The 139,430-nt window shown below is 30.6% G+C and overlaps 21 protein-coding genes and 1 long non-coding RNA gene across 31 annotated transcripts; 7 read left to right on the top strand and 15 right to left on the bottom strand.

The window, feature by feature from the left end:
* Positions 1–272: 272 nt before the first annotated feature.
* Positions 273–1,966, bottom strand: bys (Bystin). Its single transcript, XM_070635905.1, has 4 exons — positions 1,490–1,966; positions 1,157–1,422; positions 982–1,097; positions 273–921 (listed from the first exon to the last, which is right to left on the bottom strand). The coding sequence occupies exons 1-4, from the start codon at positions 1,897–1,899 to the stop codon at positions 361–363; spliced, it is 1,353 nt and encodes a 450-aa protein (XP_070492006.1). The 5' UTR covers positions 1,900–1,966; the 3' UTR covers positions 273–360.
* Positions 1,967–2,307: 341 nt separating this feature from the next.
* Positions 2,308–5,008, bottom strand: Scamp (secretory carrier membrane protein). Its single transcript, XM_070635860.1, has 6 exons — positions 4,833–5,008; positions 4,480–4,713; positions 4,036–4,167; positions 3,766–3,977; positions 3,590–3,696; positions 2,308–2,990 (listed from the first exon to the last, which is right to left on the bottom strand). Exons 1-6 carry the CDS (start codon positions 4,887–4,889, stop codon positions 2,689–2,691), a joined length of 1,044 nt encoding a protein of 347 aa, XP_070491961.1. The 5' UTR covers positions 4,890–5,008; the 3' UTR covers positions 2,308–2,688.
* Positions 5,009–5,476: 468 nt separating this feature from the next.
* Usp8 (Ubiquitin specific protease 8) lies at positions 5,477–9,979 on the top strand. Its single transcript, XM_070635792.1, has 7 exons — positions 5,477–5,620; positions 5,687–7,145; positions 7,957–8,087; positions 8,567–8,714; positions 8,779–8,844; positions 8,932–9,460; positions 9,628–9,979. The coding sequence occupies exons 1-7, from the start codon at positions 5,529–5,531 to the stop codon at positions 9,768–9,770; spliced, it is 2,568 nt and encodes an 855-aa protein (XP_070491893.1). The 5' UTR covers positions 5,477–5,528; the 3' UTR covers positions 9,771–9,979.
* A 646-nt stretch (positions 9,980–10,625) lies between these two features.
* On the top strand, positions 10,626–13,153 carry Sec6 (Exocyst complex component Sec6). Its single transcript, XM_070635793.1, has 2 exons — positions 10,626–10,790; positions 10,940–13,153. Exons 1-2 carry the CDS (start codon positions 10,680–10,682, stop codon positions 13,052–13,054), a joined length of 2,226 nt encoding a protein of 741 aa, XP_070491894.1. The 5' UTR covers positions 10,626–10,679; the 3' UTR covers positions 13,055–13,153.
* Positions 13,154–13,268: 115 nt separating this feature from the next.
* Positions 13,269–13,712, bottom strand: blp (mitochondrial import inner membrane translocase subunit Tim16). Its single transcript, XM_070636150.1, has 2 exons — positions 13,556–13,712; positions 13,269–13,492 (listed from the first exon to the last, which is right to left on the bottom strand). The coding sequence occupies exons 1-2, from the start codon at positions 13,710–13,712 to the stop codon at positions 13,269–13,271; spliced, it is 381 nt and encodes a 126-aa protein (XP_070492251.1).
* A 170-nt stretch (positions 13,713–13,882) lies between these two features.
* LOC139087150 (GPN-loop GTPase 2) lies at positions 13,883–15,062 on the top strand. Its single transcript, XM_070635869.1, has 3 exons — positions 13,883–14,114; positions 14,177–14,220; positions 14,281–15,062. The coding sequence occupies exons 1-3, from the start codon at positions 13,934–13,936 to the stop codon at positions 14,959–14,961; spliced, it is 906 nt and encodes a 301-aa protein (XP_070491970.1). The 5' UTR covers positions 13,883–13,933; the 3' UTR covers positions 14,962–15,062.
* Positions 14,973–18,005, bottom strand: LOC139087149 (serine protease inhibitor 77Ba-like). 2 transcript variants are annotated; one of them, XM_070635868.1, is made up of 6 exons: positions 17,903–18,005; positions 17,579–17,744; positions 16,245–17,019; positions 15,933–16,161; positions 15,440–15,877; positions 14,973–15,373 (listed from the first exon to the last, which is right to left on the bottom strand). In XM_070635868.1, the coding sequence occupies exons 2-6, from the start codon at positions 17,583–17,585 to the stop codon at positions 15,107–15,109; spliced, it is 1,716 nt and encodes a 571-aa protein (XP_070491969.1). In that variant the 5' UTR covers positions 17,586–17,744; positions 17,903–18,005; the 3' UTR covers positions 14,973–15,106. The 2 variants fall into 2 exon arrangements, with proteins under 2 accessions (XP_070491969.1, XP_070491968.1); XM_070635867.1 differs by having other exon boundaries at positions 17,836–17,997.
* A 1,340-nt stretch (positions 18,006–19,345) lies between these two features.
* On the bottom strand, positions 19,346–21,856 carry LOC139087098 (alpha-soluble NSF attachment protein-like). 2 transcript variants are annotated; one of them, XM_070635794.1, is made up of 5 exons: positions 21,696–21,856; positions 21,360–21,546; positions 21,162–21,293; positions 20,725–21,045; positions 19,346–20,558 (listed from the first exon to the last, which is right to left on the bottom strand). In XM_070635794.1, exons 1-5 carry the CDS (start codon positions 21,785–21,787, stop codon positions 20,409–20,411), a joined length of 882 nt encoding a protein of 293 aa, XP_070491895.1. In that variant the 5' UTR covers positions 21,788–21,856; the 3' UTR covers positions 19,346–20,408. The 2 variants fall into 2 exon arrangements, with proteins under 2 accessions (XP_070491895.1, XP_070491896.1); XM_070635795.1 differs by having other exon boundaries at positions 19,347–20,558; positions 21,360–21,543.
* Positions 21,857–22,675: 819 nt separating this feature from the next.
* Positions 22,676–24,045, bottom strand: LOC139087267 (alpha-soluble NSF attachment protein-like). The gene is made up of 5 exons (XM_070636027.1): positions 23,899–24,045; positions 23,600–23,786; positions 23,401–23,532; positions 23,024–23,341; positions 22,676–22,951 (listed from the first exon to the last, which is right to left on the bottom strand). Exons 1-5 carry the CDS (start codon positions 23,985–23,987, stop codon positions 22,802–22,804), a joined length of 876 nt encoding a protein of 291 aa, XP_070492128.1. The 5' UTR covers positions 23,988–24,045; the 3' UTR covers positions 22,676–22,801.
* Positions 24,046–24,627: 582 nt separating this feature from the next.
* On the top strand, positions 24,628–26,453 carry Pex3 (peroxin 3). Its single transcript, XM_070635882.1, has 4 exons — positions 24,628–24,776; positions 24,872–25,021; positions 25,081–25,162; positions 25,221–26,453. The coding sequence occupies exons 2-4, from the start codon at positions 24,896–24,898 to the stop codon at positions 26,132–26,134; spliced, it is 1,122 nt and encodes a 373-aa protein (XP_070491983.1). The 5' UTR covers positions 24,628–24,776; positions 24,872–24,895; the 3' UTR covers positions 26,135–26,453.
* A 543-nt stretch (positions 26,454–26,996) lies between these two features.
* On the top strand, positions 26,997–32,542 carry FucTA (glycoprotein 3-alpha-L-fucosyltransferase A). Of its 2 annotated transcripts, none has more exons than XM_070636050.1 (11): positions 26,997–27,290; positions 28,212–28,547; positions 29,196–29,298; positions 29,360–29,741; positions 29,805–30,030; positions 30,147–30,426; positions 30,620–30,703; positions 30,802–30,820; positions 30,893–31,055; positions 31,272–31,360; positions 31,424–32,542. In XM_070636050.1, the coding sequence occupies exons 2-11, from the start codon at positions 28,462–28,464 to the stop codon at positions 31,486–31,488; spliced, it is 1,497 nt and encodes a 498-aa protein (XP_070492151.1). In that variant the 5' UTR covers positions 26,997–27,290; positions 28,212–28,461; the 3' UTR covers positions 31,489–32,542. The 2 variants fall into 2 exon arrangements, with proteins under 2 accessions (XP_070492151.1, XP_070492152.1); XM_070636051.1 differs by having other exon boundaries at positions 26,997–27,310.
* Positions 32,543–32,659: 117 nt separating this feature from the next.
* Tmem214 (Transmembrane protein 214) lies at positions 32,660–35,296 on the bottom strand. Of its 4 annotated transcripts, none has more exons than XM_070635900.1 (4): positions 35,174–35,296; positions 34,336–34,445; positions 33,587–34,161; positions 32,660–33,476 (listed from the first exon to the last, which is right to left on the bottom strand). In XM_070635900.1, the coding sequence occupies exons 2-4, from the start codon at positions 34,396–34,398 to the stop codon at positions 33,362–33,364; spliced, it is 753 nt and encodes a 250-aa protein (XP_070492001.1). In that variant the 5' UTR covers positions 34,399–34,445; positions 35,174–35,296; the 3' UTR covers positions 32,660–33,361. The 4 variants fall into 4 exon arrangements, with proteins under 4 accessions (XP_070492001.1, XP_070492002.1, XP_070492003.1 ...); XM_070635901.1 differs by lacking the exon at positions 35,174–35,296 and adding an exon at positions 34,783–34,989; XM_070635902.1 differs by lacking the exon at positions 34,336–34,445 and having other exon boundaries at positions 35,174–35,295.
* A 960-nt stretch (positions 35,297–36,256) lies between these two features.
* On the bottom strand, positions 36,257–39,937 carry LOC139087184 (transcription factor E2f1-like). 2 transcript variants are annotated; one of them, XM_070635927.1, is made up of 6 exons: positions 39,795–39,923; positions 39,231–39,409; positions 38,869–39,075; positions 38,157–38,768; positions 37,773–38,094; positions 36,257–36,651 (listed from the first exon to the last, which is right to left on the bottom strand). In XM_070635927.1, exons 3-6 carry the CDS (start codon positions 38,938–38,940, stop codon positions 36,557–36,559), a joined length of 1,101 nt encoding a protein of 366 aa, XP_070492028.1. In that variant the 5' UTR covers positions 38,941–39,075; positions 39,231–39,409; positions 39,795–39,923; the 3' UTR covers positions 36,257–36,556. The 2 variants fall into 2 exon arrangements, with proteins under 2 accessions (XP_070492028.1, XP_070492027.1); XM_070635926.1 differs by lacking the exon at positions 39,231–39,409 and having other exon boundaries at positions 36,258–36,651; positions 39,795–39,937.
* A 1,011-nt stretch (positions 39,938–40,948) lies between these two features.
* LOC139087317 (PHD and RING finger domain-containing protein 1-like) lies at positions 40,949–44,605 on the top strand. 2 transcript variants are annotated; one of them, XM_070636100.1, is made up of 5 exons: positions 40,949–41,786; positions 41,855–43,903; positions 43,965–44,026; positions 44,093–44,221; positions 44,368–44,605. In XM_070636100.1, exons 1-5 carry the CDS (start codon positions 41,147–41,149, stop codon positions 44,479–44,481), a joined length of 2,994 nt encoding a protein of 997 aa, XP_070492201.1. In that variant the 5' UTR covers positions 40,949–41,146; the 3' UTR covers positions 44,482–44,605. The 2 variants fall into 2 exon arrangements, with proteins under 2 accessions (XP_070492201.1, XP_070492200.1); XM_070636099.1 differs by having other exon boundaries at positions 43,965–44,032.
* On the bottom strand, positions 44,406–47,799 carry LOC139087318 (transient receptor potential cation channel protein painless-like). The gene is made up of 3 exons (XM_070636101.1): positions 47,677–47,799; positions 47,422–47,616; positions 44,406–47,350 (listed from the first exon to the last, which is right to left on the bottom strand). The coding sequence occupies exons 1-3, from the start codon at positions 47,701–47,703 to the stop codon at positions 44,615–44,617; spliced, it is 2,958 nt and encodes a 985-aa protein (XP_070492202.1). The 5' UTR covers positions 47,704–47,799; the 3' UTR covers positions 44,406–44,614.
* A 1,013-nt stretch (positions 47,800–48,812) lies between these two features.
* On the bottom strand, positions 48,813–52,048 carry LOC139087315 (transient receptor potential cation channel protein painless-like). The gene is made up of 2 exons (XM_070636098.1): positions 51,823–52,048; positions 48,813–51,765 (listed from the first exon to the last, which is right to left on the bottom strand). The coding sequence occupies exon 2, from the start codon at positions 50,819–50,821 to the stop codon at positions 49,124–49,126; it is 1,698 nt and encodes a 565-aa protein (XP_070492199.1). The 5' UTR covers positions 50,822–51,765; positions 51,823–52,048; the 3' UTR covers positions 48,813–49,123.
* Positions 52,049–52,796: 748 nt separating this feature from the next.
* On the bottom strand, positions 52,797–56,196 carry LOC139087119 (transient receptor potential cation channel protein painless-like). Its single transcript, XM_070635828.1, has 3 exons — positions 56,101–56,196; positions 55,849–56,043; positions 52,797–55,546 (listed from the first exon to the last, which is right to left on the bottom strand). The coding sequence occupies exons 1-3, from the start codon at positions 56,128–56,130 to the stop codon at positions 52,925–52,927; spliced, it is 2,847 nt and encodes a 948-aa protein (XP_070491929.1). The 5' UTR covers positions 56,131–56,196; the 3' UTR covers positions 52,797–52,924.
* A 969-nt stretch (positions 56,197–57,165) lies between these two features.
* LOC139087360 (transient receptor potential cation channel protein painless-like) lies at positions 57,166–60,073 on the bottom strand. The gene is made up of 4 exons (XM_070636149.1): positions 60,039–60,073; positions 59,711–59,905; positions 57,269–59,650; positions 57,166–57,201 (listed from the first exon to the last, which is right to left on the bottom strand). Exons 1-4 carry the CDS (start codon positions 60,063–60,065, stop codon positions 57,166–57,168), a joined length of 2,640 nt encoding a protein of 879 aa, XP_070492250.1. The 5' UTR covers positions 60,066–60,073.
* A 1,674-nt stretch (positions 60,074–61,747) lies between these two features.
* On the bottom strand, positions 61,748–76,415 carry LOC139087299 (hexosaminidase D). Of its 2 annotated transcripts, none has more exons than XM_070636073.1 (7): positions 76,375–76,415; positions 64,857–65,000; positions 64,652–64,790; positions 64,245–64,438; positions 63,435–64,176; positions 63,192–63,372; positions 61,748–63,127 (listed from the first exon to the last, which is right to left on the bottom strand). In XM_070636073.1, the coding sequence occupies exons 1-7, from the start codon at positions 76,375–76,377 to the stop codon at positions 62,452–62,454; spliced, it is 2,079 nt and encodes a 692-aa protein (XP_070492174.1). In that variant the 5' UTR covers positions 76,378–76,415; the 3' UTR covers positions 61,748–62,451. The 2 variants fall into 2 exon arrangements, with proteins under 2 accessions (XP_070492174.1, XP_070492173.1); XM_070636072.1 differs by lacking the exon at positions 76,375–76,415 and adding an exon at positions 74,014–74,300.
* Positions 76,416–96,250: 19,835 nt separating this feature from the next.
* Positions 96,251–136,333, bottom strand: LOC139087283 (uncharacterized). Its single transcript, XR_011544114.1, has 4 exons — positions 135,693–136,333; positions 121,151–121,243; positions 115,373–115,500; positions 96,251–96,541 (listed from the first exon to the last, which is right to left on the bottom strand). It is a non-coding gene; the product is annotated as an uncharacterized lncRNA (long non-coding RNA).
* Positions 104,040–106,860, bottom strand: LOC139087305 (uncharacterized). The gene is made up of 3 exons (XM_070636084.1): positions 105,597–106,860; positions 104,703–105,117; positions 104,040–104,398 (listed from the first exon to the last, which is right to left on the bottom strand). The coding sequence occupies exons 1-3, from the start codon at positions 105,787–105,789 to the stop codon at positions 104,080–104,082; spliced, it is 927 nt and encodes a 308-aa protein (XP_070492185.1). The 5' UTR covers positions 105,790–106,860; the 3' UTR covers positions 104,040–104,079.
* On the top strand, positions 123,895–125,549 carry LOC139087332 (uncharacterized). The gene is made up of 6 exons (XM_070636120.1): positions 123,895–124,242; positions 124,327–124,453; positions 124,582–124,742; positions 124,871–124,959; positions 125,181–125,234; positions 125,306–125,549. The coding sequence occupies exons 1-6, from the start codon at positions 123,936–123,938 to the stop codon at positions 125,453–125,455; spliced, it is 888 nt and encodes a 295-aa protein (XP_070492221.1). The 5' UTR covers positions 123,895–123,935; the 3' UTR covers positions 125,456–125,549.
* Positions 136,334–139,430: the final 3,097 nt, after the last annotated feature.

Here is a 139,430-nt window from a genome sequence, read left to right as displayed (position 1 = left end):
TTCCATTTTTAATAAAAGTTTCAAACAGTAGGAACAATTTCCCAGCCAGCAAACCTTTCAATAATAAAGTTTTTCATTTGAAATTTTTAATTAACCATCTTCACTGCTCATTAAAAATAACGACTGAAATTTTCCTACCAACAATATCAATTATTAATTATCCCCTTCTTTGCTGTCATATGAAAAGTTGTTGGAACTTTCCTCATTTAATTATCTGTAAGAAGGAACTTATCTTAAACAAGGCAATTAATTAAAAAAAAATATATAGATAATTATTTTTCACGTAAGTAATTCTTTTAACAATGAATGTTATTACAACATTCTAAAAAATGTTTATTTCCTTTACAGCTATCGAAACATTCATTCAGTATCCATATCATCATCATCATCATCATCTTCATTTTCTTCGCACATCATTGCAGCTCCCATTTCTGCATCTCTTGGTTTTGCAGCTTGTAACTCGCGACGTATTTCTGGTGTTATTTTAGCATGACTCTTCTTTCTTAATAACTGCAACAAAGCATCCTTCTGTTCTGACGAAATGTCATTTTTGTATCGTTGTACAAATGTAAGGAGAGCTTGATGCCACAGTGTTGGCAATTCACGTTGGTCTGTTTCAAAACGTAGGAAATGGAAGACTGCAGCATCAACTACACGATATGGAAGTGCATATCGTTTTTCAAGTAATATCCTTACAAATATCGAGTTTGCTCCACTATATTCCATCTCACAGACTTTTAAAAGACATGCTGCAGCATGAAGAACTGGTATTGACGTACGACTAATGATACTTCCGAAAATAATAGCTTCTCTAAGTGTACAATCACCGGACATAAGCAATGGAAGAATTATACCCTTGAAAAATGCAGCTGGCTTGAATAGTGCTTTTCTTAATGCTCGATAAAGGAAACAATTTAGTTTCTGTGGAAATAAATCAAAAAGTTAATAATTTGTCAGTTAATTCAATGTATTAATATTTACCTTAAATTCAGCAAGATCATCTCGAATACGAGGTAGTAATACTAAACTGAAGAATCTCTGTGTCATTGCTTGTGTCAGACCTGATACAAACATTTTTGTTCCCTCATATACAGCAGCTGAAATCATTTAAAAATTGTTGTTATACATGCATTCAATAGAAGCAAGAATAACTTACCACTTGACCAATTATGTGGTTCTGTCAAGAAAAGAATTTGTTCCCAATTTTTGAGTCTGGGGATGATTTTGAAGGCTTTTGGTACTTTTCCGCTTCGGAATCTTTTCATGACATCACGAACTCCTTCATACATTTCCTTAACTCTTGGATCTAAATCGTCCATAGCCATCGATCCATCATCTGAAAACTGTGTCTGAATTTCTGTTTTGCGCTCTGCAATTTTCTCCATAATTATATCAGCTAAAGTTCTTGTTTTTGGACCATCCCTGAATTCGGCAAAATTAATAAATTAGTAACAATAATGAAAAATCTACAAAACAATCAATTACTCACTTATTTTGGAACATTTGAAGTGCCTTTTCATCCTCATCATTGATACGAAGATCATCGAAAAAGTCATGTTCGGTATATTCTTCCTTATTATCCTCAAACTCTTCTTGATCAGATTCATCGCTGTCGGCAGCAAATTTCTTTGAATTATAAAGTCCGCGACTTTGTGCTTCACCCGGTGTTGGACCGAATTCCTTTGCTAACTCAGCTCGTTGTTTCTGTGCTGCATTTAAGATTCTCTGAGTAGTTTTTGGATCAATGAATTCATTGTCTTCATCATCATGTCGCAATTTTATTGGATCCTTATGTTTCTTGCTTTTTGATTTGACAACACGACCTTCAGTGATTTGATCTTCTAAACCTTGCGTTGATCGAAAATTCACTATCTTATTGCCTTTCTTTGATTTACCCATTTTACTTTATTATTTATTTTTTACTACCACAATTTTCACGTGTTGTGTATCAAAACAATGTGAAATTTTTCAAGTTCAAAATAGTTCAAAATGAATTCAAAATAAGAAAAAACCGTTATTTTTTCACATCTTCGAATAAAGATTTCTTTTATTATCAAGCAATTAGTGGTTTCAAAAAATGTATTACTTTTTGCATTAAATTATGATTCGCGAAAATTTCTTGATGTATAAATAAGTATAAACATAATTAACTAATTCATATCAGTTTCCAAAACACATTATTTCACTATTATACGCATATAAAATTTCTCTCACAAAAAATGGAGTCTATAAAGGATAATTTCTTTAAGTAATAACTTGACTCTTAATTTTTAATGTTCAACATTACTATAATTCAAAAAATAATCATTGTTAGAACATGAAAAAGGCTGCTAGGGCTTTATATCATGTCTTGTAAACATTTATTCTTTTTCTTTAACATTTAGTTCGGACGACTGACTTATCAATTATAATTATTATTATTATTATTATGTTTTAGACTCTGCAAATATGTCATACAATTATTATGAATTCTCCAATATTAATCGTCATAAATCTGCCAAATAGGAATTAGTCGTGACATAGACATAAGAAGATGAAAAGTGATGAATGTTCCATATTAAGGAAAGAAGAGTCTTAAGTTAAGAATAACGAAACATTACGAATGAATCTTTTGTTTAAACAATTCTGAATGTAGATATATAATATGTAGGAAGGATAAAATAAGTTAATAAAATATTTTTAGAAGGTTCAGTAACGATTTCTTCCCAAATCCGTTTGCATCGCTGAACGAGCTAAATCTGCTGAGGCTTGTTGGACAGTCTGATTTCGGAAGAATTCTCTTTGGAATTCTTGTACACCTTTGTCCATACTTGCACCACTACTTCTATATATTGCATGTATTTTTGTTAACAACAATACAGTTCCTCCAGCGGCCAATCCAAAACTAATGGCGATTGATAAGCAGAAAATTCCGAGTATTGTTCCAATAAACGTTCCATCAAATTGGGAAACTGCTGTAATAATTCCAATTGTGCCGCCATTTGGAAATCCTAAAAGAAGCAAATGATTAGTAACTTCATATCAAAACTGTACAAATATTGTGTTAATCAATTAAGATGACAAAGATTCTCATATTTCAGTACTAACACAACTATGATAGATTATCTTCTAAATATGACTTAAAATAGTTCCATATCACAGGTCAATGGTTAGAGAGATAATGACATTTGTTCAAAGTAAACGAAAAGTAAAATGTATAAAATTTGTTTCCGGAAAAACGGCATAAAAATATTCAAAAATTATCAACTTTTACGCACGCAAAAATTACGTAACGTAAAAGGTTTGTGTCTCAACTAATTTATGTTTCGCAACATCAAACAATGTGACAGAGTAGATCATTTCTATTCCTTTTTTCTCCCCTCTTAAATTGAAGAAAGGAACTACGTGACAGTAAGACGTCGAATAAAACAGTTTAATTAACAATCTTAATCCATAAAACATCTTGTCTAACTGTATGTTGAAGTGAATCATATTTCCGAAATATGAGAACCCACTCAATCATTTTAAATTGATCACACTAAAGGTTTCGTCGAACAAAAAAAATGTGTATATAGACATGCACGGCAACGGGAAGTCTTAGAGTATTTACCTATCGTTTGCACGATCATAATAATCAATTGAAAGAAGAATACGAAAAAGAAAAGCATAAAGTTTGCACTGCTATCATCTTTGAATGCTTTGTATGCCGGACGGTACCTAAGAAAGAAGGAAGGAAATGAAATGTATTTTTAGATGCGTAATTAAGTTCGAGTATTTCGCACTTACCAACAAAGAAATGACGCAGGAGTAAATAAAACAGCATAAAATAATCCGAGGAAAAAGTATGCAAAATCTGTATTCTTAAACATTAACAAAAGACCACCCACAACATTTACACACATGACAGCAGCATAAAAGATCCAGAGATAATACAAGTTCTGGACGATTTTTTGAAACTCTGATGGAATATCGATGCTGATATCATGATAGAAGCAAGGCTATAAAAAATGCATAAATTAACGATTTCAGATTTATGATAATGAGAAAACATCATACCTGTACACAGAATTTGTCGGGCAAAGGCGGCCAATTGTTTCTTCTCACTCCACTTGTATTACTATTCCTTAATAGCTCAGCTTCCCTACGTTCCAGTTCAGCGGCTTTTCTTTCAAGCTCTTCTTGACGTCTCTAATGTAAGTAAACAGTAGCAACAAAAGAAGATGAAAAATGAGATTAAATGAAAAATGGAAATTAGGTCATATATACAGTAATGCAGTAATAAAAGGTTAAAGAAAGTCATTGCAAAAAAGCAATTCAATTTTTGTGACAATATGGCCTTACCCTCAGCTCCTTAACATATTGAATATTTTGTAAAGTGTGAAATTAGACGAAAGTAATAAGATTATTAATTCAGAATGACATGCCAACAATAAGATTTTCGTCATCAAACAATTTTCACTTTAATATCTACACATATAAAAAAGTGATGATTCATTTTACCTGAAGTTCAGCTGTACTGATTTGAGTAACTCCACTTCCATTTGCATTATTATCATTCACTTGATATTGTTGACCCGAAGCACTATACGCTGGTAATGTTTGATTATTTGTTTGAAGCGTTGCTGGTTGTGATGTGTTACTTGCTAAATTCGTGGACGATGAAAATGGATCATAGTCATCAAGATTTTGATTGTTGTTTGCAGTTTTTGCTGCAACTTGTTGTATGCTCGGATCCTATTTCGATGAATCACAACGATAACAAATATTGATAAGATAAAGAGTGTTTCGGAATTAATAGAATCATCAAAAAATATGGAAATTTTTCATGTCTTTACATTTTTTCCGCTATTTACCTTAAAGGGATCATTAAAAACGGGCTCTCCAAAGGGATTCTCGTCAAATCCAGACATTTTCTCTAGTTTTAAATATAATCTAGTCTACTAACACAGCAAATTTCTTTTTTTATCGCAAAAGAATTAACTTTTTCAATAAATACTTATCAAAAATTTTTGAACTTGCCACACTGTTTGTTAAGTTAGACGGAGAACTAAAGAAATGTGATCCAAAATTTGTGTAATTTTTGTTAAAAGATAACAATTCTTATTTTCTGTATAAAAAGACATACGTTTAAAAAAATAAATTACATGATGCTCACTATATTATCTGGCATAAAACCTTATTTTCAGCTATAATAGTACACATTTTGGTCCTTTTCTCTTTAGATCTCCGTCAAACTTTCCAAGCACACTTGCACAATTTTATTTTTTGAACTTGCAAGTTTTTAAAAAATAAAAAAAATTGTTAACTCATTCTGAAAATTAGAAAATCAATAACTTTTTAGAAGTTTTATGTGCTTAAATATAGTCATAATCCTTAATTATCGCACTAAAATAGAGTTGTGATTAAATTTACCATTTAATATAAGAAAAAATTTCAAAAATTAACGGCCAGAAAAAATTTGAATTCCTCAACTAGTTCGGTTGTTTACATTAAAATTTTGTGAAAATTCTATTTTGTAGATAGTAGTAATTTAACTAATAAAACTCAAAATGAGTAATAATAAAAAAGGTCGAACGCTTAAAGAAATTGACGACGATGTAGAAAAAGTCAAAGATATGGTTAAAGGAAAGACCATTCAACAGTAAGCGAAAAAAATATGAAATTTTATCAACAAATTTTTTAATTGAATTTAAATGTTTTTTTTTAGAATATGTACAAGCGCTAAAAAGCTTGCGGATACAGCAGATATTTATGATAAAAAAGGGGATGCAGAGATGGCTTATATATGTTTAGGAAGATACATGAATTTATTGGCTCAGTTACAGCATAAAAAAGATTATCATACACAGAAAAGTTTCATTCGTACTACCATAGGCGGTAATCAGGAACAAAAAAGATTGATGGAAAAACTTGAAAAGTTGCGAGAAAAAATAAAAACACAACTTTCAAATGAAGAGGATATAGCAAATATGACTATTGAACCAAAAGTTACTGTGGAAGATCCAGTCATTGAAAAAATCCCCGAAATTCGTGAGACAATCACATGCGTCAAGCTTTACGAAATGATGGAGAAAGATAGTAGCAAAATTCTCATAATTGATACAAGGTCTAATGAAGATTTTATCAATTCTAAAATTGATTTCAAGTTTATTTGTAACGTTCCACAAGATCTTTGTGTACTTGGAATGACAGCAAATAAAGTCCAATTGGAATTGCCGAACGAATCAAAAGTGTTTTGGGAAATGAGAAAAGACCGGCCCATTATAGTTTTTCTTGATTGGCGTAGTAAATACTTTACTCGCAATTCGCCTGTCTGGCAATTAAGGAACATACTAAAGGAATATGATCCTGAGCTTGATAAAATTCCAGAAATGATTATTCTAGAGGGTGGATATGAAAATTGGTTGTTTACATATCCAATGAAATGTACTGACCCTCATGTTGAAATACCAAATGACATGAACCATTCAACTCCTACAGTTGAAGGCATTGAATATCCAACATTAGAAGATATTATTATGAAGGACCAATCATTCAATACACCTCGTGTTGATCGTTCTACTAAAGGAAGTGCAATTAAGGCATATGATAAGAAACTCTCAGAGAGTGAATTGTTGGAAGAAAAGGAAATTCTTATTAACAAATCCATTCAGAATGAGAAGGAACTCATGAAATTAGAACAAGATTTTGATGTAATTTCATCTAACAAGGAAAATGAGAATGATCCAAGTAAGCAGCAACAAATGCTTTATAAAATTTGGGAATTGGATATAAAACAAAAAGATTTTGCTTATCAACATCAAACGATTAACAATGAGTTGGAGAAAGTGAAGAAGTCGACAGGCTTGAGTCCGAAAATATCCAAGGTCGAGGATTTAGAAAATCGTTTAAAAATAAAAGAAGCTGAAGAGAAGAAATTACATGATGATCGCGAAAAGAAGAAGAACGAACGTGAAGAAAAATTGAGCATTGCTAGACAGAATAAACCACAATTTGATGATTATAAATCATTGACGAAAGCACCTCGAAAAAGTGAGCTGATCCTATCGCCTAGGAATCTCAATCAGAATTCAATTCCTCATTTTGATCGTGCCTCAAAACCAACTTTGCAAAATTCGCAGCTATTCTATGATAATCAAGACTTTGCACCTGTTTATCAAAAAGTGGTGAGCGTCATGACATTAATTAACATAATAAATCTCTCATGCGTACTCATCACGTGTTGCCACATTTCCAAAAATATCCATTTTTTTTGGCACAAACAAGAGGCATGACAAAGTATTCACACATTTCACATAACATAGTTATTGTACAATCAGATCCCAAAATCCAATTATGCTTTATTCTCACTATTAGATATATGTATTAGCAAGGAAGAAAGGTAGAACCGCAATTATACGAGTGAAAACTTTTTTATTTTCATTCTTTCTACTTTTCGTAATACACGCGTCCGACGAAAAACGATTGGCAACATAAATATCAATGTATCATCACGAAAAAATATTACTTGAGGTCAATCAGTCGTACAAATGCAGTCGATTTTAAAGGACATAAATTCAGTCGTGTTGTTCATTTGTGTTTTCTTAGCGAAAATAAGATAAAGAATCTTCAATCGGGATTAGAAAGAAGACGTGACATAAAAAAAAAATGTGATAAAATATTGAGTACATAAAGCAATTTAAGCATACATATTATTTTTATACCTACATATATATGCGAGCGCATCGCAAACGATCTCAATTTAATCAGGACGAAAGATAATATTGAAGGCAATACGGGCAATAATGCTTGAAACTGCGGGTGTTAAAATTAAATTCCCAAGCTATCGTCGATTGATAGTTAATTACCGTAGCAAGGTACGGTTCTTGCATGACTTGAATCCTTTGCAAATTGTAGCATTTTTGAATCACTTTATGATGCCATGAGAGATATTACATGTTAAATTACAAATATTAATCCAAGTTCTATCATTCACAGGAACGTGGCTTGACTGGTCTCAAGAATCTTGGAAATACGTGCTATATGAATAGCATAATTCAGTGCCTAAGTCATACACTCTCATTGAAACAATATTTATTGGAAAATGACTATGAAAAACAAATTAATAGGTAAGGTGTTATTTATACATACTTCTATTATTTTCAAGGAGTGCATTTTTTGCTCATTGAGAGTTTCTATATCCACTTACTTTGATGTTGAGAGACAACTTACTTTGATCCAGCTTTGATCATTAGTTCAATACAATTTTGCTGTTTTCTTAAAATTCTTTGATTCAAAAGTATTGAAAGCATGTTTCACAATAATTTAGCCGTTGCTAGCAAAATAGTAGAATTAAGGTCTATTAATGTGCGGTTTATAAAAGCCGCTTTAAAGTTTAGCAGAAACTAATACTTTCAAATATTTCAATTAGTTTCATTGTAAAATTCTTGTAATGGTGTTAGTGATTTTTGAAAATTTAACGGATTTTTATGAGTCATGACAAAATTTATCCTTTACTTTATGTCAATTTTGATCTATCATGAGCTGAGCCTCAATAAATTAAGCATCGACAGTAATAAATAATCCGATCCTTTAACATCATCCGCAGATCAAATAATACGAAGGGACATATTGTTAGGACATTAGCAGCTGTGATTAAAATGCTTTGGAGCGGTGAGTGCAAGTACATTTCCAGCAAGCACCTAAAGTCTGTCATTGGAGAACAAGAGCATTTATTCTGTGGATTTGATCAACAGGTACGGACACTAAATTTCACATAACTTCTACATGATTCCTAATAAAATGTTAATTAATTAACAGGATGCACACGAGTTTCTTGTAATGCTTATCGATTGGCTTCAATCGGATCTGCAGACTATTAATATGGTATGTAGGCAATATGATAATTTATTAACTCGGTAGGGAATTATTTTTGGATATTCTACTTCTTATTTCTCCTTCGACTAAATTCAGGCAAACAATATTGGACAGTCACCAGCGTCGGAAAAAGCATGGTTAGAATACACGAAGGCCAAAGAGAGCTTTATTCTTAGACTGTTTTATGGACAAATCAAAAGCACAGTCAAGTGCAAAGTATGCGGTGAAGAAAGTGCCACATTTGATACATTCTCAAACCTAAGCTTGGAACTTCCAATGATAAATATTGAGCGGTGTCACATCATGGATTGCTTTAATTTATATTTTAATGGTGAAAACATAAGTGGATGGAATTGTCCGCGATGTAAAGTACCTAGAGATGCGGTTAAGAAGTTAGATATATCAAAATTGCCGCCAGTTCTTGTTATTCATTTGAAGCGCTTCTATGCTGATTCATATTCATTCCGAAAGAAGTCTATTTATGTTGAGTTTCCATACGCGGACTTGGATATGCTTCAATATGTATCACCAAAAGAGCGAATGAGTGTTTCGGGTACAAATCATGTATACAATCTATACGCCGTTTCCAATCATTACGGCACAATGGAATCCGGGCATTATACAGGTAAGACATTTGAAATGATTCATAAGAATCAACGTGATTCCTTCAAAAATTTGCGTAACAAAATGAATGTAGACGTTTGTGTACGCAAATGATGCTTCACGTGTAGCTTGTTACTACATTGAATAATTATTGATTACTTTCCTCACATTCCTTTCCTTTTCTTTTAGCATTCTGTCGTAATGCAAGGCAAAATAAATGGTATAAATTCGATGACCATAATGTAACACAAATCGATAAGTCGGATGTTAAATCATCTGCTGCATATATTCTCTTCTATACTTATCTACCTGAGTCCCGTTTCATCAACTAGATACATTCTCTTTATTGGATTTTGATCTGTAAAATAAACATTTACGTATAACAACTGACAGCAGACAGCAACAGTTCTTCAGTATTTTTTTTTTTTTTGGAGAAACAAAACTTTTATGTTAATGGCTAATGTTATAAGCTTTATTATTTTTGATTCAATTATGATTGAATTTAAAAATAAAGAGATACTTATTATATATTTTAAAATTAGTTAAAGGTGTTCTAGTTCTTCATCTGAATCAATTTCCTCGAATTGAGGCTTTACATCTATTTCTATCATCTGTTGATTTATGAACTCTGATTGCTCTAGTTGATTATAGCTAAATGATGGATCTGGAGGACTAACAACAGGATTCGGTGGAATCACTTCCTGTTCCTCATTATCACTTAGATCAATACATTGAGTTAATTGGAGATTCTCTACCTGCAATTATTATCATATTAAATACTTTATTAAGGCTTTCAGATTATGTTATTTACCGCTAAAGAATTTATTGTTTGATTGACTTTCTCCAGCACTTTAATTAACTTTGTTTTAACTTCCAGTAGCTTTTTCTGTTCCTCAAGAACTTCATAAATTTCCTGTGGTGAAACTTTTGATTTATCCATATTAGATCTTTTGTCTGCTGTTTATGCTTGTAAATACAATATCTTTTTAACTGTTAAGTCATACATATAGCTGGTTTGTGCTTTATTTCAATCCTTTTTAGTAATTAATTTGTTTTTAAAACAAGCAAATTAAAAACACCGAATCTAGTAACGTTTGTAAACAAAAATATTGAAAAATTATCAAGAATTAGACTCTATGTTAACATTTATTGGATGTCGTCATCGTGCACTTAAAGTCTACGCCTTAAATTTTTTGTTTACATTTTTTGATTGTTGAAATTTTTTAAAAAAATTGCAAAATATGGATTTAAAATCCCTAGATAAAGAGGCAGAAGCAGCTGCTTTGACAGAAATAAGGAACATGTTTCAAAGAAGTGGACAGCTAGAAAAAATCGAACAATTTAGACATCGAGTAAGTCTTAATTAAAAATTAAATTTTCTGATTAGGAAAATTGAAGATTTATTTGAAATTTTATTCATAACTGGCTATTAAGCATTGAAATAAGCAATAGACATTACAAATTACCTTGTTTAAATCACAAATTATAACTTTTCTAACAGATCCAGCGAAAGAAAAACTCCGACGAAAGTTTGCTGAAATCAGCTTTAACACAGCAATTAAATTCTGTTGGATCTGGATTACAGTTGCTGCAATCAAGTTTAGTGATGGCAAAAGAAGTTGAGGATAGAATGATAAATATGCAAGAGCTGATCCAGGAAGTTCCAAAATTAAGCAATGATCTTGAAACAGTGAGAGAAGAAAATGCTAAGCATTCGCAGTATGTTACAGCTATGGAAAATTTGAAACATATATTCACAGTGCAATCAAGTGTAGAAAAAGCTATGGGGTGGATTGAAGAAGATAAATTATTGCTTGCTCATCAATGCTTATCGGATTTAGAAAATTCTCGTGATGATCTGTTATTTGAGCTACATAAACTAACTAAGCAAAATACACATGATAAAATTACGCTTAAATGCTATTTTGATAAAGTTGATAATGTGTCGAATGCATTACAAGAGAAGCTTCGCTTTATATTCAAGAGATTATTAAATACAGTACGAAAGGAACCAACAATTGTAGTTACAGCATTAAGAATAGTTGAGCGTGAAGAAAAGGCTGATCAGTTTGCATTACAACAGCAGAAGCTCACTGGATTTTTACCGCCTGCTCGACCAAAAGAATGGCGTTCTATGATTTTTAGAACCTTGAATGATACTGTCCAGGAACGAATTGAAGGATCCAATATTGAGAAACGTGATGAAAAATTGTGGCTTGTTAAAGATTTGGAGATCATGCGACAATTAATTTTAGAAGACTTGAAAGTTATTAAGACAGTTTGCATTCCTTGCTTCCCACCCTCATATAATATTCTTCAAGAATTTGTTAAAATGTATCATCGTGCTGTAGCTGGATTTTTGGAGCAATTGATTCAACGTGGTATTGAAGGAAATGAGTATGTTTCTTTGTTGTCTTGGATCATAAACACTTATCCAGGAAAGGAACTAATGTTACACCCTGACTTGAAGATTGACATATCACAAATTGAAAATATCCAACCAATTATGAAGGCAGAGACACTGAAATCATTAGAAGGTGCTTATTTGAAGACAATGGAAAAGAACTATACTGATTGGATGGATAAAACGGTTGAAACTGAAAAGTTAGATTGGCAGTCAGGAATGCCTGATCAAGATGATCAATTTTTCCATACAGCAAGTCCTGTTATCATCTTCCAAATGATTGATCAACATTTACAAGTAACTAATACTATAAGTCAGGATTTAACATTTGATGCTTTAGTGCTTAGCATTCAACAAGTAACATTATATGGCCAGAAATATCGCTTGGCAATAATTGATTTTAAGGAAAGACATTTCAAAGATAGAAGTCAAGTCCCATTCTTTACACAGCATATCATTACAATTGTCAATAACTGTCAACAAATCATGGAACTGGCACAGCAAATTAAACAACTTTACTGGCCTAAGACTAGAACTGATCATTATGAAGATTTTGAAAAACTTATTGAAACATTCCAATCATTAAGAGATGAAACTGCTTCATACTTACTCGAAGAAGCTTTCCTTGATTTGGAAATTCACTTTAATGAATTATTTACAGTCAAATGGATTGCAACAAGCATTGCTGTCGATACAATTTGTGTAACATTGCAGGACTATTTCCAAGACTATAATCATCTCCGTGTCCTTAACTTTGAATATGTCATTAAAGAAGCACAAAAAATGGTCGCAAAAAGATACCTTAAAGCAATGCTGTCTAAAAAGATCAGCAAGCCTAAAGTTGAATGCGAAGTGATTGTCAAGAAAATTATTAAGGAAATCAAACAAATTAAGCACTTCTTCGATAAAATAGCACCAAATGTGCTCAAAAATGACTCGCCATTTGATGTCATAATTGATTTAGCACAGCTTCTTAATTGCGACGTAGAAATGATAATTCTCGATTTGCATACTTTATTAACTAACTATCCATCAATTAGCGAGGACCATTTAATACGGCTATTCTATATTAGAAATGAGATCAAATCCAATGACATTAAGGAGAAAATTAATGATGCTTTCAAGTCACGAAAGACAACTGTTAGCACACATGACAAACTTGGAAGTACTATTTTCAAGGAAATTGTTTTTGACAAATTATGGCCAGTATAAGCTTCTTGCATCTACACAACTCCTACATATTAATCCACTGTTATCACTTATTTAATCATACATTAAGCTATAAATAAAGATCAAAAATTATTAATAATAATAAAAGGATATAACAACATGATTTACAGCAAAGCAGGACTGCTTCAAAATTATAAACTAGAATATTTTATTCAGATATTAAGGAATTTCACAATGCTACTAAGATACTTCACTATCATTCGTTCTCTTTAGATTGTTTCTTTTCTCCAGTATCTGCCGCTTTATTTTTCATCTCCTCTTCGAGCCTCTCTTTCGCTCGGAACACTTTTGATTGAAGATAAAAGGAACCGCTTTTAGACTTGTCATTTACCGCAAATAAATGGTCAAAATTCTTCTGAATCTCCTCAGGATCTAATTTATTTACATTCAAAATTTGTTGTGCTTCTTCAAGTGTCAATCCTAGATATTTTCATAATTATGATATTAGTATCATTTTAATGGAAATTAAAGTATAACTATCACCTGTCCTTGTTGTAGCGGCTCTAGTTGATGAACTACTATTCTGATTTCTTTTTGCTGCTTCTTGACTCGCTGCTATTTCTTGTTTCAAAGCTCTTGCGAACGCTCTTCCTATTACTTGACCACCTAAAACAATTATTTGTGCAATATACTTTGCCATTATCTAGTTCCTTTCTTCGATTAAGTCTGTTAATGCAATTAAATTATCATTATACTTTATGCAAGCAATATTTATGTGAAAAATATTATGTTCACTGAACAGACTTTTTAAAAAGTTCAAATTAGAACTTCTTACCATGAGTTTTTTGAATTTTTGAACTAACGGACATTTTTTGTTTACATTTTTATTTTGTCGCAATAAAATAATAATTTTTATAAATCATGGATAAGAAACTTAAAATAAAGAAACAACTTTTTGGACAGCTTGTTATTGGACCTCCTGGATCTGGCAAAACAACATATTGTCATAAAATGTTCGAGTTTTACAAGGAATTGCAACGAAATGTTAGTATAATTAATTTAGATCCAGGAAATGAAAATATGAACTATACACCTGAAATAGGTAAATATTATCTTTGTGAAATGCTTAAAACTGTTTAAATTACAAAATTTAATCGTTTGTAGATATAATGGAATTAATAACAGTAGAAGATGCAATGAATCATTTTGTAAGTTTGATTAATTTCATCATTTATCATAATAGTATGTTAATCACAATAATTTTACAGGATCTGGGTCCAAATGGAGCTTTGATGTATTGTATGGAATTTCTCGAGAAAAATTTTGAATGGCTTCTAAAGAAAATGGAAAAATCAACAGCAAATTACATCATTTTTGATCTGCCAGGTCAAGTAGAACTTTATACACATCATCAATCTATGCGGAATATATTTGAGAAATTAGAGACCTATGGATATCGTTTATGTACTGTGAATTTGATAGAATCACATTATTGCAGTGAACCACATAAATTTATTTCTGCCTTATTGTTGTCTCTCCACGCAATGCTTAACATGGGACTTCCACACGTCAATGTCTTATCTAAAGCTGATCAAATTAAGGAACATGAAGGAAAAATGCTTTTTAGTATAGACTATTATACAGAAGTTCTTGATCTTCAATTCTTATTAGATGCAATGGAAACAAAACCTGAATTTAAGAAGTATAAAAAGCTTAACGAAGCAATTGTGTCATTAGTAGAAGGATATAATCTCGTTTCATTCCAACCACTTGATGTGAATCGTACAGAAAGCTTAGCACGATTGCGGAAGCTCATTGACAAAGCAAATGGCTACGTTTTTGGTGATAAGGAGGAACAAAATATCAATACAATGTTAGCGTGTGCTATTGGTGCAGAAAGTAGCAAAGAAAAGTATGTCAACGATTATCAGCCATACTTAAATGAATAATAATTTTAATCTTTTGTAAGAATTTAGTTTTATTTATTTTAAAAATTGGTACCCAAAAATAATCAAAGTAAAAGTTAATAAAAACAAGGGCTTAAGGCTTACAGATCAGAGTATTAAATTCGCGTAGGTAGAAAAAAGTTTAAAATTAAAACAATGCTGGAGATTGATAAATTCCACAGAATAGCATGAGTCTAGTTGATTTATCAACAATGAAGTAGATGAATGGTCTGTTAGCATGAAACTTTGGTGGCGTTGCTTTATTTGCAAATATCGAAGTTGTCACGGCAGATGCTTCAGTTCCTTTTTCATCAACACGAATTTTAGTCTTGTGAAGAACCGATGAGACAAAATAATTGTTGTTAATTCTGTTAAGATTGGCGTGTGTTTGATCAAAGAGATCTTTAATTCCCAACTAGACAATATAAAATAATGAAAGTTAATAAATTTTCTTTATATGCATGGTCAACTAATATCTTACTTCTTGTAAATTTGGCACCAGGTTAATTGATGTCTCGACTTCAAAACGAGGAATGTGCACTTCGACCTCATCGTCTTCATATTCTTCTTTGGCTCTTTTTAATTCTAGCAAAACTTTTTCAAACCCAAACTGGTAGATTTTGTCAATTGCATCATCCAATTTTAGACCTTTTCTTGGTAACGCAAGTATCATTGAAATACGATCATCATTCCCTTGATCTGGACCTCCATTATTTCCATAGGGCAATTCAATGAAATATGAGCCTAAATCTCTAATTGCTGCAAAGGGGAATGGTCCACGTTGGAACATCATGTTAACATTTCCAATAACCTTTTTATCCTCATAGTCTTTAAACGGTTCTTGTTTGGTGAATGAAGTATTGAACACACTCTTCCAATTTCCTTGAAAATTGATTCCAGACAATAAAATTAATTGTGCCTGTAAGATTAATATTATATTAATCAGACATTAATCATCATATAAACTTATATACCTTAAGCAAATCTTCTCTTGTCACAGCTTCTCTAATCTGTCCATTAGTATTTTTTGAAACTAAATCGTTGACCTCCTTCAATGTGCCATCAATGTTTTTAAAGTTAACAGGAATATAGTCAGCATCATAAATTTTTTCTACAATATCTTCATATTCTCTTCCAATTGGTCTATTTACATCTCCGATTAATGCAGAAAATTGACGCAAAGTGACATCAGCTCCACTGCGACTGTAATCAAATTATTTATTAATCCACACAAAATAACGGAATTTCCAGAAATATATGGAAAATACTCATCATTATTGACTTACTTTAGTGCTAAATTAGAATATTGATGGAAATCACGTGTACGTTGTCTACTAATAAGCCCTAAAGTGGTATTAATTTCATCATATGTATTGCCAGAGGCTCCTTCAGCAATTAGGACTAATAAATTATGAATAGATTGTGGGGAAATCATAAAGTTTCCAGTCTCACTTAAAGCCAAATATGCAAACAAATATAAGGCAAACTTTTCAGCATTGCTTGTAAGCTCTTTATCCCACATTAATTTGCGATTATTAATGTCATCAAAGCGTGGTGGAACAGCTGGAGGTCTTGGAGATCTAGAGGGAGTTTTGTTTGGTGGACTTCTTGATGTTATTTCTTGATTGCTGTTATATGCATTAGGGTCATCTCCCATCATTCCAAATCTTGTTTCAAGACCAGGTTTTGGCACAGTTTGGTAATTGATATTTGACTGAGCAGGTCTTACAGACTGTTGTTGATTTATGCTATAAGGTTTTTGATAATTTTGTTGTGTTGGATACTTTTGCTGGGTATTTTGATAACTTTGTTGAGGGTAGCTTGATTGCGGCTGATAACTTGGTTGTTGATTTGCATAATATTGTGGTTGTTGATAAGTCTGTTGCTGAGTTTGATATGTTTGAGGATATTGATTAATTCTTTTTGAAGGATCAGAATAGTAAGATTGTTGCTGTGTTCCAGTATAACTTTGCTCTCCTCGATAACTTTCACCTCTTGAATGCTGTCCATTGACATTGAGAGTAAAGGCACTCAAAAACAGCAGAGTGCATATCGATGTCCCTAAAAGAACAAATATTATTATAATCTTGGCTTAAAATTTGATGGAAATGGAAAGTGGATGATCACCGATGGAATGTGAAATGCTGATTTAGTGACCGTCAACATGTGCTGTACCCTTATTAAATTTTACAAAGATCAGATATTATTGAAATTGGGAGACAGATATCCCTTACACTACCATGATCTGTTCTGAAGCTTTAAATGTGAACGTGATATTTGACTTGGTCATATTGTTCCTATCAAAACTATTACTCTAGTTAGTGCAGCTATAAAATTCACACAGTGCTAATGATTTTTTTTTTAATAATTAAAAAAAAAACCTTTAATTCAAGAATAGCTTCAGATTAAAGAATTAGCATCAAAATATGATTTTCAAAATAAAATGAATCGTAAAGGTCAAAGAAATGATTTTTGTTATGTATAAGATTTTTTTTCCCTCAAGGTCAGACTTGATATTTTTTTTTGTATTCATTCAACAGAAGAGAAGAAGAGAAAAGAAAACATTCTCAAGAAGTAAAGTCAAGAGACGTGATACCATAATAATAATAAGTTTACTTACTAAGCATTTTGTTGACTTGTCCTTAGTAATTGCAAGAACACTTGTCTATTTCTCCTGTTTTTCAACTTTATTTTTATGTCCAAAAGGCAAAAAAAAATCACACGACAATGACAGAAGAGTGCTTGATCGTTTTACTTAATAACCTGTTTTGTTTGTTTCCGATGAGCTAAGAAATTTAAATATTTTTTTTTCTTTAATGTTGGTATAAAAATATTAATAACTTAATGTTGTCAAGAGTATTTTACTCAAATTCTTACTTATTTCATCTTATAGTCTCAAAAAAATTTCTCAGTATGTATTTATTTCTTCATACTTAGAACTCACAATGACATAGTACTCTTTTTGGGGAATTCCGTGATTATCAATAAGCACTATTGATCGACACACGTTAACACTTCGGCAGTTACTGAAAGACTGAGTAAAATTCTCTCAGAGACGAGTATATGACTAGGTTCCAGCAAACAGGGGCTTAGTATTCAACATTCATTTGGAATGATCATATTTTGGGGGTTATTCGTTAATTACGACTGACTAGGAATTTAATTGTTTTTAATTATGCTTACTATTTCTAAGCTTGCAGCATTCGTGTATTTCCATTGATTTGCTATCGCACTTGAAATCTGATATTTAGATCCTTAATTTATTAAGAAGTATTGAAAGACATCAATCATCATTCTGGTGTTCCTGTTTGAGGTGCTATATCCTTTAAGTTTGTATCCTCGATGACAAACTTTCGATACCAAACCCCTGATTAATTCTCATCTGATATAACACTAGAAATACTCAATGCATCTATAATATTTTGGTTTCCTTCTGAGAAAAGAGAAAATGATGATCATTGCTGCAAATAATTTAAAATTATCTAGAGTACCTGAATAGAATTAATTTTATAGTTGATCACGGGCGTTAACATAGAACATAGCCTCCCAAAACAGGTTAAATTTTCAAAAAAATACAATACCGATTCTTGTACTCAGTGTGACTTTAATTAACTGCATTTAAAAATAAATGTATTTCCATTATTATTATTTTTGTTATTACCGCAAAACCTCATAGAGCCTCTTTGAGAGAATATTAAACTGTATTGATAATTAAACCTGTTTTGTTAACACAATTCTAAATCTGACGCATGCAAAGTAACGAAGGTGATTTGAGGAATTGTCATTTGGACAATTTCAGCGCATTTTGCAGATATAATTAATTCAATCCATGAAACTAATAGGTCATCGGTTAAGAATTAGCGACTTAGTATGCATATTCCTGGATCTAACTTAATGAAACTAAATAAAACTAAATTGCGTCTATTTCTTTAAATCTTTGCATTTAAGTGCATACCCAAACTCAATGAAAGAAGACATTCTGTCTTATGCCTCTCAAAACAGAACAATTGTATGTGACTTCCTTGACTTTTAGACACTAAAGATCAACACAAATTATAACAATTTTCAAGTAAATCACGTTTCTGTTTTTCCACAAATACTTTTTTGGGCTTAATCAACCAATAAACAATATAAAAATTTGTTAAAACAAATACAATATCAAGTCAATGTGCTAAGAGGTTCTTGACATACACGATTGAAAAATAAGCTCAAGAGATTTACTCAATACTATCAAGACGAGAGATAATGTCCTAATATTTCTAATCATAGAAGCAAAAAAGTTCATTAAATGCTCTTTAAAACTCTTGAATACTTCTTTCTTTATTATTAGATTTTAAATGACTTTTTCATACTTCATCTTAATTAATATATTTAATAATTTATAATTAATTTTAAATACTTATCTACAATCAATATATTCGTTCATTTACTCTTATCCATTAAAATATCAAAACATAAAAATTGGTGTCGATGATAAAGAAAGAACTAAAAAATATTATGAATATCATACAAAAGACCCAAAAAATGACTCAAAGCGGTTTTTAACATAAATTTTAAATTTATGAAGGAACTAACAGGTTGAAAATTACACATAGTAATCATGCTTACTTTGATCAAGAGCTAGAAGTCGAGTCGATTCAAGTCGACTAAATGTTTAATTAATATGCTTCTCAGGTTACTTCCAAATTATATAGTTCGTAGTAGCTACTATGGCATTTTGATCCAAGTAATATTAATTCACATCAAATTTCAAATTGATAGCCCCTTAAAATATGATAAATGATTGAAAATCACAAAATACTCATTTATTTAATTATATTAATCTATTATTTTATGATTTTCTCTAACAGGCTAGACATTAGATTCTAGATCTGTTAAAGATTTATTTTATCATTATTACGATTATTAGACTTATGCTGTATGCAATAAGTGATATTTATTCATGCAAATTTTATCGAGGAGTGTAGAAATTTAAGATATTATCATAAGTAAGCTACTTTATGCAAGTCGACAATGTATATTTTACACATTCGAGATAAAATTAATATGTGAAGAAGTAGAAAAAACCCATGAGTCATAATGTAATAAAACAAAAGCTTCATTCCAACTAAGTTAGTATAACTAAATAAAACATTTTCTTAAACAAAATAAAAAATAGGATTTTTATATTTTTTTAATAACAGTCAAATAAGCAATAACATGATTTCTTTTAACTTATCTCTAAGGATATATTTATATATCAGAATTGTATCTCGTTATCAGAATGAAAATTGGTAAAAACAAAAATGGATACATGCTTCACATTGCTCCTAAAAACGATTAGGACTTTTTTTTTTTTAATTTTTCAATTTATGCTAATAAAAACGACATAAAATGGAATTTTTTTTTGTTTTTAGTTTTTTTTACTTTGAGTTTCGACAAACAAGAGCATTGATTATGTGATAAGAAATTTATCGTAAATCGGGATTATCATTATGTTGTTTCTTAATTCTCAAAAGCATTGTCGTGTACCATTGATCCAAACGCGAAATGCTATCATAATCTTTTACTGCTTCTGTGTAACCGTCAATATTTTGCTCTTCCAAATGTTCGACGAGTGTCTAAACAAACAGAAAATTGTATTTTTCATGGTCAACAGATAGTTTACAAACAAATAATCAAATGATTACAAGCAGTTCAAGGTTGCGCCAACACTAATTCACGTACCGAGAACTACATGCACTATTTGATTGTTGACATCATCACAAACTAAAATATATTACTCACCTTAACCAATTTAAATTCACGGGAATCCTGAAAAGCTGGATACTGTTGTGCATATTTATCCAATGCATGCTGTGCATTTAACAAGTCTACGCTCAAATGACACAATGATGCACGAAAGAAATATTCTTTAGCACTGTACTTGAGTAATGAGCTGTCAAGACATGAAGCAGCAACAGATTCGTAAATATTAATGGCCTTATCGTAGTCCTCTAATTGAGCTGCATATTGGGCAACTTTAAGCATGCACTTATTTGCAGAACTTGTTGACTCTTCACCCTTGAAATAATCAGCTGCTTGCTCATAATGTTGAACGGCGCGATGCTATAAAAGATTGAAAAATCAATAATGCTTTTGTTTTCTTTCTTCTGCTTTCCTTTTTGGGTCAAATATATGTATGTATATAGACAGAGACAATTGAATAAAAAATTTATACTTACCAAATCATTTGCTTCATTTTCAAACATCTCAGCGATCGATTGATGGTGTTTTGCGGCCATTGTGAAACGGCCCATATCAGTGTAAATATCGATTGCCTTTAATAAACATGCTACAGCTTCGTTAGGATCAACCTTTGTGGATTAAATTCAAAATTCCTTTAGTATAGAATTGAGTGTCCAAATTAAAATTATTTTTACCTTCTTGTAGCAATTTGATGCATCGACAAAATTAGTTGCAGCATCATGACGACTTCCTGCTTTTGCATGTAAGTTAGCTGCTTCGCAAAAAGCAGATCCAGCTTGTTGCCATTTCTTTGCCATTTTGAACATGTTGGCAGCTCGATGATAACATTCGATTGCATCGTCTACTTTATTAGCTCCACTACTTAAGAATCAAAATATGAAATAATATCGAAACAAGATGAAGAGGACAAATGGAAAAATCGACACAAAGAAAATTATTGTGAAATTCAGTTTCCATGATAACTTTGTTAAATTTTTTACAATAATCTGTTGACTAAGCTGATTTCTTACCCAAACAAAGATCCAAGGAATCCTTTTGATGAATTGAGCTTCTTTTCAGCCTCAGCAATAAGTTGAAGAGCTTTCTGTTCGTTATCAGCCATGGTTTAATGAATTTTCCTATTTTATTCTCAATTTATTGATTTTTCTTTTGAAAAAAAAACTTTTTAGTTTTTTACCCCTGATTGATTATAAGGGGCGTGAAAAAGCTCTATTTACAAGGTTTGGAAATCTGCGCAAAGTTAAAATATTTTTAAATTCATTAATTAACTGTTTGTACAGTATATTTGATAATTATGTAAACATTTTAAGGTTTCAGTAAGCAAAGTTCATGCAGTAACTGTTAATGTGACCAAATTATTATTAAGAAAACAATTTATTTTTAAAAGATTAAAGTTTTCACAACTTGCAAGAAAATTTGTAAACAAAAATAAAACAAAATAACAAATAGGAAATAACTAAATAATTAAGATTTGGTATGTTCTGAAATATTACGCGATTAAAATCATTAAATACCTAATTCAATTAACTTAAAAAGATCTAATTGTTTAATAAATTTCCAATTTACAGGTGTAATCCGGTGAGATTAACAGAAAATGATATCGGTACTTAAAGGATTTATTAGACGTCACAAAAAGAAATATATTTTTGGAGATGATATTATCGCCGAATATTGAACTTTGTACTTATTGCATAACTTGCAGCAAGTGAAAGAATTTTTGGTATATATTAAAGAAATACAGTATTTTGAGCAGCCTACTGATGACAAGTGATGAAAAAAAATTAGTTTGATCTCTTTGCTGCGAAATGAAAGAATTTCGATATATCGACAGCGACTTTCAAGCATTTAAAAATTTGAGTCTAAACGGTTTTAGGAAAACGCCGAATTTGGAGATCAGTCGTAATTTGGCTGAAAAATGATTAGAAAGAATTTGTGTTGAATAAAATAAAATTATTTTATTTTTATAACATTCTGTAACATTCAAGCAAACAATAGCACCATTTAATTTAACTTATCTCTAACGATATAGCTGTGTATATGTTTTACACATATATCACATTGTAATCAAAAGCAATATTAAGTTATTTTATTTTGGGTTTCCAAAGTAGGAATGCAATTATCGTAAATCAAGATCATCGTCATTTTGTTTCTTTATTCGCGAAAGCATTGTCTTGGACCACTGATCCAAACGTGAAATGCGATCATAATCTTTCACTGCTGCTGTGTAACCGTCAATGTTTAGTTCTTCCAAATGTTCGAGAAGTGTCTAAACAAAAAGAAAATTGGATTTTACATGTTATAAAAATAAATAACTAATTAAGCCCAATTAATTACTCACTTTGACAAATTTAAATTCACGGGAATCCTGAAAAACTGGATATTGTTGCACATATTTATTCAAGGCATGATGTGCATTTAATGAATCAACATTCAAATGACACAAGGAAGCCCGAAAAAAAATTTCTTTAGCACTATGTTTGGCTGCGCTACCAAGATATGAAGCTGCGACAGATTCATAAATAGTTATGGCCTTATCGTAGTCCTCTGATTGGGCTGCGTACTGGGCAACTTTAATCATGCATTCATTCGCAGAACTAGATGACTCTTGACACTTAAAATAATCAGCTGCTTTCTCATAATGTTGAACGGCGCGATGCTAGAAGCAAATTTTAAAAAATCGATAAAGCATTTGATTTTTTAATTTAATAAGCTTACCAAATCATTTGCTTCGTTTTCAAAGATCTCAGCAATTGATTGATGCTGTCTTGCGGCCATAGTTAAGTTACCCTTTTCGGTGTAAATATCGATTGCCTTTAATAGACATGATACAGCTTCGTTGGGATCAACCTTTGTGAATTAAATTCAAAACTTCTTAAATATCTATATCACTTAAATGTCTAAAAATCATTAGTACCTGCTTATAGCAATTTGATGCTTCGACAAAATTAGTTGCAATATCATGATAACTTCTAGTTTTTTCATGTAATTTGGCAGCTTCACAAAAAGCAGATCCAGCCTGTTGCCATTTCTTAGCTATTTTAAACATGTTTCCAGCTCGGCAATAACATTCGATTGCTTCTTCAACTTTATTACCACCATTCCTTAGGTTTTGAAATATCGACACAAAATAAAGAAAAATTAAAATTTACAATTCATAACTTGATTGAATTTTTTTTTTTTTCCGTGATTACTTTGACTAAGTTGGTTTCTTACCCAAACAAACCAAAGAGTCCTTTCGATGAGTTGAGCTTTTCTTTAGCTTCAGCAATTGCTTGAAGAGCTTTTTGTTCGTTATCAGCCATGATTTAAAGAATTTTCCTTTTTTATCCTTAATTTAATAATGGATATTGCAAGAGGGAAAAACAGTCGGAAGGATAATGCATCAATGCTTTTCTTCTTACAAAGCTTCAGAAATAGCAATCATTGTATGAACGTTTTTTAACCGCTGGTTAACGCTGAGAAATCCAATAAATTGCTTCCTTGGATACAATTGAGTATAACATTTGATTTCATCAACCCACATCTACATTAGATATGTGAATACCCTAGAAAAAATTTAATCAGGCATCCATATATCTACATATGATAACCACAAGCATCGTGCAGATTATGCATAAATATGAGAGAGCTATTATCAAAAGTAGATGCTTCCATCAATAATTTATATTATCATTATGATAAGTATCATCTTGGGTTGGGTAAATGGCCATAAACAGATAAAAGCTTTAAAGATTTATTTTCAAAATAAAACTTTTCAGTTTCATACGCCTGATTGCTTGTAAGGGGTGTGAAAAAGCTCAATTTACAAGGCATGGAAACCATTCATACTCAAAATAATTTTAGCTTGATTTAAGTGACTGTAAATACAGTTTTGATGAAAATTACACAAACATTCTTAGTTTACAACAAACAGGATAAATGTCGTACCCGATAGCTTACTTAAATTATTATTTATTAAACAAATAAATTCAAAAAGATCAAAGTGTGCACGCCTCGAAAGGAAATTTGTAAACAAAAAGTTGAAGAAGAAAATTCGATAAAGAACATTTGCGGAAATTCTCATCGAATCGGCAATAAATAATTAATAAATGGTAAATTTTAAAATATCACGCGTTCAAAAGCATTAAATATTTCAATTTGCTATAAATAAGTAGCTTTAATTGCTTGATAAATTTCCAATCTGCAGGTGTAATCAAGAGATTAACAGAAAATGTTATCGAAAATTAAGGGATTTGTTGGACGTCACAAAAAGAAATTTATTTTTGGTGGTGTTGTTATCGCTGGAGGACTTCTATTGAAATATGGCCAAAGAAAACTCATAGAATATCAAGAAAAGGTGAGAATTTCGTGTTTTTGATATTAATTGAACTTTGTACTTATTTGCATAAATTGCAGCAAGTAAAAGAATTTTTGGATAGAACTAGGCGATCGCAACATTTTGAATCCACTGAAAAGACTACTGATCTAGCAATAATTGGTATGAATTTATAAAATTTTTATGTTTTAAATATTTTAATCGATTAAATATAATTTAGGCTTAATTCCGGCATTATGTGAATCAATAATTAAAATATTAAACACAGAAAGCATATTAGCGGAACTGAAGACAAATTGTAAAGGCAATCGAAAAATTGAACTATGGGAGGAACTCAAGATACTGTCTTTTGCAAGATGTACAGCTTTCGTCTATGCAATTTCATTATTGGTAACCAGTTTGCGAGTACAACTTAATATAATTGGTGGATATCTGTATAAAGATGCATTGCAATCTACTGAGAAGATTACAAAAGAAATCCAAACAATTTACAGTTTGGTCTTAATACAGCATTTAATGGGCTCTGGATTAAATCAGCTTGTTAAAATTATTCGCGAGAATGTTGTGAAAGTGATGAGAAATCAAAGTCTTAAGGAAAAACTTATGTTGAATGATGTTGAGCAGCTTTTTTGGTCAATCCAGCATTCAGTTGATAAGGACATCAATAAGAATTTAATCCAATTTATTTTACCAGCAGAAACACAACATAATCAACAAGATGAACTTTTGAATAAAATGTTGGCGGACAGCATGGATGTTTTTGAATGTGGCGAGTATTTGGAAACATGTGAAAGCAGCATTAATAATGCATTTACCGTTGTGATCGATAATGTTGCTGACTTTTATGTGGAACCAGTAAATGGAAAAAATAAGTTGAATGACTGTGAACCAACAACATCGAAGGATACACCTGAGAAAGAAACCATGAATAATAATAGTCATGTCAACATAAATAGCGTTTCATTACCTCTTGCAAAAATTATACCTATTCTGAATGCATTAACTTCTCAAGTTCCGTCTACAAATGCAGCTGATAATAAGTCAAATTTCGCCAGTTCTATAACTGTCTTACAAACTACGAATCAGAATATCAAGACATTAGGCGCTAATGTTTATGAAGTTTATTCACATTAAATTATTTTTATATAAGGACGTAACAAATTTGGTAATTTTTGTAAGATGTCACAAGGTTTTAGGAAATGAGAAATTATTGACAAAACATAACAGAAATATTTTGCATAAGTTTTAGGCTGAATTTCGGACAAAGTTGAATGTGAATTTTTTTAATGTTTATTTTATATGTTGGGATTTTTATACGTTGTGGTCTTATCTCTTGCATTCCTATCTATGTTCATAAATTTTTATTTTCACCTTTTTAACGTAAGAATTATAATTCTAAATATATTTTTAAATGGAGATTAAGTAATAAAAAAATATTCCAGAACAATTTTAATGATTGATTTCTATGTAGTATAAGTTTTTTGATCTAGATCTAAATTAAACAGAAGGATGCATCATATTTTAATTGAAGAGTTATTCAATATTGTCTAGACACCGTTGACATAAATCATCATTTTTCTACTTACCTAGTAACATAGATTTTCCGAAAATAACTTAAAATGAAATCTAACGAACTTTTTACAAAAGCTCATAAAAAGTTTAAAAAATTCAAAATATTTTTGACGGTTATTCATTTGCTGTCAATTTTAATGAAAAACTACCCCTAAGTTGGCCATGCTTTCTGACATCTTTAATAATTTTGCAAATTTTTTCAATAAAAAGTTTCTTTAGTGCCTTTTTAATTTAATTAACATGCAGTCATGCAGAAATTAAGCTATCTGTTTATATTTGTGATGTAAATATTATGTCTCGCATTTTCATTCAATGGTAACACGACACTAATACATTTGAACATTTTTACACAATCAACCCTACATTATTTTTCGCATTATACCTTTAATATAAAATAAAACGAGAGAACTAGAGAGAAGGAAAGCAGAAAGATAATACAGCTCAACGCGAAAAAATCGTATTTTATCTCAGGACTCGAAAGGAAAAAAAGAAAATATTTAATACAAATATTTTTAATTTACTTTACTGTCATCCGTGCATCAATTCATTTGATAAAAGCTCAATATTCACGATATTAGTAATAACAGCAATAAAAGTGTTGTAGATTAAAAAAAATGATTAGAATCTCATACGTGCAAAATTTCGTCGCAAATTAAATTGCATCAAAAAGGTTTTGTTGTTACGACATAAAACTGCAGCAAAATTGATTTAATGGAATGTAAGTTAGGCATTCTTTAAGTGAGTTCTTCTATTTTAAATATGATTTCTGTGAGACATTTTTGAGTTGTATAGCAAAAAAATCGATAATTTTTGTTTGTAACAAATTCGTAGCATCATAAATTGTTTATTCTAAGTTAAGCTTCAAATTGCATAAAGTGTGTAGTGGCCAGGATGGCACCAAAATCTTTCGTCATACATAATTGTTATAGTGCCAGAAAACTCAAGCCAATGGAACTAAAAATCAAGACACACATTTCCATTAAAAATTGATACTTCCGATTGATATTAGATTGATTTTTCAAGCGGCACACTAAGGTGGTGATTGTTATTGTGCTTCATAAAAACAAAGCATGGATATTTCATGTAGACCTCATACTGTGTAAAATAACTCATGATTATAGAACACTGACTAGTTTATTAGCAATTGTCTAAATCTAAATTACGGTATCTGCTATCTGTCTATTAGTTCCATGACTAATACTTGATCTAATACAATATAAACAGTCGTTCTCAAACTGTGTTAGGGGACATTTTGTGGTTGGCAACAGATTAGCAGATGTGCAAGGAAGTATACTTATAGGGGGGTCACTCCATATACATGGCTAGTGCCATTGAATTAAAAAAGGTTGAGAACTTCTGTCTGTAAAGTGTAAAAATCCTAAGTGTTAAGTCATTCTATGTGTGTGCTTATCAATCTCATTATTTATCTTGAACTTTTATATTCCACTATCACTAAACTTTAAATTAATCTGAGGCTTGAAGGTAGAAAGATTGAGGTGTATGCTTGTTATCTAAAAAAAAATATTCTCATTTAACACCGGTAAACATTTTTTTTATCAGTTGTTTTTACATGCTATAGAAACATGTGTTGGTTGCTCAATGCTAATAAAAATACTCTTTTATTCCCTAACTTTGACAGCAAAATAGTAGTTCACAAGTATTGTGAACACAATGCACAGCACAAGTTAGTCTAAAAGTAAGAAGTAATAATGTACCAGCGATTATATTCGGCCACAGAATCTACGTCTACTCTCAGCTGAAAGCTCAAAAGGAAACATTTTATATATTTAAGAAACGTTTATACTGTAAAGTTACATTAAGTATATCAAAAATATTGCCAGTGGTACTTGCTAAAATTAGTTTAGTGACAACAATAGTTTATGTAGAAAATGAGACTTCCAAAATTTTCACTTAAGCGGTGTTTCATCATTCTTGTTATATTTTGTGCTCTCCTGCTATTTGTGATAAATCTAAGGTATGTAAATAATTTAACTTCCGCATCATGTTTAATTAACTTTTTTTTTGCTGCTAATTTTCCAATCAATTTATCGTCCAAATCTTTTTCCGCTAATGATGATTGCCTTCAGGTCTGGCAATTTTAATGTCAAATTTAATTTACACACTATTAAATTTAATTTACCAACAAGCTGATTTAGCCACGTGTATTACATATCAAAACTAGTGCCATTAATTCTAATTTGGTTTTGCTTCCATACCTAAATCAATGTCTAAAGAGTTTGATAACTCGACTGAATTAATTTTATTATAATGTAATTTCATATCAGTTCTTTTGCATAATTGCCATGCTACTTGAACGTTAAAACTGGTAAAACCGGCATTGCATAATTTAATTAATCATTTAACGGTTTTTTGATTTTTGAAAAATGTTTGGCAGTTTTGAAACTGTTGTATGGTTTTCGAAATATTCAAACATTTGTATGGTTTTGAAACATTTGAAAATTAAAATTTAAAACAATTAATCGAGTAGTCTTTCACCATTCACACTTATTTATTTGATCAAATGCCAACCAGATGTGTGAACTAGATAATTATGACTATATTTATAATAATTTCACCTGAAATGACAATTCCTATTTTATTATTTTCTTATTTCATAATTTAGAGAGAAGGAGATATGGCACAACAAGGTGTTAGTTCCAACAACGCATCACCAAGATCATCATGTGGACAAGAAAATTGATAATATTCGTGATAATAATTTTGATGTAAGTTTAATCAATTATAATGAGGTGATTAGTGTAATGAGAGTGAAATTGTTAATTCTAGCATCAACAACCAAAGCATGTAACTACGCAACGTCCCCAATCAAATGAAGTAAATATAGAATCGAAAATAAATAGTAATAATATAAATGACGATACAGTGTCAAGTGATGATAAGAAAGTGGAAATTGACAGAGATGAGTCAGTGCATGTGACAAGGCCTTGGTATTTTACAGACGGTGAACGTTATCCAAAGCCAGCTAGAATCAATAAAAAGACAAATAAAAGACTAGCGAAATTGACGCCATCAGAAGATCCTCGAAGTGATAGGATTACTAATCAATTGATGTTCGTACCGCCAAATTATGAGGAAATCAGAAATAGTGGAAGACTAAAGACTATATTATTGTATAATGGCTTAGGACCTTGGAATAATATTAAGCAAGGTGGCTATAATTACTTATGCTTATTCTTAACTGATTAATTAGGAAAATGTCTTTTTCATGTAGGCCGTACTATTTTTACATCTTCTAAATGTCCTGTTGACACGTGTTCTATAACACAAAATCGTGATCTAGCCAAAGATGCTGACTTGATACTTTATAAAGACCACTTCATTCCAACAGGTGTTCCAAAACATCCTACACAACTCTATATGCTATATTTCCTCGAATGTCCTTATCACACGCAGCATATCAAATTTCCTGATGTTTTTAATTGGACATCTACTTACAGGTGAATAATTATTGTCAAGATCAATTATTTTCAGTCTCGAAATTCACTGGAACTTTTAATTACGATTTCATTTGAAAACATCCAGCTAAATTAGGCTTTTTTGTTTCCATTTGCAGACGTGATTCTGATATTGTTGCACCATATGAAAATTGGCAATATTTTGATCCAAAAGTAACATACATAGAACAAGATAAAAATTATGCCCTTAATAAAACGAAAAAGGTTGCATGGTTTGTCTCCAATTGTTCAGCAAGAAACAATCGGTTGCAATTTGCACAAGAATTAGGAAAATATATTCAAGTTGATATTTATGGGGCATGTGGAAATTATAAATGCTCACGATCAAATGCTGATAAATGTTTCGAAATTCTCGATCGAGAATATAAATTTTATTTGGTAAGCATTTTAAGGACGATGTCTGATTAATTTTAAACTGCTGAAGATTATTTGAATTTTAGAACATTTGTACGGTTTTGAGACATTGAATTTAACCATTCAAGCCTCAAAATTTACATATCAAAGCCATACAAATTCTAAAAAAATTACACATCAAAACCATTCAAATGTTTTCAAATTTTCCATTTTTTAGGCATTCGAAAATTCAAATTGCAAAGACTACATCACAGAGAAATTCTTTGTCAATGGCCTTTCTCGTAATATTCTTCCCATTGTCGTAAGTATAATTAAAAATTCTATAAAATATTTAAAAGAATGAAACTTTAATTTTACGTATCATATTTTTCTATCCTATACGTCGAATCGTTTCTGTAGATGGGCGCGCGACCTGAAGGTATGTTCATATGCAAATATTTCTCCATAAACATAATCTAATAGAAAAACAAACATGAATGATTCTTTACAGACTATGAAATGAGTTCACCACTCAGAAGCTATATTCATATTGATGAATTTAGTTCCGCGAAAGAGTTGGCAGAGTACTTGCATTTATTAGACAAAAATGATGATCTTTACAATTCATATTTCAAATGGAAAGGAACTGGAGAATTCATAAACACGTATTTTTGGTATGTGGCATTGCTTTTATTAGAAAATAAATCCACTCAATAATTTTTGATTGGCTGTAGATAAGCTTGTTTATTCTTGGAAAAGACACGTTAGACTTATAAGTCTTCGAAGAGATATTGTTGCTTATTATGATTGTATATCCTGTTTATTCTCATAACAATGGACGGCATTGATAAATTCTAAGAGTTTAATTCCAATTTCTTTAACACTTACAGGTGTAGAGTGTGTTCGATGTTGCATGACGAAGAATCAATTAGTCAGCCTAAATGGTATGAGGATGTGAACGATTGGTGGAGAGGACAAGGTAATTAATAAAAAATGAGTAGACATAATGTCTAGATATTAATTCTGATTGATTTATTTTTAGGAGTCTGCACGAGTAGTTCATGGAGAAAATTCCAGGCAAGAAAAGAAGTCATGAGCGACGATTAGTGGTTATTAGCTGTTTTTATACTTGTTGTAAATTTTGTTTGAGACAAAAACTAAGATAAAATTTAGTACATACAAAATAATTGTTAATGACTGATGAAAGGCATTTCTAGTAATTTCATAGTAACGTATATTATTAATTTTTAGATGAAATGAATTATTGACGTACCAAAAAAAAAACAAAATTTTTCTTAAAACTAGTCAATAGGATAGACAAGATTGTTTTTTAAAGAATTTTTGGTAGTGAAATTAAATTAATTTTTGTTGTCCTAAAAGAAAGATCAAGACACGTTTAATCGCACAAAGTATGCAACAAAACCAGATCTTATCCAAAATAATGGATACGTGATAATTTATTTACAAAGAATTTTCGGACGTTCACCAAAGAATGCTTATCAGTATCTTAATATCCTATGAATTTAATTATAATTGAAATTAGTTTTTAATTATTTATTGTTCAATTGAATTTAATTCAATCTTTTTTATCAATATTGTTTTGTTAATTAATTTATATCATATCTACAACTTTTATATCATGATAATAATTTTAACATTCAAAGGATGTTACTATTTTAAAAATTTCTGTACAAAAAGGTGTGTAGTCAGCCTTCAACCAAAAATTGTATCATTTTTTACAAGCTTATTTATTAAGTACCTTTTACTTTTTGAACAAGACATATTCGGAACGGAAAACTAGAGTGGCAATGCTTTATCAGTGAAATAATATTAAGAAACTTGTTTTTCTACAATAATATTAAAGAAAATTTTTAATTAATTTAAACGGTTTTGTAGGATTTAAATAAATTGAACTGAAATTTTCTAAAATAAAAAAATAAGTTTAACATGATTATAGATTCCAATTGTGCTTAAATTTTTCCAATTAGACATCATTTAAAGTGACTTCATAAAAGCTTTCATTTAAAAAGCTCATTTTATTACCTTACAAATTCCAAACAATTGTACGGTTTCAAAATCATATTTTAAGCCGATACACAATTTGAAGAGCTGTTGAATGGTTTTTGAATTAGCCGATACACATTTTGAAGAACTTTTCAACAGTTTTGAACAGAAATTGTACGGTTTTATAATTTGAAAAAAAACCGTTAAAAAGCAGATTAACCTCCGTCCTGACTTCAAAATCATCCTGAAATTCACAAATAAAATCACATCCATATGAAGTTACAATAGAATCATAACTTTATTAACCAATGAACAATAATTCTCCACAAATTGATCAGATTCAATAGTAATAATTTGTAATTCAAATGAAATCAGTCATAAATCCAATCATAATCATACATTTTAGTTATAGAATTAAATCCACATCATCATGAAAATTAATTAATCGTACGATTGCTTTTATTGAAGAAAAAAATGAATGTCAATAATTAATAGTGAGCACAAAAATTGTTAATTTTGCAATAATTTCCTTTCAAAACAAAATATTCTGTGTACGATTTGATTGTTCAATCAACCCACATACTTATCAAGCAAGCAAAAAAGTAGCAAAAAAAAAATGACGTGTGATACCTAAATTAAATAAAAAGGTTGCATTCTTGGTGAACTTTTGGAAGAATTAAAATTTTTTCGTGTTACTTTTTTATATAGTACTTTTTATTTTATAAATCTTTAACTTTTTTTTGTAAGGTTCTGAGAGATGAAAAAGATTATTTCGATTGTTTTTAATTAAATTATTCAAAATGAGAGAAATAAAGAAACCCAAAAAAGTGAAAAAGAAAAAGAAGAAAAAACCAAAATGAAATTAAGTTACATTCAATTCTGTTGTTGATTCACATTTAATCTTACTTTTTTTTTATATTTGAGAACTTTTCACGCTACATTGACATTTACTTGTGATTTTTTGGCAGTGACCAAACTACTCTACCTTAGCATAAAAGTCTACTTTTTCGTGGAACCAACTATAATAGCCCAGAGCACGCTGAGAGGTTGTATTCATCATTTTTCCTATATTCTCTGGCGAGAAGTTTCCACTAAAAAGAAGTAAAGAAAAGAATAAGAATAAGCGATGGTGCCGTTAATAGGTCATTAGCTTATGACGTAGCGTGCTAATTTGGCACAGTAAAACAACTTTCATACTTACACGAAAACTTTAGTCTTGAAGAAATCGACAAAATTCCTCCATGTGTTACATGTTATACTACAAAATCCTTTAATTGTTGTGGATGTAACATCGCTAATTTTGTCGCCCATTCCTGGCGCGTAACTATCGATAAAGTTTAAGACAACAGGAATTTTCTCGTAGACGAATTCTTTTGTGCATTCATAGCCTTTTTTGCCAGTATTGAGTATTGTGATGCCTAAATCTTTAGCAAATTCTGCATAAGGCTCAAGGAATGTTTTCGACTTGCCATAAGCAATTGGAGCATTTTCCTCAGCCCATTTATAGCCTCGTGCACTATATTTAAGTGATGTGAACCAAGCTTGTTCAACATGAGGCAAAGCGCCTGCTTGTTTAAGCACTCGTCCAACAGATGTTTCTTCGAATTTTCCACCGTATAAGACGTTTGTTTCGTACGTAATAAGACCAGCGATGGCTCCAAAAAGTACTAGAGATCCGAAGAACCATGGACAGCAAGAGGACTTTGATGATCCTTCACCCGCTTTCTTTTGTTTCTTTTGCTTCTTATCAGTCATTTTGGTAGGATTTGGAATGTCCTTAAAATTGGATTATATGAAAGTTATTGAAATTATGCTGACAAGACAGAGAATTTATAACATGTATTTTGGACAATCAATTAAAATACTTAAAAATAATATTGGTCAAGAATGTACAGAAAATCAAGTGTTAGTATGAATAATGTCATGCAGTTAAGTAAAATAGTTAATTACCTTCTTTGAAACTTGCTGCTGTGGCTTTTGTTTATTTTTAGTTTGTTTATTTGTTGATGCCATTTGAATTATTTATTTTAAATTATTTGAAATTTACAGTATCGAGTAAACTAAGGGAAGAGGAAGTTAAAAATAAAAAATCACTATCAAAATTGATGCATATTAATTAGATAAAAAATTAATTAAACTTTCTCAAAAAAAAATCTTTCGTCGCATTACTGTCTACTACTTTACAACTATATATTTTTCTGCCGATTCCAACGAATAGAAAGTTACAAGTTCAACCTTAATAAGTAATTCATTTATGCCATTATTAGAAATTTTACTTGAATTATGAGGAAATAATAATTTTTGTTAAGGAAAAAAGTGATGATGTGTATGAAAAGTATCAAAGTTAATAATTCCCACAAGTTCTATGGACTTTAATCTTCCAACTCAATTAATTACCTTTAAAAAATTTGTTATCAAAAAAAGATTCCGACTACGTAATGATTTAGATTAATGCACTAGAAACTTAATTTTCTTGTCGGCTTACTCTAATTCTCACTATTAAATGCTTATTACTGTTCTTGATAGTATTTAAACTATATTATTAATTAATAAACGATTTTCTGATAAGATAATATCAATTTTAAAAATAACACGTTGTGCAACGTCAATAATATGATGATACAAAATAAGAAAATCCAAAAAAACTCAGCACACACCAAACCCGTTTTTAGATATACTTGACTATAGAATTAAACGCGTTATAAGAAAAAAAAATTGTTTTCAATTTTTACGACTAATTTCAAGCATTTATGATGTTATAATGAAGTAACTCCCACGTAATACTTACTCGTTTATTATAATTAAACTTTAAACTAAACTTTTATACACTAATTAACAGATTTTCTGTGATTTTGTGAATTTCTTCCGATTCAACTAGCTTGTTTGGTTCCAACGAATACACCAGGGCAGTTGCTACGCAAAATTTTCCTTTAATCAATTTTTTGAATTTTATCGAGCCGTTAATATTTCAGTTGCGTGATTCTATTGTTAAAAGTCATGATTATGTATGAATTAACTAATTTCTGTATTTGTTCTAAATTACAATCAGTCTGTAATTGAGTTAAAGTTTGTCTGAATGAAATAAATCTGCACATTTCTACTATTTAGTTCTGTTCCACACATTATTCTGAATTTGCATCGATAAGACTAAAGATTATAAATAATTATATGGGCAAATGACCCGGCTAATGATAAAATTGTTTGTAGTAAGTACCAGATTGGAAATACAATCTTATTATGGCTTATCAGTCAGTCAGAGACTGTATTATTGGCTTAAAAGATTAAATATTTCAGATATGTCAGTGGTACAGCTAGCATATCTTAGCTGTAAACATTTACCTGAGAATTCTATGGATATTCACGATACATGATAACTGATACCTTAATGGCTAAGAGTATGCTCTAAAGAACTACCTCTAAATCATAAAGCTGAGATGGATCAAATTTTGAGTATCAAAATGTATAATTCGTCCTGAAATAATTAAATAGAATATGGAGGTCCTTAACATTCATCCAATGCCATAGCATTTCCGAAAAATAACATTAGCTACAAAATCGTTCGATTTTCCTGAAAATAACCTGATGTCATTTAAATTTCATCAAAAATAGCACAAAGTGGTTTTTCATCAAATTTCCCATAAATCAAGTGTACAACATGCATTTTCCTTTGCTTCCACAATCAAATAAGAAGAAAAATGAAAAGTGGAAGTTCCGTATACGACTTTATCTCACATTGAAGTGAATGAAAACTTCTTCGGCAAAAATTTATGATTGTCATGCATTGCGCAAAATCTGGAAAAGTTTCAAGTTTTCACTTTCAAAATGAAGGACACAGATCACGTTTTTCTTATTTTTTTTTTCTATCAAAATGCGATTTTTGTTTTCTTTTTTTTATTTCGTTACTTCCTTTAAAATTTGAAAGGTTGAATATACTACTAATTAACAAAAAACCAAAATGGAAATTTTAATAAAAAATATAGGCAAAACTTTCCTACAATAATTTCTTTCCATGATTTCTTCATATTGTTTGTGTGTTATCGTTATTCATCATTTTTTTTCTTCTTCTCTTTTATCCTTAAAATCTAGTAGATTAAAAATTATCATAATTATTCATTCATACAAGCGACGATCTTTTCGATTGAGAAAGAATTAATAGAAACAACATTTTTTTTTAAACGAAATCAAATAAATCCATAACGCCTTCTTGTAATCCTAACGAGTAATTATAATCCTCTGGTACTTCAAGTGCCATGAATTTTGATATTTCTGTAAATAATTAAGAAAATGTCAAATTAATTATTTGTGCTAATAATGTTTTGAAAACTTAGAATGTATAATTATTAATTTTTGTTCCAATAGATATTAATTTCTTCCTTATACCGTATAAATTCCTCATAAAACCATACAATTGTTTTTCAATTACTTAAAATGTTTCAAAACCATATAAAATCCAAATAAGAATTTCAAACCCGTACAAATTAGATTCAAACATTTGTAAGGTTTTCACCACAGAGCACTTAGCTGACTCAAATTTTGTATGGAGCCGAGTAGATTCCCATACAAAATCCAAGTCTACTTCGAGTTCTGATTTTATGACACTAAGGCTTAACAAAGATTTTGGAATCTATATGATTTAAGGTTGAAAATATCCCGTGTCAGAACTCCAACATTAACAACTCTGATATCTTTAAGTTAAATTTAATGAAAACTATCACAGAACCGACAAATTCCCAAAAATGATTAGCACAAATGATGCACTGTATGATGAGTAAATTTCAATATCTTGTGAATTGCTACCATCATAGGAGCTGAATCTTATGGTGCTACAAGCATGCAATTTTTTATTGTAAAAAAATTAATCATTTTATAATTATGTGTAGATCCACAAGAATCCAGCTCTTAGAATGGTAAAAGAGGTTAGTCATATTAGCCGAAAATATGCAGCACCATGCACCAAATATAACACAAATGATGTTTTTTTTTTGCTTTGCTTATTTATACAAGTTTTTGTTTACATATATAATAATCTACAGACATTTGATGCCGTAAAGAATGTGAGAATAATATGATGATCAAAATTGCGCATCGCCTAGTCAAGAACTCAGACTGTGATGCCGCATTATTTTTGTGAAGGGCAGTCACAGAAAAAGTTCTCGTTAGGAAATGTGATTTATGCGTGATGACTCTCCAATCCAAAAATGAAAGTGCGTTGCCAATGGTTTATATACTTTTTTATCACAATTATGTTAGTCAGACATTTATAGACTTTAAATTTTAAATTATTATTATTTTTTGTAGAGAGATTTTTATGTGTAATTAATGAAGAGTGATTTAAATGAAAAGTGATATTAATGATAAGAAAATGCATATAGAGAATGGAAACTTACCGTTAATTTCATTAGATGTCATGAAGAAATTCTCGGGACTTAAATCAAGTGGACTTCGTTTCACTTTTGGACTCGATTCGACACTAAGTTCCGATTGACTTGATGTCTGTATTAAATTACTATATGATGACGATTCTCCTAAGCAATTATCAAAAACTCCATTTTCATTGCTAGTACTATTGTTAGGTGATTTAAAGTCTACACTGGTTTCTGATAATGTTGTTTTTAAGTCTTCATCCTGAGCTTCGCGACTGACAAATGCCTCAATCTCCTCTCGGTCGCTTTTAAAATGAATTTCCCTTGGAAGTGGTGTAGCAGGAATCTGTGAACGAGAAAATACCGCCATTAAATGCCGAAAATGTATAAAATATGTAAAGAAATTACCGTTAATTTAGAGTCAGCGGGCACACGTAAAGTAATTAGTAGCTGATCCTTAAACGATTCGGTACTACTCAGGTCCTGACATGTAACATAAGCGTATTTGTGATCAATTTGTTTACTGAAGTGCTCCTTCAGGTCAACAATCAGACTATTAAGTTGATTCTCTTTTTGAATTAAACGTTGATTCTCCTTCTGTTGGAGACTTTTTAAATTCTCATCAATCTCTAATCCATCACAGAGCGTTCGATTGCTTCCTCGGCTCCATTGAATTTGATTCTTTGATTTTTTCTCCAATATTCCAATACCCTCCAAAACATTTGTGATATCATATATTCGGCGTTTTTGTACTTGTAGTTTTTGAGAGCATGCATTCAGATCCACAACACCTTCAGGCGACTCTTTCAGCAAGTCCATAAACTTTTTTGTGAGCAATCCCAAACTTGTGTCATATCTCGTCGCCGACTCACCGGCAATTTCTTTGAATGCACTCTTACCACGTTGTGTTTTTGGATTTATTATATACTTTTCATTTGTTTTTTCATAAGCTACTTTTGAAATTTTTGGTAATGGCGAATCTTCTTCAATCGAACTAGTCGTGGCAGGACGTTTAATTGTCTAATTAATTATTTAGCATTTATTTTTTTGTGTTGAAGAAAATATAAAATTCAAGATTAATTAATTCGGTCGAAGATGTAAGTTGTCGTAATTTTTTTACCTTATAATAGTTTGTCATGTACGACGGACCGCTAGTTTGAATTTTATAATTTGTTGTTGTATGTTCAGCCATTTCCGTTAATATTAAACAAGTTTATGTTGTTGAAAAAAGTGTCTTTCAATTTTGTATTTAGAATAATTCTTAAAATGTTATATAAATTCTTCAGCCATCGTTTTGTAACCTCGCTTTCTGTCTCCCTCTCTCACTCTGTGCATCCAAATAATTTTAATACAAAAAAAAGTAAAATATAAAAAAATAATTCACAAAATTAAGTTATGCGGCAAGAGGAAAAAAAAAATTGTTTATAGGAAAGATGAAAGGATATATTGAGGACTTTTAAGCAACTGCTCTTCTTCACGTACATATCGTCTGGTGAGCGAAATATTTTAAAAAGAGGGTTTTCGATCGATTTATTTCACTTTTTTTTTGTGTACATAGATTGAAGAAATTCACTCTCTTTCATTCTTCTTTTTGTTCCTTTTTTTCATATTCTTTCCTGTATTTTTTCATGAGTTTGGGGTCTGGCTGGCTTTTTTCTGTTCTGTGTGTGAAAATGCAAGAAGGGTGCATAAGGGCGAAACAGAAAAGAAGATGTGAGAAACTGAAACATAAAAAATTCCCAACTCTACAATTTTTACACACATCTAGTGCTTTACTTGGTTTGCGCAATGAGCAAAAAAAAATTCCTTAATAGGACTATAATTAAATTTGATTTAACTTAATATTATTAATAGGGAAAATGATGGAAAAATTTAAATGGCTGTATGAAAATCCGAAGATGCAATTTTTAGGGAGTTTCGACTGGAAAGATGAATTTTTTTTCTTCAATGGAAGGGAATATGCCGATGAGAGACGCTTATTTTTTAAATCATTAAAAACCCACTTTAATGAAAGATTTTCAACTAAATACCAATTAATTAACTCACCTTCGATCCTTAACTACACATTTAAGGTGTTTATTATATAAATTGATACAGCTTTCACTCACTTTACACTAATTATTAATTTTTTTACAATTTTTTTGAGGCGAGTGTTCTTGTTATAATTTATGATTGTGTATGTGAGTTGTTCTTTATGTGTGTGTCATTCAAATTTCTATCGACCGTTATTAGTTTTGAGATTTTTCTGTCACTTTTATCTGTTTTCTGTGTTTTATATATTACCAAATGTTTTATTGTTCAATTGGTATTCTGATACATTCCTGTTAATTAATGATTTATTGTCGTATTTTCATTTTTTTGGTGTGTAAATTTTTGTTTTTAAAGTTGTTCAAAAAATTCAAATGAAAAATGATCGTTATTTTTAGAACTTCTCATGTTTTTGCAAATGTTTCGCAAATATATTGTTTGACAGATATAATGAATAATAATGGTTGTAATAGTAGTTCTGATTAAGCAAATCAGTTGATGATAACTTCAAAAAACGCATAGGTCTCAAGAAACAAGGTTGATTACAAGAAACATCTAGAAACTTAATTATTGTCAAAATTTAGGTAGATAAGATTCAGGATAAGTTTTTAAAAGTATGAAAAAACTAACGAATAAAAATATTTTGAATAATTTGAAATTAAGTTTTAGCACTCTTCATAAACCTTAATATAAATCTGAAACGACCGTTATGCTTTTTCAAGGATGTGATACCTGAAATAAAAATGCGAAAGTTATTCAGCTTCAATGCAAAACTGAAAGACGATGAAAGACATATAGATCTTGAATCATCATAGCCAAATGTGATTTCCTGTATGATTTATGCTATTTTTGTTTTTTAAACCAATGATACTGTTGCACAACATATAGCCTTTTTATCCATGTGTCACTGTGTCCTCAACTTCCGTTGACGCAATCCGTTATCAATTTATTATGTTAAATGAGACTAAAAGTTACTCAGAGATTAAATATAATGAAAATATGAATATCATATACCTATTTAACATCCAATTTTAAAAGGATACCGGCAAATATAATAAAACTATTTGAGAATAATTAAAGCCGTTAAAATAAAATTTTCAAATGTGATAAAACTTCATATTTTGACGCCCTTTATTTTTTCTCACGGACATTTTTTAAATAAAAACAATATATTCTTTAGTTTTGAATAGTTTCGAATAAAAATTCACTATAATTAAGGTTTTAAGGATCAAAAAGGAATTACAGTACATTATTGTGAATGATAAAAGGTTGCTTAACATACTTGAAATAAAAGTTGATTAATTATGAGAGCATATTCAAGAGAAAATTGAAATAAAAAATCTGGGAAGAAAAAAATTGCTTAAAGAAAAATGAGCGAATCGGAAAAACTAAATAGAAGTTTAACTCCATGTTTGGATGAAAATCGTGTAGAAGACGAGAATTGTGGAGATACTTCAAAAGAAATAGAGCTATCGGACATTTCTGATGATGATGAGGAATGGTCAGAGTGCAATAATAAAAGCGATGATATTCGTACGAATGGAAATGGTGATCAATCGAAAGAATTTGCATTCAAGAAAATTACAAGAAATAATCGTGAAAGAAACTATAGGGATGTGAGAAGGAGAACTGATGGAAATGATTATTATTCAAATCGTTCCAATATGAGTAGATTTGATAATAGTCGACGGAAGGAAATTGAAAGATATGATGTTAGAAAAGTCATTGCAAATCGTGAATTCTCAATATCACGATCCAGAAGTAGAAGCTTTTCTCCACCACGAGTGGAAATTCCTTCTCGTCAACCGAAGCATTCATCATATTCGCCCAAACGAGATATTTATAAACAATCATTATCGCCTGTGTCACGTCAGAAAAGGTATTCACCGATATCGCCTAGACATTCCTCATCGCCAGATCAATATCGCGCTTTTCCATACAACAGACGATCACTTACGCCCGAAGAGGCTACTAGACGAAGCAGAAGCAAACATAGACACACAAAAACCCGTAATACCCTTAGCTTGCATAAATAATTTTGCGATTTTCATAAATAATATTAATTTAACTCATTTCAGGATCAATTGATAAAACATTAAAGAGAAGAAAACACAAGTCAAAAGATCATCAACGTAAACATAAGAAATCTCGATCAAAATCAAAACGTCAGTCATCTCCATCTTTATCACCTGAACCCGTATTAAGGAGTAATCATATTTCACCGTCACGTCAAATTATGAATGTCACAAATCCGAATCTCCAACATCAAGAAAACATTAGAATCATATTGAAAAATGAAGATTTCATTAAGCGTCAGAAGATTAAAAAGCGGGATAAGAAGAGTAAAAAAGATAAAAGTTCACGTAAAGAAACTCGCGAGAAAATATCACAAAAAACTTCAAAGGAACACCAGCCTCAAAAGAAAGAAGTTTTTGCATCAGGTGATAACATCGTAATAAGCGTTTGCTTTAATAATAACAACAATAATAGCACTGGAAGTAATAACAATAATAATAATGTAATAAGTAAGGATAGCAATAATGATCATACTAAATTGAAATCAGATATCGTTAGTGAAGATAAATTATCAACAAAACCGAAATCTAAGAAGAGACAAGCCTCTCCAGCTGGATCAATTGGATCAAACGATTCGTTTGATAAGACAGAAAGGCGACAACGAAAACACAAACACAACAAGAAAGTAAAGAGTAGAAGGGAAAGAGGAGAAAGGAATCAAAGTAAAGAGCCACATACACCTCCAATGAACCCACCAAGTAATGCGGCCAAGAGAAAGAATGACGCAAAACCTATTGCAATAATTGATTTAGAGAAATCTCCAGGCAAGGAAGTTACACAATCACCTAAAGAAGTCATCATTTTATCAGATAGTGACGGTGAAAATAAGAAGCGTGATGGAGGAAATAAAGATATTGTAATAATTGAGGATACGATTTTAGAGAAAGGAATATCGATTAGAAATCATTCATCGCCACTTCGTGAGCATCATACACCACCTGAATCTCCTCCACCTCCAATTACACAGCCAGGCTTGAAATTTTCAATTAAAACAAAGTCAAATATTCTACCATTCAATTTATTACATGATCAGGCAGAGGAAATTGAAGATTTACAGAACGTAAATAATGTTAATGTAAATACAGTTGAGCAACAAAATATTATCAAGCAACAAGAAGTAATAAATAACACAAATGAGGAGAAAAATACAAATAATAATCTGAATGAAGCATATGATCCATTCGAGCCTACAAAATCTGGTTCAACATCACCAGTAACACCACCACCTCCAAATGAGGTGCATTCGAACGATATTAACAAAAACAGTAACAAATTAGAGGGGTTGAATGAAAAGATTCAGCTTATTGGAAGTAAAGATTCAAATCAAATTCCTGGAATTGAAGAGCATCAAGCTAATCAACAGCCAACTAGTTCATTATGGAACAGAAAGGAATTTGACAAAAAATCATCACAACCTTTAACACCGCCAATGCCACCAACATTTGCATTTTCATCTTCAAACGCATCAAATAATAAGCCTCATATATCGGCATTATATGATGGCATTTATGGAAGTGATTTAAAAACGCCAGTTGTGCCAAGTCCAATAAAAACGAGCATTAAACCATCTCAAATGGATAAAAGTAACGATGATGATGATGATATGACACCATATTCTCCGAGCTCTGATGGTTATGGTGGATCAAATAACGATTACGAGCCACCGCCACAAACGTCAATTCATCAAAGTAAAAATTCTTTTGATAACATTAAGCATAGCGATACACAGAGTAGTGAACCGAGTGCATCATATTCATTTGGAAATGATGATACACCGTCAAAAACTACACCATTAAAGCTTACAGCATCTACACTCAAAAGCTTCAATAGCACCATGCGAACGGGTTCTTTACAATATGTAAATAAAGCTGAATTAAGTATTTTTGAAAACTATCTACCTGCATCTCAGCAAAAATCACCTCTTGTTAAACGACAGCCTAATTCGTCATTTTTGCGAACTAAAATGAGTCGATTTACCAGCAGTATGAATGAAAATGGATCTCCTCATCGAAATATTTCATTTGCAGACTCACTAAAACCTCCTGTCATTGGTAAGCTTTATCTATACTTTACTATTTTATCATGTTATCTAATCATTATCTTATCTTACAGACGAAACGATGCTCGATGATGATGTTCCCAGCTCAGCTGTGGATCTTGCAAATAAAGATAGGGTAAAGGTCTCTAAACATTCATTTGGTGCGCTGAAAAATTTGAATTTCTCACACTATCCATTGCAGTTCCTTAAAAAATCCTTAAGGATTGAGCGTGTAGCGGAAGAAGTCAAATTGGTTTTGAAACCACATTATAACAAGAAGCACATAACGAAAGAAGAGTATAAAGAAATTCTGAGGAAAGCTGTACCGAAGGTACATTTGAGTTTATATTTTAATGTTTATTATTGAGAATATTGTGGATGTTCAGTGAGCTGTGCATCCGTAATTTACTTAATAATGATTTACTCATACTATGGTTAATGAATAATAACTTTTATTTATTTTTCTTTGAATTACAGATATGTCATAACAAAACAGGAGAAATAAACATACAAAAAATAACACAATTAATCGAGGCATACATAAAGAAAGTGAGGTACAAGAGGAAGAGTACTATTGCAAGTTCAATATAAAAGTGAATATTTCATTTATTCTCTCTATTATAAGGAAAACGTTTAATATTGCTTGACTATTAATACAAATTGTAGAAATCTAAAACAAAAGTTCTAGAAATAAATTAATTTTAGTTAATTCTAATTATGCATTTTAATTATCACTATCGATTGAGTTCTTTATGTGCTTAATAATCTTTTCAATATTTTCATTGCCCAGAGTTAGGAATGGATTAAGAATATTAAACCGTTCAATATAAGCATAAAGATTTTCGTAAATAATCATCTTAGGAATACGAACCTTAGTATACAACTTAAGCGACTTTCTGTTAGTTTCATCACAAAGAGGAACCATGTGTATATATTCATTTTCAATTATGTCTATTTTCTCACTTGGTAAAGTATTATCTTTTTCATATCTTATTCTAACATAATTGTCCTTGTTAATTTTTAAAATTATTTGTCCATTAGGAATCAAATTGGAGTAAACGTTTAAGATTTCAACTTTTAAGAATGCCAGAATAAACTCACAGTTTCCAACTATTGCGATTCTTTTTCTAACATCAACTATTTCGGCTGATTTCATTATTTGCTGTGTATCGTTAATCGCAAGTGCATTAAGTAAATTAAACAGTATGATTGTGATCAATAGAATAAATGCCAAAAATATTATGGAATTGAACTTATCATCAGGTTCAAGCTTCATTTTATCAAAATCAGACAACATCATTCTAATGACTGTGATTATAGACATCATAATAGTTTTGAATCCATTTTCGTCATCATCATTATCTTCCTTTTTATCATCCTCACTATTCTTCACACTAATTTCACTTCCATAAAGTGTATTGAATGCCATTGCAAAGGCAAATAGTAGCATAAAGTAGAGCATAATGAATTTGATGAATGTTCTGGAAACTTTCTTGAATATTTCCAGTTGTAGTGATAATTTTGATACTCTGGATAGTAAGATAAAGCTTTGAAATGATATAACAAGGAAAAGAACTGCTCTTAATTTTCGGAAAAGATCAACATCATATGCGAAATAATTAAGAAGTACAACATATGCCAGGAAGAGTAAAGTGCAATCTACCCAATTACTAAGTTTAAAGAAGTATGTCCTCCATGAGAATATCAGTTGAATGATCTCACAAAGTGTCAGTATGAGTGTCCCGATCAAGCATATACTATAAGATATTTTGTAAGATTTGATGTAATTCTGTAGTCTTTGAGGTTTTTCAATTGAAAAATTCGAAGAATTTTTTGGATAAATATTTTCAACTGGTCTACGGGTGCGATTCCTAAATTTCATTGGTATTTGAGTTGTGCTTGTTTCTTCAGGTTCTTCAGTGGGGAAGTAAATTATGGAAGTATCTTTACTTTCATACGCTTCTCGTTTTTTTCTATTTCCAAATAAAGCATGCCAAATATTTACGTCTCTTAATTCTTCATTATTTTGTGCATCTGTTTGTAAATGATGATCAATATCAACGCCAAATCTCGAATTTATACCATCAACGCCATTATATAAATCATTACTGAAAAATCTCAGAATGAAAAGACTTAAATACACGAAGAATATGAAGTATAGAAATAACGCTATGTAGACCAAAACATTCACGCGCTTCCATTTCAATTCAAGATAAGAAGTGAGTACAGGATGAGTCATTAGATTTTTGAATCTTGGTTGTGATGCAATTAGTTTCAATGCTCTTGTTTCATCATTTCTGGTCAGTGAATATTTTGGAGGAATCAGAAATTTGCAATTGATTTGAACTGCACAATTTTGGTCATTAATATCACTTGTTGGAACTATACACTCATCTAAGACTTTCTTCAATATTTCTTCACATAAATTAGTAACAATACATTCATGACCTATGTATGCTCCCCTCCTTAATAACTCATAAATTATTTCCTTATGATCATTTTCACAGGCATACATCAACGGGGTTTTCCCATTGTGATCAAATGCATTAATGAGATTATAATCACATCGACGATTTTTTACAATTAAATTAAAGCACTTCTTAAAATCCTTATCACATTCTACATTTTTCATTGAACAAATTTCATGCAGCACAGAATAACAATGATGTTCACTTTGAAATTGAGCACAATCCATGTCCAAAAATACTTTAACAATTTGTGATCGATTCAATTTTATGGCATAAAATAATAATGGCTTATTATCAATCTCGTACTTTACTTTTGTTGGAATCAATGAGTCAATGTCACATCCGTTTTTCATATAAGTTCTATTTGCATCAGGAACCATTTGCAATAGTTTCTTAACTCCGACAGTAAAATTCATTTCAATGCATTTCTTCATAAGATCAGTGAAATTGTATGGTATTTGATTTTGGAGTTCTGTCCTTTGCAGCATAGAAATAAATTCATTTTCATTGCCTTGATTGATAAGATCAAATAGATTGGCAACATCCGGTGTTGATCGATCGCGAATAACTAATTTTTCACTATTTCTGGATGACACAAAATTTCTGTTGAAGTCAGAGTCACTAACCTCTATTCGCGGAATGGAATTGTTCAAAAATGTCTCAATTAGATCATTTAAATCTAAATTGTTTTGAACTTTATTCAACAGAAATTCGAATGGTGTTGTGTTTTCGGCATTAAAATGATTTGGGTTGCATCCAAGTTTTAAAAGAATTTCGATTATTTTATTACACTCTTCGTAGTTCTCGGACGAAAGGTGCAAAAGCACATCATGTAGATGATTGTTTTTGTTTGCTATTTCGCTGTTTGAGACTATTTGTTTTGTTTGTTCCTGTAAAGCCGGTATAGTTAAATGATCGACTAATGTTTTTAAGTTTTCGGCACATAATGATTTGATCGCGTAATCCAACAAATAGAAACCATCCGAATTTTTCTGTGAAAAATTAAAACTGGTAAGACTTCTTTTTGGATATTTTTAAAATATTCAATATCCAAAATATTCACCTTGTGGTAATTTTCCCCATAATTAAAGCAGATCTTAATAAAATTTGATGATTTGGGCGTTGCTAGAATATGCTCGATTAATGATGATTCAATTCCAATGTTGTGTAACGACACATTGGTATTATACGCATAAGTTTCGAGGAGGAATCTAAATTCTTTTTCATTCTTTTCCTCAAACGCCGCCTTTAGATGACTCTAAACAGACGTAAACACATAAAACACGATTTCCAATATTTAAAACTAATAAAATCTTACCAAGTTTTCTTTCTGCGACTTGATCATCCTACTGTTGATTACTAACTGTGTGACTAGTGAGACTGTCGGATTTATTGTGTGAATGGAAGCAAACAAAAGTCTCTCAAAAATGAATCTCTTACTCTCTCTCTAAGTTTTCTTTCTGCGACTTGATCATCCTACTGTTGATTACTAACTGTGTGACTAGTGAGACTGTCGGATTTATTGTGTGAATGGAAGCAAACAAAAGTCTCTCAAAAATGAATCTCTTACTCTCTCAAACTTTAATTGTTGTTAGCAATAATTCGCAAAAGAACTTGTGCTACAAACAATAAAAATTCACAAATGAAGCAGTCTGAAAATTGGAAAATACATAAATTAGCGATGAACAAAAAATTCCGGGAATTTTAAGAAAACATGCTTTTTATTTCTTATTGTTTAATATAAAATTCGCAGTTCGTATAAATTGGTATAGACACATTTTTTGAACCATACAGAACATACTGATTCCAGTAGATCAAGGCTTCGAGAGCGTGCTCTTTGCCTGTTAGTCATAACTATCCCGAGTAGACAGTTTGGCATTATGTCTGTGACTAATGACAATTTTTTTAAGGTACGGTCCGTAATGTTGTCATTAGTCGAAGACACATATGTCTAGTTTCCAATTAGGTCCTTTGTCAAGTTATCTACTCAGGATAAACAGTCTTGAAAATGCAATTTGTTGGAATAAAATTTGGTTTTTAAGGAATTTTGGTTTAAATATAATGTGAAATGTATCAATCTTGCTACCTTAACCATTTCTGAATCCAATACGAACAACTAAATCATAAGTCACTTAGTAGATACTCCAATAATAATATATAATAAATAAAATTTAACTCTTTTTATTCGGGGAACTGATCTTAGCAGAAGCTATGAACTATCTGTGATTTCTTATCTTTTAAGGAACAGATAAAGAAATGAATCATTATCTGTTATCGGTTGGTTATGGAACAACTAAATCAGATGTCACTTAGGAGATACTGCCAAGCGGATGCCACTTAATTAATATTGTTCTGTCCGATTGTCCGACTTATGGTCAATATTTCAATGTGCACCAATCAAAGAAGCAGCTCAATTCTAGTCAGCATTCTTCTCGCATTTTTAAAACTATGAAAAATACAGCTCAATATCCTTGAATGCACCTCCAAAAATAGTTTCTTTATAATAACATAATAATTAATATTTTAATGGATGATTCAATAGCTGACGTCATTTTAATTCAATTTCTTAAACATTTATTTAATTGCTGTATGAGAAATTTCATTCCAATAACTTTTTAATTCCTCAGTCATGTATTGACTGTTGCGTAAAGGTCGATTCCGATTTAAATTCGCTCTGGTTCTCTAAAAACCAATTTAAATTTAATCAATTTAAACATAATATCAATCAGCTTCGATCTCTTCTATTGAATAAAATTGAAAAAATCTCAAGTCTCGTTCATTAAACTATTTATATGCTTAATTATTTTCTCTATGTTTTCTTTGCCAATTGTAAGCTTTGGATTAAATAATCTGAAATTTCCGAAATTTCGATGGAGTTTATAGCAGTGTATTAGCTGAGGAGTATAAACCTTAATATATTTCTTATAAGGTATATCATAATCTTCATCATATAGAGGAACCATGTCAAAATAATCATTCTCAGTCATGTGTAATTTACTAGGTTTCAATAGCTTATTCTCAACTCTTACATAATTATCCTTGTTAATTTTCAAAATTATTCGTCCATCATTGAGCAAATTCGAATAAATATTAAAGAATTCAATTTTTAAGAATGCTAGAATTCGCTCACAGTTTCCAACTATTGCGATTCTCTTTCTAACATCAACTATTTCGGCTGATTTCATTATTTGCTGTGTATCGTTAATCGCAAGTGCATTAAGTAAATTAAACAATATGATAGTGATCAATAGAACGAATGTCAAGAATATTATGGAATTGAAGTTATCATCAGGTTCAAGCTTCATTTTATCAAAATCAGACAGCATCATTCTAATGACTGTGATTATAGACATCATAATAGTTTTGAATCCATTTTCGTCATCCTTTTTATCTTCCTTTTTATGAGCCTTACTATTATTAACATTCTTCGTCTGTTCTGTGTTTTCACTTCCATAAAGTGTATTGAATGCCATTGCAAAGGCAAATAGTAGCATAAAGTAGAGCATAATGAATTTGATGAATGTTCTGGAAACTTTCTTGAATATTTCAAGTTGTAGTGACAATTTTGATACTCTGGATAGCAAGATAAAGCTTTGAAATGATATAACAAGGAAGAGAACTGCTCTTAATTTTCGGAAAAGATCAACATCATATGCGAAATAATTAAGAAGCACAACATATGCCAGGAAGAGTAAAGTGCAATCTACCCAATTACTAAGTTTAAAGAAGTATGTCCTCCATGAGAATATCAGTTGAATGATCTCACAAAGAGTCAGTATGAGTGTCCCTATCAGACATATTCTATATAAAATTCGGTATGATGTCATGTAATCTTCCAAAGTTTGACTTTCCTCTGTTTTCGTAGAATTCGTTTGACTGACATTTACATTCGGAGCTGCACTTGTAGGAATATCTCGTTTACGTCTACCAAAAAGAACTTTCAAAACATTTATATCCTTTAATTCATTATATTGGATTGGATTTATCGTTGTACTTTCTTCTGGAAAATTCTGTCTTGCACTTATAAAACTATAGTTCGTTCCATATTTTTGATCACTAAAGAATTTTAAGATGAAAAGACTCAAATACACGAAGAATATGAAGTATAGAAATAACGCTATGTAGACCAAAACATTCACGCGCTTCCATTTCAATTCAAGATAAGAAGTGAGTACAGGATGAGTCAACAAACTTTTGAATCTTGGCTGTGATGCAATTAATTTCAAAGCTCTTGTTTCATCATTTTTGGTTAGTGAATATTTTGGAGGAATCAGAAATTTGCAATTTATTTGAACTGCACAATTTTGGTCATTAATATCACTTGTTGGAACTATACACTCATCTAAGACTTTCTTCAATATTTCTTCACATAAATTAGTAACAATACATTCATGACCTATGTATGCTCCCCTCCTTAATAACTCATAAATTATTTCCTTATGATCATTTTCACAGGCATACATCAACGGGGTTTTCCATTGTGATCGAATGCATTAATGAGATTATAATCACATCGACGATTTTTTACAATTAAATTAAAGCACTTCTTAAAATCCTTATCACATTCTACATTTTTCATTGAACAAATTTCATGCAGCACAGAATAACAATGATGTTCACTTTGAAATTGAGCACAATCCATGTCCAAAAATACTTTAACAATTTGTGATCGATTCAATTTTATGGCATAAAATAAAAATGGCTTATTATCAATCTCGTACTTTACTTTTGTGGGAATCAATGAGTCAATATCACATCCGTTTTTCATATAAGTTCTATTTGCATCAGGAACCATTTGCAATAATTTCTTAACTCCCGCAGTAAAATTCATTTCAATACATTTCTTCATAAGATCAGTGAAATTGTATGGTATTTGATTTTGGAGTTCTGTTCTTTGCAGCATAGAAATAAATTCATTTTCATTGCCTTGATTGATAAGTTCAAATAGATTGGCAACATTCGGTGCTGATCGATCGCGAATAACTAATTTTTCACTGTTTCTGGATGACACAAAATTTCTGTTGAAGTCAGAGTCACTAACTTCTATACATGGAATGGAATAATTCAAGAATGTTTCAATTATATCAGTTCCTTGTAAATTGTTTTGAATTTTATTCAGCAGAAACTCGAATGGTGTAATTTGCTCGGCATTAAAATGATTAGAGTTAAATCCAAGTTTTAAAAGAATTTCGATTATCTTATTGCACTCTTCGAAGTTCTCGGACGAAAGGTTTTGCAGCACATAATGCAGATGATTGTTTTTGTTTGCTATTTCACTGTTTGAAACTATTTGTTTGGTTTGTTCTTGTAGTGCCGGCTTATTTAAATGATCAACCAATGTTTTTAAGTTTTCGGCACATAATGACTTGATCACGTAATCCAATAAATAAAGTCCCTCTGAGTTTTTCTGTAAATAATTACCATCTGTAATTTATGTTAGATAATATGTCTAGAATATATTTACCTTATGATAATTTTGTCCATGCCTGAGACAAATTTTAATGAAATTTGATGAATTTGGCGTTGAAAGAATAAATTCAATTAATGAAGCTTCAATTCCGATGCTATTTAATGATACATTGCTGTTTAACGCATAAGTTTCAAGGAGAAAAACAAACTCATTCTCATTTTTATCCTGAAATGCTTCGAGCAGATGACTCTAAACAGAGAGTAAAAAAAATTGAGAATAAAAAATTTCCATTCATAAAATAAATTTGCTTACCAAGTTCTGCTGTTGCGTCTTAATCATCGCTTTGCTGTTTGTTGACTGGTAAATTGAGCATTTTAATATTGCTCTTATATAGACATACTCAAAAGATCTTTTAATTCTCTTATTTCTCTTTAAAAATTGTAGTTTTTACCCGCGAAATTATAAAATTTTCTAGGTTTTTGTATTCAGTGATGCTGCGTATGTATGTAGCAGTGCTGTACAAACTTCTTGTTTACCGCGGCAAACCTTGGTGATAAGGTTTGATCAAAAGCACACACTACATATGGTTTATGACTGTTTAAAAAAACAAATCGTCAGTACACTAGTGTGCCTAGTTACACAGTTTTAGCAGCACTGTGTAAAATAATAAATCCACAATAAAACTACAATTAGTATGATCAAGAATTCAGTAACTTATAACACTGCACAAAAAAGAATTCCTTTAGACAGCTTAGACCAACCATTCCCCTCATTAAAACTGAATCAAAATTGCAGGCCTCCTCACCTCTAGTTTGGCTATGATAGTCCCGCTTACAATAAACTTTTCTCATTTTTGGGCAGTGTTTATGAACAAATTCGGTGAACCACAAAACTTATTGGGATATTTAAAAAGAATCGCTAATTTATTTCTTGGAAGGAACACAAGATGATTTAATTGTGACTCATTCAATTCTTGATAACTTCATACTTTGTTGTTGATGTTATACGTCTTAATAAAAATGAAACAATTTTAGTTGATGCGAAATCATTTATAACAAACTTTATTTTAATAACATTTAATAAAGAAACAAGTTAATAATTAATGCATGGAAGTAATGATCAGTTCAAAAAGTCAGCATTGTCATACTTTTCCATCTCATTTATCGGCATTCTTTTCCAGTTCTTTGAGATATTCGACAATCTTTTCTACTGTTGTGGAGGACAATTTGAGTTTGAATTTGGCCAAGTACTGAAGTACTACTGGAGGCATTAAGGAGTAAATTTGAGATATGTAGCTGCTTTTATTTGCTCTGTAGTCTTGCTCACTTTCTAAAGGCATGAGTTCTATATCTTTGGTATCGTTATGTTGATCAATTTGCATTTTTGATACTTCACAGTATTTAAAGACCATTCTGCCATCTACGTCAACTTTCTTCTTAATTCTAACGTAATTATCCTTATTAATAGTAAGGAATATTCGACCACATTTAAATTGATTTGAATAAATATTGAAAAATTCAATACCCATGAATTGTAAGACTTTTTCACACGTTGTAATCATTCTGATTCTTTTCTGCACATCCACAGCCTCGGCAAATTTCATCATTTCTTGCGTATCATTTATGGCAAGTGCATTGAGCAAGTTGAATAACACAATCGTAATTAACAGGACGAATGTAAGAAATATGAATGAATTGAATTGATTGTCAGGTTGAAGTTTGACTCCTTCGAAATCTGAGAGCATCATTCGAATAACAGTAATTGTGGACATTAAAATATCCGTAAATGAATTGTCGTCATCACCATTTTCAGTAACTGTATTATCTATATCTGATCTTAAAATATCTTTGTCAACTTCTGACTTTTGACTTCCATAGAGCGTGTAAAATGCCATAGCAAATGCGAATATCAGCATGAAGTACAGCATGATGAACTTAAGAAAGGTTTTGGATACTTTTTTGAAAATTTCCAGCTGCAGTGATAGTTTTGATACTCTTGCAATAATTATGAAGCTTTGAATTGCAATTAGAAGAAAAAGTACGGCTCTAAGTTGTAGCAATGTCTCGATACTTCCAAAACTTCGTAATAGTACAATGTATGCCAAAAATAATAAAGCACAATCGACCCAATTGCTTAATTTGAAAAAGTATTGCCTCCATGTGTATATTAATTGCACAATTTCACACACAGTCAATACAAGTGTACCGATTAAGCTTAATGCGTACGTCAATTTATGTGACTTTATATATTCTGTCATGTTGATAACCATCTCAGCATGCTTTGCTTCTTCTTCTTCTTCTTGTACATCTCTTTTTGATCTCCCAAGGAGAATTTTTACTATTTCAAAATTTCTCAATGGTTCATCGTCACCAAATCTTGAGTCTATGTTTACTCTATTTGATGACGGATTGTAAAGGCTGTCATTGAAGAAATTCAATATGAATAGTGTTAAGTAGACGAAGAATAAGAAGTAGATGAACAATGTCCCATACATCAGCATATTCACGCGTTTCCATTTTAATTCAAGGAATGATGTAAGAACTGGATGTGTCAAAACATTCTTGAGTCTCGATTCAGATGCAATTAAAAACAAAGCTTTCATTTCTTGATTCCGATTTTCAGAAAATTTTGGCGGAATCAGAAATTTATAATTTATTTGCACTTTACACTCATGATCATTCAAGTCAGCTGATGGAACCATCGACTCATTCAGCTGTTCTATGAAAATATTTTCATTTAAATTTTTAATTATAGCCTCATGACCAACGTAAGCATCTCTTCTTATTAATTCACATTCTAGGTCTTTGTGATGATTTTCGCACGCATACATAAGCGGTGTTTTGTTGTTGCTATCAAAAGCGTTAATTATATAGTCATCGCACCTCTCATCTTTTAGAATCAATTCAAAACACTTTAATAAATCGTCATTACTCTCAACTTCTTGTAAGGAACAAATTTCATGCAAAACATTCCAGCATTTTGATCCATTTTTAAAACTTATTGACTTAAATTTCAGCAACTCAGCAACAACTTCAAATTGACAAAGTGATAATGCATGAAATAAAGGAGTTTTATCTCCAATCATAACATTTGTTATGTCTTCTGGAATCAGTGACTGCATTTCATGTCCAATGTATTCATTCGCTTTAGTTTGTTTTGCTAATTCTAACATGACAACAACACCTTTCGCAAAATTCATCTTAATTGATGACTTCATAAGCTCACAAAAACATTTTGCCATTTCTTCTGTGCCTGTATTCTGTAAAGCCGCTATAAACTCATTCTCGTTTCCTCGTTTGACTAGTTCAAGTAAATAATCTGAGCTATAATTATTCTTGTTTCGATATTTTATATTCAGCGTGTTAAAAGTTGAAATTTTTGCGCGGTAATTTGATGAGTCACTGATTTCTAGAGTAGCATTTCCAAATGCTTGAATTACTTCTTGTTGCGGGAAATCCCCATCAAGTTTCTCTAACAATATTTCAAATGGACTTTTTGATTCATGATTTAAATGATTTGGATTGACTCCAAAGGACAACAACATCTCGATAATTTTTGCACATTCTTTGTAGTTTGAGCGTGTCAATTTGTATATCACATCATGCAGACAGTTATTTTCGTTTTTTGTCTCACATTTTAATATCAAGTCATTCACTGATTTGTTTATAGAAATATTACTGGCTTGATGAAAAGCCAGATGTTTTAAAAATACTTCCACATTAGCTGAGGATGTTGATTGAACTACGTAATATAGCATGTAACGTCCATTGGGATTTTTCTGTAATAAAATTTGGAATTTATTAGTTTTTTAAAGGTCAAATTAAACGACAGGTATTCTCTCTAAATTCCTTTCTAATGTCGTGAGCATTGTAGAATGACTGAAACATCGGTCTCTGGGAGGGAATCGAACCCAAGGACTCTTTAACGAGGAATGCTTGTGTCCATTCTGCTATCAACCTAATCGACCACAGAGGCTTTTCTTTTGAACTGACAAATTTGCTGGATGTCACAGATTCAACTCTATTCAGACACTACACATGCTAAATTCTAATAAATATTAATTATGGGTCAAAAACTCACCTTATACAGTGATGTACTATAATCCAAGCAAATGTCTATAAATATTGATGAATCAGGAGTTTGAAGAATATATTCAGTAATTGTGAGATCTATGCCTATACTTTTTAAAGACACATCACTACACAATGAGTATTTTTCGAAATAGAAAACAAACTCCTTCACATTTTTCTCTTCAAATGACTTGATAAGCTGCGTCTAAACACATAAATAAATAAGAAGTGCGAATTTTTAAATAAATAATCGTAAACTTACCAGAATCTTTTCATGTTGCGTCTTGTTCATCTCGCTATAAACTCTTCAATGTACAAAATTTTTGAGTCTTTCAACCACATTCTCCTACTGTAATTAAATGTGAATTATCTCTCAAAGAGAAGTAAAAAAACCGGCTCCGATTCTCATTTTTCTCTGACTTAACATTTTTATTTTGATCACTTCATTCGTAAAATTTCCGGCCGTGATTCATATTTTATAAAAATATAAACAATATAACATCATTTTTTCTTATGTATAGTTAGTTCCACATGATGATTAAAGGAAAAATACATTCTATAAACATCGCAAAAAACGTGCATTCATTTGTATTTACATACTATGCTCTAGTGCGTTTCAACGGCAACGGGTACGTTCGGAAGTTACGGTATGTTAAAATCCTTATCAACGGTTATTTTAAATTTAAAATGTATTTAACTACAATTAGCTGTTTTTACCCTTTCTTAATTACAGTTGTTAGTCCCCTTCATATAAATATTTAGTCTGTTTCTGATCACTGAAGAATAAACATTGTTGTTATTTAATTAAATCCGTGAGAAGTTTTTAATAAGCATTGCTTATCCTACAAGTCATGAATCACGTAACATCCGAACGTTTCCTAAATGAAATTAGCTTTAAAACCAGGCAAATATTTAACTTCATTAATAATGTTGTTAAAAACATATGCGTGTAGTAGAAATATAAACTAGATCAGAATACTAGACAGTAATTGACATGTCTGCCTTTAATGAATGCATTTCATGCACTTCATTTCGTTTTCACTTGCTACCAAATTTTGGATATGCTCGACTATTTTTTCGATAGTTTCACTGCCAAGTTTGAAATATGGAGTATTAAGTTTTAATTTTTGAAGCTTATGATAATGGAATAGCATAGGTACCGGAACTTTACTATCTTCATATACCAATTTCATATCCGAAGACATTTGTCGTACTCTAATAAATTTATCCTGATTTATTTTGAGGATTATTCGACCTCCAGCGATCACATTTGTGTATATATCGAAAAAATGGATTCTCAGGAAGACTAAAATTTTCTCACAACTGTTTACCATTGAGATTCTCTTCTTGACATCGACAATTTCTGCAAATTTCATTATCTCGTTAGTGTCATTAATTGCCAATGCATTTAACAAATTAATCAGAATTACAGAAATCAGCAGAACAAATGATAAGAATATTATTATGTCAAGATGACTGTCAGGATTAAGCTTAATACTTTCAAAATCTGCAAGCATCATACGAATGACTGTAATAATTGAAATAAAAATATTATCGAAAGACTTATCCTCATCTTCTTCACTTGAGGCAGTTGATTTATCGTCTTCTTTCTTCTGTTCTGAATGCCTGTTATTATAAATTGTATAGAAAGCCATAGCAAAAGCAAATATCAGCATGGAATAAACTAGAAGAAATTTTAAGAATGTCTTGCAAACTTTCTTAAATATTTCCAGCTGTAATGACAGTTTCGAGACTCTTGCGATTAATATGAAGCACTGAACAGCCAGAACCAAGAAAAATAAGGCTCTTAAATATCGAAAGTCTGATTCATATCTTTGTTCAGTAGTTAATACATAGTATGAAAGTCCCAATAAGAAGCAATCAACCCAGTTACTCAGCTTCAAAAAGTAATGTCTTCTGGATAAAATAAATTGCGATATTTCATAAATTGTCAGCAAGAAAGTTCCAAATAGACAAATCAAGTAAGTCATAGCATGTGCCTTGATGTGATCTTCTTCTGTTATGTCTTCCGAGACATCTCGTTTCCTCCTTCTGCTGTTCTTTCCAAAAAATAGCACCTTTAAAACATTAACAGGCTTCCGACTCGGATCTTCATTGTTGTTGAAAGGAACAAAATGAGTTCTAGGTGTTGTAGTTGTTGATGGCGATGGTGATGGAAATGTTCCTCTGGACTCAACATTCTCGTCACTGTTGCTTGTTTCAAAACCCCTGTAAATAGGGTTTCTTCCACTAGGTTCAGTGGGAAATACAAATCCATTACTTGAATACTTAACCCCTGAATTTGAACCACCAGCACCTTGATCAGAATCACCATATCCACTACCATGATATTCCGGCATATTTGGTAGTGGATCATCTTCATTGTAAGGTATGTCAAGAGGAGGATGTAAATCAAGATCCGTTAGCTGAGAGTCTCCATCATTAACTTCCATTCCAGAGCTATTGATTGTATTGTAAATTGGAGAATCAAAGAAATTGAGGATGAAGATGCTCATGTAAATCAGGAATATGAAATGTAGAAATATTCCAATATAAATCAGGAAATTTAATCGTTTCCATTTCAATTCCAGGAACGATGTAAAAACAGGATGAATCACCAAGTTTTTAAATTTATCTAATGATGAAATTAAGTCTAATGCTCGTGTCTCTTTCTCATAAATATCAGGCGATATTAAAAACTTGAAGTTGATTTGGACTGAACAGTCTTTATCATTAAGATCTGTTGTTGGAACTATGCATTCATCTAAGAAATTTTTCAATGTTTCTTCACTTAAATTATGCAATACACTTTTGTGGCCGATATATGCGCCTCTTCTTAACAGTTCTAAGGCTATTTTTTCATGTCCATTTTCACAAGCATGCATCAATGGAGTTTTGTTGTTGTTGTCAAAAGCATTGATTATGTCTTTTGTGCATCTTTTGTCATTAATTATTAAGTCAAAACATTTTTGAAAATCTTCGTCACTCTCAACATGCTTGGTTAAGGAACAAATTTCATGTAATACATTCCAGCATTTATCATCAGAATCAAACTTAATGCTGTCTATTTTTAAGAATTCTTCAATAACATCACATCGGCACAGACATAGAGCATAGAAAAATAGTGAAATTCCATCACTCTTATCCTTTAGCAGTTCCATAATTGTAAGTTGATTGTCACTTCCCTTAGCATATTTAAGCAAATAAATGGTTCCTTTTGTGAAATTACACTGAATTGTCAGCTTAAGAAGCTCTCGAAAATTCGAAAGTATTAAAGTTTGATTGATGTTCCTGATTCCTTCAATAAATTGTGCCTCATTTCTATTGTAAATATGTTCAAAAAGCTCTGAAATATTGTTGGTCGTGTGCTTCCTTAATATCACTTTATCACTTATATCCAATGTTATTATTGCTTGCTTATTACTTTCATTATCACTAATTTCTATATTTTTGAACTTTAAGAACATGTTTACAATCTCAGTAATCGATGAATCATCAGATTTTTCTAATAGAATATCCAATGGGCTTTTTGATTCATCATTTAAGTGGTTGGGATTGCAGCCACATGTAAGTAACAGTTCTACCATCTTAAGGCTTTCATGATAATTAGAAGTAGTAAGATTCTCAATAACTTCATGAAGAAAATTGTTGTTTTTACTTCCAATTTCATTGTTCAGGATTAATTGATATGCTAAACTCTTGCTTGGATCCGTCAGTGGAAGACAATTTGAATAATTTATTAATGTTTCCAGATTTTCGGCACACATTGATTTGAATGCATAATAAACAAGATATTGACCCTTGGAGTTTTTCTGTGTGGACATAGAAATGTAAGAGCATCTTATACATATATATTTTGTAAGCTTGCTTACCTTGTAGAAATCAAGTCCGTAATACAAACAAATTTGAATAAAATTCCTTGAGTTTGGGGTCTGAAGAATATATTCAATAGTTGACATATCGATTCCAATACATTCTAATGATATATCCGTTCTGATTGCATATGTATCGAGGATGAATTTGAATTCTTGTTCATTTCGTCTTTCAAATGCTTTGACCAAGCGAGTCTATGACAGTCGAAAAAGATAAATAGTTACTTAGCTTCTTTATACTCCGTGTTTATATAACAGCAATTATCAATACTGAAGATGCTATTAGTTTGCACAATTTCAGTATCTTTCCATAAAAGTTCATACTCACCAAGTTTTCTTTTTGCGACTTGATCATCTCAAAGCTAAATCACGACTGTTTTACTCAAAGATTGAGACTCTCAAATCACGAAGAAATAATTTTACGGAACCTGTTTATTAAGCAGAGAGAAACGTGTCATTAAATGTTAACATAGTCATAAGTTCATAACAAACTATTAATGATTCAGAATTACTAATTTGCTTATCCATGACATAGTCCGATTGATAATATCCTGTTCTGATCTAAGTTACAATATTGTACAACAAGTCAGGTCAGTTTCCTCCTTTCATGTTTATCTCATGCTTATTTTTAGATTATTTCTTTTAAATGTTTAAATATTCATGATATGTTTGGACTTGAATTTTATATTTTCATGTTCATCTATAGTTCCTATAATGTTTGGGAATTCCCTTTTATTCTGAACGCACGACTGAGAAATTTACGAATATTACTTAACAATTTATTTCTTCTTTCCTTTCTACCAGATTGTTTCCTTTCCATAATAATGCGACATAACAGAATTGTAGATAAATTAAGCCATTAAGGTTGTTCGTTAAGGTTCTAAAGCAGTAATGGGCAACCTGTGTACACTACTGCAACGCCTAAAATATTTGGTAATGCTTTGAACAGTATACCGTGTGTGATTTCGGTAAAGGCATACCAACAATGTGTGTCGTTAAAAAGGTTGTTCACCACTATTTCTAGATTAAAATGTACACTTCCTCAAAACTACAGCTCAAGTAGGATTCGAACCCACATCTTTTTGATTTCATGTCAAGTACTGTAACAAACTGAGTTATCGAAGCTCTTGTAAGGCGTTGTACAATGCTCATTTAAACCTTTTAATGATTGCACAGCCTCATCATTGCATTCGGTCAACACAGCAAAATCTTTGCAAAATCACACAGTTCAGCCATTATGGAGAAAATAATCGAAATTTAATCAATACTAGAGTGTATTTCTGAAAAGAATCAATATTTAAATTTCAATTTATGATTAAAGAATAGCCTTATACAAATTTTAAACTAATTAGACCTTTTGTTGAAAAGAAGTCACATTTGTTGACCACATGTGCTGACTCAATTTATTAAATGTGTTTTCGATTTCTTAAACAATTAAAATAGCTTCTTTTTGTGTGAAATTCTTCTAAAATGATGATTTCGTATTCTTATGAAATTGACTTCTTCTACTTAACTTAACCTCACAAGCAATCTATTGGGAATTATCTTGAACTTCGAACTCCAAATGTCTGCAAAGGTTACCGGGTGAAGTAGTTTTTTTACTTAAATCAACGTTATGACTCTTTGTCTAACCCTAATAAACAATGAGCCTATTCTCACCTAAATGATAGTGCTCAATTTAGTGAACATACTCATGCTTCTTGTGCTTCTTGTCTGATTGGGATAATCGTAGTGATGATTATTTAAATTTAAAGGAAGAAGATTTCACAATTATTATTTACAGATGATGGATTAAATACTTAACAAAATGCTGTTGATGGCAAAAATATGATTATTTATAGAATCATTCAACTGCCTACCTTATAACCTCAAATACATATAATCCTGTAAATAGAAAATAAATTGTAATCAAAAGGCATTCGGAATAGATTTATTAAATCAACTATTTATTTAATTTCTTCCTACACGTTTAGACAATAATTCAACTCTATAAAAACATTAAAATTTAATCTTAATAATTATAGACCTAGCCTCCAAAATGTATCATCTACTAATTTTGTACGAGATAAATAAATTTTTTTTTTGAATTTATTTTGGCTACAATTTTTTGAATTTTCAAAGTTTTCCAAAAACTTAATAAATTAATTCTAAACAGTCCATTGAATTTTTTTTTGTTTACCTTGGAAATAATTTGTCAGATTAAGTTTTATCAAGAACAAGATTCAGAAGTTCTTTATTGCTTTAGGTATGTTGTAGTGTCGTGAGCATTGTGCGAATCCTTGTCATATCGACAGCACTCTATATAACAGTGGTGGGCAACTTTGTATTTTTCGCAGCACACCTTGAATAAGCCTCAACCGAAACCGTACACAGCATAGAGTGCCGCAACACACAGGTTGCTCTCCACTGCTATATAATGATTAAGAAGATCGATCTCTGTTGGGAATCGAACTCATGTAATCATAAAACAGTGATACAAATATGTGGTCATCTGGTCAATTGCCTAACCACTAGCATTGGACAATTTCCTTATACATACCTCGATATCCCATATTCTTCAATACATTGCTCAGACACCACAATATGTGATAAATTTTCAAACTGGGAAACAAAACTATTTTCTACAATTTTTTTTTAAAGATTTATCCTGTTTTTGTGATGTGAGTCCGAAAAAAATTATCCAAGGAATTCACTCAAATAGTGTTCATGATATTAAGTATGAATCTTATCTTATACCCAGTTTATAATGATGGAGTCTTTTGTGTAATTCCTAGTTCTTTCATAAATTTCTCAAGATAAGGAAGTGGCCGAACTGGAAAAATCTTTTTCATCTTTAAGCTTTCGCCAATTTTTTCCAAGTTTCTTAATTCATTTACTAATGGATATATCCGTTGTTCTATATACTCTCCAATAGTAAAATGATCAAACATCTCTTCCATTTGCTCGGATAAATTTCTCGCTAAATTAATCAATGATGCCAAAAGACGTGGCTGATCATCTAAAAGCTCAATTATTCGTGACGATGAGGAAAAGTTATGTCGAATATTATAGTCAGACAGCCATCCGCGTGAAAACTTTATTGAATCAATAAATTGTCGTGCTTCAGATGAGAGAGCAGATAATCGATTGATTAAACGAAAAATGGAACTGCCCGGAAACAGGCATCGTGAATATGCACCAAGATTTGGATCCTTTTGTAAATCCAACCATATATGTCTATCTCCAGGCGGATCTGGACATGTTAAACTTGGTATGATTGAATTTGTGCGTGAATCAATATCGAAATATCCTTTTGATGCTGTATGAAGAGACATGGCGAGAGATGGAATTGCTGCAGGAAATAGTTCACATAATGTCGCGAAATGATCGTAACGAGACCATCCGGTTAGTACAATTCCTTTTATTCCATGCTGGAATCTAAATTAAAAATTGAATTTAATGTAAAATTCAGAATAAAATTTAAAAAAAAGGTTTATGTCACCTCGTTCCTTCTCCTTGTATGATTGCCAGCCATCGCAGCGTGTTTTCTAAATGCCGTCGACCAGGCGGAATTAGAAGTGTCTCACCGAAAGCACCTTTAAAAGCTCCAGCAACCCAACATGATTTGAAAATTTGCGAATATTTGTCCCACGTTGTTGACTGTATGAATTTATAGACATCCTCTGTAAATGATGTAACTTAAATTAGAAGGACTGTAAATTACCATATTATAATTCAAACATACCGCTGTAGCTCCAAATCATCGGTTCCACCATATTCCCAACACTAGAGGCTCTCAATGTTTCTGTTGATATCTGCCTCATTTGGTCGTCCCAAACGATGACATTGAGCTTCGGCCATTTCTTTTTAATGAATGCGGCAACACTGTATACGTGATCTAGAAAAAGCATGTCATGAACCTTTTCACGACATCGAGGACATTCTCCTAATTGATAAACTTCATCACAGCCAATGTGAATGTGTGTGAGTTCCGGAATGTCCTTTCCATTTTCATCGTCACGTCCTTTCCGAGTCATGAGAATTTTTTGTTGCTGTTGACTTAGCGTATGTAGCTGAATAACTTGTGTCAATAATGTCTCGATCAATGTGAATGATGAATTTAAACTTGGACATATTGATTGTGGAGATTCTGGAACTTCGCGTAGATGAACAAACTCTTTTAATTTTAATGCGAACTCCATATGTCCAAATGTTTGAACTAATGGAATCACTTTTAAGTCTAACGAATGTGCTGCTTGCAAAATTTCAATAATATTTCGTCTACTATATGCATTCTTTGCAGTAATCGGTGATAGAATATCACTGTAGGGAAATGTATCTTCGTATTCTATTAAAATCCCTGTGGCACCTAATGTCTTTAACATTGGAAGTATTTTTAAAATGTAACTGACTTTCATTGCAGCTCCCTTGAGATCAAAATGTACGATTCTCTCATCAGGTGGTGAATGATGACGATTTGTCGGTCCCTAATGTAAATGAATAATTAAATTTTATATCATTATTAAGTTCTGAAGACAGCAATCAAGTCTCATACCAGCCCAACAATCACAGGTATACCCATCTTCTTTAAATATCCCTCATACTCTGCTTGCTTATTGGCTGACAATTTCATCTCATCTGCTATCTTTCTACGAACAATATCATCACGTGAAATTATTGCAAAATTATCTATTCGATCCTTTTCATCCTTATCCAGAAGTATTTTGTTCCAATCTTTGAAGTATTTTTCTGTGTATGGATTTAAAATTAAAAAACTTTAAATCAATATGCTCTAAACCAGTGGTGGACAACCTTTAATTACTCATGGCACACCTTGAGGGCAAGCCTTGATTGAAACTACACACGACGTACTGTTCATGACATTTTTTTAACATGTGCTGTGGCACACAGGTTGACCACCACTGCTCTAAAGTATTAAGCAGCAAAAAAAGGCAAACAAACCTCTCCTATTTAAAGCATATAAGGTTTGGAGATTTATGGCTGTTGGCTTCAAAAGAATTGGTTCACTCTCCGAGTCTGTATCTTTTCTATTCATGCCGAGCTTTTGCAATAATCCGTATTTATTTCCTACCATCAGTTCCTAAATAAACAATTTATATTTACTGTAAAATGTCAAATATTGACACGCAATGTGCTTTTTTTTTACCTTTATTGACAGTCTCTTGCTATCGCTGTGACTTGAATGCGAAGAATACACAAATCCCCATAGAATAGCCACAAGGAATGCTAACGATGTTGCAAGTAGGAGCAGCTTTTTCCGCCACACAAACACCAAAAAACGTGAATGCATCTGTTTAAAGTATAGCAGAAAATAAACACATTGTATGCCTTATTATTGTGTATTGAATCATTTAAAGAGTAAAATTTTGTTTAAAATTTGATCAAAATGGACCATCAGTTATATGCTTGATGATGATGGAATGAAAGGAAATGTGATAAAAGACATACAAACACAAATAAATATAAAAATTCCATCATCAGCGACATTTGGAATGTGTTATCATGGAATTTGTCATTTTTTAAAAGACGGGGAAAAAAAGAAATAAATTAACAATCCATTCAATGAAATGGAGAGACATAAGATGACTTTTTTTTGTCAATTAACAGACTGCAGACATTTGAGACAATCATTCGTAAAATATTCAATTCAGTAGACTGGATGGGTAATTGAAACGCTTCTAACTGGATTTATAGGTATAAAATGGAATTGAGATAAGGTGGGTCTGTAGCGCTGTCCTAACTGTAGTGTCTAAGCAGGGTGGAATCTGGGATATCGAGCTAAATAAAGGCGAATCTGCAGTGCAGTAAGGTCTTTGTGGCCGTGTATTAGATAACACACCAGAATCTGTATTATGAGAGTACGTGGGTTCGATTCCTACCAGAGACCGTTCTAGAAATCCAAGGAATACTATGATACATGTCAGAATCCACGTTATCAGATACCGCAAGTTTCTAAGTCAATAGGGCAAGTATTGCCTTATAATTTAGTTTCGGAATACTACAATGCTGACACAGCTGCAGATGGTAATCGTGTTAGAGAAAATTATTGGTTAAGGATTGAGTGCTAAAGTAAGGTTTTAACTCATTAATATAGCATTAGCAATTAGTGCTAATGTATAATTATTAAGTTCATTAATTTGAGTACATTTTCCGAGTGGCATAATGAAGTGAACAGCACATTTCGCCATAAAAATATGGGTCGAAACCAAGTCGAAAAGAGTAGGCAGTAATTAAACAACTTGTCGTTAAGACTTTAATACGGTACCCAAGTGAACAGGATGTGCTGTTCAAGCTTGGTTTCTGTAAACATTGCCCGATTAGTACAATTTAGTCATCAGGCCAATGCTACTTCAATGTGTTGATGATAAGATGAGAAGATACTGAGATTGCAACATGACTGTTGATTTCGGCCCATTTTCAAGGCGAAAACTAAAATTTGCTGCATGATGCTTTTCGAGTAATTTATTTTAAATATTAAGGCATACAGATGCTTCTCTAATAAGTGGTTTCAGGGTCAATATCTTTCCTTCTCTCCTTTGTTTTCTATGAACCAATAGCATTACTTCTATAGAGCAATATAGAATTACATTGAAAATTTGTCAGACATTATGGAAACTCTTTTGTTCTGCCTTCATAAAAACTAAGCTCAACAAGTAATCGAAATTTTGTATGATGAAAACTTTACTTTAATGATTTTTTTTTGTTGATATTTTATGAATACTATTTGGAAGTTACATCATGTAGTAATTTATTAAAGTGGAACGAATAGAAAAATCATGAAATTGATGACATGTTGACAGGGGCATAGTCAGAAATTATGAAGGGAGGGAGGGGAGCATTTGACTCCCTCTCTCCCTGTCCTGAGTACTTCCCAGCATGTTGATTCATGCCAGTCTCAAAACGAAAGTGCGAAGAGCAAAGGTATTAGCAAGTCAATTTCACCATAACGACAATCAAACAAATTTTTTTATGAGCTCATAAAAATGTCAACAATCGCAAGTGAATAGTTTCTCATCATTTTCACCGTAATTTATTATGTCTAATAATTTTCAGAAAGAAAATTTCCGATTCTATGCCTTATCATGTGTTATGAATATTTATCATTATATTCTTCCATTAGACATATTCTGAAAAGTTTATCGATATATCCATTTATTCAACAGTTTTCTTTTATTTCCACTATTTATTCGATAGAGTCATATACAAATATTCATGTTAGCTATTATTCGAATGGATATCGTTTAAATAATGTATTTTATGTCTAGTAACGTGTTAGCATTTCATTCGATACGTACATTTCTATACTTATATTTTATCCATTAAACTAGTTCGATTGATTTTACTTCTTTTCTTTCTGTTTTTCCTCCTTTTTCGGTAAATTTAATACCTCGATGATTGCACGCTATTTACCCTCATATCTGTGCTATCGTTTATAAATAAGAAACCTAGTTCAAGTGTCATTATCTACAACGCTTCAATGAAAATATTTGCATTTAAAATTTATTTTTTATGTACTTTATTTTCATTTCTTTTTACACTCAATTCTAGGCGTGTGGAAATGATTTTCTTTTGCTTTGTTGACGTTTGGTTGATTTGAAAAGTTTGTTGATATTTTAAATGAAATCGTTTGATCAGGGACTTGTAGACTTCTGTGTCTGGAGAGACAGATTGAATTCGATTGAATATATTTGATACTATCAATTAATAGAACCTAACAGAGACATAGTTTGAATTTTCAAAAATATAAATTGAAACCCAAAAGAGGTTAAAAAAGGACATCGAGTCTTCGAACTAGGCTCAGTTGGGATGAGGTATGATGCTGTGCGATACATTCAGTGCTCACTAAGCTGTGTGTTCCAGGCATTCCAAAATAAAGTAATTTAGCCTGTATTTGCCCGATTGAGTTAATTGCAAAATTAAGTAGCTCAATGGAGTAATCGGCAGGAATCATTTCTCAAAATTAATGTGGTAAAACAAAAGTCGCCGGTTTGAATCCAGAATTCACAAAACTAAGCTTTTTCAGAAGTTCAGATTCTTCAAAAGGTTAATCAACAAGATCAAATCGAAATTTTAGATTGAGGAATTGGTCAGGAACAAATAACTCAAATATGTCAGCAACAGAAAGCTTCAAGTTTACTATATAAATGAAATATTCATAGAACCAAGCCTTTAAAAGTCAAAACTTAAAACTTTATCAAAGTAAATCAATATGATTTTAAAGTCCGTAGCTTTAACTTTTGTGTTTAAAAAAATATCACTTAAACTGTGTTACCTAAAACTTTTCCATTCTCCATCTTGTTGAAAAAAAAAAAAATACAATATTGCTTTTAACATCATGAAAGAAGCTAAAATCGTCTCTTACACGGATAGACTTAAATTGCTTGTTGATAAATCTTGTTTATCCTTGTTTTAAATGATTCTAATTTGTTATGGCAATTTGTATCCTTGATCATTGTATTAAATTTTAAATTGGTTTAGAAATTTATGATAATTTTAATATTGCAAGACTATATCCTATTAAAAATTTTCCATGAACTTTCTAAAAGAAAACTGTATAAACTTCCTATGGGATACACAAAAATCAATAAAAATTAAATTGTCAATGCAGGAATTTCGAAAAAATATTCCGACAAATTTTTCATGCCAGACAATGAAAGGAAAAAAATTCCATTTTCTACTAAATTTATTCATTTCGACTTTGAGCCAATCCTATTCAGCACAAAAAAAATAGTGAATAAAAATATTGAAATCATAAAGGTATTTTCTTTTATTTTTACATAATATTTGAAAAGTAATTGTTCCTACCAACTAGCTTCAGCGCATTTTTGACCAGTGATCAGAAATTGATCAATAAATAAATGGAAATCCCTTCAAAGTCCTAAATAAATCATGATTATATTAAAATTGGATTATTATAATTAAAATTAAATTTGTAACGGTTATTCGAAATTCAAAATTTTGAGTTCAAATCTTTCATTCGCGGTCAACTTCAAGTATATTTTCGAGTTCAAAATCTTTTATTCGTAGCCAACTTCAGGTTTGTTTACAAGTGAAATATGAAGAAAATCAAAATCATTAATTACTGAATTTAGGAATGATTACAAGATTTTAAACTATGTGATGCACAAATAACTCAATAAAACTTATCTAACAAAGCTCATTTGAGCTCTTTACGTTGTCTGGTTAAGGAGTTTTCAATGGCAGCCGACCGACTGACCGACCGACCAGACAAAGCATTCCATTAAGCTCTCATTTTTCAAGAATGCAGTAAAAATAATGTTTATATTGCAAAGCTATGATTTTTTATAAGGAAATGGTTTGTGTAATGCTCTACATTATGTTGAATTTTTGCTTCCAACCTAACAAACCAAATAGAGATTTTCTACTTATTTCTATATTTCTTTCAAATTAAAATTTATATTGTTCATTTTCATGCAATTCTTCTCGTGTTTTGTTGTTTTTTCCTACTTTGCATTTTGAATTTTATATTAAAAAGAAAATAATTCATTTTGTGCATCCTCAATCTGCTGAAAATTTTTTTTATGTTCACTGTTGAATTATTCATTGTATTTGAAGATTTCGTTCATGTATTTTGATGAGAGGAGCTTGACTTGATTTTTTGAGTTTTCGCACAAAAAAATATCTAATTTCTTTTTTATTATGACTTATGGTGCATCAATATCGGAATATTAATTTTATAAGGTTTGTTGGAAATGTGAGCATTTTACTTAATGTTTTGGGCAAGCTAATATGGCTGAAGTTTGGAAGAAAAATGCTTTCCTTTTTCTTAATGCTATCAAACATGCAATTCATGTTGCAGTTAGATGAAATAACCAAAAACGCTTCCATTAGCACAAAATAGTCGCTCAGATTCCACTCCATAACCAGGTCAAACCTCCATGCTATCTAATTAAAACAAACTTTTGCAGATCAAAAGGACAATACGGCCTGGAACAGTAAAATATGATCGCTAAGACACGGCTACATTGCTGTATTAACGGTGAGAGGCGAAATTGTCTTGACGGCGGGATAATGATAATGGATCTCATTAAGCGATTGCAGCAATCAGGCTAGTTTCCTAACAATTTTTCTACCACAAAATACATAACATGGATCGTTTATTTAAAACTTAAGTTCTTCGACACCATGTCGGGGATGAGCATCAAATCTTTATGATGATTGAAAGATCAGAATCTGCTGGGATTCGAACCCACATCCTCACGAAAGTGAGTCTTACAGATATTCTAGCTACTCGGATACTGAGGCCTTTCTACAGCATTGGCAGATTCGCTTATAAAGTATCAAAATCTCAAATTCAACTTCTTGCATCTCATTCCACAATCTGACCATATAAAGTCGCTAAATACCAATAATTAGGAGATAACTTTTCAACTTATTTTTTGCTTGTCCTTCGAAATAAAACAATATAGAATTTAAACGAAATGTATGTCCTCTATTAATGCAATCACAACATGACTGATAATAAATATTGATTACAGTCCGAAATTCGATGTCAATCAACACGCATGTAGCCGAAATACATATATTTAAAAATTCTTTTATCGTATCCGCGAATCTTTGATTCTCTTTATTATTTATTTATTTCATTAATGAATTAATTAATGCAATTGTTATTGGATGAGATTCCTTATACTCTTGCTCTCTCTGTGGCAGGTCCTTGTCTCATTCATCAGCATTCATTTATTCGAGTATGACAATAATTAAAAATTCGAGAGGTCTTAACTTGTTTGTCATTGTCATCATGCTGACTGTTCTCATAAAAAAATGATGAGCAATGAATGGAATTTAAATTAGTTAATTTAAGTTTGTTCATTTCATCCAGTAAAATTACTATTCAATGTCTTAATTTATTCGTAGTTTTGCTGTACTCTCTCAATTTTCTATACATACTTTGTATCCAATCATTCGACATTTTCATGCCTTTTGGTCAATAAAAAGAAAAGAAAATTGCAAATTTCAGCAAATCTCTTCCGATTGAATGAGTTTCATTGTTGGAAGGACGAAAGAAAAATAGATGAAAATCATTCTGAGCAAGCAGTCTTTTGTTAAATGCTCGACTTATGCCCAATAGAGATCTAATAAGAGAATCCGAATTATTGATTGGGAATTTTTCTTTTGAGACTTTTCTCATGTATTCCTTGCTGTGTGCTTAAACTTCTCTGTTTTGTTTAATGCTTCAATTAAATATAGGCCAGTATGAATAGATGGTCATTGAAGTTTTGGGATTTATCGACAAAAGTAATCGGGATTTGTAAGTGCTTAATTATCCAGTGGGTTCGCTTATTATGTTTGTTAATTAGGGAACAGTGGACCTGCAATTGCTTGGTACCTCTATAAATATGAGCCAGACCATATCTATTAGACCTTGAATCCTCCTGCCAAAACGGTTTATATTTTTGACATGGATAACTATCCCGAATACCTCATGTCGGGTAATCGATCCGAAATCCAGCACAAAACTAGCGTAACTTTGTGATCGTGTCGGATTTGAGTCGAACCCAGCACGAAGACAGAGTCAAGCTGGCTTGGAAGAGAAGCAATTACTCAAAAATCCACTCAATCTATGTGAATCCGATACTTCCGATATCTACAGGATGTTATCTATAGCATCATATTGAACTTGTATCTCCTTGAGTTCCAATAAAATAACGATATCAGATTGTTAATTTTCAAATAATTGAATGAAACTGACCGAGCATATTTCTGTAATTATTCATACTCAAATAAAGTACTTTAAATGCCATTCAGATCTGACAGAATCACAGTCTCTTTTAAACATTCAATATTTAAATACGTACGTAGACATCATGAAAATGTTTTTCATTTAGACTCATCTATCATGACTCTCTAAAATATACATTTCATTCATAAAACATAAAAACGAAAATCATAAAGAAATTTTAGATGAAATGGAATCAGGAAGAATATTCAAATGGAGTTGAATATTTAGCATATTCAACATCATACGGCACATACTGATGACGATTTTAATGAGCATAGAAATAAGCTTTTAAAGAGATTCATATCAGAAATAATGATATGCTTATATTTGCTTTTGATGTTACTTCGACTGTATTTAACACATTCAGTGAGAAGTCCTTTCAGGCATTTTGGATCTCGATTCGTTTTTCAAAATTAGCTTTAAAAGGATTTAAATTATTTGGAATGACAACAACTTTTTTATGATTATTAATGATAAGGAGATTTTGGCAATATCCAGATTATACTTGTTGAAGGTTCCAAATGATATTTACTTAAATAGCAGCTTTAATAGCATTGTTGTATCCTAGGTAGACAAAATCTGATACAAAGTCTTCTTTGAAAATAATTATGACCTAGTCTAGATACTGCAGAACACTTCCAGGACCCAGTAGTCAACGTTGTCTAAAACATTGCAAACAACCAGCCACAATCTCCACAAAAGCTAATCGAATGTTAATTCTGGCAAGATTTCAGAATGTAAATGGAGAGTCTGGAGACTAATCCGAGTGACACAAGTCATGAAGGCTTGGACACAAAGGTTTTAAGTTTGCGTCGGGGATACATTTTTCAATATCAAATGGAAGCTGTGTCCGCGGCAAAGACAAATGGCCACCAAATGATGGCTTCTTAATTTGTGTCACTTGAGTAAGTGTTATTAATAAGAATACCTTGAAGTCACAGAAGCGGCTGTATTAAGCCTATTTGACGATAATACCATTTGCCTCCCTGTTTGCCTCATTCTGTTAGGTGTAGACAACAAAAAATCAATTAAAAAGCTGAATAACATTTCAACAGTTAAGCGCAACAAAAGCAATAATTTACAAAGGCATTCATACTTGTAAGGAGCCCAATGAATGAAAAACAAGTCTGATTTTTTATAAAACAGGGAAAAAATTCTTTTGAAATAATTTTCAGACATTTTATATCCTTCTTTTGATAGTTGAAGGATTTTTATGAGGATGACAAACAAGTATTTTATTCTGAAAGCTATTTAAAGTGAATATTAAACAAATGTCGCTGAACATAATACGAGCTATTCCATTTTAAAAGTTTCATAAATAATTTTTAGGCGGCAAAAAAAAAGTTTCATCCTTTCTACCTTTTAAGCACCAAACGCGAAAGTTGATTTATTTTATTTTTCCTTTTCCTTTTTCAATAATTTTTCGTGTCTACGATGTCGTTAGGTATGCATTGAATTTTTTTTCTATAAAGTTTCAATGACTCAAGTGACGTAGCCAGGGAGGGAAGGGGACAAGGGCTTTAATTGCTACTAGATTGAGTTTCCAGGACTCGATTATTGAGTAAATTTTTAAAAAACTTTAGAGTAACTCGAGGACTATGTATTGAATATGGAGTATGGGAATACTTGCATAAAATTGTCAAAAATAGTTAAATATCAAACTAGAGTTCGAAGTCTACTTGAATTTTATATAGAGTCGAGTCGACTTTACTAAACTTTTCCATTCAAAATCCTAGTCGACTTCGAGCTCTTCATCAATCAGTGCACTACCGATGTAATGAATGATACTTGGGGATGTTGAGACCAAGTGTTCTCGATACTCGAATTGGTAGTCTCTGAGAAGAATTACTTCGATGCGATCGAGTCGATCGATCGAGCGATCGAATCGATCTCGATCAATTCATTCGATCAAAAATGGAAAAATGATCGAATGATCGATGATCGATGATAATGATCGATCGATCTCGATCATTTTTCAATCAATGATCGATCGATCAACTGATCGATCGATCGCAAGTCAAAAAATTGATCGATCGACTGATGCCGAGATCATTCTCAGAGATCGTGATCGAGAATATTTTGATTAAGTAAAAAAGCTCAATTTTGATATTAATGGTTCTTTTGAGTACTGATGTATAAAAATAGGAGTTTTGCCTCAAAAACATTTTTTTCACAAAGATCTACTCAGTCTTTTGAACAAAAAATTGAAAATTCATTCAAACAATACCAAAAAATCAATGACGGGATATTATAGATCCTGACATTCCTTTAAAGGCCACGAAAAATTTTTTTGATTAATCGATTAAAAAATTCTGTGGCATTGGAATCGATCGGCAACTGGAACTCAACGATAGAACCAGCTTCAGGCAGCATTAATGGGAGCTCATGGATTACAATTGATCTGGGATTTCCACTAGCAGAAGTTAGTAAGTAGTAGTAGTATTCCATTCGAGTATAGAATCAAACACAGTTTATGACAATGAGCAAAATCACCATGTCATATCCGCCAAAACCCTTACTACGTCTCTAAACAGTAATATATGAACAATATGTTATTTACCTTTTTGAGAACAAAAGTTTTAATCATCAGTCTAGTTTTCCTACAGTAAAATTTTCTAATTATAAATTTTTTCAGCATTCACTAATTGTACAATTTCCACAAACTTTTAGTTTTCAATTATTCACATTATGCAACTTTTCATTATGAATCTCTTATGAATAAATTACTGCATTATGCTATAAAATTTAAGAATTCATAATTTTTCATAACCATTTAATTATTGCACTTGATTTGCATTCCATAAATTATGAATTGTCTTTTTTATATGTCTCAATACAGCTCCAACTTTTTTTTATGTTTTCCCTCGGCATAAAAACAAAAAAAAAAAAAAAATAAATCTCATGTAGGAAAGATGAGAGAAAAATTGATGCCGTAAAATCGATTTTCTCTTAACACACAAGCATAAAACCAATATATTGTCGAATAAAAGTTAAATATTTCTCGACTAATCCTGTCAAATAATATATTTATGTTTACATAAAATGGAAAACTTTCACTCAAATATTTTTGTTTTACTTTTATTTTCCTTTTTGGCACTTCCAAAAAACAAGAAAATTTTATTTTTTCACAATTTTTTTTTCTCTTCTTCCCTTCATTATAAGAGGGAACTAAAATGAGAGCGCGAAAAACTTTTGCATCCGTACCGTATGAGATGAAACGTTGTATTAAAATCAGAACAGCAATAAGAGATATGCTGAGTATAAGAGCTTTTTGAGTATAATGTTTTCATAAAACATTCAAAAGTAGCGTGGTTATGCTATAGTTGAATGTTTTGTTTACATTTTTTACTATACCGCATATGTCCTGCAATGTTTTGTTGAATTTAATATTTGAAACATTGAAGCATTATTAGGTTTATCGGAATTCGATGCAACATTATATGACATTACGAAAAATAATCAAGTTTTCATCCATTGCCATATAAGAAATTAAAACGCAAACTACATTTGATGAATTTAAGGATTATGATTGACAAGATGCATTAGACAACTTCAGTTACTAACGAAAGTAGTTTTTTAGAGTGGACAGGTGTTTAGAGCTCGAATTTTGCTCAAATTTTGTATGGAAAAGTCGTCTCAAGTCATGAAAATATTCATCTCGAAATTTGTATGGAAAAGTTGACTCAAATGATTCCATGTAAAATTTGAATACTTTTAAGCTCTGCAGAGATTATTGGACTTACTTACTTAGAATTCCATATACAAATAATGAAATAAACTCGTCCACAACTCGAGTATGGATCACAATTAATCTCCAACTCGTTGGAAAAGTAATTAAACTAATGAAATAGTTCATTGACATAAGTTCCACTTATTTAAGGAAAGCTATATGTTCCATTAATTTCAGTAATTTATTTCGAGAGATGAAGCTAAAGATCTTCAACTCTAACGTAAAGTTAGTGTTAACACAGTTCAGTTCTACTCGAGACTCAGAAAGTGACCAAATCGTATATAACTAGTTGACTTATCGCAGCTCTGACTAATTTCAACGTATCACTCGGACAAAAGAAGTGGTTCTGGATGATCATACATTAAGAATGCATGTAGAAGGCAGCATTGCGAGATCGGTATTGTGATTGGAAATTAAAGAGTATTTAGCAAACGGAGTGTTGGTTTAAAGAAAATCAATTAGCGCACAACCAGGGAGAGTTTGATGTAAAAAGATCAAAAGTGGTAATGGAATCATTTGTTTTTATAAAATTCAGAACTCGCTAAATTCTTTAGATTTTATTCATCTATAAAATGACAATAAAAGCATCTAAACGAACGAATTTAAAGACAAATTAAGAAACGGAAATAACATCAAGTAGTTCCAATAGAATGAATCCAATCGGTATTACATGTTCTTAATTTTCATGAATTTTCCATTCTCAATTTCATGGTAAAAAATGTATCGTCAGTTACTTCACCGTTCCATTTCATATGACGACGTTTTTTAAAGGAATAATGCATGAAGCACAAGAAGCACTGAATGAGTTTCCGTTCTATAATCCTTTTGTTTTAAAACGTACATGTACCGAAGTACTTGAGAAATAAGTGGTGGAAAAGTGAAAATCAAGTTAATGAGTCAGACGCGACATTTTTTTTTTTGCTTCGTCTCTTAACTCAAAATTCATGTAAAGACATTCATCAAACATGTCATATATGAGGAAAACCCATATTATTATAATAGAACGTGACAAGATTGAAGCATTTCGTTTCTAATCGTGAATTGATTTAATGACACAACATAAATTTAATAACGAATAAAGGCACAGAATCAGTGACATTAATATCAATATACACGACATGCAATGAATCATAAAGGACATGGATATTTTTATATCGTGACGTTATTGGTAAATTAATTTATTTCACTTACCATTTTTACATCGTCTGGCTGTTGCTGCACTTACGTATGCAATGATGCATAATCCTATTAATTTCATTTTCAACTTGGCGATTCCATGCTCCTTTCATCCATTTTTGTCTCACTCTTTGGTCGTACAATTTTAATTGGTTTAACGGATTGGAATGTTGACGATTTATCAGATGAAGTGCTTGGCGGGGTTAATCCAATTGATTCCATATGATTTTTTCGATAGTTCTAATGAATAATGAAAAGCTCGTTTTTGAATTCTTTAAAATTTGATTACGTCTAGAGAGTGCCAACAGGGTCAGAGGCTCACAATTAAGCTTTGCATGACTAATGACGCATCAATCAACTTGAGTCAAATTGATTCGATTTCAATAATTATATTTTGTTAAAATATAACGAACTTTTTGAATTTGAAAATTTGTGTGTAGTTTTCCACCCCTTTTCTGAATTAAATTATTTAGACGTGTTAGCAAATTTCGAAAAATCTAATCCAATCAGCATAAATTACTGACTTCCACATGCCGTCCAAGTGGCTGCCACGTCAAAATTGCTCCCGTCATGAAAATTGTGCCGATCCTTTGAATTTGTAAAAGCTTTCCAATGTGTCAATCAGGTTTGTCAACATGATTGCTCAAAATGGAATCCCTGAACTTAAACTTTAATCAAAATTTAGAGATCACTCAAGAAAATCTAAGCTCAACAATTGGGAAAACTTGAGGAAATCTAATGCAGGATAATTGTCTATGAGCCATCAAGTCTAGTATTCATTGGCACACTTATATTCATCTCATACTTACCCATCGTTCTAAATCACAGAAATCAATTGAATATTTATTTGATGAACTTTTATTGAATTTCCTTAAATAGACGCCCCGTAGTGTACTGTACAGCACAGGAACATTTTTCTCGCAAATGTGACTCGTCGAGATAGTTTTACTCTCCCATTTCCCACTAGCACTATTAGTGCTATTTTCCTCGAGCATCATGTCAATAATTCTATCATTATCAATATTATTACTAATTGCTTTCAATTTATAATCCATTGTATAGGCAGTTTACGAAAAAATTACTGTATGTACTGATGTATACCAACAGATGAACTGATAAATTTGTGGAAATTACCACTTTGAGGACAGAATGTACTTAAATGTTAGTTAAAAGTAGTCCAAATTATCAATATTTAACTATCCTACTGTCCATATACACATTTTTATTGATTTTTGTACGTACTCATAAATATGAGGACAGAACAACACTAAACATATGACATGAATGGAAATTATTCTTCCTTTGTTGCTGCTTTTATCGATCGTTTGATTAAAATTTTCATCACTTTTAATCACTTCCACAAAATATTTTATTTCATTATCCTTAATTCACCTTGAATATTCACTTTAAAATTTAAATCCGGTGCGCATTTCTAAAATCAAATTAAGCTGGATATACTTCAATCACTGTCAGTAATCCACCTCAAACTGACCATGTAGGAATGAAATTATAACAAAAAAATAGAAATTGACATATTAGTGTCATAGTGCACACAAAAAGTACTCATAAAACACGGCACATTCGTGTGACGGCTTGCGGACACTATAATATATGTTAATATTACTCGCAAGTATGTGTTTGGACATATTATTCATACATGTGTACATAGTCTACCTTTATTAATATAGAACACTTCGTTCCAATTTCTATGTAATTATCTGTGGTGATTTTTATTGTGCGGTTAATGCTATATCACCATGTAATCAATTCGGCGGTTACTTCCGTTTGTCGGAAATTATGTTTGCCATTTGTGCTGTTATGATTAATATATAAAGTTAACGCAAAATGACTTTTTCGAACTGAAATGTAATTAGTATGAATTGAGAAACATTCATGGTCAAGAGCATGCTGGAATATAGGACAGCAAAATATCAGCATGATTATGGATTATTGATTAATTACGTCCAACATTTAAGGATAGGGGAGTTGATCTAGTTTAAATGGTAAAATTATTTTAAGCTCAATCGTTCTTAATAAATCGTGTATTTTTTCAAATCAAGGTTACTTGCTCCACGTTGCACTAAACTATTCAACCCTGTAAACGCTAGACGTCATAAGCAATTTACATACTTTATGAGAAATTGCCAATTTTTATGAATTATTAACAATCCATCATGCAATCAGATAAACGAATGTTTTTGAATGTTTCAAAACCTCTCAAATGTTTCGATAAAACATTTGCAATGTTCTCAATTATTCATCAGTGTTTTAATGCTCATAGAAGCATGTAAATAGTAGAAAAACGTGTGAACATGATGCGTCGAATAAATTATCAGTATGAAAGCACAGTTTACATATGTACGCAATTTGAAATTTAAGATTTTTATCAGATATGTTTGTAAAGCTCCACGCTTACATATTAATTACAATTAGTCGTAATTTCTTAATCAAACTTAATTCTCCTTAATAGATCATTAATGTGCTATTACTATATGATCATAATGTGTTCTATAAGAGCATTGATGATAATCTGATCAGAAACTAATCATAACAGCAAGAAATATTTGCTAATGTCCAATATCTTCGTCTGATTCATTTTTCATGCAATTCATTATGTCGAAATGATGAGCTGATGAAGATAGCCGTGAAAATGTATATTTAAACTTCTTCCACTGGATTCACTAATTACACAATCATTAATCATTTCATTTGATTGTAAACATGCATAAAATAAGCAAAACCGAAGCATCATGACTTTAAATGATGTTATGGCTCTTGATAATGATCATATATGTGTCATTTGAATATTTTTTTCTCCCTTTTTAGCCACATTTTGTCTTTCTACTGCTTTTGCCCTCAACTCTTATCTTTATATCACCATCAAATAACTTCTTCATCAACTTACTACCAATATGCATAATAATAAATAAACTTCGTTTCTTTACGACTTGCTTTTTTTTGGTCTTTTCATTTTTGGATGCCAAGAAAAAAACGAGAACTTTAATAATAAATCGCTTAATACATCAAATTAGTTATTTGCGATAACGGCAAATTGCCTTTAGTAATTTATTAAAATGACGAATGTTGATGGAGAGGAAATGAATAAAAAATATCTTTTTGTGGCATTGTCTCTCTGAAAATATGTTAATACTTTTATTCTGTCCAATTGTATTAGCACCTGTTTTTATCTGATGGATTAGTGTCAACGACTTGCAAGGTCATTGATAAATGGGAATTGTATGTTATTTTTGTTGTCTGATCAAGAAAATCGATTGCTGCGCATAATTCTTTGCTTAAACTAATTCTTTACTTCTTTGTTTAGATCTTACGTGCCTTAGATTTCCTTTTTTGGAGCTTTAAACCTTAAATTTAATTAAAATCAATAGGAAAGTCTTCAAAATGCTTTCTCTAGCAAACTGTTCGGATTAAAAACTTATCCGATCAACTTGAAGTTGACTTCATGTTTCGATAAACATTACGAAATAAAATTTAAATTTCTAGTTGACCGTTAAATAAATTGAGACTTTAAATTCTTGAGACTGTAGATAAAATTGTTAATCATTGAAGCACAACCTTTCCACTTTGACTCAAACAGTCATGATTTATGGTAAATACATGCCAAATCTCGAGGATAATCTTATTTAAACATTAAAGTTAGTAGACATGTTATACTCCTCAAGTCATCGACACAAGCATTATTTGAAATGCGCATTACTCATATTTAAAAGTACATTCTTTTCAGGTTTTTTTTATTATTATTTTCTGTTCTGTTTGACCATAAAAACTGTAAGAAATATTATTAAAAAAAATACTGAAATTCATGTTCACGAGTTTTCATCACATTGAGAGTATTAAAGAGTCGCCAAGTTTATTTTTCAAAAGGTGATTTATGCGGAATTTTTAAAGTACCTTTAAACGTTCAATATAACACATGTATTTACAGTTAATTTAATTAAAGGCCTTTCTTTTGAGAAGTAAATCGATTCTTCTTTTGCTTTCCATTCACGATTGGCCTAAGAATATGTATAAATGGGAAGATTAAATCTAATTAAGAGATTAACACACGCGATGATGATGAAATTAATCGACATTAGTGCGATAGTATAAAGAAAGAGAGATGTTGAAAGATAATGATAAGCAATATTTTGGAATAAAGTATGAGGCCATGTGGCACTCGTGTATTAATAAATCGAATTGAAATTAATGCAGCAAAACATGTACTTTTTAACTCAATTATCCCCAATTAATCTGTAATAACGAGGCGTTATTCTGTTCAATTAATATCGGATTTATTTGTTCGGTCCAAAATCTGATGTCGATATTCCTTAAGATTTGGACAAAGAAGGCAAAAAAAGAGAAAGAACTGAATGCGAAAATCAGCGAGTAGCCTCAAAACGGCACGATATTTGTTAAAGTTTTAAAGAGAATGTGTTGCCTAAATTATTGAACTTGACTTTTTTGTTAAGAGAAATGGGAGAAAAATAAGAAAAAAGAAAAGAAATTAAGCTTCTTGTGCAAGAATCTTCGTGTTGTCTGATGCTATATATACATATATTGAGGAACGTGAGCTTCAAGTTTCATTATTTTCGTATATTTGATTTTTTTTTATTCAATAAGAAGCGAGAATTCTTAAAGTAACTGTTTTTCGTCTTCTGAAATACTTATATTCAGCTTTATGTATATATTGACTCAATGAATTTCGATTCAATGTTTTTGATAACAAAATATGTAAATATAAATTGAGATTTTTCTTTCTTCTTCTCTCATTTCGCTGCATGCAGAAAGAAAAACGTGAATTACCCCATCATCATCCACTTTGCCAGTGTTGTCATCTGACAGTTGGTCTCAATCAGACTTGTCTGCTACGAATATACAACTAGATGTTTGTTTTGTTTCGAACAACATTTTGCCATTCTGCGTAATTTGAAGCTCCAACAGACAAGAAGCATGTTCTTGAGCATGCTCATTTAGGTGGTTGTGCTCACTGTCAGTTAGAAATATGAACAGCTTGATTAATCAAACTCAATTGTCTTAGTTAAAATAGGCTAAAATCAGCAGTCATATAGCCGTCTGGACGTCTTGCTGTTAAGGAATCCTAACTTCTTGTCGTCAGAGTACTCTCACTTTTGACGTCAACGCATCTTCATGTCATGCTATCAAGCTACGAAACGTTTTCTCTGTTTTTGTCACCTTAATTTCGAATACCAAATGCAATACTGTCTCTGTCAACAGCTTTCTTCTATGAATTCTTTGGATTTCCTCGTGATCTTTGGTCATTTACAAAGTAAGACTTTACTTATCCATAAAGTAAGCGTTGGGTAAACTGTGTGTCAACTAGTTGGTCCATAACTTTTTGACCGAAATGCACAAGAGCATACATGCTCAAGTATTTCAGGAATGGCTGTCCACCAGCGTTGAATAACTGTCCCAGTATGTATCGGGCCTGTTAACACTGCAGTTTGCCGTCCATTTTTTTATTGGAAAAAATGCCAAGAACCTTTTTGCGGATTACATAAACGAGGCATTGAAGCGAAAAATAAAAGGCTGTCCACCACTGGTTTACACTGACCCAGGTATGTATCTAAACCTGTTAACAACGCTGCATTTGATTATAAACATATTCAGAAATATGCACAAGATTTCTTTTATTGGACAATCAAATTAAGTCTGAATATGTTCCAAATTTTTATTAATTAACCAACATGAATTGACAAATATTTGATAATTAAAAGCATTTAAGTTGATAATTCTCAATCAGAGAAACAGCGCGAAGTAAAATTTTTAACATTTTATAAATTTTAAGTGGAATTACCATGTAATCGTTTAACAACATGATGCTGTTAACAGCAAAAAAAAAAATAAAAATTATTATGTGTGCACTTAGTGACACAATGGGCACAATTTAATTCAATTAATAAATAATAATCAACATAATTTTTCTTCAATATATGACACGGGAATATACAAACAGCATCATTAAGCCGATTGCATTTTTCTCTCACATATATATAGCATGCAGCACAAAAAAACGAAAATGATTGCTGATGTAACGTAATGGACAAGATAATTTGTTTGCAGTGACTTAAAATATGTCAAGTGATCTGTCCTGTTTTGTAATGCTGTCATCATATTTACATGTTCTTGATTTCAGTTTTAATTCTATTTTGTTGTATCTTTGTTTTGATTATTAATCTCCTTAAATTTATGCTGATGCTGTATGCTGTACCAATATTTTGGATGGTCTTTGTCAGTTATGAGTTCTTGTAAAAATCTTGTACTTATTGTTGCTTTAGATTTCTGTACTTCTTTTATGTCAAATTATACCAAAAGGAACATGATTTTGGACCAAGCTCAGGAAGTTCGAATCGTGTTTATCTTCTGGGTACCTTGAGATTGTAAATTTCGAATGACTAGAACAGTAGACGATCAACCTTGTCCCTAGGATAGTAGAACTAAACTTCAAAACTCTACTTCTGACCTTTCCTAATGACATAATGAAGGCAAAAGCAGCAAAATGTTCAAAATTCTTACGAACCACGTGTGTATTCCTAATGGATGTCATGCAGGAGCGTTTCTAGAATCTTATTCTTTTATCCATGAACTCCCATAGTCGACGCCAGTAGCTGGCTTTTATTTGATAATTCTAGATTCCACTCCAGCTTCTTTCCATGAGCTCTTTAGACACTCACATGAATACTTGCCATCAAAGCATAACCCCAACCATTCTACCTCTCTAGCTTTCCCAATGTTGACACATGTAGCCTTTTGCCACCCGTATTATTCATTTGTTGTACAACATTGTTGCTTTTAAAATTCTTAAATCTTTTAAAAACACAGTCTAAGTAAGCATTTCAATACAATATTTATCAAAGATTATGAAAATTTATTTACTTAAGCATTGTTAATAATTACAGCTTGAAGCAATACAAAGAGTCCTTGCTGTTCTTCATGATTGCATCGCAGGAAGTCTTTATTAATCTGGTATAGTTAATGATTAATGTTGTGACATTAATGGACTATAATATCTGCATTTATTTCAATTTACAATGAGAAATTTCTCTATAAATCTAAATTTATAGATATGACGAAATTGTCTATTCCAATTTTTTCCAACAACGGCTTTAACATCTTCATAATAATAAAAAAAGCTGGCATTATTATACTTTTTTTATGAATATAGGAGATATGGCAAAGTTATAATTACCAGAAGTAGAAATTTTTTTTAAATAAATCATTAAGAGATTCACTATAAGGCAATTCCAATGGTCACGATTTCATCACATAAAAACATAAATTATTCTTCACCAATAATATTGAGTCGATCGTTTGGTATGCAGCTTAATAACAATTTCCTACATTTATAAGAAAAGAGCTCAACAGACATAAATTTTTTTGCAATTCATCCAGATTTTTTTTTTTTCACTTCTCTCTCTTCACAGTATTTTACCGTTTTATTCCCTTTTGTGTTCTACAAATATCTTTCATTTTTATAATAATAATAATAATTTAATGACTTTTCTAGACATTTTGGCCTTCAGCATATAATAGACTTAGTTATATTGAAAGTGTAGATAGCACTAATTCCAATGAACCTCAACTCTATTCTGTAAATAATGAAATTGTAAATGTACTCAGGCATTCGTAAATTATGCGCATTTTACAATAATTATGGGTATTTGTCGGATTAATTTTGTCAATTTAAACACTTAAACTCACTTTCAAGGCATGAGTTTATATTGTGTAAGCTCTTTTGTCTTTTGACGCTTGAATTCAAAGTTTATTTACGTGAAATGAATGCAAGTTGATAAAATAGAACGTAGAATAAATGAAGCTGCAGAAAAATGATGAGTGGTACTTAGATATGCCTGAACAATTCGTTATCCTGCTTCAATATCCTCAAATATTAATTATTTTCACAATTTAATTAATTTTTGCTCCAAATTTTGTTTACATTCGTTTGTACTAAACTTTAGATCTAACTACTAATTTAAAATACAGAAAAACCATTAAACATTTGAATTTACTTAGTTCGTTATTTGTCAATGTTCATTCATATTAGAAATCTTAAGTTATTTTCTTTCTGTGAACTATAAAGCACTCAGAGTAATGCCTCAAATTACCTGAAAATAGACAAACTGCAGAAGCGTTTATAACATCCATCATCAATCCATGGCTACACTTTGTAAATTGTTTTTTATTTATTCTTTAAATTTATTGGAATTTCAATGTAAATGATATACATGATAATAAAGTGAGTAGTTCCATTACTTGCTTACCACTATATGTCATTATCATACTTTGCTACTAGATGGTCGCAAATTCACACCTTCGCTTTTCTTTATTCATATGACTTTTTAATTTATTCAAGTAATTTTTTTTATATTATTTTAAATAAAAATCTACTATTGCGGAATTTCTTTCTAATTTCTTATGGCTGTTGCTATTTGTTAGAACATGATCATATAATTCAATTAATGTGTCATTCAAATGATCTTTGTTTTATTAATATTACTTAATTGAGCATTAAGTAAATAGCATTCGAAGTTTTAGAGCATTTAGGGCAGATTTTTTTATGAGTTTTGGAACTCTTAAGGACTCAGAAAATACAAAAAGATGACTCTTCTAGAGTCTAGTCGTCACTACAATAAATGTGCAGTGTAGGAGTCTCCTCTAAAAATTAAATTACACGATAATTTTTATCGTCAAATGAATAAGTAAGTCTAGTTTAGCATTGTGGATGCAAAACTTAGTATGGATAATGCAAAAGAACCTCCTTTTAGATGATAAAGGCAGTTATGTCGTCAAAGAGTTCTTGAGACCTTTCTACACAGCAGTGGAGGACAACTTAAGTGCCTCTGTACAATCCTGTGTCGCACTTCATTTTTTTGATTTTCAAGCGAAAATCCAGTAACTTTAAAAGACGGAGATAAAGTCCTGAATTCGAGCTTTCTTCAGTGTCTGGTTGATAAGATCTCACGCAACACCTAGTCAATTAAAATAATTAATAACCGTTAAAACATGGTCCCGAAACATGATTGCTTCAGTTCACCATATTGATTAGATGACAAAGTATTAAGAAAACATACTTAACATCGATGAGCTAGAATGCCAAAGTAAAGCACTTAAAAAAACCTTATTTTCCATACATGCACCTAGATTTAAATAATCTTCACGAAACAGCTAACATGTAGTACATTTTCGTTACTCTTACAATTTTTTATGAGTCTATAAACATCGGTATGAGATGAGGAAAGAAAAAAAAAGAACCATGGCAAAGTAAAAAAAATAAGCAAAAGGTCAACCATATTTACCGCTAAATGAAATGATCTTCAGATGGTACCATCACGTCTCTTTTCTTTCCTGATACATACTTTATAGACCTTTCTTTATTTCTCTTTCTTTATCGATTTATTCATGTATTTTTTTAATGTTCTTGCGATCTTTGTGTCGCAAATGGTTGTTGATTCTTTTAGTTTTGTATTCCGTATACTGTATACACACATCACATATGTTTGCATGCGTTAATTGTCCATAATTCTCCATCATCATCTTCATCAAGTAAAATCACCATTGCTTATGGAAATTTTCTCATTCCAAAGGTGTCGAATGAAATAAAATGCTGCAATTTAACACCTCCAGGCGAATCAAAAAATATATAAAAATAAGAACCTTTTCGTTCACTGTACTTTTTATTTATGCAACATTTTAAGTGCAATACATCATTGAATTTTATGCGGCATATTTACATTGTGTAGCAACAGGTTTCATTCCATACTCACTTTTTTTTTTGTTGTTTCTGTTTGTTTCAACTTAGCAATAACGAGTAAGAAATATGAATTGTGGGTTACTGATTTGTGTCTGATTGTTACGCACAAAATGGCAATAAAGCAAGCAATAGCTATTGAGTGAGTGGAAAAAAGGGAAGAAAACGAAGCATCTTAAATAAAAATATATATAATAATGAATAATAAAAAGCAAAGATCGAACTCAATGAGTTCGTTAACATGTGCAGAATGTTTCGTCATTGTCATCAAAATGAAAAATCCACAGCAGCGAGCGAGATTCTTTTTACTTTTTTTTTTTTTTTTCGTGTGGTGGGCGAATTTGTAATCTTTTAAAGTCATTGGATCAGTTAGTTAGTTTATTCTTACTCTTTTCTTACTGTTGTGCAATAATAAAAGCTACCATCAAGAATGTTGAATGGTGTGTAAATATTAAGTGCAAACCACAAATATTTTCTTTTCTCTCGCTTCATGATGCCTTTTTTTGAGGTTCCTAAATATCGTTTTGAAAGGTTATGAGCATCTTATGTCGAAAGTTGATGGACAATGGATCTTCATTTTAGTAATGAAACATGAAATTTAGAGCTTTAGTTGCTCTTTATGGATACAATTAAAGATTTCATGGCTGGTTGAAAGATCTCATAAAGGTCAGTTAAGATCCGTCAGCACCCAGAGATTTGACATTTGTTATTATATTACAATTGTCATGTTATCTCGTGCTCCTTGGTCAAAAAGTCATTAATAGAACAGAAAATGATATCAAATATCAAGATCCTAATGGGACTCGAACCTACGTAATGCAAATTCCAGTTACATAATTTTACCACTGAACTATCAGAGGATATTCAAGACAATGAAGAAAATTCTTATGTAAATTATTAATTTTCTGTATTTCTTTTGAAACTGGGAGGTTTGAATACTTCGAGGAAACCTTGCAAGCTGAGGAATTTTTTCAAGAAAGTGTGATTTGTCACCCCTAACTACGCCTCTGATATTAAATTACAAGAATACTATTCCAATAATCCAGCATCAATCTCCGAATTTATCAAGTTCATCAAAATTTCTGCGATTGAAAATTTAATCACGAAAATCTAGAATTTGGAGCAAAGGTTATTACAAAAGGCTTTCCAAACTGAGGATGACTATCAACAGACAAAATTGAATCACTTGATAGCCAAGCTATTCTCTGATTTTTACCATTTAAGGAGCTATTGCTTACTTAATTCTCTTATCGAAAAGATAAATTGCGATCCATGCATGTGAAGCTGCCTTTATCGAAAATGAATGATTGTCAATACTAAGTGCAATATCAAGAGTATTGTAATTCTTCAAATGAGTCAAATGGGATGGTACCTCAGATGTAATAAAAGTAAGGAACCTTAAATGAATGTAAGGTTATCCGAATTCTTTATCTCGAGAAACTATCGAGACTGAGATCGAGACTTCCCGGGTAGTCTTCTGATTCCGGGTTTGCATCAGAAACCCTTTCTTAAATGGAAAAAATCTTAAAGTCAATTCATATTTAGCTGGTTTAAAGGTTACTAATCTCAAATGTCAGTCGGGTTTAGAACTAATTTCATTTAAAACTCAAAAATCAATCATAAATTACGTCACACTTTTACTTCCATGGAGGTCTTCCCCAGAGTCAAATCAATTGATCAACATTGAACAAAAGCTATTGACAAAGAGTTAGAGCTGAAGAATGGCATATGTCTATTAATTATTAAAATAAATAAGGAACACAGAAAAATTCTAGAAAGACGGCAATACAAAAAAGTTTATAAATGAGGACATCCCACATTAGAACCTCCAAAGTTCTCATCTTTAAATTATTGATGATGATTTTTCTGTTGCTGTAAAGTAACAAGTTCTTTTATTATTATATATATATTTGGTAAAATGGTAATACATACATATACTGCGTGTTCTGTAAATTTTCTTTACTTGTAATTTAATATTTAAAGCTGATGCTCTTTGGTGTTGTTGGGTAATAATTCAAAAAAAAGGTAAAAAAATAAGAATTCATGGTCCCATCAAAGTTATGTTATGCGTGTATATATTGTGGTTGAAGCTGTTGAAAAGAAGAAATGAGAGAAAAAGTGCAAAATGTGAGATGTCAATGAACCTGCCATTGGTGCCTGTTTAATTGATTTCTCTTTGTCATAATTATAATTGTAAGGAATAACATGATAAATATCTACAGATCATAACATTACCAGTCATTACTTAATCAATAATTACTTATTTTTAACGCAAATAGACATAAACAGCTCATAAATGTTGATTAATACCTCCTTTTTTAATTCTTTATACCTCATTTGATTAATCGCATATATGGATATATTGCATTGGACTTCATTGAGATTATGTTTCTGGGAGATGAATCTTTTCAGACTTTTTTTTTAAGGCACAAAGTAAAGAAGAAATTTCTGCCTCGTGCCACACAACGGAGATATTGAAGTCGATAATATGAATTTATCCCATTTACTTACCATCTCTGACATTATCTAAATGAGAAGTTTCACATTGCAATGCGTAATGTTATTAATCGACACAGCATGCTCGATGTATGTGGCACAGATAAACAAATTACCTACTAGAAAATTACTTGATCTTGTCTATATTCCTTTTATGTACTATGTTATAGTTACTTACTTACATTGCAATGAGAACAATCTGTGTAATAATACGAATAAATCTCTTCATTTTAATTAAATTGAATTTCAGCATTAATTTACTCCACGATATGTTTGATGTGTATGCACGCGAGATTTAGTAGCTAATAACTGATGAAATGCTGTGCCCTATTGCTCTTTAAATGGATGTTCTGGCTGGAAAATGCGAGAAAAAAATTAATTTTAACGACAAAAATTCAAAATTCTTTAACACTTTTTGAATTTCAAAAAGCCGTTGAAATTTAAAATTTTAAAAATCCGTTAAAAAAGCATTCGAAGCATGTCATGTGAAAATCTTGTTTTCCCAAGATTGTTGCATAATGAAGGCATTTTTGCATATAAAAAAAGCAGCACGTTAATCATCATGACCAAAATACATAAATTGAATATTCCCGAAAATTAAAGAACATACGATTAAAGGTATTTCCGGTCACAAATTTATTTTCGCTTCGGTGAGTATTTCTCTTGCATGTAGTATACACATACGCATCAGAAAAAGTGCATGAAACCATATCAAATTGCATCAATCTCCTCTCTTTCTTCTGTTTTTTTTTTGGCAAACATAACAAAAATTCATGTACACTCAAAATAATAAAAATGCTTTATTTAAAAAGAAATGTTTTGACATTGAAGAATGTTAAAGCTCTCAACTGGAACTGATGAAATGGGAAAAATTGGGCATGCTAGCATACATTTAATGTGTATGAATGGAACCATTGGAATTCTATACGGGAGCTTAATAAGTGGTATGATTTTGTTGAAGATTTAATCACTTGATTATTTTCTGCATAATTTCACTATCTTGGATATTAAATGAATCATGAATAATAGCCATTTGTCTAATTCTAAGTGATGTTCAATTCAATTACGATTATCTCCTGCTGGAATTAGTCAAAAAGACAATAAATCGTTTCTTACGTAAGCTTTACGTTATATCTTACGTAACATTTTTGTTACGTTACGTTTTATGTTACGTTACGTCTTACGTAAGATTTACGTTACGTTTCTTACGTTACGTTACGTAAACTTCTTACGTCAGCTTATGTTACGTTAACTCTTACGTAAGTTCAACGTTACGTAAATAATCGTACGTAAAAGTTTACAATTTTGTCAAATTCTGAAAATTAAAAACCTGTAAAAAATTCAAAATAATCATTCCTGAAATACCAAAAAATATTCAACCCAATCTACAGTAAAAGTAGTCTCATTTAAATTTATTTTTACACAAATTCTTAATTTTATTCAAATTAATTTCAATTAAAATTTACATTTATTTAACATTAATTTTCACGGTCATTTTAACACAGCACTTTTCTCACACATTTTAACAGAGGAGCTTTAATCACTAAATAACGTTTGATATCTGATGAGTGTCTCAACCATTAATCGGCCGGGTCAGTGCAATATTGCGACAAAATAAGCATAAAATGAATATTGCGAAACCGAGCCCAACCTAACAATAATTGAGCGTTTTTTGTCTGTTGATTCATATCAAACGCATTTTACGGTGAAGCATGCTGGAAAACGTTGTAATGAATGTTTATCATCCACAATGATCACATGATAAACATACATTTTGGCTGGAAGGGAAAAAAAGTTTTCGTCTTCATTCTGCACAAACCTCAAAAATTTCTTCGTAAGCAGCAGATGATTTCTCGAAAACCTAAAGGCCGGGAAAGGCTTGTGCAATAGCAGTATATAAACAAAAATCAAGCTATCAGTGCACACATCACGACCTACATGATTTCGAGGCACAAACAATCGAGAGAATCTAAATGGAAATGGAAATGGAAGAAATGGGGAATCAATTGGTAACGAAACGGAATTGATATGTGAATTGTGGATTGAGTTGATGAAGTCACTTTGACTGAGTTGGGATGGAAATGGCATAGAAATTAAAATTCAAAGTTAATCATTTTAACGGTTAAAATTTTTTGAAATTTTTGACAAAATTTGAATTTCAAAAATGTTAAAATTTGAATTTCAAAATCCGTTAAAATTTGAATTTGAAAAAACCGTTAAAATGCGTTCTATTTAAACAAAACAGCTCTTGCCGTTTTGAGGATTTTTGGGCAACATCAAAGCAGATGTAAATGATGATAATTTATAACATTTAATTATTATTCACTAAATCTTACAGTAAAAAAACAAAATTTCAACATGTCACTCCACTTTTGCTGTTCCTTATAACCTACAATTAATGCTTTTAATTCCCTTAAAGTTGTAATTTAAAATCTCAACATATTTATTATATCATAAGTCCTCCTTTTTCATTTGAAATTCCAATGTCAAGGCGAATGAATGTATTTCATGAACGCATGATCATCATAAAATGTAATTGAAACCACAACCCAGAAATGGAATAAAAAAAAGCAGGCACAGAAATATCAAAAGAGCGAGAGTTACTGACTTGATGGAGTTGTCAAAGAATTAATTACTATAATATATGTATGGATGTAATGTAATGTAGGCGTAATGTCGTCGTCTTTCTGACTTTTAATTTCCTTAATTCATTTCATCTCATTGACCATTTCGATTATAATAAGAACCAACAATAAATCTCCAACCATTGCACTCAATTACCTTTGTGGTCTCATTTCTTACCTCCTTATTTTGTTTATAGAGCCAAAGAACAGTTAGCATGATTCTCGTGATTTCAACACTTCCGCGTATTTCAGGCAGAAAAAAATAATTTTCATTTTACTTCTCTTTCTTTATGCCTTTTTGACCTTATCATATCAATCTGCCTACCTACCCAGCAGCAACAATACATAAAAAATTAATTCAGCATCTGCAGATTGTCAGTTCACATCAAATCATCTATTTTACATTCCCATAAGCAGCGAGCAGCGAGCAGGTAAATATTGAATTTATAATTTTTGCATTGACTCCAATATCCAGTCTAGAAATTACCTTTATTCCTAGAAACCTTAACAAAAGAGGTTTTGCTCTTTTCGCTGTAATTTTCCACTTAATTTAACGATTTTTAAGAAATTTAGATTAGCCAATATAGCCACGCATTCAAGCGGAATGACTCTTTCTCTCCTTTTTATTTTGCTGCTGCACAAAACAAGCAACCAGAAATTGCATTGAAAATTTCCGTGACTCAATATGAGAACGGTAAAGTTTATGAGACATTATGAAGGAATTCTTAGTACTAGTGCATTGTCAAAGTCATTTGGAATGATTTGATGTGATGTACATGCGGGGGGTCAATTGTCAATTGCTTTTGATGTCTATTGATGATGATTAAGTCTGTGGTTTGGGGTGGCTTACAATAACAGGGAATAAATCTTCTATAAACTTGATCAGCATACACTTTGTTGTCCATACGGCGGTAGAGCGGACAATATTATTATGTAGAACCAAGAAGCGTCTCCTTAGCAATGACAGCAACTTGGAAACATAACTTGAAAGCTACTGTCATCAGCCATCGCTTGGTTGTCATATCAGCAGCATTTATATGAGTCCTGATCAAGAAAGTTCCAAATGTACAAACTAGAGCCTTGTATATAATTTGATCCATGGGATCCTCAATATGCACACGTCGTAGAATAGCCGAAAAATCAGGTTCCAGGCTAACATGTCTTTAACCTGGAGCAGAATGTCAACAAATCAGCCCTAACATCAGAGTCATGTCGGATTTGCGTATTTTCTTCTTTGATTGTCTTCCCGAGTACTATTGAGGAACTTGAAAATCCAATTCATAAAATACGTCACTAATGAGCGACCACCTTTACATCCATACCGACAAAAAGAAAGAATCTCATTGCAAATTCATAAAAACTCGCCATGCAACGTGCTGCATTGTATTATAATAATGATGTTGATCTGTTGTGTCAGTTCATCTTTAAGCGATCATTTGTCATTTAATACGGAAAATTGACCATGAAAGTTGCTGATTAGAATTTGTTAAAAGAAATAATATTGATGATGATGATAGTCATTTATGATGAAGCATAAAGTATCGATCAAATTACATTACATTATAAGAATATATTAGCAACAATGTTGTGACTGTGGACAAGAATTAAGGTGGGAATTAAATGATACTCAAAGACATTTTAGTCATGGGTGTTCATAAGGTATAAAAAGAACGATTTACACGTTAACTAATTAAGAATGTCGACTGAATCACCTCATTATTGCTAATTCATTCATTTTGAGATGCAATGGAATGTTGAAAAGGTTTGAGCATCGCTGACTTAATCGTATGCCGATAAGATGGTACCAATTATTCATTTTTATGATGCTTCATGCTCGGTATTTAACTCCTTGTTTTATGAAAAATAGATACTAACTTTAACTAAAGTCGATATTTATTGCCATAATGAAAATTCCACACAGCACAATTATGATGAAAAATTAAACAAGCTTTATGTGCATTGGCACATTCGATTATTAATGAATCTTTGTGTATATACATAAATGTTGACTTGAGTATGGCAGAGAAATTGTTTAAACAATAAAAATATCTCTTAGTTGAGTGTACTTTTTTTAAAAAGTCAGTGGCCAGTGGCATTATAAATAAAATAGGTTGTGGTTGTGTTGTTTATGGGCATTTTAAATGAAGAAATAGTTCAGACAGTCTAAATATTGATTTATTTTGAAGCTTGTGATATTTCGAAATTAACGGTCAAAAATTATTTGAAAATTGATGATCAAAAATTATTTGAAAATTAACGGTCAAAAATCGTTTGAAAATTGACATTCAAATGATTTATACCTTTTTGAAAAATAACGGTCAAAATTTGATTAAACTCAACAATCTATAGAACATTGAAGCCTGTGTCTGCAAAAGTTACAAAATTCTTAAACAATAACTGAACATTTTCACTTCCGTCAGCATTTAAGTGAGATTTTAGTGTAAAAAATCATGTTTTTTCTGGACACAATGTTCCAATAATGCCCAATAGATGGAATAACAATGATACCGATAATCGCCTAAAAAGTAAATGCCAACATGAAATTTCTTCTTCAAATTACACAATCAACCGCTTTAAAAATATCTTTCGACAACCGCGATAAATCTGTAATAATAATAATAATGAATGGAATGTTACTGATTTAATCAGGAGGAATTCTTTTTCATCACCGTAATTTTAACGTAAACATTCGATTGTTGATTATCATGGAAAAGCGTTGAAAGCTTCCAGTAAACGTTAAAAAAAAAGTTATTTTATCACGAAAAAAATCTTCCTAATTATAAATTTTTCACATTAATCTCTATAATTCACATGTGAATTATATTCTATGAGTAAGGTATTTATGGTGTATATCCATAAAAATCGCAAGCCGTGACAATCGTCCCATTAATTGAGCACAATTTCATATTACAACATTAATAATTTTCCTGTCATTTTTCTTCTTCATCCACAATTTAACATTAACTCTCGAGTATGACATTAAAAACTTTGAAATGTTGTGAATATGCCGACTTTAACTTCATGTGATGTCACTTCAATGGGCTTCAGAATCACATTCAACGATAATATAATGATTTTTAATGATTATTCTTGTAAGCTCTTTCTCGTGTGTGCTTAAATGCATCGAATCATCTAATAATCCTATAATATCGTCATTAATATTCATGAGATTGCTTAAAGGCACAAGTGTGTATCACATCCCTTGAGATGATTCTTGGTATGATTTTATTTTGTGCAAAATATTTAGTCTTGACTTATAGTCTTGACTTATATTCTGAAGTTCTGGCCAGCAGATATTGAAATTCTGTAGGTAAAACTGCATCCGCAAAGGTACCGGTCAGGGCATGTTAAGATTTAAGTTTGCATTCTGCCAAATCTCAAATTATTCCCCAAAAGTTAGGGATAGGATGGAAAAAGCAAGAACTTGAGTTCGATTCCTATTAAGGACAAACATTTGTTCCTAGCAGCAATTACTATCATATTGTCTGTCTGATGGCACTGGCTGATATGGTCGATTAATCCCAGTCTGTTCTCTCAGTATAAAGAAGCATTTCTACTGTTGTCACTAATTAGTGCCAATGAAAAAGGGTTCGGCCAAGAACACAGAATTGCAGTTTTCTACTGTACCTTATAGTTCGTCCATGACTGAAGGCCTGCAGTTTGGATGAAACCCAACTAAGAATCAATGAAGATCACATAACAGCCTCAATTATCACTCGAACAAGTCAATTAAGAAACATTCTGACGAAATTTCCCACAAGGCAAATCGCGCTACAAGCAATGAGTAATGAGAACTGCTGAATGAATGACAAAGTTGTTTTGAATAAATTGTAAATGGATTATTTGTAGTCAATTTTTCATCTCTGCTGTGTCATATGCTGTCATACGATTTATGTTTTAATAAAGATGTCTATGAATCATTCCCTTAACGATCTGCGGCTCCTGCATTTACAATCTACAAACCAATCTCTCTTTTTCGATGGAAAATTATATGTCTATAGCATTAATTATTTAGCCATTAAGTCACTTAACACCAAACACATTTTTCTGTACTTCTGGGCTAAATAATTGCAATTGCAATGAAGCAATACAGCACAACGTGAACAATTAACAATAACCGTTATAAAAATGTCTCTAAAAGCACTTTATATCTGTAGGAGTCTATCCGGAGAAGTTTTCTTTTCTCTTTCGTATATTTTTGTGTAGTTTTTGCGATTAAACATTTTGTTGTCTTAAAAAAAAAGCACAAAGCAATGGCAATGGTAAGAAGAAGTAAATAAGGTTCATTAGAGAAGCTAAGAAGACTGTGGGATAAAGAAGAAGATTAAAAGGCAAATCGATGCAGCACTTTCGTAGTTCAAAATGTGTATATATATATACGAAGACAGGCAAAATTATCTGACATGAAAAAAAGAAAATAAAAAGGTAAAGTAGAAGATATAAAAAAAAGATTGGGAAAAGTAAGAGACTTTGCACAAAAAGAAAAACCGTTAGAGTGAAACTTATTGAATCTCAAATGTAGGCATATTGTCGTGGCTGCAATTTTTTTTTATATATGCGCGCGAGATCGTTCGAAAAATAAGACTGGTAATGAAGTTTTTAACGACATTGAATTAATGCGCATTTTAGAATTAATCGAAAAAGGCATAATGATGAGTTAATTGAATTAAGTACAACGGTCAAGGTTCGAGTCCTAATTTCTGACATGGAATCTTTTCCAAATTTATCATTTTTTTGGATGAGCCTTATACTTCACAAGAAGAAGTTTTCTAGTTTTTTGAGACTTTTGTATGAAATCTTATACTTCACAAGAGGAAGATTCTTATTTTGAAGACCATTTAATGAAATTTTATACTTCACAAGAGAAAGTTTCCAGCTTTTTCTTTGCTTATTTTGACATCAAACCAAATCTGTGTCCTCGCATCACCGACTAAATTAATCATTTGCCGACAGACATAGTGCGGACATAGGCATCAGTTCCTTTTATGAAAAATGAGCTGAAAAATTGTCGCGTTTCATTATTATTACCTCTCCTCTACATATCGTAAATATTGCACGCATGTTGTGTACTCTCATGTCGTAAATCAATTGTTAGCGCACATTGTTGACATTGAACTTGATTCCGATGGATATTATGTAGGAAACTGAAATACGCATACAGTAAGTTTACCTGCAGAAATCTTTCATCTCTCTATTTATATTATTTTGAGAATGGAATTTAATCCATTGAGTAAGCAGTAGTAGCCTTCTTAGAACCAGAAGCTGATTATTCCCATGCATTCTCATGTCATAAGTAATTCTGCGAATGAGAAAAAAAAGATAAAAAATGGTTAGAATGAAATTAGAGAAAATATTTAATGATATCCATCTATGGACATCAGGTCTATAGTAAGATTTATGGATTATTGCTATGAAAACAATTTTCCATATCCCACAATAAATCAACATTCAACATATTGCGATCAGTTTGTTTCGAAAACCAATGGATATACATATTCACGTTACATGGTACGAACGTACGTCCGTATGGATGGATGATAATCGTATTAGAAAAACCTAATCAATAAATTTTCTGCCACATTTAAAAGTTCACATGAAGTCAATCGTTAGCGATTCTTCTTATTATTCTATCTCATTTCCGTACGTTGAGGTGTAAATGGATGAATATAATAAACTTCAATATCAGCCGACGACTTGCTGACTAAGAAATATTAATATTTATGAGATGAAAGTATCCCATCGGCAATCTTGCTATGTCTCCGATTGAAATATTATGACGTGCTTAAATTAAATCTTATCTTGCTTACTATATTGCACCTACGCCTTTAGGTAGGTAAAATTACACAGAAGAGTTAATAAAAATCTGTGTGTGCAATTACTCATCACAATATGTGTCAATAATCTCGGAAAGTGCACTAATGTGGAATATTATCTATCCCTCGGGCATGCGTTTTCATTCGACTAAATTTTATGAACGAAAAAATAAAGATTTAAGTTAAATATTTTCATATTAGGCAGGTATATGTGTATTTATGTGTTGGAGCTGATAAATATACAGATTCCTATTATTATTATCATGATGATGATGACGATATGTAGTTATTTACATGATAATTAGTTATTTATAAACTTTTTTTTATCATATTCGTGTATGAAAAATAAAGTTTTCATCATTTTGGCACGTTTCTAAGTTAGATTAGTTTACGGATTAAATCTGAGTTGGCCGATTATTAGGGGAAATGGGATTTTTAAGCTCCTGGAGATTTAGAGTGTGCTGATAGTTAGTAAATGTTTAAGAATGAAAGAAAATCAAAATTGTAAAGAATACGTTAAAAAAAATTTAAATTTGGTGATAAAAAGATGCGAACAAATTTTTGAAAACCGTTGAAATGTATGAAATGATGCGAAATTTCAAATTTTTGAAAACCGTTAAATTTTGAAATTTGTTACAAAATGTAATCCAACCCATTAAACAACACTAAATATTCCTGTAGCTCACACCTTCCATCACATTAATAAAATTGTTTTGTTTTGAGATTTCTAATCTTATCCTTTAATCTTTATTAATCTCATGGCTCTGCAAAATTCAAAAAAACATAAAAATTTTCTATTTCATCTCATTCTCTCATCAACATCTCAAATTCATTGCTCAAAACTTTTCATCCCCACACTCACTCTCATGACTGTCATTGCTGCCTCCTTCATTTTTTGAAAAATAACTTTATTATTTTTATCATAATAAAAAATATATTTTTTATGAAAAATCAATAATTCAAGTCTGCCATTCAAGAAGAAAGAAGGAGAAAGGAAGAACTTCCTTATGCCCTTTAAAAATGATACATCTTTTCATTCACATAAATTTTACTCCTTTCTGTATGGAATGGTAGTTGTAAATTATATAGCAGGTAAAAAATTAGAAATCGAAACGTTTATGTGTATACGTACAGCACATTAAACCTTATAATCATTGCTTCTTATCAACAAAAAAAATATATATTTTAGAGTAAGGGATGGTAAAAGATAAGGCACAAATAAAACTTTTATGTTCATTGTATGATAAAATATTTAAACAACTTTTTAATGTTTGCTATCAAACATGAACAAAAAATATTTTTTAAGCTTAAGGAATTTCATTAAAATTTAATTATCATTTTTAGTAATTTTCAACATTGAGTCGAGCTGTGAGCAGTAGAATATGAAAATTTGTGACAAGTCAGCAATGACAAATCTCGGGAGGATATAAAATAAGGAATGGGAAATACGATGATAATTATAAAGAGCTTAATTCCTCTTCCGCTTTTTGATACCACGAAATGGCACAAAATAAAATTTAGGACACTTGTGTCACTTTTCTTAATGCTCTCATGTCCAGTACTCGTTTGTTTTATTAATCTTCTGCATGGCAAGCTGTTAAGTTTGGTTTATGATGTTCAACAATGTTTAAAGGAAAAACCGTTAATAAAAATATTTGAATTTAATTTCAACATTTTGAATGTTTGAAAGTCGTTATTTTCTGAATTTTCAAAAGTCGTTATTATTTGAAATTTTGAAAGTCGTTATTTTTTGAATTTTTGAAAGTCGTTATTATTTGAATTTTTGAAGGACGTTATTTTTAAATTTTTGAAAGTCGTTATTTTTTAAAAAAATTCATAACGGCTTAATTAAAAAATAGCAAATTGTGATTCGAGAATTCATCGTTTCTATTCAATTAAGTTGGATGTTTACATTATTCATTAAAAACATTTCTGTTCATAATGTAGAGCACTTACAAAAGGCTGTATTTATTAGAAAAATGAACATTCCATTTTAATTACATTACAAAATTCTTAATTGTGTCTTTGTGTCTTTGTACCACTCTTATCATTAATATTATTACAAATTTTTAATTCAACAGACTTCGCTAGCTTGTCTACACAGCTATGAATACTTAAATCGATTCTAATGAATGGTTTACTAAAACACGAGTATTGAGCATGCCACATGGAAAAATTTTTTATATTTTTTTACAATAACAATGACGACTTTAAGCAGCACAAAAGCAGATTCTTAAAATATTAATTGTATTTTTAAATGAAATAAAACGAAGCAAAAAACTTTTGCTTTGTCTTCAAAAAAATTGAAGCTATGAATTTAAAAATGAATAATTCAAGAGGGTAGAAAAGTAAATTATTGATTAATTTTTGGTGTATACCTAATATTCTTATTCATATCAAGGCTGAATCTTAAGTATCACACTTAGATTCTCTAAGCAATATTGTGTATATTTAAAATACACATGGGAACGAGTATAAATTTCCTGTGTTAAACTAAATATTGTAATATTTATGCGGTGTATAGTTAGGTAAATGTATGAGGCATAGTGTGCGAAATAAATAAAAAAAAAATTATATATCTAATTCATATTAAAGCATTTATAGAGCAATCTTTACCATTTAATCTCTCACTATTAGAAAAAATTTATGAGAATATATATTCTAGCATGTTTTTGAGGAAGTTAACGAGATCGTTTTGAACATTTTGGTCTTAACTGTTAGGGTTTATGAGCTAACAATTTAATTTTATTATTTTATGCTAATTTTTACTAAAACACGTGGAGAGAAAATTTAAAATAATGATAAATGAAATGTTTAAGTATTCATACAGCTCTAATTTTGTAAGCAGCTGATTCTTGCCACTTTTTTGGTCAAGTCGACAGCATTTGAGATACAAAACGAGTTAAAACTACAAAAATATTCTAAAAATACTTTTCGAAGTGAACAAAATTTTAAACTTTGCAATTTAAATTTTTCTTAACCGTTAGAATTTTAAAATAGACAAAAATCATGATTTAATGTGCAAATTTATATTCTAATCCAGTTTGGATGACTTCGTTACTTCTTTCTTTTTACTATGAATGTATACAAGTAAATTTGTATCGTAAAATTATTATACATATATTTCTTATTAAGTTATTCAATAAACTAATACAAATTTGTTTCTCGTACATATTTTTTTATTTAAGATAGAAAAAAAAAATCATCTATTTGCTTTTTTATCTCGAAAGTTGAAAGGAGAAAAGAAAAGAAAAAAAATTTATTTGAAAGTACACATTTGTTATAGATTTATACAAAAAGTCCGAAGAATAAAAAGCCGAAGTGCTAAAATGTGAGAGCATATTAGCTGTAGAGAAGAGAGATACATACCGATACTTTTGAGATGTGATGATGAGAAGCTCAAAAAGCATTTCATTAAAATTAATTTAAAAAATTCTTTTTTTTTCTCTCATTTCTATTCACTCAAATATTTATTTTTTGGTCCGATCGTTGAGCCTCTACTGCTTATAATATTTTTTTTATGATTTTATTTAATACGTTTGACTAAAAAAAATCAGAATCTCTTTTTTACGATAACTTAACAAATGCCATTAAAATGGCAGCATTTTGTTTTTATGATAAAAAGCCATTCGAGTTTGTTGGCATTTCCTCGTTCAACTTTTGTCACAAACATTTTAACTTACAATCTTTTTTTTTTTTCAATAATTTTTGTTTAAAAAGTAGAAAGAAAAATATAAAATATAAACTAGACTGCAGGATTGTAAACTCATTTTTTCTTCGCTTAAAATGTTATACAATGTTGAAATCAATGTAAAACATCGACAGTAAAATAACACAAATAAAAACGATTATTTCTTTTTTTTAAAAAAAGTAAAGCTTTGTAACACAAAATATGAAAGAATTTTCAACGACATTTTCAGTCGTTATGCTCTTTTTAAGTCACTTTGGATTAATTGCATTAATTTAATTGAATTTCTCAAAATCAGTTAATTTTCAAAATTCGCTGAATTGAATTAGCTGAATTGAAATTTGAATTTTTGAAAACCGTTAAAATTTGAACTTTTGAAACCCGTTAAAATTTGAACTTTTAAAACCCGTTAAAATTTGAACTTTTAAAATCCGTTAATTTTTGAATTTTTCAAATCTCAACTATTTGAATTTTGAATTTCCAAAAACCGTTAAAACTTAAGAACCTATTTATGCGTCATAATCACATACAAATTGTAACAACTTTAACAAATCTAGTCTTAAAGTCGTTTGTTTAATAGTAGATGTTAAGGAATAATAAGAAATATGAGTTATGAAGAATATCAGAACTTTGTTTTACTTCTTCTCATCAACGTTCTTTTTCATACCTTTCCACAAATTTTTGATGTATTAGTTTTCCTTTTTCTTTCTTTTTTTCATTTACATGTTTTCTTCTTTCTGTTTTTATATTCAATCTTTAAAATGCAAAAGAAATATTATTTAAAAAAGATACATCATCATCATTGAGAATTCAATGAATTTAATGAAGAAATAGAGACGAAGCCAGAGAGAAATGAATAAAAAAGTTTTTTTTTTGGAGAGTGCGTAAATATTTTTTAATGTAAAATGATGAAAATTTATATTCTTTTTTGTATCTCATTGATATTATGTCGCATTACAATATGTCTCGATGTCATACATCAATCACGAGGGAGTAGCTGCTCATAACTTAACGAGAATGTTTTAATGTAAATATATCATTTTCAGATTGTTGCATAATATATTATATTAATGAACTATGTATATGAGTGCTCAAGAGATTTTGTTACATGATTTTCAATGGAATTGAACTTTTTTGTAAACTAGTAAAAATTTGAATTTTTGAAAAACGTTAGAATTTGAATTTTTGAACACCGTTAGAAATTTGAACTTTTTAAAATTGTTAGTTTTTGAATATTTAAAAATAGTTGGTTTTTGAATTTTTGAAAACCGTTGATTTTGAATTTTTGGAAACCGTTACAATTCAAATTTTTGAAAACCGTTATCAATTGAAGTACTTTATTGAATCTGTACAGCACACCCAAAACTTTGCTCATAATTATTTCCCAGCCTCCACCCCTTCCCGCAGAAAATAAAAAATCCACTTTAAAGAGAATAGAAATGAATGAAGTAATTACACTTTAATTTATGTTCTCTATCATACATAGACACACACATGTGAAGATATATGTAGCGAATACATACCAGTATAAACACATATCGAACTGCAACAGAGAACTTTTTTTGAAAAAAAAAAAAATTTAATTAAAAAATATTTTTATAATTGGATTCCATCAACATTGTAGTTCTTTTTTTATACATTAATAATTAAAATGGTATTTTAAATGTATTTGTATTCTACGTAGTTCCATTACTGATAAAGATTCTAATAAAAGATTGTAAAAGAAAGAAAAGAAACAAAAAAATAAAAGTTAATGTCTTATCGATATTTTTATCAGTATTTTTTTATTGTTTATTCTTTTACTAAAATTTCTCTCATTCTTAATAAAACTTTTTTCATGTTTTCATTTATTTTTCGTATTTATTAAAGTACCTATATAAGAACATGTGCCCGAGTTACAAAGAATTTTGCATGAAAATCAGAATCGTGGGAAATTTTGATGCTGTTAACAACTTTTTTGGTGCTGAATAGAATTTTTTGAAAATTTTCTATTTAACGAAATTTTACAATTCAAATTTTGTAAATGTTGCTGAAGTCAGCTCAATTCAGCTACCAATTAAGTATGTTGTTGCTGAATTCAGGACAAATTAGTTCAAATTTGCTGACTTTTTTATTGAATGTGGACTGAAAGCACGTTTTTATTAAATTCAGTCCAATTGTGCATGCTGTTGTTTAACTTTGCACAGTGTTATTGAATTTATCACAATTTTGTTGAATTCAGCAAACTTAAACACGTTGTTGCTGAAATAAGCACAATTGAAAACGTTGCTGAATTTAGCAAATTCAGGAACGTTGTTACTGAATTCAGCACAATTAAGCAAGTTGTTACTGAATTCAGCACAATTAAAGCAAGTTGTTACTGAATTCAGAACAACAAACAAGTTGTTGTTGAATTCAGCACATTAAGCAAGTTATTACTGAATTCAGCACAATTAAGCAATAGTTTACTGAATTCAGCACTGTTCAGCTTCAAAAGTTAATAGTAAAAAAGTAAATATTTACAAAAATAATGAATCTAATTCAAAACTATTTTGACATTGATTTCGACCAAATAGAAACAAATATTCGCAAGTAACCAGTTCAACAACCCGGACCAGGTGATATTTCATGAAAAGAAGTGAGTACCTCGGGACACATTTTTATATAACTTGTGTAACTTCTGTTAAACGACAAAAACAAAAATGAAAAGAAGACATAAGACTTAAATCATTCTACCTAAAATTAACATACTTTTAATAATCATTTTTTTCATTCTCTCTACAATATTGTATGGATATACTGTATAGCATGTAATAATAATATGAATATTTGTTAATTATAGAAATACATTTCATTTTTCTTAACTTTACTTTTACTCATTCTCTTTTGTGTTGTATTGTGTTGTTGACTTTATGTCCGGAAAAACTAGTATGTTAGTGTTCTGCTAGTCAATAACATTTCAATTAAATTATAAGAAATGAAATATAAAATTGTATGTAATTTAACTTCAAAAAAATAAATAATAAAATAATCGCTTTTTTGTTCTCGAATAAGCTTGTTGTAGCTTTGTATGTGTAGAATAACTTATAAATGTGAATGAAAAAAAAAAAATTGTGAATCATGTCTAGAAAATTTTTAAATGCTAAATCAATAATAATTAATGAAATAATTTCTGTTTCGAGCTATTATTGATGTTGTTATTATTCCTTTAATATTTGTTCGGTTGGCAATAAAATAAAAAATTGAATCAAGGGAGAGAATTGTAGGAGAGAAGCAGCTAAAGAAAGGAGAAATGTATTTTATAAATCGATGAGAAATCTTTTATATAAAAAAAATTTATTTTTATTTTTTTTTTCATTAATTTAGATCTCGTTGGGCTGCAAATATTTCCATAGTTATCCGTTGCATAACATCTGTAGCTTTCTCATCTGATAAGTCAGCTAGCGATGCAGCTATAAATTGTCCGAATGCATTATATTTATTGAATTTCTTATCCAAACTTGAAAATCCATCAAACGGCGTCGAGGTAGTTGCAGCATAAGGATGCTGTGGAATCATGGTCATTTGCGGTGGACCATTAGAAGAATTATTATCAACGGAATTTGTCATTTTATAACTTGATGTGGAGCATGCATCGTTACCGTTTTTGGCACCATTGGCGTTATTATAATTGAATCTGGAAAGATGTCAAACGTAAGGTAATTGCTCTATCGCGAAGGAATTGAATGCATTTATCATGAAACAATATAGATTCGTCTGCCAACTCAATTAACGGAAATTCAATATTTGAATTTTTGAACTGCAATTAACATTCAAAATTTTTGAATTTAAATCAACCGTTTAACTATTTACGGATGCAAAGTTTACTTTACAAATAAATTGCAGACAAAATACACTTGAGGCAACCACACTTTCGTGTTTTCCTTTCCTTATGCTTCATGATAATGCAAATATCAAATACAAAAAAAAATCTTCCTTACATTTGATTATCTGAAGAATTTTCATTGAGTATTGGAATGGCTTCAACCATATCGAGATCCGAATCTTCTTCATTCTTAATTTCAGTATTTAGTGACTCCGATCGATCCCTAATCAATTTGGATAGCATCGAAATGTCACCATGGAAGCTTTCATTGGCGGAAGAATTAGCTTGACTTGACGTCTCGCCTCGATGATCAGACCGAGCTTTCTCAGCTGCCTCGGCATCTTGTATCTTTTTAAGCATCTTATACGAGCGTCTTTGCTTTATGTGACCATCAAAAAATAACAAATATTTGTACAAAGGCCACGATGATTTAGGACTTGGACCTGTCTCTGATCTTACACCTTCAATCTTTCGCTTCTCGAGATTATATCGATTTCTTAGCTGTAGCATTCGATCTTTGAGAATTTCAACTGAAAATTTTCATTTTATGATGTATTGACATTTTTTTTTGAATGAAAAGTTAGTTGTGTTGAATTCAAGACTCAGGGTGCGGAAATGTAGGAACTGAATAATAAGTTTGAAACTGATTAAAATTGAGTAATTGTCTAAATAGTTTAAATATGTTTACGTTCAAAAGTTCTATTTACATTTTATATCACTTAATCAATCTACTAAGGAGCTTAATGGGAGTTAAACAACTAGTAATAAGCACAAAATTGAGATTCTATCTGACAATTTTGAAAACAAAGAAGTTTGTTTACATTTGATTGTCAGCTGAATTCGCTGAATGCTGAATAGAATTTCAAATATTTAACGGTTAAAATTTGAAAATTTCGGTTAAAATTCTCAAAAATGTGCAACATAAATGAAATAAAATCAAGAGTATGAGAGATAAATAATAAGCATGAGATTTCCGCATCCTGAGTTGAAATGATTCACATGTTCATACCTTTATATCCTAATTTCATCGAAATATCATTCCATGCTCTCTCCGAATACTGTTTATCTTTGTAAAATGGATTTCTTTTATCATATAAAGCCGGTGTACGAGCATATAATGTGATCAGATTGATATCCAAATCACCCATTTTGCTTGTATTAACCATATTGTAGTATTGTTGTTGTTGCTGTATTTCGTTCATAAAATTTAGTATTATGGTATCCACTTTGATAATATTCTCATTCACTTAATTTTAATTAATTTGATCAGTTTATGTGTTGTATACAAATCTTTGCTCGACTGTCAAAAGTAATGTCTATATTTTGACTGCATGAGTGAGAGAGGAGTAATCAGCATGTAGTATAATGTATACACAGTGCTTTGTGGTGATTGAAAATTATGTTAAATGTCACAACAACGTGGGTAACTCACTGACAGCACTAACAATATTACCAATCTTTCTTACTTTTTTTTTAATTTTTTTGTTCTAGATATGTACGCTGCCTATACTAAATTAAAATGAATGTATAAAAAAATTTTCTCTCTTCTGCGTTAAACTTAAAAACACGACTATTTCATACAAAGTTTTTTAATATTCTGTAGAAAATGTCTTAAAAATCGAGACTTCGGATTTTTCAATACAATTATTATTATTCTTTCTCTCTTACTCACTCACTTGCCTCACTAATACAAAAAGCATTTTCTCGAGTAAAATAAACGAATGTTAATGGATTTTATTTATTTTTATATTTAACTTTTATTTTATAGCTCTCCGTCCGGTATATTAAATCGCTTTAGATGTATTGGTAGAATTCTCAAGTTATTTTATGGTTTCTTTCTCGGCTCTTGTCTCGTCTCTCTTCCCAAAACCAAAAAAATATTGTATGTATATATATAAAAATTATTATTTTTTTTTTCTTTATTATTTGTGTATTATTCGTATTTTTCGTTCATGCCATTAAAAATTATGAATTTTAAAGGTGATTATGCTGGTTTCTTTTTTTTCGGTTCTGTTCTGTTTTAGATTCGAGACTATTCCTGTATGTGCTATATTCTACTCTCTTAAAATAATTTATTTAATTCAAAATATATTTTAAAATTTTAAATTTAAAGCAGATGTATGCTGTAGTAGTTTTATGCTAAAGGGGATTTGAAATGCGACTAGTAATCAGTCTTCTTCGTTTTCTCTTCGTCGTCATTCATTATATTTTATTATTTAAATTTATTACTCGTTCCTCACAAAAATTCTAAATATGACTAATACTGATATGTTGCTTGCTTCATCGTCTCTTAAATTTTAATAATTTTTTTTTTTTTTTCGAAAAAAAAATAACCGAACATTAATGCTAGATTGCTTATGCGCATGTGTGTGTATTTGTGTATTTGGGAAATGAGTATAGGGCAAAAAATATAAAAATAATTTTTAAAACTTTTCTTTTATATTGTTTTTTTGGGTTTTTATTATACGCTTCCTTTCCATTCTCTCTAACTCACTCGCTCGGTGCTTGCTTGCTTGTTCATTTTGGATTTAATAATTTTTTTTTATATTTTCGAGAATACTGACTTATTTAAACTAAGGTTTATGTATTTCAATATTTCTTGCTTTAAAAGCAAATGAAAATCTCAATTGTAGTCGTGATAGTTTCGATTGTATTGCATATTTAAGCTTATACAATATTACAATTAATTTTTTTCTCTTCTTTTATTATTCAATTCAATTTTTTTTTATTTCTTTCTTACTTATTTTAAGATTTTTTTTTCTTTATAAATAAATGGGATTTGAATTATAAATGGGTGTGCAGAGACGAAATGAGTGGAATTTTATTATTTTCATCATTATTATTATTATTATTGTTAAAATAACTAATCAATATCTTTTCATTCAATCTTGATATTATCGGTTTATAACGGTAATAATGATTTTGAATTCAATCTATTTTCTGCTGAATTTAGAACTATTTTGAACTATTCTGTTGAGTTCAGCATTTTTTCAATTCAGCTTTGTTCAATTTAATTCAGCTTTATTTAACCGAATTCAGCACTGATTAATTGAGTTCAGCTTAGTTCAATTGAATACAGCTATTTTAAGTTTGGTTCAGCACTAATCAGCTGATATCAGCATTATTCACCACAATTTAGTTGAATTCAGCACTATTCAGCGCTTTTGACTAAAATGTCAAATTCAACGTATTTTGAAAATTCAAAATTTTAAGCTTTGCTTTATTTTGAAAAATGTTCAAATCCGTTCACAAATCAGTGATTCCACCGATTGGTTGAATTTTGAAAATTTTTACTTGAATAATCCGTGTTCTTTAAAATTTAATCATTTCCAAAATGACATTTAATTCAGTTGACACTTCAAGAATACCAGATAAACATCTTTATTTACTCACTTAATATCATAAACAGCATTCTAATCAAAGCAACTGCTGTTAATTAAGTTATAATTTTGATTTTAAAAATTTGTTTTCACGTGGATTAGGAATTTCGTTACTTATACTTTTTTTCAACAATGAGAATTTTTAATAATTTTAGCTTAATAGCTTAGTTTTGAGCCCTAATAAGCACAACATAAGATGTATTAGATAAGGAACCATCGATTAGACTACCAAAGAAGCTTTAAAAGTGTTTAAATAGTCTAAATTTTCGTTTTGAATGATGTCAAAAACAACAAATTCCAAAAAAAAAGTATAAGTAACGGGCATAAAAATGATATATTTCAATTAAAGTGTATTAAAGGTACTAGATGACATAAAACGATAGTAAATAGGTAAATACTTTAAGGCATTAAAAGTAGTGAAAAATGAGTTTAAGAGAAATATCAAATCATCGTTCACAAATCAAAAGAAACACAAAACAATTTAAGACGATTAGCGAACACTTTTGTTGTGATTAGATAAAAGCTCTCATATTCTCTTGTTCTCTCTTTTCCCTCCTCACATGTGTAGATAAAAAGACAATGCTTTCGGTTGTTCATAAAATGCTGTATTTTGATTTCGTAGTGAGGATTCAAGCAACAAAAAGTTTTTATGCTTTAAAAAATTAAATGAACATGTTTTGCAACAGAACTACTATCTGTATGAGAAATTCTTAGTGTATATGTTAAAAAAAATATCTATACAGTGCCAAACTTAATGACTTTTTTTTATATTTTAAAAACGTAAAAAGCACACACAAAATGGAAAAATCGATTTTTGTTTTATGAGCCAAAATATATAAAATTATATTGCTTCATTTCATAAATTTACCGTTAATTCTCTCTTGTCTGAGCATTTGCATTTGCCAATATTTAAAATATTTACATGCTAAATGACATTTTCGCTATATTTAGTCATTAATTATCGTACTCAATAAATTGAATTAATTTCTTTTTTATATTTTAAAACTCAATAATGAAATTAAAATTAAATGTCAATTAATTTGTGTCGTTTTGCTTTAACTAGACATGTCAGTGCAAAATCAATAATTAATTTATCAATTTTTTTTAATAACTAACTAAAACGCATTAGGCATGCAAGCGAGATAAGTTATTGACATAAATGTGGATTGTGACGGGTTCTAAGATTCAAATTTAATTTTTCTTAATTTTATGGACAATTACAGAACAGAAGAGTGTTCATCTGCAGTGCAAATATTGGTTTTGAACAAATTTGCTATTGAGTTAGTCACTAATGATGTACAGAACTTACGTTTTTAAGGAAATAGGAATATGACTGAACTTTAGTGTCACAAAGTAGGCAGAGGCCAGGTCTGTCTGAGATTCAAAATAAGCTTATAATTCGCAATTTCATTTCAATTTTGAAAATATTGTTTACATTTTCTTGAAGTTCAAAATTTGAACTTTAAATATTTTATGACAATTTTTGAAAATTTAACGTTTTTTTTGTAGATTTCTTTGAATCAATTTGTTATTCTTATTAATCATCATAGTAAACAAGACATCATTTATTGAAAGATCATCTCATCAAAAATCATATTATAATATAATTTACGTCATAAATGCTCATTTTTTTGTTTGGCAGTGCCATTAAAAATAAATCTAAAGTAAAAATATTTTCTATTCATATTTTCATAATATGTATGGAGATATTTTTATAATTTACGATGCTGCTTTCTGTGCATAACTGAGTGAAAAATACGATTCAATGACACAAATTTTGCATAAATTGAAGCTGAAAAATTTAAATTTCAGATGTGAATAGCGAGCATCATTGTTGGTAAGTGAATTACGATTAAAAATTTAGAGATTATTGTAAACATACAGTTCAATTAAATGCCCCAACACACATTTTCTTTTCGTCTATATCGATCAATGGAAGTTCAATGGCCACTATAAATGTTTATGACAGTGTGTGCCCGGCGATCACCCGAAAAAATAAAGTATATAAAACAAGAAAATTTGAACTTGAAAATCATCAAGTGAACATTTACAGCTTAAATGTCCATTTGCATTTTTTATTTTATATTTTATTTACATTTTTATTAGCATTTCGATGTTATTGATCTACATGATATCCACATACAAGATTCTTACATGATGTTTTTAAGTGTTATTGTTGCTGGAATATAAAGATATAAATGATATTATGATCGACAAAATTGAATCGATTTCAATTTAAATCAATTTGGTGCCATAACGGTCAATTTAAATTCAAATTTTTTTATTGAATTTTTATCGACAAACGAATTTTTTTCATTTACTGAATTAAATGCAGACATTTAAGCTGCAACGATGAAACAAATTAATTAAAATTATCAGTTTTATTTCTCATTTAAAGGGAATGCCTCTCAATTATCATGGATTTACCCTCTAAAGAATGAACACGGATTTAAATTTTAAATAAACCGTTAAGATGTAATATCATACTTTAATTTTATAGGAACCACAAAAGAAGTCTTGTAAAAAAGTTTATAATACACAAGAAAAAAAAATGAAATATTGCAGTCATTAAAATTACACCATGTTCTCTAAAAAGTATCATGATATTAATTTAATTAAGAATGAACATCAATCAAGATAAAAAAAAGTGTGTTGAAGAAACACTCACAGTGAATTAAAGTATATTTTTTGTTGCTTCGCAATACCGCGTAATGGTTTTAAGTGTCAGAATATTTCCTGTTGGACGCACTTTTTGTTAATTTCAATTAACGGTTTTTCAAAGTTCAAAAATTGCAATTCAGCGGAATTCAGCAAAATTTCAAAATTATAAAAACCGTTAAAAATTCAAATTTGACATTTCATCAACTTAAGTGCTTAATATTACTAGAAGCTGAGTGAAAAACATCCAGTCAGTCAAAATAAACGCATTAACTCATTTATTTGCACTAATGAGTGGCGATAAAAAGAAGCTAATGTATTCACTCAATATTAAAAAGTCACATATTAAGAAGTTTAAGAATTGTCCGCGCTATTTAACTTCTACTTCTTCATTCTTAATGTACAAATCGAAACGAATGCCGTTGCTTCTCGAAAAAAAATTGTGTGTATATTTGCCTTAATCTCTAATTGAAACTGTGCAAAAAAGACAGTTAAATATGCGTCAATATTTAATTTTCATTGTGTCTGTCTCTTCAATGGCCATAAAGAGATCTTTCTGTAACTAAGCACATTGAATTTCCTCTTTAAGAAATATCATAATTGAAAATTTTTCTCAATTAACGTTTTCTTTCATTCTAAAGCTTTTCTCAAAGTCTTAGTCTATTGTTAGTTCCACGTAAATATGTATGTACGATTATTGGATTTCTTTTTGCAGACTCAAAATGATTTATTCATAAAATTCATGAAAATATTTACGGTATATTGAATGATGATGATTACATTCACTTTAAAATTTGACACTTTTGTGTGCATTTCATGCTTATGTGTAACATAAAACATGATGGAATGTGCAGAAACTGTAAGTACGCCCACACACTAATTTTAATTCAATTTCGTTAGATTTAGACGATGTACAATGATGATGAATATGATTTGGATATTAAATTTCCATAAACAAACAAAAAGCATTGTGTAAAGATGTGGACGAAAACCTCAAAACATTTGTAAGGTTCTCAAACACTCACTTAGTATGCAAAGAGAGAAAATGTTGTACGAAAATTAAGCATGAAATTTGTTATTAACGGCATCTCGTATTTATACAATTATTTCCGTCATTTTAACAATTGTCCAGTAACAACAGGCACATATGACAGTGCATAAAATCAGACCTTCGACCAATTTCCATAAACAGACAATGAGAGAGAGATTCTTCTTTCCATTCATCGTCATTTAAATAAATTAATGTTGAATCTTGTTTAGCTAAGCAATTAAATTTCAATTTTAATGGCAAAAAGGAGAATCATTGTATTTATTATAAGCATTCATTCTATTTTAATTGCAGTTCCATTACTATACTTAGTTGAAGATTGCAATGTTAACGAATAACAAGAGTTGCTCGATAATCGATTTGTCTTTATTGGATTAAAATTGATATGTAAAATTTTAACGGATTTTATTGATTTGAAATTTCAAAGTTCAAATTTTGAACTTGATATGTAAAGTTCAAATCTATAAAAGCCGTTAAAATAAATAGCAATTCATTTGGATGATTGCCGCTGACAAGCCATTCGCTTTGATCGTTCAGCCACACAATGATCTTCCTACGGTTTTATACTTTTCATTTGTCCGACTCAAATGATAATTATTCATTTATGTCGCTTTATAGCACTTACTATTTTACATGCTGATAATTTATACAAGCAAATACAGCAATTAATAGTTAATAAAAAGAGCAACAGAGTTAAATGAGAAGACACAAAAAAAAATAAGATGAAAGAAATTACATTTGAATTGGTAGCTGGAAGCAATATGTCTTGAGACGAGCGACGATGAATGTAAAAAGATAAGTTATGGATTTTACCATTAAATTGCATACAAAACACAATTTGAATAAGCACAACAAACATTCTGTACCTGTGTATGTACTTAATTAATTTTATATGTCATAAATTATTCAATTTAAAGAAAAAAAAAGAGATGTGAATGTAGAAATATTAAGCATTGGTAAATGCCTTTTTTCATCTAAATTGCACTAACAAAAGTGCAAGCACAAGGCATGTCCGTAAGTATTATGTTCACACGGTTTTTAGATTACGGTAATGCGGTGAGTGGAAGAGGCAAGCAAAAAGAGAAAAGAACATCAAGGAAGGAATAAAAATTAAGAAAATTTGCATTAATGAATTCCTAATGGACATCCATAATTTGCCTGTGCTTTTTTTGGGGGATAATTTTGTATGACGAGGAAGTGAAATGTTACTTCTGGCCATCAATTATTAGCATAGCTAATTGTCTCTCATCCAACAGAACAAATTGATCCGTTTATCATGTCTGATTGCTTCACATTTAAGTTGATTCCATTGTGATCTCATAAATATTCAATAGAATCAATTTCTGGATGTCTCGATACATGAGCATGGATGAAAAACCTTCGCGGAAACGATCTCACTGAAAATCGCTTCTCGACATGATATTTTTGATTTATTAATCATTCATTCGCCCATATAACATTGCCAATCTGATATAATAATCTGTCTGCGATATCTTTTCATTCCCTTCTTCCTTCCCCGCCATCCATGCGGCACACACGAAAGAATCTCAAGCCATTGAGATGGAAGAAAGGAAAGAAAAAAAAACTCGTTTGCGGAAATCATACAAAAAAGCGTCTCTGCTCGCATTCTTTAGCATTTGATAGACGCAAAATATTTTTTTTTTCTCCTTGCTGCATATTTTTTGTGTATTTGTTCCTTTATGTAATTCATCAGCAATTTCGTCATTTTCTTCTTCCTTTCGACAGATTCTCAACAAAAATAATTTTTCAAGGCCAAAAAAAAATTTTGTGCGCGATATTTCAAACACATCATCATCATCATCATCATTGTCGTGAGTGAAGAGAAGCAGCAGCAGCAGTAAATGGATGATGGATTTAATTGTTGGGTCATTTGATATTCCTGTCATGCAAGTTTATAAAATATTAAATCATCCGATAAAATATTTATTCGAAATGGGAGCATTTTAACATCGAAAGATTTAATCGATAGACTAGAGGGGAACATGATAGAAAATTCTGGACTTTTTATGTCTTGCATTGATTTTTGTTGCTCGAAAATTCATGATTTTTGATGTGCAAATTTGAAAATTAGATGATCGTTAAATTTATTCTTTTATTAATTTGTCAAATTTTGACATAATTAAGGCATTTTGTGGCTGTAGTCAATTTATGAATCATTTAAGAACAGCAAACTTATGCTGACATCTTTGTCAAAGCTTTTAATCATGTCAAAAATTGAATAAAATGAATTTTGTGCAACTTGAAGTTAGCTTCAATATTTCAACAAAATATTCAAATTTTCATCGAAAAATCCCTCAATTTGAGACAGGAAAGCTTAATGACAACGCAAATACAGAAGTCACCACTGACGATCAACTCCATTAGTGTCTCTTTCCTATGCCATTTGCTGCCTGTCGTGTTCATAAAATTCCAAAATCATTAAATTAATTTTTCTCATTCCACAACAAAAAAAAATTAATTTTCGTCCATTGAGTCAATTTCTATCAAGAATTTCCCATCATCTTGAAGCACCAAATATGGTGAGTGGCATTGTTATGTTGACAATTACCGAAAAATATTACGCGATATTATTGCATCAATCGCGGAAAAAACGGAAAGACCGTTAAGATCATTGAACATTGTCAATAAATTTATTTTATAGCAAAGTGACTCAATTTAAAGTAATTTTTTTGTAACCGAAAAAAAAAAGAAAGAGGAAAGAAGAATTTTAACGTAATTTGCGGACCATAAAAATCTGCTTCGAAAGCATGAAAAACTATACGGTCATAACTTCCTGTGTGAGCCAACAATGACCAAGGGAATTTAAATATATTCTTTTATTGCACCATTAAAAGCACTTTCTGGGCTCTTCAGTTTCGATAAATATCAAATTTCCAACCACCATTTGACATCTCTTTTATACCTGAATGAATAAATTTTGAATCTAAGATTTCTTTTCAAATTTGGCAGCTGCAAATCCTTTTTTTATTATTACTTTAATCATAAAATATATTTTTCAGAGCAAATTTATGATGATGATGGTGAGGCACACCGGCATGTGTTTAAAATTGCATTTTTCACTCCATCTTTGCTCTCGTTATCACATCTTTAATGTGAAAAGGAGTAGTACGGAAGTGATGTTCTGAATTATCAATTCTGTGACAAAACGGTCATTAAAAATTCAAATTTTGAACTCAGAAGCCAACTTCAAGTCACATAAGACAAAAAGGTCGTTGAAAGTTCAAATTTTGAACTAAGAAGCCAACTTCAAGTCACATAAGACAAAAAACGATTGTTAAAAGCTCAAATTTTGAACTAAGGAGCCAACTTCAAGTCACACAATGAAATTTGAAAATCAATTTAAAATCAAATATTCCTGATCCAAAAGCAAATCATTGATGAACAGACCCAAGAGAAAATTAAGAGAATTTCTACATGACTCCTTATCAGTAACAATTTTAATGATTTGTTGTTAATGAGTTTCAATTTTAATTGAATGGAACACATTAAAATAACTTTACAAAAATTTATGTATATCCATTGATGCAATCCGATCTTTCATCTCATCTCACTCGTCTGCCCATTTTATTCCATATATAAATGCATAAATTTGCAGGCCGTGAATGCAATATGTATGGCATATTAAGAATGCTGATAATGCAAATAATAATGAAAAAAAAAACAGAAATGAGAACTCACCGATCTGAAGGAATGACGGTGAATATTTGACATGCTTTGAGGGGCAGGACTTTTGTGAAATGAATATTACGATCGCAGATCACGTCTATGCTTCAGTCTCCATCTTCCTTGATCGTCTGACATTATCTCTGAAATTAGAAAGACAAATGACAACACATTAGTGGGCTGAATAAACATTTTAATTAAAAAAAAGTATTATTATTGATCGTTAATCATCTTTTTATGGACAAAAAGCTCTAGATTCAGATTGTATGGCATCTCCTCCAACTATTTCTCATTTACAATAATTCATTCATTGTGAACTTGTTGAGTAAATCTATTTTCAATCAGTTCCTTTTGTTATTCCACAATCATCAATTCATGTGCATGATTGAGTCAATAAATTAGACATAGTGAATGAATGAGCTGGGTAGCTCGAACAAAAAGATCTTGGAGAAATAATGACATGAATGATATATTTTAAAAAGGCAAAGAAAATTGCAATTAGGTCTCGCGCGAAGTCTTACGTGTCATTTTGAAGAAATGAAATGAAATGAATGAGAAAAAAGAGCAGTCAGCTATGATTCGCTTACAGTTCAAATTATTGAAGCGAGTCAGATAAAAGTGAGCAAATATTAATCATATTTCCGAGTCAGATAAAAGTGAGCAAATATTAATCATATTTCCGCGGTAAGCGATAATTTGAATCGAGCAATTTATCTACCGTACAAAACTATATACTCATAATGCTATCCATGCGATCTCATCGTGTCATAATTCTTCTCGGTCGTCAACAGCTATGAGGAGAGAAAGAAATATCTCTTCTTTAAAAAAAAAACTCATTCAAAAGCGATTCGTTTACAGTTAAAGATTGCCGCACAATAAACAAAAGGCAATGGCTGTCTATTTTGTGCAACACGGCAAAATTGCAATTTGTACTACAGAGAGGCACAGAGTGCCTTGTTTCGTATGCTATCGTTCTTTATGCCTTATACCTTATTGTGTGTGTTGAAGTTCAAGTCAATTTATTTTTGAAATTAACGTAATGCAATCACTCGAGTTCTAGGAAATTGCTCTATGGAATTATGAAATGTGCGAATTATATGAGGAAGTTTTAGAAGGAATTTTTTATCGCTGTTATTAAGTCTAATTTTATGGTGGTTACGGCAGATTTTTCAAGTATCTCTTTAATCACTTGTATCTTTGCCTCAAGACCTTTGTAGCTCACCAAAATATATTTTCCACGTTGAGATTCTCTTACTTCTGATCTTTTCAAGTTTCTGTTTACAGACATTCCAAATTGAATTTTTCTTGAATTTGTGGAATTTTCTCTAGAGTTGAGCTTTAAGTTCTTCAAAATGTTGATCTAAACTTCCCAAAGTTTGATAATTTGAAGATCCACGTCTGATTGTTAATGGATTAGAGATGAAAATGACAAATTTGTCTAAAATTTGATTAAAGACTGAGTTTTTTAAGAAAAGGGTAAGCAACTATGTAAAAGTAATTATTCTTTGAATTAAAAAGGACCGTTATAATAGAAAATTATTCAAATGAGCAAAATTCAACATTTTTAATGCACAAAACTGTTACAAAAGAACTTGTGCATAAGTAAACCCGAGGCTAGAATTTCAATTCTGATCACATAACTTAATCAAGCTTACAAGAAAAAAAGTATGAAACCATTATGTAAAGCAGAGTTCCGTAAAACATTTTTGCATAAAGATACTTACGATCTATTCAGAAAATATAATGAATAAATCTTTACAATGAGAAGAATAAAGAGACATTTGCATTTTAGATCAATGAACAGTTTGCATTGGAGTCTTCATAAATCGTCTTTATTGATTAGAATAATATCATAAAAAAGGAAAATAAACCTTGTCATCGTTAAATTTAAATTTACTTCCATCATCTATAATCTTTAGGATGGAAAACAATGACCGTATTTATAAATGATAGACTTTGTATTACTACATAGTAAAAACAGCAAGTACTGACTGATCATAAAAATTGTTATGAGGAAAAAATTATATATGAATTTAATGAGAACATCAACACACACCCCAATATGGCACGAAGAATCTAAGTTCTTTACGCAATTCACATAAATATTTGTTTAAGTAAATTTACGACAAAACTTTAATGATCCTGAATGGATCACACACACGCAATTGAACTGGGTGTGATGCAAAATAGCGAAATTTCCCATTTTATAGCTATTATTTCTATTTTATTTAATTATGTCTTAAACATTTCTTGTCAATTAGAAGAGTCATTTGTTCTGATGAAATTAGCATCGACATATAATCTTACGCACGCATTCCTTAAATGACCTTAAAAAAATATATAGTAAGAGAAAAATTCAAAGTCAAGTCTAAAGACAATAAAATATTGTACAATTATCCCATACAGATTTCATTTTAGTAACAACGTAAATGATACGGAATCGAGTATAGCAAAAAGCTTTCAATTTATCGCGGTACATTACAATTGCGCCTCACCCTTATGAATATGTATGGGATAATAATATTGAGTATAACGTCGTTGATCCATTATTGAATAATCATAAACAAAATTCTTGATGAAGCTTTATACTTGCATAGTTCTTTATTTAAGCTTAGGAGAGAGAGAAAAAAATAAGGTAAGGTACGATAAAAATGAATGTATGTACTTACATTCAATATATAAATTGTTATAAAATAGAATCAGACGATTGAATATAATAATTGTGCCTTGTGCTATTATTCAGCATATTGCACTAGTACAATTTTGTGTTTTAGCACAAGCGAAACATCTCAGCATATTTAGAAGCTGCAAGTGTGATTCTTATATTCATTTTGTCTTGACTGTTCATACTTTGTTCTTAATTTGAGGATTTAAACATTTTAACGGTCGAAGGAAATTCAAACCTCAAATCATCAACTCTTGAGAATTGAAATTTCAAATCTTAAAAAGCCGTTAAAAGTTTAAATTTTGAAAATTCATCAAAAAACGCCTCAGCCAACTAAAACCAGCAGCATTTTCCAAGAGTTTATTCCTTCCATTTCCTTCTATTCTATTATTATCTAATTAAAGGCCATAAATGCATGATATAATCCCGGAATGAATTATAATCGCAGAAAAAGAAGAAAAATCATTTTAATAGATTTAATGGAAGCCCATCCATAGAAAAAAAATTGCTTTGTTTTTGTGTTTTACATTTCGATCAGTGAGAAATGATCTGACCGTAGGTAGAAAGCTAAAATAGTAATAATAATAATGATTGTGCGGTCTGACCTTCTTCTCTCGATTCTATATATTTATAGCAAGTCAATGATGCACTTTTGTATTATTTTTCTCCAATATATATATAAAGGTACATACAACCTTCTAGAAGAAGCGATTGCAATTGCAATGATCCATAAACAAAAGGCATCAACAATAAAAGCGTTTCACCCAAGAATCCTAACGGTAAATTTTTATATTTTCAGAAGGCAATGCAGCAACACGAAAATCATATTTTTTTTTTAAAAAAATAAGTCTACTACGTTTTTGTTTAGAAATGATTTGAAAGAACATATCACAAGGTATTGAAATGCATACAATTGTGGTGATGTAGAAGTTACTTCTAATTGCAAATATGTGGTAAAGTAAAGAATATGTATCATTCATGCCATCTTCATCTCATTTGCATACCACGAATGCAATGTGATGAAATGCAAGAGGTTGGAAAGGTTAAGTGCACTAACATTTCTTTTCTTTACTATCTGACTCTTCTGTACTGTCTATCAAACCACAACAAAAGGGAGTATGTCTCTATTTTTTATGAGTTTTAAGATGAATATTTGCCATTTTTAGATTTATGAAGATTTACATAAGTTTTTATTGCTTCAAATAAAAATATGAAGTTCTGACTTAAGGCAGATAATTGGATGAATGATTTATTATTGGATTTTTACTGTAAATATATTGAAAATTAATTATATACTGAAAGGATTTAATTATACGTGTGAAATGCGCTAAAAAAAAGTTTCCTCCGCTTAAGGCTGTTCATGTAAATCAGAATTTCATCGGAAATCATAAAAAATTCAATGAACTGATTTTAATCTCAAACAAGTTCAAGCTTTGAAATATTCATGCTTATTGATCGATCAGTTATGGGAGGTCTAGGTGTTGCGGTTGATCAGCTTTCACAATGACTTTTGTCAATAATTGTAAGAAATATCAACTAAATTGTAAACAAAAACAAAACTGATTTTCACCATTTTCACCACAAATTTTTGAAATTTAAATGTACGTTAATTTGTATTACTGTTTTTACCTTCTGGCTAAACATCTGATCATGCACATGCAATCAGCTCTATCGTGATCTTAAGCCAGTTCATAATAAATCTAACCTCCTACGATACCCTCACCAAATCATGCATTCAAACCCTCCAATGATCTCACCATACATTCGATGCAATTCCTGGTTCCACTCGATGATTTTCTCAACCATTAATCGGCCGGGTCAGTGCAATATTACAACAATAAAATGTGTAAAAAACTGAATATTGCGAAACCGAGCCCAACCTATCAATAATTGAGCATTCTTACTGCCGCATGTAGTCGTCGTCCATAATTGTGATACATAGTATTAGTCGAGATCATTTTCGGTCATTGAATTACACAAAGAATCTAAATATTTATCTTATAAGTAAACTTAATGAATTACTCTTTGTTCTTATTGTGAAATCAGCATTACAGAGTCACACATGTATTATCAGGAACTGTCATGAGATATTATTATAAGTAATATGGTCTTAGCACATATCTCGTAAGTTGCTTTATATTATTTTTTTTGTTTATTTGAAATAAGAATATTTCTCATATATACACTGTGTGTTCATTTCTAAGAAGTGGAGCTTGATTGCGAGTAAAAAGAATTATTTCATCATCGCTAATTTTGTTATATTCGCGAGACTTGACTCAATAGAGAGAAGAAGAATTTTTTTGGTTTGGTGTGTTGGCTGGTTGACTACAGAAAAGAGCATTTAAGCATAGCATTGTACATACATATATTATAGAAAGAAGAAACAAGTATCAACATGATGATTCTCGTACAATGTACGAACATATGTTAATTTTTTTATTATTTAATATCATGAAAGAGGACAACAAAAAACACAAGCTGAATATTTTTTTTCTTATTTTTATTCTTTTTTTATACCAAAAGAGTGAAAGATTATGACAAACATATTGCTCCGCACTTGACAGCTTCGCATGTCACTAAATGATAAATTATGAAACTACTACCATTTCCGCAATAGGCAATAAGACATAAATATTAATCCGGTTCATATGGATAGCTCTAGTTTTCATCAACATATTGAAATAGTTAAGATTTCTAATTTATAACCTCATATTCAGTTTGAACTTATCTTGTAAAATGTTTAATTACATTTCAAAAATTGTCATTTTTATCAAAATTACGTCTTAATATCAAAGTTTGTGAGTTGCTTAGCTGATCTTTTGCTACTTTATGAACCGAGCATTCATAAAAACAAGATCCAGTAGAAGCAAATCAGCTATATAAATTGAAATTTTCAATCTTAAAACATTTCCCATATTAAATCAAAATTTGACATAACAGCAAGAAGTTACAAGTTCATTTGCTTGTCAAATCCAAGAGCCCATCCATACATCCTGAATCTTATTGTCTTTTATTTCTTATTATTATTTTTCATATACTACATCATCGTCGTCGACATGTTGAACCGTTTGAGGTCAACGACAGTTGATGCACAATTTTGGTAGTACACAATTTGACACTTTACTTACAATTTATTTTAACATGCTGAATATTAATTTGCTCCACATCTCTCGCATACACACGCCAATAAAGTCATTAATTTACGGATTCATTCGCCTGGCCTGTAAGAATAAGGAAAAGAAGGAACATAAATTAATTAAGAGAATTAAACTTTTTTTTTAAGATCTTATGCAAATTATTTTCAGAAAATCGTTCGAGACACGAGAAAGAAAAATGAGAAACAAATTTAGAGCACATCGCCGAAAAAAAAGAGATGTGATGAGAACAAAAACATTTTTACGACTGTGCATCGTCAAAACCAATTAATTGCTTAAACGCATACACCATAATTATTGCGATTCCAATGTGCATTCATCAACAAACGAGTTGGGCATCACCTGGAGGCACAAATAAAATAATTTTTTAATCGTTGAGAGCGCTAAAAAAGAAGTTTAAAGTTGCTGCTTAATGATTGCATCTCTAAATCCTTTTTTAAGTGTCATTGCCATTTTGATGATTATCCACCGCAATTTAAAGTGATTTTTAAGAACCATCATTAACCGACTTCTTTAATTTATCGTCTGTGATTCTGTGAAGATTTTTTTGACTGACTTCTAGAGTCTCAGACATGATTTTCATGTTTAAAGCGATTAGAAATGAGAAGTTGCAAAATACCCGAAAAGTAAGTGCTTCAAAATAAAATAAACCTATCATTATGGATGTTAAGCTTTTTTCGTCAATAATTACTCGATTTTTAATTCTCCAAAGCTTGCTTTTATCGCCAATAAATAAGAATTTGAAGAAAATTATTTGAAAATTTGGAATTTCATTAAATCTGCTATTATTTATGGACTGGATGTTGTTCATATTAAGCTTTGAGCCTTATAGCAGCAATAGATAGGATCCAGGATGATACAATAGCTTGATTTAGGATGAATTACAGAAATAATTCAAATTGAGGTTAATTGTAAACAAAGACTCATTGATGTCATTTTAAAGTAAGCAGCACGAGAGAACGACATTCCACAACCACGATCCCCATAAATTCCGTCAAAATAATCAATAAATATATAATAAGACAAGATAAAGGAACCTGTTTGCCCACAAATATCTTCTTATTTTTCACAGAAGCTCCAATGTAATTCACATAAATAAAGCGAATCATGCTGGATGATTATAAAGAAATATTAAGCAAAGGAAATTAGTAATTCAATCCACAAGAAGAAAAGAATTGAGGATAAGAGATTTTCGTGTCTTCTTATTCATCCTTATTGTCGATGAAGGTAATTCAATATCATTCCTGCACAAAAAATTCATAAATTTTTTCGAATATGATTTAATGAACAGACATGTATGGCTGAATAAAAAAAAAAGAAGTATTTTGTTCCTTTTGTGTGATATGAAATTTAATGCTCGATTCGTGATTTTTGTGCTCAACATTTTTTTAACACTCGAGCTTTATGGGGATTTTGTTTTTTTTATGGACGGAATGGTATATTGTGTTAACAAAATGCTTTAGACCTCATACGGCGATCTATCTTCAGGCAATTAAAAAGACAGTTTGTAACTGTGCAATCAATGAAATCTCTCTTTCTTCATATATAAAGTAGACGAGGGCACCAAACAATTAACGGCATCATCAATTTTCTTCTTTCTGTGTCTCATTTTTTTATATATTTCAAATGAACCATGTCATAAAAAAATCTATTGTGTCGTATTGTATGGAAGCAGAAATAAAAATTGTGAACTGTGCGCCCACGAAACGTACCAACAGTTAGTCATTAGCTGAAGACATTGAGCAATGTTTGTGCTGACATGGAGTTTTATGCCGGACATATACAATTTACAGTTTCGCAGTTGGACAACCGGTGTAAAGAAAAACCAAAAATAGACAAATAAAGAATGTACTTGTTACACGTCGTAAAAATTCTTCTTTCATACCTTCTCGCTTCTTTTTCCTCAATTCAGCTCGCCGTATGAGTCTAATTTATAAGACACAACAATTGTATTATTTTCGAGGTAAAAACTCAATAAAATATTAGTGTTATTGTTATTTCTATTGATATATTCATATACATCGTTTATATCGTTATATCTTCATAGAAATACGAATTGTTAAGTCATGATGCGAATAGATAAATGCTTTTTTTATTAAAGAAATAAGTAACGAGATGTATGTGAAGTTCCGTGTTAAATTGCTAATTGTAACGAATTTTTGATTTTTGAAATTAAACATGTTTGTTATTTTAAGAGTCTATTATGGACTAAGCTGCTAATTTGTTCTGTTTGCAGCATATCTTAGACAATTTCTAGATTTTCAGGAAATTTGAAGTTTTCTTTTGTTTACAAAATTTTGAACTTTATTTTTTGAATTTTGAACTTCCGTTAAATTTGAAATTCAAAATCTTAAATTTCTGTTAAAAATTTTGAGTTTGAGACTCTAAAATGACTTGATTGATAAAATCTTAAAATTTAAGACTGCCGATCATGTAGGTCTACTACTGAGCTACTAAACATTAGCAGCTCTCATATGACCTTAAATCTGACTCAAAAATCAATCATAAGTAAGCATTTTCAATTCTAAATCACAGTTAGCTTTTAAAATTTTACCAAAAAAAGTAAATTTTGAGAAATAAAATTTCACAAAGTTTAGTTATGATGATGTGTAACCAGCCTGTCAATTATTTAGATATTTATCAGTTTACTGGACGAATCTTAGGTAAAGGAAATTATGCGATTGTTCGGGAAGCAATTTCAAAGATAACAGGGAGGAAATGTGCAGTAAAGATTGTCAATATTGAGAAGGATAACTACATGAAGCACCATTACAAACGAGAAGGGTACTTTTTATCACAACTGAATCATGAGTACATAATTAAACTGTTTGATGTCCAGGAAACAGTAAATAAATTTATTTTGGTATTAGAATTAATTCCTGAGAATCTATGTGATTTTGTACGAAATTATAAACGTGGTAAATTAGAGGAATCACTGGCAAGAGAATTATTTCGACAAATTACATCGGCAGTTGCTTATATACATGAAAAAGGTATTATACATCGCGATATTAAATTGGAGAATATTCTGATAGATACCAATCAATATAAAGTAAAGCTGACGGGTAATTATTAATAGCAGACAAAAGCATTCCATTTATGACATTAATCCGTCCACCTTCTTATTCATCATCGCATGTTATTATTAGATTTTGGACTCAGCGAAGAATGGGACAAAAAGAATCGTCTGACGACAATTTGTGGATCACCTGAGTATAGTTCACCTGAAATACATGAAGGCAAACCATACGGCAATGAAGTTGACGTTTGGGCGCTGTAAGATATCATTAAATCATTTAATTTCTGTACATCTCCCTTTGTTTTTTTTTTTCATTTCTTCGTGAGATGAAAATGAGAAACAGAAGAAATAATAAAGAAATTTCATTTCTTAATCTGATTTTTAGAGGCGTTGTTCTGTTTGCCATGGTTGTGGGCCGCTTGCCTTTCGAAGTTCAATGTAAGAAACCCGTTAGCAACAAACAACGTCGAGAGCTCTTTGCTATCGAAACGAGAGACGGAATTAGAACAAAAAAGCATCAAAATTTTATGAGCTCCACATCAGTCTGTATGTATCGTTCATCGGCTGATCATGGCTGATTTTTCCATCGATAAATCAGCAACTACTTAATGCCTTATTTTGTTTCTCTTCTTAATTGATGTTAATGATCATTTTTCTTTTCATTCAATTTTCAGGTTTCAAAGATCTCATATCAAAGCTACTAAATCCCGATCCACAGCGGCGAATTCAAATCGAGGCTGTTGTAAAGCATGATTGGTATAAGGTATGGTTAATAGTTATCTGATAAAAACAATCCAGCTATGATCATTTTTTATAGCCGGAAGTTAAGATTTATGAAGCTATAAGATACTTGATATTTGATTCCAAAAAAATATCGTAATAAAAATTCAGCATGAAAATGTCTTGAATATAGAATTTTTTACACGATTACGCCCGGAACTTTAAGCTGGATCTAATAATCTATCTATTTTTACACATATTTAGTTCATCAAGATCGATAATATTGTGAATACAAAGAAGTTGAGCACTAGTAAGCAAGTAATTAATCACATTAAGCACCCAATCCATCACAAATTAGCACATTAATATTTTTCTTATTATTCTTATAGACCACGACCCCATGCAGTAGTAGCATTAACAATATGACCATCAAACCGAGAACGGCACATGTCCGTGAATATGCTTCAATACATAATCATCGTCCGATTACGCAAGCTGAAAAGTATCAAAGCTTAAGAGTCTACAATAAAGTCAAATAAAGAGACTCGATGAGAAGAAAAACTCACACTGGATTGTCGTGTGTAGAAAAATTATGAGTCATAAAAAAGAACGTGCAAGAAAAAACATTAAAAAATATAATTTACATTGACTCATCCGGAGCTTATTATAGCCTAGCCGAATTTGAATAGAAAAAAATAAAATTTCATTATATTTCCATATATGCAAATTAAAAACAGTCTAGCAGTGCTTATCAAATTAATACAATCTCTCATCATAATCTTTAAGCCCAAGCTTCTTCAAGCTCTCTTTTTCCTTCTTTTATTCCATTTTGCTGTCTTACTTTCTTGTAAATATATCTCAACAAAGTCCTATTTATCGAATGAATAGTTACTGTTCTCATTGAACTCGAGATGTTCTATAGTTATACTTATGCTTAATACTTTTTGCGTGAGAGGTGGAATGTTGGCAAAACTTGGTAGAAAAAAATGATTTATTATTGAATCTATTGAGTACAATGAGTATAGAAAAATATGGACTTTAACTTCTTTAAAATGAGCGCGAAACAGCAAGTGGATAAGTCACTAAATGTAGATGACCTGAGCGATTTTTACTTGAAAGATCAATTGATAAATTACCATTGTTCATTGTATTTTATAACGGTTTTTGTAGAATTTGAAACTTTTTCGCATCTATTGATGCAAAGTTTTTGAAAATTGTCGGTTAAATTAACCAAAAATGATTAATTTAATCTAAATCAAGGTTTAAGTTGCTCATAAGTGTGTGAATGTTGGATATAGACGCGAGTTATTTATGATCATTATATAAATTCATTGATAGCCAATTAAACTTGTTGATATTTTTCGATTTATTTAAGATTTCAACTCCCAAAGAATAAAATGTTGTAAATCATATTGCTCTTGATATATCCAGTAAGGAGTCGTGATCATCATTGTTCCATAAGAGCGCTATGTTTGTGAGTAAAATGCTTTAATGAGATTCCATTAGAATTAAGTAACTTATCTCTCTTTTTTTCTGTATTCCACGTTTATATTATACGAGAATGTCGTGTATAAATTTACGTTATGGACTCATGATTGAGTGTATTTATTGGGTGAGGTAAAAGAAGCGAGGTAGAGAAAAAAAAAATTGTATAAATGGATAATCCTGTAAAGCAGCAATCATCTTAATCTGCCAATGCTACAAATGCAAACTCATAATTCATCCATACTGATGCAGAAATTGAAAAATGTTATTATTCATGTGGATATACTTCTTTTTTTAATTTTTTTGGTGAATGAAGAGTCCAAAAACGAGTAAGTTTTTAGGCGAGAAAAAAGGAAAAAGAAAAGAAAAATATCATGGACATTAACTATATTTATCTGTACGCGAATCCATTAATGATAATCATTAATTTTATCTCTCACAATGCAATAAAATTAAATTTTTATTATTTGATATTTAATATTCTACTTTCTGTAAGTTGTGGTGTACCTTTATTGCAAAATGGAAAATTATGATAAATTGCATTCGTTGCCTGGTTTTTTTTGAATGACTGTGGTGTGTGGATCTCATTTTCGTTGTAATTTGCAGATAACGCCTGTTGGACACAGCCCCGAAATAATATTATGAATATCTTATGGCTTATGAAATGATGGGGGGATAGTGATGCTGAAGAAACGAATTAAAGATAATTACAGGCTATTTAACGTCTCTCCACATCATCTCATATTTTCATTCCTCCTTATCTCCTTCTTTTTTTTTTCGCTCGATGGTGTTCAAAATCCACGTCATCGTGCCGATGATCGACTCAATTGAACTTGAAAGAGTAAAAACAAAAATACTGGTTCCAACAAAAAAAAAGTGATTATTTCTTCTTCTCTGAACTGGGGGATATATTGATGTAAACCGCGAATTGAAATCTGAATGAGGCGCGTGCAACATTACGTATATATATGTATATATACAGTTTCATGTGCGTGATAATTGGATTTTTGCACTATTCATTTAACAAGCACTTCGTTTAATTTCGTATATGAGGTAGGAATGACTTGAAATGTAATAGTCAGAAGGTGCGGACTGATATTGTTTTTTTGGAGGTCAAATTTGAGATCCAGTAAATCCAGAAATGATAATTTGCAAGATCAACAAGTCACAACATCTGATGTTTTGACTAGAGCTTGATTAAAATCAACATCAAGACATAAATCATCATCGTAAAGCCTTCTTTTCGTTATTACATTTTTCCAATTTGACATAAATCGGAGAAGTTAACGGAATTTCTTCTTTTTTGTATTTATTTATATCTCATTCCACTTCTGTTCACTATTATTGTTGATATGTGCCCTTCAATTGGCAAAAATCATAATATTGCTCAATGTATAATTACGGGTGGAAAAAAGGAAGGAGAAGAAGGTAAATAATAATAAAAAAAAATCGTAATGAAATATAAATCGTGCATGAATGTGTTACTCTCACATCAAAAAGTAAGCATTAAATGATTGAATTTAAATTGACTCATGCTCGCTTGCCATGTATAACATATATGTTAACTTACTTACGTACAATATAATTCTTACATATTTTCAATGTTTGTATTGATGATCATTCTCAATTCACATTTGTATAAGCTAGTCGTGGAAGGAGAAGAAGTAATGAAGTTGAACGATTAAGAAGAAGCTTCGAATTGGGATATAAAATAATTGTAATAGGTTTAAAGAAGATTTATTGACTTATTTTGCTTTATCTTTTCATTTAATAGGCACACGTATCATAACATCTGAATAGGTCATTCGAATGACTAGTGTCTTCTAAGTCCATACATCTGCTATTATTGTGACAAAACAAATGAATAATGTCTCTCCAGGAAATATTCGACAAGTATCAATGTATTGATTCATTTTACATAAAGAAAACGATTTGTAGCGAGTATTTTGCATGTGAAGTTCAGTGCTATTGTTTTGTCTTTTTAAAGAGCATTGGAGATTTAGAAATGTTGTTAAATGTGATGAAACATTGCAAAATGTAGTAAAACATTGTAAAACGTAGTGAAACATTGAGAAGTTGTTAAAAACGTTTGAAAAATGTCATAAAACATTTAAAGATGTGGTTAAACATTACAAAATGTAGTAAAACATTGAAAATTCACAAAAACCCTTCCAAAAAGCATTGAAACATTGTAAACTGCGCTCCATGTAATCTCTTCCTAACTTCCCATTTCAATTATTATTATTATTTTTGGATAAATTTTTTGCATAACTCAACGATACTTAATCGCTCCATTGTAAAAACATATATATCCAAGAATGAGAGAGAGATGGAATAAGATATAAGCAAAAGTTCAGCAATGCCGCAGATGATGAATGTTTTTCTGCCTGAATTATCGTTTCTCCATTCATGGAGCGAAAGCTCTTTTAATGCTAATGAGATGCATTGTGCAGAAAAAAAAAAAATGAACAATTTTTCTTCTTTTTGGGCAACACAGCAGATGAAATTTTATATTTTTACAATAATGAAAATGAACGATGATAATTTCTTAATATACCATCATCCGGGCGGTAGAAAGAGGAGTAAGAACATGAAGAAGACAGTGGTCCACGGTCGAGGTTATTATAACTGAACATTTTTCACACACGAGAGTAAGTTCAGAGAGAGAATTTCTCTCAATTCCGAGTTTAATTGATGATCCATTGAACAAGCGACCAGACATTCGAGCAAACATAAGTAAGTATGTATCTCTCCCAAAAAAAAAAAGCTGAGGAGATTAACAAGAATAAGAAGATTCTTCATTTTAATAACCAGTCGCACGTTGTTAAACACTAGCAAGTCGATGCAAAAGAGACGAAAAGAATTACGTTATATCTATGTGTCATGGGTAAAGTCTATCACAATCTCTCCATCCATCCATCCATCCATCCGACCATTCATTCTATTCAATATTGTTTAAGACAATGTGATTAGGTGTGTAGAGAGCAAAATAGTTAATGTTCATCTTCGTCTTTTTTTTATTTATTTCTAGTTCTGTTTAATAATGTGAAACACATTGCTTCTTGCCTTGCTCTTTTTTTTGTCGTTCACTCATTCACATTTCTTAAACTTACTTTTTTTTATACATTTCGAAAAAGAATCGTTTAATTTGTTTGTTTGGTTTTGGTTGATTTTGTACAGTTATTCAACGAAACATACAAAAAAGTATAAAAATGAGACGAAAGAACAGTTTATGTAGATATATATAAGTATACACATATATTGAATATTTCTTTTTTTTATTCTTTTCTTTTTTTTCGAGACATGAGAGAATTAACAGTATCTTCTGAGTGTGTACATTCATTTAATTTTTTTATTTTCATCTTTTTTTGGCGAGTTCATTAAATTAAAGAAAAGAAAGAACTTTCAATGTAAGAGAAGAGACAATCGAACATAAATCTCCAGTCAGTCGTCACAATTGGAATGCCTGTGTGAAATTCGCCGTTAGGTTTGATCTGTAGCGCTTTTTTGTTGCTACTTCATTCATGAATTCCACGAGGATCTCATGGTTATTGTGAATTAAAGGTTGAAAATTTTTTAACGGAAAAAATTAATTTGAATTTCATGAATTCAGCTAATATTCAGCGTAATTCAGCAATTCAAAATAAAATCGTTAAAGAATGTCATTAGACAAACTGAAAGCTTGTCCAATTAGTTCTCATAAGCCACATGTTAATAAGCAGTCACATTTTCATTCATTCTTATTCTTCTGCCCATTTTTTTCCTCATGAATTATTTCAATAATTAAGAAATGCTCAATATGCTGAATACTTTTTTACTATGAAAATATATTGCGTCTAATACATTACAATTAATGGATATCAACTCATGAGGTAAGCAGCAAGAAGCATATTGTTAGATAAGATTAGGTGTGTGTATTCAAAGCGCGCACACCTTATGAGTAAGTACAATCAAAGGCGATTGTTTGAAGACTCAAACAGCTGTTCCATATTTTTATACGCTCTTTCACAATTGACAATTTGCCTTTACTTCACTTCTTCTTATTGACTCTGTTCACTCACGAGGGGAGCAATTACGATGACTTTATCAGGAAGTTTCGATACATTTTTTCTTGTGCTTCTTATGAGCTATAATGATCGTTATTGCGAGTTCATTCAAATAGAAATATTTATGTGACTAAGGAAAAGAAGTGCTAGTTGTGCAACTTATTATGAAGGAAAAACTTGTTTTTCATTTGAGGGGAAAAAATGCATTACTCGAATTTGGTTTGTAGCCGTGCACACATTTCATGATTTAGTGTAAAAGATTAAATAGGTAATTCTAATTAAAAAGCATTTCTTTTATGTCTACAATTCATGTTTTCATGTTGCTTAGATGAATAAATTATATGGAATCACGCAATGTTTGATTTTGGTCAATTCTCAGAGATGAACATGTTTAAAGGATGAAAATTAACCTCAAAGGCATTTCATTCTCGTTCGTTTCTCTTTTTTATTTCCCTATTAGATAACGACAAACAATCGGGCACGTTTGATCAGCTTCATCTTATTTTGCACCATTCCTACTTTTTTTTGTGCAATTTTCTCGGTTCTCTCCTATTGTCTTTCATTTTCGGATGAATATATACCTCTCGGCTATAAAACGCGACGTTTGAAACGCTCGACTGCTTACCCAAAAACTTAGACCCGAATCAATAAACAACAGCCACACATACGAGCCATTTCTTATTCCAGGAATTTCATCATCATCGTCATGATCATTGTTTTTTTTTTGTTACTTCTCCTTCTCTAATATGAGATCGCTTCTTAGACTTTCAAATTGTTTCTTTTTTTTATAACTGCTGAACTTCTTATTATTAGCCTTTATCTTTTGGCTTATTTTTAGCAACATCAAATAAATCTTAAATTTCATCTTTATTTCTTTTTCCTTCTATAAACAAAAATTCTTTCCTCCTTTTTTTTACTTGTTGCTTGTTGCTGCTCAACTGATTCATGTTGATTCTCGTTTTTCGCGCATTTCATGGAATGATAAACAGTGCATTTCATAATCTTCTATTCCATCCACATTCTTTTACGTCCCGTTTTTGGAAATTGGACTTTTCTTTTCTTCTTTTAATTAACTTCCAAATTTGGTCAAATCAGGCAAACACAAAGAATGGATGGAACTTTGGAACCTGAATTATTTTTTTGTTTTTTTACGGGTTTTTTTTACAAAGGAGAAAGGCGTCCGTCTATACAAAAAAGCTCGTTGGACGAGAATCATATATATGAGAATAAGTTAGAAAATCATCGCTGATGATGCATTCATCATTTTTGGGAATTTTTGTAGATAGGATAAAATCACGAGGGCAATCAAAGAACTCATGGAAAGAAGTTGTTGAGACAGGATTGAACTTGATATTTGAATTTGACTCAAATGATCAATGTGACAAACTAAAGAATATTGCAACGGTTTTTAATAATTTGAATTAGTTTCGTTAAGTTTGACGAATTTTCGCTCAGTTTATATTGAAAAATATTAAAATTAATTAAATTAACTGTTTTAGAGACATTTTTGAACAAATCAGGTAATTCCAATCGATTCCTAAGCATATTCTTCAAGGTTTGTAATCAAAATATCAGTGATTGACTTGAAAAATCACAGGAAATAGCAACAATTGTGTTAAAAAATCATGTTTTCCAAATTCCAGTTATTTTTTATGTAAATTGTCCAAGAATTGACCAAACAGCGTCCAAAACATGACACAACAAAAACAATTTTATCTCAAAAAATCGTTCAAGATTTGGCGGTCCATCGACATCGACTTCAATGACTACACGGCAGGTTGTTTCCACTGATAACGAGTTTTTCGGCATTTTAAACTTTATTCTTCTTTGCTGTTGTTATTATTAATAATAATACATACACTTCTTAACTGAATTCAACTTTTTCGTTTGTTCGCTCTACATCCGATGACGCAAAAAATATATTTTGTATTAAAAAATTGCTCAACGGCGACTTCATTACGTAATCAATTTTATTCAATCTTATGGTGTGTCGTTTTGAGTATATCTATCTATATATATATTATTTTCATATGTAGCGTTTCTTGTTTACTTATAATATGTGCCTGAATGAGGAGTATTGCGAGGAGGAAGAGAGAAGGAAAAATTTACTTTTATGTGTCTCGCTTTGTCAGTCAGACCTTTTTGAATTTGTGATTTTTTTTATATATATTTTTATTATTCTTTCTCAGTGCTTCTTGTTTTTAACGAAGCTTTATTCTTTTCTTCAATAATTCATCGCATGCAAGAGCATTTATCGCGTACATACCCTTGAATTTTGAATTCAAAATTGAGCTCACTTCCTGTTCTCACTACACGATTACTTCTCTTTAACCAGTAAACAATATTTTCATTTGATGTTGACGACAACACCAACTAATGCGACATATTGGTTAGTCTTTATGCTTCCCTTGGCGCTTTATGCGAGAATAAATTAATCGGAATTGGCAATTAAAATTTTTAATTCCATAAATTTTCAAATTTTGTTTTTCTTAGGAATTGTCTGCATCATCATCTTTGACCATTAAGGAGTAGTCATGCAAGCGTAAAGTCGTAGCATATGGCATACGACGTCTTCACCTTCTCCCCAAATTATTTTTGGTTCCTTACTTCACTCATTCTGTTATCATTAAATAAATATAATACATGTATTATAATTCCTATAGAACACACAGTACAGCTTAATATCAGAACGAAATAAATTCTGTATTCATGATGAAGAAACATATGTCATTCAATTACTTTCCGTTCTTCATAGCAACATCGAGAATTATTTTGTTGGCTGTAAAATAACCCAATTAGTCACATGTAGACTCTATCTCTGTCTCCCCGTTTCATTTTTTTCTTTTTTTGTAGCGCAAAAATGACAAAGAAGAAAATTTAAATCTTTTTTATCATATCCACAGCACACAATGCTCCAGCAAAGTTTTTTTCGTAAGTTGATATGACATCAGTCGTAAATCAAGTCGATTTTTTTATTTCTGAACTTTTTGTTTTTTTATTTCTCATTACATGTCAAAATAAAATGCAAAACTAGTTAGATAGTCATGAGAAACTAGTCTGGATGGAACGAATCTTTTGTGCTTACTTCCTCAACTGTTTTGGTTTTGACGAATTCTTGAGGCCGAGAATGGGACCAAAAATATAAAGGAATTCCCCAAAGTCACGACTAATCTCTAGATTGAGACCAGGAAGTCTTGGTCTGGGTGTCGAGAACCTTTAACATTTTTAAATGACTATAGGATTAATTCCCAGGTCAAATAAATGAATTTGGACTTCGTCAAGGGCCCACACCGCATGGAAGTTCATGCTGAACCAATTTCATTTGGGTTTATGGGAATATAGACCAAAAAAATCCTAAGCAGCTATAAATTAATTCACAACTCACAAACTTTGGTCTCATCCACAAGACAATATTAAAAGAACTGCCACATATTATGGACACTTCCAAGAATTTCTCCCAAAGAATTTTCGAGAAAGTTTGTGAAGATTTCAAGATTTTTTGTGTCCGATAAAAGTTGTACCAAAAAATCCATTAAAAGCATGTCATCTCCGACATGATACGTGAGAGTAACTATACATCCAATTACCCAATCATCCAGTCAAAATGATTCAATCAATAATTTTCATAAATTGTGAAGGAACTAAGAACAGATTTCATTATAATTTTAGAGGAATGAAACAATATAATATAATAAACTTAATAAGAAGCATCGAAAATGTTTAACGGTTCACTTCATTAAATGACATTTACGAAAAAAGAAGCACGCGAGACATCAAGCACAGCTATAAAATGATAGAATTTAAGATTCTTTTCGTCGTTCTATTTCGAGACAATTTATTTACGATGTATTACTGGAACTAACTGTGAACTGTATGAAATAAGGAGAAGGAAGGAAGAAAATATTGAGCGGGAAAGACTAAAAAGTTTGAGAATCACTGGTAGATTTTAGAACAGTCTGGCATGCAGTAGAAAATATTTATCAAACTAATTTAATTATTTTGATGCCGGTTCTTGCTGTATTTTTTTTTATATTTTTTAATACCATATAATTTTAAGTTTTGTTTCACATAAAATTCCTAGAAATTCAAGTCATTTGGCTGTCTCGCTTGAGATGGAGCAAGAAATTTCTGACTTTACGAAATGTTCGGGAAAAAAATGAAACTTCAAAAGAAAAACCACAAGAAGGTAATTTTATGCTAATTTTTTCCATGTTTTCCAACACGTCCATCAACATATACAAAATTATTCTTCTTATTACTTCTGTTTTTTTTTTTTTTGAATAGAAGAATGAAGCCGAAAAAGAGAATTTCCTTGATTTCATCAAATAATAGAATTAAGTGGATCTATTTTAACGCAAATTTAAATAAATTGTAATACCGAAATGTACATAATTTATTTATTTATTTTTTCACATCTCGTAATACAATTGATAACGGACTAAAGAGTGAGCACGTTTTGACACTTCTGAGCATTATTTGTTCTCTTCTCTCAGTGTTGTTATTCTGGATGTTTTCTTGGTTTGCTTGAAATCTGACTTAGAATTATCTGTGAGATGGATTACATTTTAAGAAGAGGAATTCAGAATTTTTGATGCATTGACCTGCTACCCAACTACTTCTGTGGTCTATGACAGAATTTAAGCATCAAAATGTCGAATTCTTATTAAACAAAGTTCGAAAGCGACCAGAATTTTATATGGAATCGGGTCGAATTTAGTCGTCTTTTCCATAAAAAATCATAGTCGACTACGATCTCCGCTATTTAATATGAAATCAGAACTCTAGATACAGCTATGAAACAACTTTTCGAGAATGTCTATGATTTAGAACATTATCAATTCAGTTCGATTCTAGACCGTATCTATTGGATTTGAACTTAGATATCTATGCACAGACTTTAACCAACTACTGAGGAACGTCTATAATTTTTGACAGCATCTAAGTATCAGGTGAGTACAATTCTAGACTATTTTTTATGTAATTTGAACTCAAATTCCTAAATACAACCTTAAATCAGCTATTTAAGAATGTCTATCACCCAATTTAAGTTCAAGTATACCAAACACTTCTTAAGTCCCAAACTTAATTTTTCTAAGTCTCAGAAAAAATCTTAACTTGACATTATCAAGTCATGTCATTCCTAGACATCCAGATTAACAACACTGCTTTGTCTCTCATTCAATTTCTCGTTCTTATCACTTAAATAAGCACTAAAAAATATTTTTTTTGTGTATTAAATACTCACCATTTACACAGCTAGATAGGCATGGCAAGTCAAGGCGTCAGAGGAAAATCCCAGCATCTTCTCATAAAACACCACAATTTTATTTACTTTTTTTTATTCTTTTTCATAACTTTATATTCTCACTCATCTGGCAGTCAATTTAAATTGGCGCAATTTTTTTATTCTTTTCATGCTTACTTCCATCATACTTAATTCCTTATGTGTGTAGATCAAGTCACAATTTCTTCTAAATTCAATCATTGTATGATTCAATTTAATTAAACTAATTTTCTGTGTCATTTTGTTCAGTATATCATTTTATTATTTGACTAGTGCTGGATGAGTCATCAGCTATCAGTCACAACCTTTTTTGTTTTTCTTCTTTTTTGTGTTTATTTTAGTTTGATGCACATAAAAAACAAATTTAATTAACATGAAAAAAAGTCACAATTTTTGCACATTTTTCGGAATTACTTTTTTAAGAATAAAAATCACTTCCAACTGACAGACGAAAAAAAAAATCAAGGAAGCTAGAAAAATATTTTTTTTCTTCTTCTCTGGCAACAAAAAAATAAAAAAAAATTCTTTCAAGAAGAAAGAAAGAAAAAAAAAGAATTTCTATCGGGAGATACACTAACTTCCAACCGATCGCAACCACGTTTTTCGAGTGATTGAATGAATGTAACTAAAGAAACTCTTTTCAATGTAAAAAAGATCAGTTTGGAAAAAAAGAGGCAACAACAACAAAACAACTGTATAATGCGAATGGAATGAGAGAGAAGTGGGGAGCGACAATATAAGTTGAGAGTTTTTATATGCGCAGCATGAATGCTGTTTATGAAATTTTTACTCATGTTCACAATTGGATTTCATTTACATTGTCGAGATATTTTGTAATAAAAATTTAAATTTATTTTAAGTGTCAAATATTCAGATCAAATGTGAATAATTTTATTGATTTTATGTTGTTGTTCTATGTGATAATTCAGTTATTCATCGCTGTGAGAGATTCTATGGCTTGATGTGATAATAATTTGAGTACTTGAGAATTTTGTATTTTTGGATTTTTCAAAATTTATTAATTTAGCGTTTTTTGGATGATTTATCAGATAATTTATTACAGGATCTGAATGCTTAGCTAGTCTTTGATATTACAATCATGTTCATGACTTGAGGAAGTCCTTAAAAAAGCCAAAAAAACCTAAATTTATTATAAACATTTTTTTATTTGTTTACATAATTTTGTATCATAAGTTTTAAATTGTAAAATTCTACTTTTCAGCACATGATTTCTTGTCATAATATTGATCTTCTGAAAGTTAATGACACAAATTTAAGTAATCAGTATGTTCAATGTCTGTAAACTAGACAGAATGTGTTGAAATTAGAAAAATTTAAATGTAAACAAATGAAAATTTGTACGACTTGAAGTTAGTTGCAGGTTAAAATATTCAAATAAAATTTTAACGAATAATTCAAAACTTGAACGCAATTCCAAAAACATTCAGCAGTACTTGCCAGACAAAGTATCTTCATACCTCAAACAACGCTCATTTCTTGTTTCCCCTTTTTTCATAATCTATTCTTTGCCTTTGTGTTTTTTTCTTTATTTTTTTGCGAATGTTGAGCATATACACATTGTAAGGGGAAAGAAGCACATTTTCTTATGTTGCTGAGCTCTTTAATGCTCAGAGTTCTTTTTCTTCTTTTTGCTACATAATCTCTTTTCTGTCAATAGAACAACTTTTCTTACCTGATTTTTAATTAATTTTTTTTTCTTGGTTCCTTTTTAGTGTGCATACAAATTTTTATGCTTTTTTTTTCTTACTTTTTAATTCTTCTTCACATTTTCACTGTCTTATTTTTTTGAGAAAAAAAAGTGCATTTTCCATGATGAGAACAGAATGTTTTGCATCGATAATCACCCGAAAAAAAAAAATAAAAATAAAAATAAATGTGCAGAATGAAATGTTCGACCAGAAAACAACAATTAAATTGAAAGGAGTGAGTGCAAAAAGAAACAAATATTTGCAGGTGAAAAGTCGGACTTTTTTTTGGACGACTTGAAATGTTTCGTAATAATATCAATATCAAGAATAATATGGCATATGAAAAACTCTCAAATATGCTTGCCTGATAATCATCATAATTTTATTTTTGTGGCTAAACGAAAAATTCGCCGCATGTTTAATCTTGATAGGGTATTGATGTTCAGTTCTGTTCTGTTTATTTATATTCATATTTAGTTCTCGTTTTTATTTTTCCAGAAAAAAAAAACACAGCCAAAAGAAGAATTTACAACCCATCGAAGTCAAAATTTATGCTCAGCAGATGGACATAACCAAAAATAATGTATATTGCGAACTGTTTCGAGGAATTAGTTTAATAATTTTGTTTTATTCCTCCTCGATCTTCTTTTCAAGTCGATTGAAAGCAAATTAAGTTGCGACTATAAATGAGAGCAGGAAAAGCCAATCATTTGATCATGACACTACTATTTATGTGTGGATATATATTAATACACTATTGTGCTGATGTTGAGAATTAAAATATCATTGAGCAGATGCTTATAATTTTCTGTAGCCTCAATTATGATGGATGAATTTTAATATTTCCATATCCGAGTTTCGTTCTTTAAGCAACCAAATTAGTTTGACAAAAAAATTATAATATTATTGCTGAATGAAACAGTTTCTTTTGTGCCTCAATTTTATGTATCAGAGGATGACAGTTTGTGCATGCTTTACTCTAGAATCAATGCTTTATGACTTTTTACAGGAACTTTGATTTAACAGAATTAAAAATTTTGAAATTTTCATTCCAATGAATTCAATTGAAAATTCAAAAAATAAAATTCCGTTAAATTTCTCAATTTTTCATTCCCAAAAATGCCTCAACAAACAAAATTCGTTTACCGGATTTAGAAATTTTGAATTTATTTATTGCAAAAAAGTCAACTGCGACAGTTTAAATTTTAGAAATCCGTTAAAATTTTAAATATTTTCATTCCTAATTGAAAACTCGTTTAACAGATTCTATAAATTTGTATTTCTTTATTACAATAAAGTCAACTACGCTATTTCAAATTTTAAAAATTCGTTAAATTTGAATTATTCTCATTCCTTAAAAATGCGTCACAGCAATCGAAATACAGTGACATATCTGCTGATTATTTCTTGCAACGTATTCACTGCTCAACTTTGGCAATGAAAAACCGAAAAAGCATGTGATCATTCTTTTACAAGCAGTCAAAGTCTTATTGAAAAGGTGCTACATTAAATGTGCATGCAATAACAACAACTACACCGAAAAAAAAAAAGAGAAATAATGGCAAATGCTTAAACCGAAAAAAGCCAAGCAGCAGCAGCAACAGACGGAATGTAGAAACTGGTTTTGTAACCGATGGAAATGAGAATTTCGGGACCCGATAGGATATAAGAAGAAAACTTCCATTTTTTTCGCTTTGCTGACTTCTTGTATCTCTTTCTCGTAATCGTAATTTGTGTGTACTTCTTTTAAATATAATACAATTAACAATGAAAATTCTTAAAAAACTTTCTTAATGTGGCAATGAGCCATGAGTCGTCAATTTAGTGCTGCAATAACACCTTCCAAATTTTTTTTATGTCCGTAATCTATTTCAAATCGAAAATTATGAGTCATTTCATTCATTCCTCTTTGACTTTCAATTGCAGCTGCCACAAAAAAAAATATAAAAATTATTTAGCAGCTACAAGGCAAATATTTACCTGAGGTTCT

This window comes from Chironomus tepperi, unplaced genomic scaffold (genome assembly GCF_022539635.2).
Source record: "Chironomus tepperi strain 1889 unplaced genomic scaffold, CSIRO-AGI_Ctep_v1 contig_100, whole genome shotgun sequence".
NCBI classification, from domain to species: Eukaryota; Metazoa; Arthropoda; class Insecta; order Diptera; family Chironomidae; genus Chironomus; species Chironomus tepperi.
The sequence above is the reverse complement of the archived record's forward strand: the minus strand, read 5'-3'. Positions and strand labels throughout refer to the sequence as shown.

Bases quoted from the DNA above. Each gene is read 5' to 3' on its own strand.
- bys (XM_070635905.1), bottom strand. From the start codon at position 1,899: ATGGGTAAATCAAAGAAAGGCAATAAGATAGTGAATTTTCGATCAACG. The intron at 1,098-1,156 runs GTAAGTTATTCT...AAATGATTTCAG, and splicing joins ACCACATAATTGGTCAAGTG to CTGCTGTATATGAGGGAACA. The intron at 922-981 runs GTAAATATTAAT...TTATTTCCACAG, and splicing joins ATGATCTTGCTGAATTTAAG to AAACTAAATTGTTTCCTTTA.
- Scamp (XM_070635860.1), bottom strand. From the start codon at position 4,889: ATGTCTGGATTTGACGAGAATCCCTTTGGAGAGCCCGTTTTTAATGAT. The intron at 4,714-4,832 runs GTAAATAGCGGA...TCATCGAAATAG, and splicing joins TTTTTAATGATCCCTTTAAG to GATCCGAGCATACAACAAGT. The intron at 2,991-3,589 runs GTAAATACTCTA...TGCTTCTTTTAG, and splicing joins TATGATCGTGCAAACGATAG to GATTTCCAAATGGCGGCACA.
- LOC139087315 (XM_070636098.1), bottom strand. From the start codon at position 50,821: ATGTATGCCTGTGAAAATGATCATAAGGAAATAATTTATGAGTTATTA.
- LOC139087305 (XM_070636084.1), bottom strand. From the start codon at position 105,789: ATGAACGAAATACAGCAACAACAACAATACTACAATATGGTTAATACA. The intron at 105,118-105,596 runs GTATGAACATGT...GAAAATTTTCAG, and splicing joins GATGAAATTAGGATATAAAG to TTGAAATTCTCAAAGATCGA. The intron at 104,399-104,702 runs GTAAGGAAGATT...ACATCTTTCCAG, and splicing joins AATTCTTCAGATAATCAAAT to ATTCAATTATAATAACGCCA.
- LOC139087317 (XM_070636099.1), top strand. From the start codon at position 41,147: ATGAGCGAATCGGAAAAACTAAATAGAAGTTTAACTCCATGTTTGGAT. The intron at 43,904-43,964 runs GTAAGCTTTATC...CTTATCTTACAG, and splicing joins ACTAAAACCTCCTGTCATTG to ACGAAACGATGCTCGATGAT. The intron at 44,033-44,092 runs GTCTCTAAACAT...TATCCATTGCAG, and splicing joins CAAATAAAGATAGGGTAAAG to TTCCTTAAAAAATCCTTAAG.
- FucTA (XM_070636050.1), top strand. From the start codon at position 28,462: ATGAGACTTCCAAAATTTTCACTTAAGCGGTGTTTCATCATTCTTGTT. The intron at 28,548-29,195 runs GTATGTAAATAA...TTCATAATTTAG, and splicing joins CTATTTGTGATAAATCTAAG to AGAGAAGGAGATATGGCACA. The intron at 31,361-31,423 runs GTAATTAATAAA...ATTTATTTTTAG, and splicing joins CGATTGGTGGAGAGGACAAG to GAGTCTGCACGAGTAGTTCA.
- Pex3 (XM_070635882.1), top strand. From the start codon at position 24,896: ATGTTATCGAAAATTAAGGGATTTGTTGGACGTCACAAAAAGAAATTT. The intron at 25,022-25,080 runs GTGAGAATTTCG...CATAAATTGCAG, and splicing joins TCATAGAATATCAAGAAAAG to CAAGTAAAAGAATTTTTGGA. The intron at 25,163-25,220 runs GTATGAATTTAT...AATATAATTTAG, and splicing joins TACTGATCTAGCAATAATTG to GCTTAATTCCGGCATTATGT.
- Usp8 (XM_070635792.1), top strand. From the start codon at position 5,529: ATGAGTAATAATAAAAAAGGTCGAACGCTTAAAGAAATTGACGACGAT. The intron at 8,088-8,566 runs GTAAGGTGTTAT...CATCATCCGCAG, and splicing joins TATGAAAAACAAATTAATAG to ATCAAATAATACGAAGGGAC. The intron at 9,461-9,627 runs GTAAGACATTTG...CTTTTCTTTTAG, and splicing joins GGAATCCGGGCATTATACAG to CATTCTGTCGTAATGCAAGG.
- Tmem214 (XM_070635900.1), bottom strand. From the start codon at position 34,398: ATGGCATCAACAAATAAACAAACTAAAAATAAACAAAAGCCACAGCAG. The intron at 34,162-34,335 runs GTAATTAACTAT...TCCAATTTTAAG, and splicing joins AGCAGCAAGTTTCAAAGAAG to GACATTCCAAATCCTACCAA. The intron at 33,477-33,586 runs GTAAGTATGAAA...ACTTCTTTTTAG, and splicing joins TTCAAGACTAAAGTTTTCGT to TGGAAACTTCTCGCCAGAGA.
- LOC139087098 (XM_070635794.1), bottom strand. From the start codon at position 21,787: ATGGCTGATAACGAACAGAAAGCTCTTCAACTTATTGCTGAGGCTGAA. The intron at 21,547-21,695 runs GTAAGAAATCAG...TTGATTCTTAAG, and splicing joins TTCCTTGGATCTTTGTTTGG to TAGTGGAGCTAATAAAGTAG. The intron at 21,294-21,359 runs GTAAAAATAATT...TAATCCACAAAG, and splicing joins CATCAAATTGCTACAAGAAG to GTTGATCCTAACGAAGCTGT.
- LOC139087184 (XM_070635926.1), bottom strand. From the start codon at position 38,940: ATGGCTGAACATACAACAACAAATTATAAAATTCAAACTAGCGGTCCG. The intron at 38,769-38,868 runs GTAAAAAAATTA...ATAATTAATTAG, and splicing joins ACATGACAAACTATTATAAG to ACAATTAAACGTCCTGCCAC. The intron at 36,652-37,772 runs GTAAGTTTCCAT...AATTATTTACAG, and splicing joins GACATCTAATGAAATTAACG to AAATATCAAAATTCATGGCA.
- Sec6 (XM_070635793.1), top strand. From the start codon at position 10,680: ATGGATTTAAAATCCCTAGATAAAGAGGCAGAAGCAGCTGCTTTGACA. The intron at 10,791-10,939 runs GTAAGTCTTAAT...CTTTTCTAACAG, and splicing joins TCGAACAATTTAGACATCGA to ATCCAGCGAAAGAAAAACTC.
- LOC139087119 (XM_070635828.1), bottom strand. From the start codon at position 56,130: ATGAACAAGACGCAACATGAAAAGATTCTG. The intron at 56,044-56,100 runs GTAAGTTTACGA...TTATGTGTTTAG, and splicing joins CGCAACATGAAAAGATTCTG to ACGCAGCTTATCAAGTCATT. The intron at 55,547-55,848 runs GTGAGTTTTTGA...ATTTTATTACAG, and splicing joins ATAGTACATCACTGTATAAG to AAAAATCCCAATGGACGTTA.
- LOC139087360 (XM_070636149.1), bottom strand. From the start codon at position 60,065: ATGATCAAGTCGCAAAAAGAAAACTTG. The intron at 59,651-59,710 runs GTAAGCAAGCTT...ATGTCCACACAG, and splicing joins ACGGACTTGATTTCTACAAG to AAAAACTCCAAGGGTCAATA. The intron at 57,202-57,268 runs GTAATTCTGATT...TGAAATTTGCAG, and splicing joins CATTTGTTCTGCTGATTTCT to AAATTGTCGATGTCAAGAAG.
- LOC139087299 (XM_070636072.1), bottom strand. From the start codon at position 74,091: ATGCTGAAAAAATTTATAATTAGAAAATTTTACTGTAGGAAAACTAGA. The intron at 64,791-64,856 runs GTAAAAAAAAAG...TTGTTTATTTAG, and splicing joins GCAAGAGACTGTCAATAAAG to GAACTGATGGTAGGAAATAA. The intron at 63,128-63,191 runs GTGACATAAACC...TTTTTAATTTAG, and splicing joins ATACAAGGAGAAGGAACGAG to ATTCCAGCATGGAATAAAAG.
- LOC139087149 (XM_070635868.1), bottom strand. The intron at 16,162-16,244 runs GTAAGTCAATAA...ATTTGATTACAG, and splicing joins TATTCTAATTTAGCACTAAA to TCGCAGTGGAGCTGATGTCA. The intron at 15,374-15,439 runs GTAAGATATTAG...TATATTGTCTAG, and splicing joins TGGTGCCAAATTTACAAGAA to TTGGGAATTAAAGATCTCTT.
- LOC139087267 (XM_070636027.1), bottom strand. From the start codon at position 23,987: ATGGCTGATAACGAACAAAAAGCTCTTCAAGCAATTGCTGAAGCTAAA. The intron at 23,533-23,599 runs GTACTAATGATT...TAATTCACAAAG, and splicing joins CATCAAATTGCTATAAGCAG to GTTGATCCCAACGAAGCTGT. The intron at 22,952-23,023 runs GTGAGTAATTAA...CTTTTTGTTTAG, and splicing joins GTGAATTTAAATTTGTCAAA to ACACTTCTCGAACATTTGGA.
- LOC139087332 (XM_070636120.1), top strand. From the start codon at position 123,936: ATGAAGCACCATTACAAACGAGAAGGGTACTTTTTATCACAACTGAAT. The intron at 124,243-124,326 runs GTAATTATTAAT...TGTTATTATTAG, and splicing joins ATATAAAGTAAAGCTGACGG to ATTTTGGACTCAGCGAAGAA. The intron at 124,454-124,581 runs GTAAGATATCAT...TCTGATTTTTAG, and splicing joins GAAGTTGACGTTTGGGCGCT to AGGCGTTGTTCTGTTTGCCA.
- blp (XM_070636150.1), bottom strand. From the start codon at position 13,712: ATGGCAAAGTATATTGCACAAATAATTGTTTTAGGTGGTCAAGTAATA. The intron at 13,493-13,555 runs GTGATAGTTATA...GAAAATATCTAG, and splicing joins AGCCGCTACAACAAGGACAG to GATTGACACTTGAAGAAGCA.
- LOC139087318 (XM_070636101.1), bottom strand. From the start codon at position 47,703: ATGATCAAGTCGCAGAAAGAAAACTTG. The intron at 47,617-47,676 runs GTAAGATTTTAT...ACGTCTGTTTAG, and splicing joins AGTCGCAGAAAGAAAACTTG to AGTCATCTAAAGGCGGCGTT. The intron at 47,351-47,421 runs GTGAATATTTTG...AATTTTTCACAG, and splicing joins ATGGGGAAAATTACCACAAG to AAAAATTCGGATGGTTTCTA.
- LOC139087150 (XM_070635869.1), top strand. From the start codon at position 13,934: ATGGATAAGAAACTTAAAATAAAGAAACAACTTTTTGGACAGCTTGTT. The intron at 14,115-14,176 runs GTAAATATTATC...AATCGTTTGTAG, and splicing joins GAACTATACACCTGAAATAG to ATATAATGGAATTAATAACA. The intron at 14,221-14,280 runs GTAAGTTTGATT...ATAATTTTACAG, and splicing joins AAGATGCAATGAATCATTTT to GATCTGGGTCCAAATGGAGC.